Here is a 144,179-nt window from a genome sequence, read left to right as displayed (position 1 = left end):
CAAAGCTTCAATCCTCTGACCACAAAAAACGGCTCGAACATTATTATGCCAAGTTATGAGATCTGCATGTTCAATATTTGTCTGGTTATTTCAAGTAACAAAAAGATGACAAGCACTTCGATTGTCTCTCATTTTCCTTTAACTGGTTTATTCTTGTCAAATATCCCTGATATGATACTTCACAGCTACAGTGTTCTTCAGGCTTCACATCTCCCATTTATATGTTTCATTTTCAGCCCTTTTCTAGCCAAATCAGTCCCCTCTTGATTTGTTCAGTGGCATGGTAACCAGACACCCATGTGCATGAAAATGAGACTATTATGGTCTGTCAGTCTGGAGTTTGTTGGACCTATGGATCCCTTTTTAATTAGTGTCTGTGTGCATGTCTGAGCTTCTCTGTTTGCTTAATGCTTTCATCAGTGCATTATGTATGTCTGTCTGCATGTTAAAAAACTGCAAGTGCATGCTTGGCCGGGCGCTTTCTGATTAAAAAAAGGTCTTGACGTAATCTTTTGTACATTGTCACATTTGCATGCAAGGGAATCGCATGTAAACATCATGCACCATATGGCACAGTGGGACCAGACTCTTGATCTCACATGCACAACAAAAACAATCAAACCCATTTCAGGGTGCTCTCATAACCCTAAGAGATAAACAAACAGCGCCAAAATACACATCCTGCTCGCTTGCCGCTACGCCGCGGTCATAGAAGCAATTAACAGCACACGCCAATGCCATGATGGTTGGAGGTTATGCAAATGAAATTAGCCTCGATTTGCATTCGACAACAGCTAACAGATGCACAGATGGCAGACAACAGAGATGCACCCTCCATCTTTGGCAGAGGGAGAGACTGGCGGCCATTTTGTCTGAAGCTGTGCCCATCTGGATGGAAACAACCACACAGCATTACTGTGACGACAGCAGCAGTTTAGGAGCTGTGGGTGCACTGCTGCTGCTCGCTGGCTTTCAAAGCCAAGCATATACAGTCTATTCATACGCGCAAACAGAGCTGTCGATTGGGGGAAATGTAAATAGAATATGATTCAACATTTTCTGATTTGAGGCACATCTTCAATTTCAGAAGAAATCTGAATTAACCTGGTACCTTCCAAACATGTATTAGTGCTAAAGAAACTGTAAACCACATACAAAAAGGATCCTCTCTGAACCACACAGGCTGCAAAGTTAGGATCACACACACACACACACACACACATACACACACACGCACACACTCACAAAAAACATACGAATGTAAGTGAAGTATGAGGTAATGAGAGCACATTGAGAGTGGAACATGTGGAGTGCTAAAGAGAGATACTTGCCATTTTACCAACTCCACTACAAGATGAGAAGGTCTCTCTGCTCTGTGATCTTCTGCCCTTCTTGATATTCAGTTAAAAAATAATAATTTTGGGATTGAATACCAGACATCACAGAGAGAAAAATCATGTGCCGGTGTTTTGGGTCTTAACTAACACATGTCTACAGCTCACCATAGTAACAGCGAGCCATGAGTGGAAGAGAAAATAAAGATCATACTGTCTCTTTGTCAAATGGAAAAACTGTTTGGGGAATAACAACCAGCGTGTTGAGGGTGGAGAGAGAGTCAAAAGCAGGACTCCCAAACTGTTTTTAAACAGCCAGAGGCAGAAGGTGGGGGGGTATGTCAATCTTATAAAGGGAAAAAAAGGAAGAGAAAGGAATATCCCTGTCGGCGGTCTCTCAACATTTGGGGAGAGATCCCCTTCAGCTGAACCACACGCAGCCAGTGGAGATTGGGACTGAGGTCCAGTCTGAGAAGCCTGCAGCTGCGAGGGCCACGCAGGGCCTGTCCTTTGGAGGTCTGCGGGCCCCTAGGCCACAGACTAACACAGGAAAGACCCACTCAGAGCTGGGCTGGATCTGTGTTTCATATTGATTTCTCCTGCATGCCGGTAGCTCCAGAGGTGCTTCTAGCCATCAGGGAGCTTCTCCATCCTTTCCAGCCCACTCACTAGCTCCCTGCCTGGGCTTCACTGGCTCTGTTGGACCCCTGGTTGGAGGTACCGGCCACAGGAGGAGAGGAGGAAGACGAGTGCCCATGGCAATGATGATGAGCAGCGCTGGGTCTCTGGGTTCAGTCATCTACCAGCCTTTATCCAGCCTTCCAACCACCCACCCTTGTTTCAATCTGAAAAAGGGAAAAAAAGAGAGTTTTTCAAAATCTCACCTTTGGCCTTTATCATCCCTTTGCTCAATGCAAATGCAAATGTAAACACTAACACTTTGATTAAAAATACGTGGGAAGAAAACGCCAACTTGCTCTTTTGTAACCTGCCCCAAGGCGCTCACTGCTACAGAAACAAATAAAAATGCTCAGCATACTGTATGAAATACAGACACATCCATGTCTGTTCATATTTTTCAAATGTTTTGTTGTCCCATAAAGATAAATCATTTAAATTACATCTGTTACCTTCATTGTTTGAAATATTATTGACATTTATTATGTCTAGTCATTTTTTAACATATCTTATGACTAATATATAAATAAATAAAACAATGAGCATGATAACGGTTTTAATACTAAATGAATAGTTTGCATGGATTCCTTTACTGCAGTGCATCTTGACATTTTCTGAAAGCATTCTGAATCCTGTTATCATGCTAATACAACATTGTCCTTTATGTGTCGCTTTGTTCTTTTCTATAAGAAAAACGAATTGCAGGGGCCTCCTCCACTGGCCCCCATTTCTGTAAAAACTAGCAGCAAAGACACATTCAGCTCAGTGTGGTTTGATGGAAAATTAATAGGACACAGAAAGTACCGGGTGAAAGCGGCCGAGGTCAGTTATGGGATGGTCTGTTTGTGGATTTGAGTTTGCTGTTATGTACATGTTTTCATTATATAATGGGGGAGCACCCGGACTAGCCCCTGGCTTGGCCTGTGCAGGGGAGTGACGCGGGGTGAGATTGGGTGAGCCGGAGGAAGATTCAGACACAATGCCCCCATTGAGAGGGTTCAGACATGGGTGTTAACTCCCCATTCCTTCACACACAATAGGGCCCCCCACTAGAACCGGCATAGGGGACAATGTTGGTTCAGGGCTGCCCTCCACCCAGCAAGAAAGAAAAGAACTGCATTATCAAGATGGGAGGAGAGGGAAGGGTGGGTGGGGGGCAGGAGGAGCGATAGAAGAGTATGTTTGTGTATGAGGAGGGGAGCAGAAAGGAGCCCTGGCTGTGACCTTTGGCTTTGGACTTGAGGAAAAAAACAGAGACATCGACAAACACATCGCAGCAGCAGCAGCAGCAGCAGCAGCAGCCATCCTACTGCCTTAAAAATGACAACACTTTCGAGAGCTATTAGCAATATTCTTTGAGATTATTCTAACATTTAACAAGATAATCATCATCAGCCTGTATGGTATTCAAATGGTTAATCTAGATCATATGTTTTGTCTGCTTTCTCTTGGCTTGGTTTGAAATGTTGTCCATCCTATTATTGTTAATGAATAATTCAACATTTGGCCAACTGACAATAGTTGAAAATGAGCCATTTTGCTAGAACTGACACATTCACAGTTATGTATTAAATAAATAAATAAAAATAGTATATCAAGATATCAATAACCCCATGAATCAGCAATAAGGCATCAATTACTATTAGAGAGCACATTAGAGCCATTCATATACTTGTGAGTTAATTTAAACGACGCTATGGAGTCTCAGGCCGTGCTCCTCGTTCTTATTGTGTTTAGTATGTTTTGCTATACTGTTTGTATTTTGGTAGAAAATCCCTACATGCTCAGACTCTACAGCTAAAATAAAATGCTTGTTGCATGTTGTGCTTATACTACAATAGACAAGTAGGGATGAGTAGGGCGATATATTAGCAACAGTTTGTAAAGTTTCCTCTTAAGATGGAAAACTATTAATACCAAAATGTATGTCTGCTTTTGTACATTTCAAAGGTTTCACTGAGATACAGACTCAGTTGTGAATCTTATACCCTCTAAATGACATGACAGATTGGGGAGTTTATCTGCAGACTGTAATGGCATTGTGTTTGCAGCAGCGAGCAGGAATCGCATCCTCCAAAGACTTCAGCATTTTCTTTACATCTTAAGCGTTCCTCCAAAGATCTTATAACAAGCATTTGCTTGTTCGCAGTTCCTTGTTATATACTCTGCGGTTGTAAAGGAAACACTGCTTTGGGAGTCAGTTTGGGAGTGAAGTCGACAGTGTTAACAAGTCCTCTGTAATGTAAGTGTATAAGCTTTTATTCTGCCTTTCTTCTCCAGACAGGTAAAATCTCCTCTGGCTAAACAAAGGGGAGCGCTGCTTAACATGTATAAAGGAAGCTATCAGTTTAGCTGTGGTGAGGGGGTAGCTGGAAAATGTTTATGGAGATCCTGAGTCTCTCTGGGAGCCTAATAGAATCCTGTGGCTGGAGCGAGAGCTCATTGTGCCAGAGTAAAGGATTACACTGGTAAACTGGTAAAACAGGGGAAAGAGCCCAAACACTCTCTACCTCCTATGGAGAGGCAACGAAGCATCGAACAATGAGAGGGGAGAGTATTCTGCAAGCGGACTCATTTCCTCAATGGAAAACAGGCGGACCTGGAGAAAGTGGAGGAGCTGCGAGAGGAGGATGATAGAAGAAATAGATCAGGCGGTTCATATTCATGCATGTGCACGGGCGAAAAGAAATATCACATGGAAGTGAAGTGAAAGATGGAAAAAGAAGGGGAGCAGAAGGGGCTGCAAGGACGACAGTTTCAGTAGTGGAGGGTAATATGTGGAAATGATGTCTGTCTTGCTTGTCTGTCTGCATCCTGAGTGACAGTTTACAATCTCAGCAGGTCAGCAATTCCTCATTTTTCTCTCTCTCCATCTCCCTTCCACCTATAGTTTCATCTGTTTCCAGCCATCTCTAATCTCCACCACTACCTCTCCTCTGCATTTTGTCTACATTATACGATATTTATTTCCTTTCACTGTTCACAGTTGATCCCCAATTATTTTAACCGTCATCTTCATTGTCCTTGTGCTGAATGTGAAATATGCAAGCCCTCATTTTTTAGAATTGAAAAAGAAAAGTAAAAACTATAACAAGTGTTAGGTTGCCCAACACGTAAGTTGCACAATAATTATTTCTGACAGGCCCTGTCTTCTTTAGTGAGCTGGCCTTAACTCATAAGCACAAAGGATGAGCTGAATCTCTCTCTATCTCTGCACTTGGCCTCCCATTCATCAGCAAACTGTTAGCTGAGTTTCCAATAGTGTCAATTACTTTTACTCTAAACCATTAGATTCATTTTGGCTTCTACTTTAACAATTGTCACGAATGACTCCACAGAGCATTAATTGGAGTCGCTACATATTTCTGTGGCGAGAAAAATTGTCTGTCTGAGGTGCACGATAAACCTTGTATATTTCCCACAATTTACACGGACAACACGCAAGTTAAGCATTATTCTGCCTATCAAATGGAAACCACATTGTGCATAATGCATATTCTGCATTCTGCAAGCTGCCACATTGAAATACTCTTCTCTACTCCTCTCTCTCTTCATCTCTATTCCTTCAAAGGCTGCCAAGGGTGTATTCAAACAGCAGGATACACACTCAGCTAACAAACCTCATTAAGAGCCCATACACACTTTCTCAATGCTAACACTAGCTGTAAAACATCCCCTCTCAATGCACAAACTGGTGGCCACACTGACTGCGACAAAGCATCTTTACAGAGCTAATTAGAAGGGTCCCCCTCTCTATTTGAATCTCATCTGAATAGGAGGGAAGATGATGACGAGGAGGGGAGAAGGAGGCAGAGAACGAGGGTACAGGCAAGAGAAAGAAGGGAGCAAGGAGAGAGGAATATACTCAAAGAGATAACAGTTGCGCTTTGCAAGGAGCTCACACAGGCAGGGGGACCTGAATTAGTGTGACACCGCTCTGTGTAGGTCTGGTGCAGTAAGGAACTGGGAGGGAACTGAGCTGCCCCGATTTGATTGGTGTGCCAGTATCTGGAGAGACACAGGGGGAAGGAATGGGTGTGATACCAGCTTCATGGGGAAGGCAGCAAAAAGAGCAGCTGGACAGCATTTCAAAAAGCTGCAAGAGAAACACTGCTCTTAAACAAACTGCAACAAGCAAACACAAAATGTGGAACGATGAGACAGATGAACTCCAGGCTTGCAGCAAATAAACTAAATAAATGTTTGACGCTTTTGTCTTTCTTTGCTTTTCCTTTTCATGCTAATTATTGTTGCAAAGCACCCGTTACTTCTGATAAAAGAGATAGGGATCAGTATTCTCTTTTTAAAATATTGCTTTCAGCTCCTATTTAGAGAAGGAAAGAAGGTCGCACTGAGAGATCAGCGCCAAAAACATTCCTCTATAGTTTATATCTTCCCTCGACTCTCCTCCATTTCATGTTCAAATGTTTCTTTTGTGTGTCCTTGAAGCAAGCTGTGTGTGTGTGTGTGTGTGTGTGTGTGTGTGTGTGTGTGTGTGTGCAGGCAGACAATGCCAAGTTGACAGTTAGGTTCTCGGACCAAGCACAAGGCCAAGTTTTGTCTCCACAGATTGAGTGAATGGACTCATCAACAATTGCAATTATCTCTTAGCATCTCTAAATTACATTATTTCTCCATAACTGATTGTTTTTGCATCACGGCTTAGATTTATTTTATAAATGTAACAGGAAAAGATGGCACTATGTAAACATTTTCAAGTGCACAAAAAGACCAAGAAAACAAACAAAAACAAATAATAATCCAGCCTCTTTTGAATCCTCACCAAAATGTTAAGTTCAAGTTGAAGTTATGACCTAATTGTTGTCCCATCAAGCACAGCAGCCCCTGATGAGAGTGCAAAGCATTCTGGGAGAATAGCAGGTGTCCCCCATGTCACCGAGCTTCCCAGACAGCTTGTTAATTTGCACAACGTTTACACACACATCTCTCATCTATGTGTGTGTGCATGCATGTGTATGTATGTGTGTATATATTAGCGATGGGACTTGACCCTAGCGAGCTGCGGCAGTGTTTCGCGTCTTGCTGGGCGTGGGAAAAAGACGGGACCCCTTTTCACAGCTGCCTCAGCCGAGGCCTGGGCTGCCGGGGGCCCCTGTACCCCCTCTACACATACCCCCCGTTCCCCCTTGTCCGACTCTCCCCCTCCTCCTTCCATCCCATTCAGGCTCCGGCCTACTGGCTTTCAAAAGCAGGACCCTTTTCCCAGCCCTTCATAAATACATCTCATTATTCAAGTCCTAGTTTGCATAGAGATTCCAAAGAGATCTCCACTCTGCTCGTGAGGCCTGAAGCCCCTCAGCCTTTTGGACCGCACAAGTGCAAATTTCGACTTAGTAATCTCCCTGTGTTAATATTTGTTTTAAAACGATGTGTGCACACTTGCAAAACTATTAAACAAATATTGAAACTATCTTAAAAATGTTTTTTTTTCTCAGAATCTCTCTTAAAATGTCTTCTTTTCTTTCTAGAAATGCGGCAGAAAATCTGAAGATACTCAAACCAGTGAAAAGAGAGTTTAGCATTACTATTAGCAAGTGCTTTGCTAGTCTGTATTCCATCTGCCACCGGCTATTGTACAGTACCTCTCACACACACACTCTTCAACCCCCCTCCACAGCAACCCCTCCACCCCCACCTCCCATTCGCTGCAATGCATTACTGCAGAGATTTATCTCCTATCAGCCTGTATAATACTGAGGTTATAATTTACATCCACTTTAGAAAACAGCAGCACAGGCCGGCCCTTCCATATGCTAATATATAAAGCTTGGGAAAATCTGGGCGACTCAAAGAACTCCACATTAAATTTAAATAACTGAGCTTTATATTGAGCTTCAAGGTTGTAGAACCATGAAGATTTGACCTTGCTTACAATATGCACTTATTGTTTAATTCCTAATGCTGAACTAAGGAATTGGAGGGAACAAACTTACAACCCTAAAGGTAGGACTGTGTGATATAACATCTACTGGCCTCGGGTTTTTTTTTTTTAGACGCCTTAAAATTTGGAATGTAAATGGGTGAAACCAATAATATCTCACCGCACTGATTGCACAAAGGTTTCCTTTGCAATTCACAGTATTATCAAGCGTTAATGCTGCCTTTGCTAATCATGCATGCGCGACACCGTTTTGGAAATCAATATTTTCCCATCAATAATCACAAGACTTTGGACAAGGGGAGCGTGGTTCGTTAAGGCATTAAGGCCGAAAAGGACAGCGCCACCCAAACGCTCTTTACACATGAGCAGCTCCAAACCTCGCCTGCACTCTCCTAACGGGATAAAGAACCGCAGCACAGATTACACGGCCACCTCCCCTGCACCTACACTCTACCTGACAAATAGGATCATAGTGTTTAAAGGAATAATACGCTGAATGTATGTGGATGAAAGAGAGAAGTGTGTGAGTATGTGTGTGTGTGTGTGTGTGTGTGTGTTTGTGTGTGTGAGTGTGTGAGGAGGATGGGGGATGATGTGCAAAGTAACAAATGTTAATACTTCAAAGGAATGATGGAATTCAACATGGAGGTCTTACTTTACTCTTCAAATCACACCGTTTACTCTCTGTTGCTGTAGGCTACTACTGCAGCTCCACACTGTGTGTATATATTCTGATATATACATGAATATTATCAAACTGACATTTACACTGTGCGCAAATAAAACTGGCAGTAAATGTCCCTCTTATTGCCCCTTTTCATATGAATAAGATGTTGAGGTTTACAGTGCTGCCCACTTTAAAAATCATTCTTGATGCAAAATACAAAATCCTCAATATTTCAAAATTCAGGCTCAGTCTGTCTCTAGTTCTCTGTCTTTTTCACCCCCCCACACACAACCATCCCCACAGCTCTACAAAATATGGACAGCAATCAACCGCCAGCATTGCTGCACCATCGTTCGCTCAAGAGTCTGCTGAAACATAACTATCTGTAAGCCTCCAGCATCTTAAAGTTAGACCTGAACCTGCCTCTTAAATCCACGGACTTGCTGTTGCACCAAAAATAAAAGGCATATTGTGCATTTGGAAAAATCCTGGACATATGGAAATAACATCTGAACTACTTCTCTACATCCATGTGCTCATATTTAAATATGTACCTGCATGTAAGGTGGCTCATTGTCCTGTCTGGTGGCAGTTTGTCTTCATTGTGAGTCGATGCAAACTTCAGGGCTGATGTTGTCGGCATTTCCCCTTTAAGTCAAAAGAAAAGAGAATCAGTGTGTGTGAAATCATTGCCGAAGCTCTCATTTAAAATAAAAACACATCTTTCCGGAATAAATAAGTGGCTTGTGAGGGAGAGGAGGGAAATATATGGGGGGGTGGGGGGGGAGGGGAGGAGAGGAATAAATGCAGCTTTGTTAACTAGCAGCTAAGAGCCCTCCACCAAACTTGTCTGGTGTTTTGCACTTCTCATTATTTTGTATATTTGCGAGGTTACATATATTTTATTTTGCATGAAAAATAAGTCAAGCTTCATGAAAGTGTTTGCGTAAAGCCAAGTACAAAAAATGTGAAGGAAAAGACACCCAAACTATACCACGAAGCAATAGGAGAGCAGGCTTCATCCGGTCAGCATCCCAGTTGCTAAGCTACTGAAAACCAGAATTGAACGCGAACAATGTTGTATAATAAAGTATTATGGTAAATGCTAAAACACATCACATCAATCTGTCAAACTGAAAGATAGATAAATATGAGATAACAAGATATCATAATATTTTAATGATTTTTCATATCAAGATGGAGGACATGGAAGTCTTTTTTACGGCTCCAACACCGGATCTCAAACGCAAACTTCAACAACACACACACAGTCACACATGATCCAAGCTCTCTTGTTTAACCGTGCACATCAAATATTGTCAGTCATGGTCTAAATAGAGCATGCTGGAACTTCAGGGATTGTCAGTCATCTCCAGGCTCACTGATTCCGCTCTAAGAATAGATCAAACTCTGAGCCGATGTCCTATTTTGTTCTTATCTAGCAGGCAAACACAAAAATAATCCACATGCGAAACACACATTTGAACATATCTGGCATGTCTAACTCGGATTCAGTGATGACAGCATGTTCGAAAAATAAGCTGACAACGGTTGTGTACAGTCTCCTTTGTTCTAAATGACGAATGCCAAAAACACATTTTCTGTGTTGTTATCTGGCATGTTAGCACACAGTAGTCCAGTCCCGTACTCACTGTCCCTGCTTTAATAAGGCTTCATCTTGCACCAAGTGATGTTGTACATCCAATTATACATCACACTCCTAATGTCAAGTAAATTACAGCCAGGGGACATCACTTAGCCTACACTCATAAAGGAAATACACTGAGTGTCAGAGGAGTCAGGGAGTCTGCACATGCAGTGGATGCAGCTTGGCTTAAATGAAGGCAACTAATAGGCCTAATCAGCATTACCAACATGTGAGATCTTAAAAGCGATCTGATGCTGCTGCCAACACCGTCACGTGAGTCCTGGGTGGACCAATTGCACGAATCATTTAACTATTTCTGTCTAAACCATCAGAATATGACTACTACAGCATAAGCTGTGTATGTTCCCCCGATTTATTGAGGCCCCAGCGACACCGCGATGCTCAAAACCCGAACCCTAAATCACGCCCTCACAGACACGCTCGTGGCACCTCTAACGTGCCGACACCTGTCTCACGGAGGTGGACAACCAACATTAAAATCCCGCCGGTGTTGCTCTCTTGCTCAGCGGAGTGCCCTCCCCTCCCCACCACCACTTCTCCTCATCGGTAGCCGCGGCGTGCAGCTTCCCTCAGCATCCGTCCCTCCGGCTTCCTCCTCCTGCTGCTGCTGCTGCTGCTGCTGCTGCTGCCCCGGCATCGTGTCCTCCTCCTCCATGCCGAGGCGAGAGGAAGCCCCCGGCTCCGAAGTGCTCGGCGTCAGTTCGTACTTTCGGTTCTCTAGCTTTATGAAATTAAAACTCATACAGCTAGATAACCAAAGACACAAACTAACCCGTTGTCTCTTAAAGGGGCCGCCTCTCGGATACAAACAGAGAGAGGAGAGGAGAAGAGAGGAGAGGAGAGGAAAGGAGAGGAGAGAGAGGGGAGAGGAGAGGAGAGGAGAGGAGAGGAGAGGAGAGGAAAGGAGAGGAGAGAGAGGGGAGAGGAGAGGAGAGGAGAGGAGAGGAGAGGAGAGGAGAGGAGAGGAGAGGAGAGGAGAGGAGAGGAAAGGAGAGGAGAGAGAGAGGAGAGGAGAGGAGAGGAGAGAGAGAGAGAGAGAGAGAGGAGAGGAGAGGAGAGAGAGAGAGAGAGAGAGAGAGAGGGAGAGAGAGAGAGAGAGAGAGAGAGAGACAGAGAGAGAGAGAGAGAGAGAGAGGGGGAGAGAGAGAGAGAGAGAGAGAGAAAGAGAGAGACAGAGAGAGAGAGAGAGAGAGAGAGAGAGAGAGAGAGAGAGAGAGAGAGAGAGAGAGAGAGAGAGAGAGAGCAACAATACTGGAAGCTTTTATATATTGTATGTTATACTTTATAAAACCCTTTTCCCCATATATCTTGATATGGAGGTGGAATAAGAAAACACACGCAGGTTCTTTTGGCTTGCATTAATAGTTTGACCAACACGCACGCAGACATGCATTTGAAAGTCCGAGTTGCCTTTGGTCAACACTGTGGCTTCACACTGCTCGATTTGAGCCATTATTCAAACGCATCAGGCCTAACACACAAAGTTCCCACAAACTGCCTTCAATAATGTCACTGCTATAAAAATAAATTTCAGAGTAACACAAAACCACCAAGAGCCATCTTAATCAGAATCAAGGCTATTCCGACATCAAGTATATACCAGTCATATAAGGCCAGCATCACTTACTTGCACATCAGGCTGACTCCACTCCACTATACAGTCAATATCCTCCAACAATTTCAAATTCCGCCTTGGATTTTTCCGTGTTACCAGAGCCTGTGATCTGATTGCACCCGATGAGAGAAATAGTGTAAAAGAGCAGAATATTAAAGCTACAAAGTGTCCTATGTCTCCATGGATTTGCATGTGTCCTCTCCCTCACACATGCAAGCTGCTACTGACAAGTGAAGAGAGTCCACACGCTGAGCAGAGGGGGATAAACTCCGCCTCAGAGAGAGAGAGAGAGAGAGAGAGAGAGAGAGAGAGAGAGAGAGAGAGAGAGAGAGAGAGAGGGAGAGAGAGAGAGAGAGAGAGAGAGGCGGGGTTCCGAAATCATTAAATCGCCAATTTGAAAATGAATGCAGGTGTATGTCAGCCAGGACTTTATTCCGCTAGTTATCCGCACTAGTCAGGTCGTACAATAGAGGAGTGCGTAACATCTTTCGCAAATGGAGCTGGGTAAAAAATGATATTTTGACAGCAATGATTGTACGTATTTTTGAAAAATGAATTCGACATTTTTAAAAGCTTCTATATTTTGGAAAAAGTCAGCTATGGAAGGCTCTTTTATTGTTATATTTATTGAAGCTTTCTCTCCTAAAATAAGCGTTACTCCTGCAATGCCAATGTAATGGGACGACAAACTTCATAAAATAATTAGACGTGTTAACAGCATTATGCAGCAACGGTTATTCTAATCATTTGATTAGAGATGAGGATTTATTAGTTAGAAGTCCTTCAGCAATAAAAGCTCATTTTCATTTGGAAGAGGCAATAGGCTGTATTTGATTTAGTTAGAAGCCAAACAAAACGCAAAAAAACACACGAAATGCTATTCCTATTTTAGTCAGCTGTCATCTTTTTTGCACGTTTTAGACAATGCTAAAAAGTTGATTAAATTAATTTTATTGGGACACTGGCGAAATAAAGCCAGTTCGATGACCTGCACTTGTTCGTGTAACCTGATATGAGGATTATTGTTTGCTTGTTACATTACTATAACAGCAATAGCCTTGTTAACATTTAACAGCCCATAATAAACGTTATTTAGAGGTTGCAGAGACTCCATAAAGGATGATAACTTGTTGTGTGTTTCAGTTTAATAAGCTAACTTATACTCACTGTTAACGCACCGAGCAGAGGAATCCGGGGTTTCTGTTCTTGGTGCAGAAAAGGCCTATAGCCTAACATGATAGCATATTCAGGCAATATGCAACCTTATCGATTGTGATATTATGATATGAGTGATATCTGGGCTGTGGAGATGAGATAGTGGGCGCGATAACAATCACATACTTTGATAAAAGAAGCCAGTGGCAGAGACCAGACCCGAATAGCAACTAGCAATATCTCTCGAAGTTTGAAAGGATATTTAAAAAGGTGTGGGATTAGTGTGCGTGTGTGCACGTGTGTGTGTGCGCGCGTGTGTGCACGTGTGTGTGTGCGTGTGTACCTGTATGTGTGTGTGTGTGTGTGTCGGGGTAAACCAATAAAAGAGCTACAGCCTGTGTTTTTTTCGAAGCTTGCATCAGATACCAGTTACATATCTGATTATTGCGGGGAATCTGTTAGTATCATGGAGGTGCAGCTATATTGTCAGCTGCTGCACAGGTCCGGCTCTACTGTGTGAATCTAATTATACTCTGCATCGTTTATAAGCAGATGAAATCAGCTGTGGCCTCTGCTGCTGGCATCCTATAATTGAACTTACAGAACGTTGTGCTGGTGCCCAACCAGAAGGCCCACGACGTTCTTTGAAAATCATTGTTGCAGCGAGAGAGCGCGGTGTTCATTTTGATTGGATGCAGAATCCTCATTGCTCCTGAGCATGCGCGACCAGGGCGTTAGATATACATGCACGTGCATTCCTATTTCGTATACAGCCTATTTGCTTGTAAACCATCATTCCACCTAATCAATCATAAAGTGATACAGTACGTGTTCATGCAAAGCCTAGCACTCACGAATCAACAGTGTGGTGAAATAATGTAAAAAAAATATCTCAGAAGAATTGTAGAATACAATGTAAACTATTTTAGTTTGCTATACTCGTATCTGTTATATTCCACGAAATGTATATTAATTTCTGGAGATATAAAATGCATTTAGTCAACTGTGCTGAAGGCTGACAATCTGTTGAAAGAGGTGCCGTGTGTGTGTGTGTGTCCTCAGATGGATTTTCCCACAAACAAGTGAGACACTTTTTACACACCCCCCCCCCCCCCCCCCCCCCCACCCCCCCACACACACACAGACACACACACACAAAAAAAGAAAAGAAAAGAAGAAAAAAAGAAGTCAAAATCAAGTTCAACAACGTGCCGGAGATACATTTACATGACAATCAGGTCTGGGATCCTCGAGGTCCCCCCACCCTAAACAACAGAGTCTGGCGTCAGCCCCGCTACACTTTCCCAGGCTCACAACAATATCTCCCTGCTGAACTCTGCACTGCAGCGCTGCCCGGGGCCTCCGCCTCCTCCTCCTCCTCCTCCTCCCCCTCCTCCTCTACTACATGAATACTTCTCACATGAGCACATGGCAGCGAAGAGCCTCATTAAATATTCCGGAGTTTGCATTAAATCTAATGCTGGCTAATTGACATGCATCGTGAGAAAAATGTGTACGATTTGTCCGATGATTTGAAGTGAGTCTGTAATGCTCGAGAGGCCATATAGTATATTTGAATATATCACGATGTTATTATAATAATACAGTTCCAATTTACTTATAGTTTTGGGAAAAATATTAGCAGCAGTTTATCAGTAACGTAAATAATTACACGAATGAACAGTTCGCTCAACATCTTCTCTACGCACACGCACATAAAATATCCCCTTTAAATACAATCATTAATATATTAAATAATGTGCAATTAAGACTATATAAATGAAGCCAATGTGGCATATTGCACCGACATTCGTGGAATGTTGTCTCAATATACTTACAATGTATTTGAGTTAAATCCAAAAATTGCGTCCTCATAGATTCTGTGCATTAAAAGTGAATTAAAATATTTTCCCAAAATGTTTCCTTTCGGCACTCCATCCAAATAAACTGGGCTCGACATTCTGAAAGGGGTCTGTCTCCTGTCCTGTATGCAAAAGTGCACCACGACGCCTGTAGTTAAACGCAATTTCCTTAAAATATTAAATGTTATTTACCTGCTGCATTAACGGAGAGCTCATATATATTATTGGAAAAATCCTCTCTTACCGGATAAAGCGAGGCAGACAGGAGTGTGAGAGAAACGGCTGCAGCGACCGAGGCGAGGGGAGGGAGGATGATGATGATGATGATGAGGAGGTGGAGTATAGGAGGGAATATAGCCGGCATAGGGCCTATCAAACGTGTCAACATGGCCATTTATCCATAACAATATATAGTATTTATATATGTATGTATATACACCCTATAATAAGGGTGGGCAGGTTTGATTGTAACGGGTTAGATCTTTTTAAAAAAAACGATATGTTGCATGCCTCGTTTCACAGAGGCCGATATACATAAATACAGTTTACAGTCAAATACATCCAGGGCGAAACAGTGACACCCTTTGGTGAGAAGGAACAGGGCCGTTTACAGTACATGGCACTGTAATCTTGTTTTATAAGGCTATTTACACAATGAACAAAGCATGTTTGCATGTCATTCTATATCTATATATGTATATAATACTTATTGGAAGGTTTATAGGCCATTATGAAAACGATGGTGTTAATAAATGAATGCCATGATCAGAAACCAGTTTTACTGTATTTATAAAATAAATGAATACATAAAAATGAGGGAGAATTGTGTTTGTTGAATATAGATTCAGATTAGTTTAGTGTTGATTTTAGTTTTTAATCAGAAGTTTCCTATTGAAAGTGAAATTGAAATAAGAGGTTGAAAGGTTAACAGATTGAAGAAAGCAAAGGTTGAAATATTTTATATTGCAAAGGCTTCTTTTTATAACAATAATTATTATTATTCTTGTTATTGTTATTTTTTCAGATCATGAACATACAACACAGGCTGCTGGCTGATAATTGTGATGACTAGGAGCACAATTATATATCTTTAATCTTTATTCTTATTATTCTTAACACAGCAGATACAAATAAGTCTGTACTTGATTATATGAATTAAATAAAAACTTAATTAATATTAGATTTTTTTATTTTCCAATATCTGTGAGGCTGTGTGTTTTACTGTATTATTGATTAAAAATTGAATCTATTATTACAAAATGTTGGTTTACATGTCCTAGTCTTTCATGAAATGTACATTTTCTGTTACATTTTGCATTAATACAAGACACATTTCACACACTCTAAAATGTACCAGCAAACCTCTAAAGTGGTTGAATAGTGTATATTGAATGATTAGATTATACATATTAACTCATTTTCACATCTGACAATTTTGACAATGATCAATGGCATTTAATGCAACATGTGTTTTTTAGCAGATATCTCTGGATAACCCCAGAAATGTTCAGATTTAATTAGCTTTCAAGCAGTCATACATTTATACCTGATACAGGATCAGACAAGTTAACCACAATGTATAATAACATATTACCAATTTTATGGAGCAGATGAAGGAACAAAGAGTATTTGTTATATATAACAGTCATTTGTGCCGAGCTGATGACAAAATGATATTAATTTTTTTTGAATGACTAACTTTGTTCCTTACAAAGAAACATAGCAGAAAGGATGCATATATATGTTATCTTCCATCTTCTAAATAAGCAACATAAATGTCATGGTTGTTTAAAAACCCTATTGTGAACAGTCTGGTCTTAATCAAGCAAATATTGAGCAACATATACATTTTTCACTCATCATCATTTCAAATATTGTCTGCTGAATAAAATGTAACTGAAATATATAAATGTTTTACTTCTTTAATATATTGGCCATGTCTCTTTTATGAACTGTTAAAGTCTCTTGCTAAACTCACAGGCCTCAGACTCAGAAGACTAAACTCAAGATGCAGCTTCAGGCTCAAGTCTGGCCTTTGTGAGAATAATTTAGTCAAGTCATCTGAGAAAAATACCTTGGTGTAACTGTAAAAAAAATAAAATTCTTGTTTTATTCTGTTATTATTACAAGCATCTTCCAATTAAAAACGTGTTTTTACATTTATTACAGACTGTGTTGTATATGACTAATGAATTAACAATGAAGTCAATACGATTATATTGAGAGAGACAGGAATTTAGTAAATACAAGATTACGATTAGGTGAATAAAATACTGTTAATAATTAATATAATATATTTTAAAAGGTAGAAATGTTCTATTACTATACACAGCTTCTCAAATGTGTGCAATGGAAATACTGATAAATCTAAACAAATAGAAGTTCTGGTTACGGTTGAGACTAAACACATTTTAGACAACATACCGAATACAAGGCTAGTGTGCATTCATTAACCATGCTATCTGCACGAGACAGTTAATGAGACAGAATTAGAGGTGATAATGAACAACATCTAACTTTAAGGGTACAAGAAAGTACTGTTCATTTTTTAAAATTTCACAAACACATTCCAACTAAAAACAAGTTACAATTTAATTGTAAAATAAGTTTTTTAAAATGATGTGAAAGGTAAATAATTGTAGACATGTTGAAGTAGCTTTAAAGAGGACAGGCATTGTTATAAACTTTTATGTTTAAATATATTAAACAGAGTGAACTTCTTACCACAGCAGGTTAGTGCAGACCTGTTAATTCCTCCTCTGCCTGGTGTGAAAGAGAGAGAGAGAGAGAGAGAGAGAGAGAGAGAGAGAGAGAGAGAGAGAGAGACTGAGCCCCTGTGCCTTAATTTGAAGCAGGCTGGGTTTTATGATAATCAGAGCTGACACCGACCTGTGCGCCATGAATAGAAGAGGGCACCCTCGAGCCTGCGTTCCCACGAGCCGCATTCCTACGGTCAAGTTCAAGCTCAAAGCGCGAGCCACCATTACTATGCGTGGCGTGCCGCGTGGCTAATTCCAAAAAGGCGCGCACTCCCTGGCGTGGGAGAGTTCGTCACCTTGTATTCAAATGCAGCAGCAGATAGATGGATAGATATGCCCACTGTGAGGCTGTCATCAACAGTCAAACAAAACACACACACACACACACACACACAAAAAGGCTTCTGTTGTTGTCACTCCTTCTAAAACAGTAAATTAGTACACAAAACAACATGCATTCAATTGTCTAATTGTTTATTCAAACGAAAAAATACAACATTTCTTAATGTGTCTTTTTGTGTCTCCATTCGAAGATGAAATACATTTACATCTTACATTTCATCTGTTACTGTTTGTAGATATTGACACAATTGTTTTATAACATTGTCATTTCAACCAAAAGGAAAGACGTTCCTGAAAGAGTAAGAAAAACCTAATTTCTACTGCAGTACTTTGTATGGACAGATAATAGTGTATGTTTATTAAAATGCGTAATGTCAAGCATTGTGTTGTATGGTTTAAATCATTTCTGGTTAAATGTGCTTTCACTCCAGAGACAAGAATTGTATTTGTTTATGTTTGTTTAGCTTTAAGGCTGCAAGATAAACTTCCCTTTGAGGGCTCAATAAGGAACTGTGATCAAATGTTAGTGAAATGAAGAGTTTTGTTTTTAAAAGACATGAACACCATCTGAGTTGAAAAGAGTATTACTATATATGTTTATAATTATCAGGAGAGCAGATCAGTGCTTTTCAGATACTCAATAACTGAAAGGCTATTAATGACCTTTCATGGGCTTATCTACCTAACTTTTACACTTACATTTATGATAGTTGCATTATGATGGGTTTAAGTTCATTCAAACAGACATAAACAAGAAATTAAAACAGTTTTATTTATTTCAGATTTGTCTCAGTGCCCATTTTTGAAAGAGAAAAACGAAAAACGTAAACCATATTTTCAGGACGCCTATTTAAAGTCCTGTATATATACAAAACACACAGGAAATAGAATTGCCTTTGCTTTGGTGCAAACTGCTTGCTAAGCTTAACATTTCTGCCTTTTTTACACCATTTAAATAAAATGGAGTGAATCAGCTTTATACATTTTTCTGGAGTTATTCCAACCAGAAACAGGTGTCTGTAAAACAAGAGCAGGAGCTCAGCGTGAGCTTGATGTCAGAGGCAGAAGATTCCCACATGTATGACATGTAAGTGTGATGTGTCTAGCCAGAGTATAATTGGCTGGCTCTTTCCCAGACAGCCCCGTCCCACCTCCCCATGTTCCTGCATTTGAGGTCCCATAAAATGATGTCTGGCTCGCTGATCCCACGACCCCTGAGGGAATAAACCCTTCACTCATGATTTGGATGGTGCAGTTCTGTCTGTGATCGTGAAGTGAAGAGTTTAACAAATCAGTAAGTGACTCCACCATAATCCTTACTTCACCTATTTTCATGATCGTGCTTTAATATGTATTCAACTCTAAGGAGTAACAGTCACATCTGCAGTGCAACTGTGGTCATCGCAATCCTGCATAATAACACAAACTAAATAAAACCATTGACTGAACCTCTGAATCAGCATGTTGTTGTTAATCCACTTTTACGAGCCCATATACCTTTTCACTTGTCTCCTTTTTACAGACCTCCTCAGCTGGGCTTCAAAAGCTGGACATCCCCATGAAGCATTTACTTGACTTGAAACTCTCTGTGGTCCTGCAAAAAGAAACAGATTCATCAGTGAGGAGGGAAACATCTTATTATCTAATGATGTCAAAGAGGGCAGGCCAGGTCAGAGGTGAGATGACCCCCCTGATCCCCTCTGAGCCCGCGGAGTGTGCCGGTTACCACAGGGCGGATGATGAACTCGTGGACTCGTGGACAGTGTATTTGGTGACCTTTGGTGTCACTTGCCGGACAGCAGTTGGAGGTGTCTTTAACCTGATCAGCACATATCAGTCGACCTGTGAGGCAGGAAAACATTGGGGATCGATGGTGTTCGTTGAATCTGATCAAAAGCCAGAAACCTGGCTTGACATTTTCTTTCTTTATTCACCTCAAGAACACACTAACACTTTATTCAAACCCCCATTTAGCATCTATCAGGAGGACAACACACTATACATGACACACTATAATTTAAATTTTCTACTTATCAAATACTGAACATATCTCTACATTTGTTGCCCCCTCCAGTACTGTGTTTGAAGTAAGCAATAGTAAAATGATACAATATATACCACAAAGAACATCAAAGATAAGATAATGTGTGCCAATGTTAAATATTAGCCTAAATATAGTGCATATATAAAGTAAAATTAAATTAAAGAGATGCAGGTGAATGGGGGATATAATGTACTTTAGCATTATGTAAAAGGACATCTTTAACTATTTGTCAATGTATTTCCTCCCATGAAGCATGGTATAAACATTTAAAAGATCTTATCAACAAATCCCTTCGCAATTATAAAGCAATTATACAGACATACATTATTATACTGGTGGGTTTTAAAGTGTTTATAAATTATATATAATAGTTTCACTTTTTGTTTTTAATTCAAGGATCACATTCTCTCTTCCAGAGCTTTCAGCCACATTCCAATACCTTCATAAGCAGAGGGAGTTTGTTCAGTTGTCTATTTGTGGATTTATTAAATGAATACATATGAACTTTATTATATTATATTAAAAACTCCTTATTTGTTTATACACAAGTTACTGTTGCTTCAGCAGTAGAGTTATAGTTGTTGACAAATACAGTCATTCATTCATAACTACTTAGTGTTATAAACCTTTTATTTGAGGGGTTAAAATAAAGTGTCAGCAAACATATTGTTCCAGGCATTTGTTAACTTATTTATAACCGGTGTGTGTGTGTGTGTGTGTGTGTGTGTGTGTGTGTGTGTGTGTGTGTGTGTGTGTGTGTGTGCGTGTGCGTGTGTGTGCGTGCGTGTGTGTGTGTGAGATCAACCGGGATCAAATGCTCGTGAAATGATGAATGTCCAAATGTCTGAAATGTGTTTCCAAGGTCTGGTTGTTTCAGTACTTATGGAGATTTCTGGTATGGTCCCTCCATCTGAAGGACGGGACACAATCTCCTCCTCAGACAACAAGTCAGTCACAACAGCATGTCACATTCATATTATACATTAAAAGATAATACATTTATATTCAATGGAGTACACTATGGTGACTTTACAAAGGATTTAAGATATCAATGGCCAAAGTGCAAAACCTCCTATCTGCAAAATGATCCAGGAAAAGTGGGGGAAACCCTCCAATCTGCACTTTGTTTGTTTCATTTTTTTTTTGTATTTCTTAGTATTTTTGGTATTTTGTATATTTGTATATTATGTATCGGGTATCCTTAACAAATAGCATTCTGCAAGAAAACAACAAGTTATTTTTTTGTGTTCACAAAAAAGAGAATTTTTCAGATAGGAGGTTTTGCTCTTCAGCCATTAATGATCTTATATGAGCTTCGGTGCCAATTTTCCTTGTTTTATCGCTGTTTTACTTCGATTTTTGCTTGAATAACTCACTTTTAAAGACGGTTTGTTTCGATGGAGATGGTCTCGAGTGTAAAATCTTTTTTATATTTTGCCAACGCATGATGGTCTTAAGCAGGACCGGGCAGATACTGGTGGGCAGACATTACCCACCCCCAACTCACACACACACACACACACACACACACACACACACACACACACACACACACACACACACGCGCACACACACGCACACACACACCGCAGGGCAGTCATTTTTCACCCAGTCCTATGGGCCTCTGACAGGTCTGGGAGAGGGTCTGCCTCCATGTAAGGCAGACTGGCAGGACTGACACCTCCATATAGCAACGTTAATTATGGGCATCTGCTTGGACGCTCCAGTCTGGGGGTCTTCCAGGGTCCTTGGCTGTTGCCATAGGGACAGTGAAGAACCGTTGGTGGTTTAGGGGGCAGACAGAGACCCCGTTATTCTCCTGAGGGGTGGCCAGACATGACCCCCCCACGATTCACCCCTTTTGATTTAGCTGGGAAACAGCTAGCAGGAGCCAGAGAGAGAGACAGATCGTTTCAGCTTCATTTCGTGGACTTTTGGTGCCGACAAGAATGGGAAGAAGCAAAAACTGTTTGGATTTCGGTGCAACTGTATGTGGGCTGACTCCTGTGTCACGAGTCCAACATGTTAAATGTCGGGATTTCTTTTGGGATTATGAATTAGTAAATTAAAAATACTAACTTATATATTTACACACACACACACACACACACACACACACACACACACACACACACACACACACACACACACACACACACACACGCTGACACACAGGAGTACACGTCATGTTGAACGCCTGGATTCGCTTTATTCTCACTTTGCATAAATTAGCTAGCTAAGTGTCTGTGTCCTGAAATGCATTGTTGTGTTTTCCTGCTCCTCCCCATTTGATGTCGCTTTTGTCACTGTGAATAAAAGAAGACTGATGAATGGGAGCCGGACTGCAGCTCCATCAGCCGGAGAGAGACCACGGAGAGGCGGCCACGGAGGCAGCAGGCGACCCCTGTCGGACGAGACGGGAACAGCAGGAACACTCTGTTCCTGTTAAACTTTGACTGGAATGATTTATTTCCAGACATGTTCAGACATGTATTTTCACCGGATGTCGAGAACACCCGTGTCTTCATTCATAAATAATATATGAATAAAAGCAGTGGTGAAAGAAGTAATAATAATACCCATGTTTCCCTTTCAGATTAATTTAATTGTCACACTGTTTTATTATTATCTTATTGGTTTATTCTCATTGATAATTAAAACATAAACAACATGTTTACATGATGTTACATTTTACTACTTCATACTGTTTAGTAATTTAATATATAACACTGTCCACCATTAAACAGTGGTGTAGGAAATATTCAGATGTTTTACTTCTTTAAAGTATACCACACTGTACAAATATTAAATTAAAAGTCAAAGGCCTGAATTGAGAATGTAGGTATTATTGGGAAAAAGTACCCATTATACAGAAAAATGCCCCATTAATCTCTAAGCATCATATTCTATCAATTTATTTTCATTGCTTATTTGATATGACATCACATTTGTTTTTACTCCTGGACCAAATTAAGTTAATTATTAATAACTGATCACATATTTGATCCAGTGGCGCTGCAGAAGACGACATGTATTTATTTTCTTTGGCTTTCTTTTAATTTAATCTTATACATTTATAAATCATCCTTGAAATATCACCACTTTGTTATTCTTCTCCTGCTTTCCACTGTAAGGCAACTTTTATTTTGAAAAATGCAATGCAGTTTCTTGGACAACGAAGTATCATGTGACACCGCTTATTGCCACTAGATGGCCCTAAAACCTCACCGTCTGAGCTATTAAGTTATCTTGAAACGTCTCCCCTTTTCTTGTTGCTTTTTTTGAAAGATGGCAAGGACAGAGGAGATAGAGAGTAGCAACAAACGCTTTCAATAGCTGGACAGTAGACCAGAATTGTCTGCAGGTCCTGAAGGTTAATTCAATCCGCCTGGTGACATTGTCTTCAGTGTCATATAGGTGCTACTAAAGTTTGAGGAGCCTTCCTCATCACCTTCTGCCAGCCTGGTCAAATGGGCCCTGAGGTTTAATTTACGGAAGCACCGAAGACCAGCAGCAGCAACTTGGTGTCCTTCAAGAAAATTCCTCCAAACGTTTATTAGCACAGCAGTGACAGCAGAGAGCAAGAAAGGGAGCTGTGACGGTGAGAAACAGTGGTTGCATTGCAGTGATGAGACCATTAGCGGCACAGTGCTGCAGAGGGAGGAGACAGAGGGCAAAAGGAGGCGACCTGAAATCAGGACTCAGTAAATGTCACAGTTCAGCACAGTTCAGCTCTCCTGAGGATGCAGAGCTTTCAATTAGACTGACCTTTTTTACCCAAGAGGTTAAAGACCAGCGATCAATAAGATTGTTAGCCATCTGGCCAGGTGTGTGTGTGTGTGTGTGCATAGGTATACTAGACTTAAACCTAAAAATCAATCAAATGTAGAAAAATAAACATTAAAGCCTTTGAAAGTCTTTTACTTGTAGTTATCCAAGCGTTCAGTCAAGGACAAAAGGACGGTGTTGTGATTTGCAGTACTGTGAAGCATGAATATCTTTGCTACTGAAGGACAAACAACACATTCTCCTCTCCTCATCCTCAGCTCTTCATCTGCAAAAAGTTGTGTCTCACAGGTAACATTATAAGAAGAATATAACTTTTTGATGTGCTGTTAAATATGAGGCTACAGGCAGCAGCCGGTTAGCTTAGCACAAAAAACGAGCTGGGCTAGCTCTGTCCAGAGGTAAATAAATCCACTTACCAACACCTCTGAAGTTTATTAAATAACACAATATATGAAAACCAAAAAGTAAAAGCATTAACTAATATATTTGCTCAGAGCAGTAGCATCATGGTGTCTACACTTGTCAGAGCTGAGAACTAGCTTAGCATGTAACCCCCCATAAAACGGCTAAATGACGTTTTTACAGTACACATTTTTTACAGAGTAAAAAAGAAGCTGAGATGCTATAGAAATTAATTAGTAAGCTTTAAGTGCTGGTTGACAGATTTATTTTCCTTTGGACAGAGCCAGGTGAGCTGGCTCTGGTCTTTGTGCTGAGCTCAGCTCATTTGCGCCCCACGGTATAGCTTCACATTTACTGTACAAGCATGAAAGTCCCATCCACCCATCGCCTCCCTATGGACCTTGCTGCTCTGTCACTTCTGACTTGCTCCCGTCAACATTCTTACAAACGCAAACAGATAAACTAAAACTATGATGCTGTCGTTCTCCTTGGGAGGACAGTCAGCAAATTAGAGTAATCTCCCAAAATGTTTAACTGTTCCTTTAAGGATATTCCATATTTCATTACTAGGTAGTTGGCGTGGGATAGTATAGCACTAATTGGCACTTTAACAGTTGTGTGCCTTCAAGATGCACAATATTTCCACTAGAGTTATGCCCTTTAAAAAATATGTTTGATTCACGCTGTGTTAATGTTCTGACAAGCCAAATGCCTTGTAATTAGGAAAAACAAACAGATGGGCATTTTCATTAGAGGCGTTAAATGTGGGTGTGTGTGTAAACGAGAGAAAGAGAGAGAGAGAATGAGAAAGGGAGTTCATTTAAGTTTTAATCATGGTTAATTATCATGGTTTTGTGAAAAAGGCTAATCAACCACCAACAAAAACAGGTATAACGCTTCTCTTTGAAGCCTTTTTTTGTTATTCCAAAACATTTTTACAGAAAAAATCTTATTTATCACTCCTAAATACTGTGAAATTCTCTTTTACATCCAATTTATTTCAGTATTAATCTGTGTGCCAATAGGTCTGCTGTGCAGAATATTCAGCCTCTAGAAGCAATCTGAGATGGCCTTTCTTAATATAATTGCATCTGATTTGCTTTTTCACTCCTGGGCTAAAGCCAATACCCTCTCACCTAAGCACTGCATTACATGCATTTATGTGCAAAGCATCCTGTGTTTGCAGTAATTGGAAATATCTACGGTCCATGTTTCCCATTTCAATAGGAAAGAAATCTGATAACATACAGAGAGAAGGGCATTATAAAAGGCTTCATGAGAGGTGTTTACTCTTTTATGGAATACAGTCTTGAACACACTGAGATGTCATTGGTCGGCACAGAGAGAAAGTGGAGCATGTTTTTTGGCAACTTGCATTCAAAAAGAATGAGGCTTTTTGAATGCACACACACACACACACACACACACACACACACACACACACACACACACACAGATTGAAGACATGGGTGATGAAACTGGATTAAAGTAGGTTAAGGAGGGAATGTGCAGATCTATGGATCATTTAGTCAGATTCCCCTCAGTCAGGCAGGCAGAGTGAGGCAATAAGAGTGAAACACACTCTAATGTCAGACCAACTAGGGCAAGTTTTACCTGCAGCGATGAGGAGATTAGGAGCTCACCGACTTGTTACATTCTTTTGTTATGTTGCAATTTAGAAATGATGAATATAGCTGAGTTACAGGGGAGAGGAGTAATGGTGAGGCCAGAGTTATAGCAGAGTAAACTGGAGTTGGAAAGAGCAGAGAGTTGCAGCTGAATACAATAATGTAGACGGAAAATGGTAAAGAGTTTAAGATGCACTCCACCAATGTTATACATTAGGTTAAATGCACTTGTCACAAGGAATGCTGCATGTTGAATTTCATTGTGATTCTGAAGGAGCTTTCCAAAGTTTTAAAACATAAACTGGGATGGAGATTTCATTTCAATATCTCGGTGTGTGACTTTTCCTGCTGTTTCATTAAATACTCTTAATTGTTTAAGTGTTCTCAGTTAGCTACAGTTGGTCCAACAACTTTGTGGAAAGGTTTTACCGTTTTAAAGTTTTATCGTTATTTCATGATATAATGTCCAGCTTTAGTTGAAAGTGTTCGAGAGCGGTGTTGATTCAGCTGTGTGATCATTTTAGAGGCTGCATTTCTCCAGAGAGGTGTCTCAGTGTTTTAGTCTGTGTCCTCGTTGATGTAAATGAGGTGGACAAAATGACTGAAAGCCCTCTCTGTGTAACGCAATACAATTCAACAGCACCACAATCTATATCGTCCAAAGTACAAAACCGTCAATGCTTTCATCCACATGTACTAGTAGGTCAACGTTGAACCAGGAAGTTGGTCTGTAAGCTTGGATGTGTGTTTATAATGGTTGTGATGGTTGAGCTTCTTCAGTATGCCTTTGCTTTCTCTCCTAGATAGATTTGGGGATTTGCTTGCAGTACTTCTGACCATCTGACCTCTGATGCTTGTTGGACCTGTTTTAGCGACGTCGCAGCGATTCTTCACATATGTATTACGTTGGTAATACTTTACTATAATAACAAATAGTTACCATAAACTGCAGTTTGTCTTTGAAGCATTATAAAATAGTAGATTGGATAAGTGTTACTGGAAAGTACTAAATAGAAAAGAGTAGAGTAAAGCGTAAAAGCAACATATATCAAATAAAGCAGAGCAGAATGACGGTAGAAAGTATAGTATAGTATATCACTGTAGAGTAGAGTACAGGTGAGTACAGTTAAGTTCCAGTAGACTAGAGTAGAACAAGGAAGAGTTACAGCAGAGTAAACAATACGTAAGAGTATGTCATGTTTTTCCTCTTTGACTATTGCTGTCAAGTTGACTGTCCGGCTGACAGCAGAGCTTCTTCTTTTCAAAGCTCTGTGGTTTTTATTTTCTACTGAGAAGAGAGCGACCGCCACAGAGGAGGAGAAGGACGGAGACTGAGTGCGACATAGACCACAGATGCTGCACAGGAGAGCTCATTAGACACACACACACACACACACACACACACACACATATACACCACACACAACACACACACACACACAACACACACACGCATACACACACACAGACACATATACACCACACACAACACACACACACACACACACACATACACAACACACACACACACACACACATATACACCACACACAACACACACACACACACACAACACACGCACGCATACACACACACAGACACACACACGCACACGCACACGCACACAAACACACACAGCTGCTCCTCCACACATGACCTGAATTTTAACTGCCAAGGTAGATCAGCAATTAATTGAGCATGTAAACGGGTTTTTTTCTTTCCATTTTTTGTGTGCTTGCATGTGTGTGTGTGTGTGTTGTGTGTGTGTGTGTGTGTGTGTGTGTTATTGGGGGGTTGGGGTTGTTAAAGCTCTCATTCAGTCTGAATTATAGCCATCACACATCAGACAAACTGTAAGACGAGCTCAGATGCACATGCACAATGAAAGCGTCTTTGAAATTTAACAATCTTCAAGGATTAAAAAATAATAACAAAAACAAAAGCTTTACCAAAAAATGGTATTGTTCTATCCCAGAAGCTTGAGCTCAAACATTAGTATTTTCACTGTCAAAAAACATTCATGATTTGGGAGTTTGTAGCTCCTTTTGTTCTCACCTCCCTCAAACTCTTTTCTTGTTTGCTAATAGTCCCTGCGCTGCTGTCTGATCCTTTCCCCCCTCATTTATCATCTCTTCCAGGCTGCCAAGACTTCCTTTCTCTTTGATTCCTGCGATATATTTTATATTTTATACAGCTACATTTGGGCCTCAGGCTCAGTGACACGCTCCATCAAATCTGATTGTGAACCTCTACAGTTAAAACAGAACAACTGATTTGACCAAAACAAATCATGGTTGGCTTTTTCCAAAGCTTTCAAACACATCTTATCAGCAAAAGGAGTAGTCTCGGTTGTCATGGTGATGGTTCAGGTAAGGTAACGTCTAGGTAACGTGAGTTCAGGGTTTAAGTGTATTACTAAATACTGAGTGGGCTGAATGAAACTAACTGATATTGGCAGCACATCATTTTATAATTACTGGTGTTGTTAAAAATAAATAGCTTTTGTTAGCAGGCCGCTCGTTTGTCTCCCTGTCTGTTGCTGCCTTTGAGCCGGGTCGTGACACGTTCCACGTGACTGGTCTTCTTGATCTTTCTTTATTTCACTCAAAACCAAAGATGTGAATCTCATGGAGAACATCTCTGATCACCAGTAGAATTCCTCCCCGAGTGTTTGTGCAAAACGTTCAAACACCAACATGGCTATCCATTTATTTTAAATAGAGTCAGCATGAATACAGTCTTCCTAATTTAACTTATGCCAAACTTCGCTGGACCTTGAGTTCATTGTTTTTTTGGTAAACTAGAATGGATTACAGAAATAACTTCTCACAGTAATGTTTCAGTATTCCACTTCAATAATAAATAAAAGCTTGTGTTTCCACTTTCAGAGTGAGCGTCAAACCTTTACGCTTCTCCTGTGCAGCCACCACAGATAGCATACCAAAAAACGAAACTGCCTATAATGGCAATCTATCTGGTCCCATGAATCTTAAAAATGAAATGAAGAACAAAGTAAATATGAAAAGTCGGCCTGTGGTAAGACAGTGTGGACTTATCCCATGTGGTTATCATCGGTGCCCGCCACGTCTCCTCGACTTCCTCCATAACTGCTCTGCTGCCGCCCAGATGGGGCCTCTTGGCTCGCAAACACTTAAACGCAGCATGGTGGCTAAACCAAGTCTGAACAACTGCTGAGTTTATTAAATCCAGTTTAGTTCAGACCTCTCTCTACTGGGAGATATTCTGTTTTCCTCTCTTTTTATGTGGCTTGGTTACTGGCCTGTTTGATCTCTTCACATTAACAGCATGACCATAAAAACATCTGCCCCGTAAATTCCAAGCAAACACAGGAGCCTAAACACACATCTCTATCAGTGTGAAGACATCATGATGCCGCTGAAAGCTTAATTACACTCTCTGATTCTTACCAAAAACAGCATGTGTCTTATTTTGCTTCCAGAAGTCATGTTTGTGTCATTGTCCTCATCCTGCCGCCCTTGTGTATTGTGTGTTCTCCATTGTGCGTGGATGGATGGCTGCTCCCTCGCTGGAGAGTGATTGACATTGTTTGTCTCTTTGGCGAGGCTGACATTTCTAAAAGTCACAGCTCACATTAAGGCTGAGCCAGGCCTCCTTGCATATGTGTGTGTGTGTGTGTGAATAAATTAGTGGCTATGAGCAGTGCATGTGCAGCATGCTGTAAAAATTTTTAATTTCGTTGAACACAAACATGCTCAGATATCCACAATCACTTCCTGTAGTAAAATATATGTTTAATATTCAGAAGTATATTCCTGCAACATCAGCTTTTTCATTTCGAGTATTGTTCCCAGCCACATGATCAATACTAGTCCAATATTTGCTCTAATTTTAGCTTTGTTTTGGTCTCCACCATCTCCTGATGATCCGCCTCCTTAGCTTCTAACTGCTCCAATATGTTCACCAGCTAGTATCTAACAACGTCTTTCTGCCTTGATTTTATCAGCAGCTGCCTGCTGTGTCCCACTATGACGCTGAGTAGCATTGCAGATTGTAAAATCAAAACAGTGAGCTGAAAAACTTTAATGATCTCTGGAGGGCTGAGGGGAACAGCGTAGTAATAATACTCAGCGGGTTCATCACTCCGAGGGAGATTACGCATAGTCTTTTCATCCACTGTTGATATAAACAAACATATAGCAGCTTAATTGGCAATAATGGTAACATTGGATGTACTGGGATATGTGAATCTTTAAAAAGTGCTGATGGTGGTCTTTCCTGAAGCCTGAAATGTTTTGAGACATTTGAAGGCATAGAAGCAGTTTGAAATGTGATGCAGTGTTTCTTTTATGAGCTCAGAAAGAGGAGACACTTCAGGGAAGACACCAGCTGAATATAATACTATCTTTATACTGTTATAATTCTGCTAGAAATCTATCCTCTGGAATTGGAGCAGAGGGCAGGTTGTCTTTCCACAATGGCACCGATCTCTCTCCAGTCCACAGAGGTATGGGGGTTTCCAATAACAAGTATTGATCCATTACTGCTATTGATGTAGTATCCTTAAAGTCTGTGGTCGTCTGACATAAATATTAAAGAGATTAATGAACATTGTGTCATTCTTTGCTCTAACCTGCAGAACTGACAATGAAGAACAAATATGAATAAGTGCACCTCTGGTCAACAGAAAAGCTTTTTGCTCCTGTCAGCACATAAATCTACAGGATGGTGGACGTCGTGCTGAGTGACTCTATGAGACACACTGTTTGTGACAACAAGGCCTGAGCCAGCTAAACGTCCTCCAAGTTAATGTTAGATCAATCATCTGAATGCCTCATCGTGCTTTCTCGGTCTCTGTCCTTCTTTGTTGCACAAAATACCCCAAAACTTTTCAAATTTCAAACGCAGAAATTCAGATTATACAAAGCTGTTTGATGTCTGGGAGAACATAGTTTAGTCATATTTAATCGTATTCAGTGTGTAAACATAGTTTGCCTCTAATCCCGTTGCAACCGTTATTTTTTGGCTTCGGTTTTGTTGCCATCCAAAAACAATGGCGTGTTAATACTTTTGTGAGACAGAAAAAAATATATGTTTCATAAATACTAGCAATGGTTCAGGCCTACCACTGCTGCTCCTGATCCAGTCAGCCAGTTTGTTTTACGAGCAGACACATTTACGGGCACGTCTTTTGACTGGACCCTCATCGTCGCTGTGAGAGTGATGGGAAAAACCGAGACAAACAGGGCAGTGGGGGATTCATCCGGCTCTTACTGGGTGTCTGATTCCCTCTGAACACAACAGGAGGACCAACAGGAGCAATGCCCTGAAAAAAAGCTTCAGGGATTTGCTCCTGGGAGTTCGACCTGAACAAAACACCTCTGCCCCTGAAAATGGAAGTATTCTAAATGGCTTGTGGGTGGTGGGGAATGCTCCCCTAGTGCAAGTGAATTTCCTCACCCAACCAATCCCCTAATTAGGAGGGACATGGCTGTCATGGCTGGTGGTGTTTGGTCAATAAATTACTTAGCTTGCACAAAGTTTCACATTTAGTTGACTATCAGCAGTCATCTGAGTGCCTTGATCTGACTGAACATATTGTGTGTTGGAACCCCATTGTTGTCCTGCCCATCTTTTTGGGTGATCCCGTGTGTGTTAATACCAGAGGTGCTGAGTGTATCATTTTGGTATGCAGCACGGTGAGCCCTCATAAGCACATTTCTTTTTTGGAAGCTCACCTGTCGCTGTTATTATTATTTTGCCTGTATTGTCAAGCCAACTGGTTGGCTTATTGTTTTTTTACTCTTGGTCTCTTTTCTTTCGGTGAAGCATTGTCAGACCAACTGGGTTTGTTTTTTAAAATTCTTTTTGTGTTCCCTTTCTTTCAATGAAGCAGAGTGCCACATTGTTGGGAGGCTAAGCACTCAGGATGAAGCTTCTTCACCTTATGGATTAAAGTAAAAGCTCTGGGACACAATGAAGGTTGCATTTTAGACTGCCTCTCCAGCCGTGGCATCAGCTCAGTTTCTCAAGTTCTGCTTAGTTTATGGTGAACTATAGTTTTGGAAGCTTAATGTTGTTTTAACATTTAGTATTAAGGCATGTTAAGCTAAAATTGTATTACAAAACCATATGCATTCCTTTTTTGGGATTTGTGGTTTTTATTTGGCTATATTGATATTCCTGAATGCCCCATAACTAAGTCCCTGCCATCTTATGTTTGATTATTTCTATAAAACATTTAGTTCATTAAAAAAAACATGTTTGTCTTGTTTTAAATGGTAATTAGTTCCCCAAGTGGAGTTGTTCTTCCCCTACTTTAAAAGAAACCTTTCACCTTTATTTTAAAAGATCTCAAATACAAAAATGAGTGAAGAGGAATTATCCACAAAAGTTTGAGTCACTTTGATAAGCTGCTTGATCAATGTACGAAACCATGTCCTGCCTCATTACTCATTATTACTCATGGAAATGCCGGCCATCTTGAGCAACAGACTGTAGACCTGCAGTATGAGTCTGATGATCTTAGGCTCACTTATTCCTTGATAGAAATCGTGGAGGAGCCTGTGGTCGGATGGCCTTGGTCAAAGCTGCCACTAGCGACAACAAAGCTTTTTATAATGGGCTAATAAAGACTGACTTGAGTATTGACCTTGAGGAGATGTTGTGAGATGTGTTTTCACTCAACAGTTGTTGCACAGAATTCTGCTAATTATCCTCAAAATGTTATTCCTGCACACATTAATTGGTCGGATAAAGTCTGATATTTATTTCAATACAGAACAGAAGGCCTGAGGTTGTGCGATGCATGAGTAAAGTTGCTTCATAAAAGGTGTGTGTAGAAACGGATGTGACATGAGGATATCAGAGGGTTTAGGTCAGGCTGTCATTGTAAGCTCATGGGTACATTTCAATTTAATTCAGACACCAGATCACACATTGAGGTTTATGTAGGAATCGGATTATGGTCATAAAGTACACCCCTCCTCTCGCTCTCTTACACCCCCACCCTCCCTCTCCCACCCACCCTGCGTCCCCCCCTCTTTGAATGGGGGTGCTGGAGCCGTCTGCCTGTCACTGCTTGCCTCTTTGTTCAAACTGATCTTGCTTCTCTCCCTCAGCATTGCTGCTGGCGAGGAGGGGGTCAGAGGCAGCACCTTGCTGTGTGTCCGCGCGCATCGATTCCGATCTGGCAAATATCAACGTGTGAGGATGAACGGCGCATAGGCTGCAGCCCGGCGAGGAGAGGATAACGTTGGCGAAGGAGTGACGACTCCAAGACGTCTATAGAGCTCGTGCACACACACTCACGCCGGTTTCTTCTGCCTCTGCAAAGTGCTGTTTTCACCCTTGTTTCGTCGTCTCTCTACCCCGCGGGAGCTTTGGAGAGCACCTGCACTGAGGCGCAAAGCTCACATTCCTGAGGATTGCACCACTGAGACGCGTCTCGTTTTGGCAAGAAAAGGTAGGACTGAAAGCATGGACATAATTTGCTTCGGATGCATGCTTTAGGAAATCAGTTATTTGGTCAGTGTGTGATATCTCAAGTCACCGGGTGGCAGGAGGCGCCTGAGACCGCTCAGCTGCTAGAGTGGTTTATTATTATTATTAGTTATTTTCACATTGCTCAATATTTAATTATAGGCATATGTGATAGGTTATTCTTGTGTACCAAAACACGTCTTTCCTCTCGCGCAATCACAGCCTCAACCTTTAGATACATCGCACATGTATGGGATATCTTTAATTATTTACAGGTTCTGACCTGTAAATAATTAAAGATATCCCATGTGCGATTGGTGTGCTTTTAATATTGGTCTATATTTACTACCCACGTAGGGGCATGCATAAATCATCAACTCACCAAGTAATTATGTGTGTCCTTCCTTAGATGTCTTGTCTTCATAAGAACTTTGGTTACATACATTTTTAAATGTATGTAACCATACAGATGTCAAAATCAAAAGAAATCAGAGGGGAGGGTGCCTTGTTGAGATATGCAATTGTGGAAGCAGATCTGAACTCTTGAACAGGTGTTTGTGAAATATATGTGTAAATCAGAGTAATTTGGTGAACAACATGCACTGAACAACTGCCAAAATCTGATCTGCACCTGGGCATGACATCAAAGATCCTGTTATGTATAGGAACTGGAATATCAGTCTTTTCATTGAAGTAGCTGTGCCTTGTAAAACACAAAAATATTAAAAAAGTGACCAAACTATGATAAAATGGGTGATTGCCTGGTAGCTGAATGGATTTGTGAAAGTCTTGTATTGACGGTTTCTCTGTAAACAAACACTTGCATGTACAAATCACGGTGAAGTAGAAGAGTTTGGGTCACCTTGACAAATGAGCTGTATTGTCTGAGAATATGAGAGCCCCTGCAGCCTAATAAAGCCCATTATGTTTCTATTCACTAAGTCCAAGTCTTTTCTTCTTTGGCCCTGTTAGTGTGTCCACCACCAGCTGTGTTTCAAAGCCACAAAGAAGGACGTGGTTAACCAGGCAACACCACGCTTTAGACGAGCCCGAACAGAAGAAATGTACGGTGTGTGTGTGTGTGTGTGTGTGTGTGTGTGTGTGTGTGTGTGTGTGTGTGTGTGTGTGTGTGTGTGTGTGTGTGTGTGTGAAAGAGAGAGAGATAACAGAGCAGTAGTGCCTTTGGGATGAGAATAGTGAGGAATGAGGCTAAGAGACCCAGCAGAAAGTTTACAGCATGCATTTTTCATTCGGTCCGGATGTGTATCCATGAGCCCTGGCACGCATACAGCAGAGATGTGTATGTAGATGACTGCACTCATACGAGTACAGGGATCAGAGAGAGCTGTGTTGTGGGGGAAAAAAGGTCTGACGACAATAGAGTACAAGCTCAGTTCGGCTGATTCACTATCTGTTGCTGCACACTTTGCACTCGATCAGCCTCAGTGTTGTTTATCATGACTGGCTGTGGAATGGCTGCAATTCCAGGAGACACTTTGGATCACGGGAAGATGGAACAAAAAGAAGTAATGCTAGATGTTTTCATTTAGATGAAATCCTAGAAGTGAAATGATAGGACGATCTGCAGAAAGAAAATTGTTCGAGCAAAGCTGCCACACAATCCCATGTTTCTTTGTAACTAAGGATTTGTAGATTTTTTTTATTTGATAGTTTGCTGAATATTTGTGGATTTGACAGTTCAAAGAACTTAATGTAGTTTTTCAGTTTTTAAAAACATTTTCACCATACAGATAAATAAGGAGACCCAGCTTTTTTTTATATCGGTACTCTGTTATTTTTTTAAGCAAAATATTTGCCTACAGCTTTTTAAAAGTTATGATTTGCTGCTTTTCTATATTTTCTATCATTTCAAATTGAATATCTTTGTTTTGGACTGTTGGTCGAACAACACTTTGGGCTTTATTTTTTGACAATTTATAGACGACTGAAAACATAATCTGCAGATTTATTGGTTATAGAAATAGTTACTTTCAGCGCTAAAGTACTGTAATTTTCAAGAATAAAACAACACAAAAGGAGTTAATCCCTACTGGTCATAATTGAGGATCTTTGTCACCGATCTTGCAGATGGTGTATTTTCAGTATAGCTAAAGGTAATTCTCAGTCAGGGTTTGATATTGGGTATCATGTGATTATGGTGTCCACCCCCCTCTAATACAGTGATTATAGCTAACAGAATAGCATTATACAAATGCAGATCAGCACTAGTGCTCGCTTATAGTGACAATCAAAATCTGAGTCAGCCACAGTTCTTTCTTTACGGTTATGCTGCCCTGAAAATGTGTTGACTTTGTTTGGATAAAAATGCGTTCTGATGCAGCAAATGTTTGAGACTTCTTTGTTGCAGTCTGTCATAGCAGTAATTCATGAACAGCAGATCCAACTGAGAATTGAAGTAGGAAGTTTATGATCTCTTTGAACTTTAAGGTTAATTTACAGCTAGAAGGGGAACAGACTTTCTACTAACAACGTCGTCACAGTGACTGGAGCTAAAACTGTCCACATTTTCAGCACTGGACAGCTCCCAAATCTCAGAGTCCAATGATCCAACCACAAACATTTGTCAAATAGAAAAAGAGCAGTGAATTGTGTTTGGAGCTGCTGGATGGAAAAGTAATTCTCCCTGGAATTGGCCTATTGAAACCAGAATGAGTCCCCAGCCACCAAAATCCAAAAGGGATTGGACAAACCAATCCATCACTCAAGTCGTCTTTAGCCTGGGAGGGACTAATGCGGCCCACCAGGCCAATCATTACAAGCGTAGATGAGACCACAGCTGAACAGCTCACCCACACAAAGGGAGAGCTCCCTCTCTTTGTCCCTGGCCAGAGGCTCTCCTCTAAGGTAGTGACCGGTAGAGGAAAAATGTTTGGCTTTGCTTTTGGCTGAGAAGAAGCTCTTTAAGGCAGAACCAACAAATGTTATCCGCCTCTGCAACACAGAAGATTAGAATCATTTGTCACATTCATAAAGATAGTTAATATTCATTGTCGTTATGTTTTTCCCCCTAAAGTCTCACTGATCAACACTTCTTCCTTGTTGTGCTGTTGTGAGAATGAATAGATGGCTTGTGCCTCTGTGAGCATTGGCTCTGGTTATAAATACTTGAAGGACAGAGCTCAGCACATAATTAAAGATGAGGGATTTTTGGAAGAAGCCCCACCATCACGTCTATGTTTGTCTATTCTTTCATGTAATTCCGCTACTTGTTTTTCTGACCACCTTTCCCAGTGGGTGAAAGAGTGGTTGTGCTGTGGCCTGTTTATGGAAGCTCTCATTATCCTGTGTGTGTGGAGTCATAGACTAATATACTCAAGTTGATAGCTGCGTCTCATGCACCGGATCCTTTATTGACTTTGTTACCAAGAGCTGACCTCAGAACCTTCACCTTTGACCTCCGGTGTCTTTATAACACAGCTGGTGTGGAGGCTACTTACGACTAGACAGTTCCTACATGTATTTGTAGTCTGACCCTAAAACCATTATCCCCTTCAATGTTGCTATTTACTTCAACAAACATTTTAGCTACCACGCATGGGAACTTCATCATCATTTTAAGCTGCTTTTATTATTATTTTGTATCATATCACATATCATGTGAAAAGGGGCGCTTGTCGTGAACCCACCATCAGTTCCCTTCCCTTTGTTTTGGTGTCTAAACCGATCATGGCTCTGTCCAACAGCTGCATACAGCTCAACTCAAAATGGCTGCATCATAATACATAACCAAATTACATGGTCTGTCAGCATTAGGTAAATATCCTATAGGACTGGACGGTGTGCTACAATGGAATTGGCCTCTGCAATTTACATTCATGCTTATTATCAAGCCTATATTATTATCTAGCACACACGTAAGTAATGACAGCGATTAAGCTAGAGAGGCTGTAACATTCACCAATACTGCAGCGACGTGTCTGTTTCTTTTACACCTTCGCAAGGATTATTTATTACCATCAACTGTTTTATCTTGCTGGCTAACATTAGATAAAACAAACTACAAATGCTAATTTCGTTAATTAACTATCAAAGTAACAAGTACCGGTATAAAGAACAGATGAAAGAACAGACTTGCAAGTGTCCGATGGCCATAAACCAGACTCCAAAGGAATTGGTCTGCTGGATGTGTCAATTAGCCCCTATTTACTTACATATTAACCATATCAACTTGTAAAGTGATAATATGCGATAGACATTCCCCAAACAATACATTGATTGTTAGAAATAGTAATCAACTAATGAGTCACAATTATACTTTTAAGTAACAATCATATATGGGACAGTGTGGTAAGTATATAACAATTGTATTGTCTCAAAATGTGTATCTAATACTTAAGTAGTATGTTTGTTTTTTATATCAATGTTCATTTTTCATCAGTTTTCCTGGCAGGACTGGCCCACCATAGAGTCCTCTTAATAAAATCCCCCAAAAAATCAGCTTGTCTTTTCTTTTTAGTATTTATCTGAGTTAAATACGATTATTCTTGTCCAGTAAAAGGTTCAATGCTAACAAAACAATTGATCTTGGTGTAATTTGATCCTTTTTGATACACTTCAGAAAGGAGCGATGATTGATTTGAGCAAAGTCGCTTTTCTAGGTCGCTTTCTATTTCCTCTAATAGCTGTTACAATGCTTCTCAAATATTTATGTGCACACTTCTGACTAGTGTGGCTCCCTCATATTTTAATCAAATTCAATTGAATTGATTTTACTATTTAACACACTACCTTTACACGCACACAACAACAATACACATTTGACAGTGCCAGAAAGAGACCGAGGATGAAAAGACAGCAAGAGGAAAAGAGCATTTCTGAGATCATCTGCTGCCGGTCTGTTGAGTGTCGCTCCACAGCAGCTTAACAGCTCTACAGGAATCTAGGTAACAGATGGATGTTACAAGAGCTGTCAGTCTCTCACATGAATGCACACATTTGTGATACATGCATTAATCATCACATCAATATAGTTACTCTTGGTTTGCTGTTGAACACTGAATAATTAATGAAAAGAACAGAAACGTTGTAACTACCTTGTTACAACAAGTCTCTTTTTCACGCTACTTGTCTGTTGAGGATCATTCAGAGCGATCCAAATTTCCTCCTCTCTGCGCTTTACTGCACACACATATAAAATCCTATCTGGCCCGTCCTGAGCGAGCTGGTTTAAATAACCTCTGTCTCCATGCCCAGTGAGATCAATGGTGTCAGTGTGAGAGGAACGAGTGTGTAATCTTGAATCGGAGGGACCAGCTTTCTAGAGTCCTCTCTCCAACTGAAGCCAGGGCCAGAGCTGCATGAGTCATTAGTTGCTTTGAATGTGATTAGTCACCACACAGGCACACCAAACACAATGGGCATCTGAATATGTGTGAGATGGTGAGAGAGAGTGTGCATTATGCATGTGGGGAGCAGGAAGTGAATACCTGATTCAGCTCAGCTCACTTTTCCTCTTATTTTCTTCAGCAATTAATGTTGAATTTCTTAATTGTAACAAATCCCCACTGCACCATACTACCACTGTGTTTTATTTTGTCTTTACAAAATTGTGTCTGTGATCACCAACAGTTACTATTTTGGCCACACATCTATTCAAAATGCGACATTTTTGCAAACAGCAAATTAAGAATAATCATGTAGCTTCCAACTCAGCTTCTCTGAAGAGCTTTCATCGTGTCAGTGTAGTCTTGTCACGAAGTTGATAAAATGACCTTTCTTTCATTCCTCCTCCTTCATCTCCTTCCTCAGTCAGCTCAACACTTTGTCTGTCACTCACCCAGAGCTGTTATTCTGCTGTACACTTCCCCGCTCTCTGGAGGTAATAGTTTTGTGAGACATGATTAAAGAAAAAGGGAAGGAGAGAAATCACCTTCTCTTGTCAGGTCCCAGGAGGGGCATACAAGACTGACAGTTTGACTCCTTACTGTAAACCATGTTTCCATCCCGAAGTCTGCAGATTTAGTCCTGAACCTCTCCTCTTGAGCTAGCATACATTATATTTTTAGACACTAATCCTGTTGCTTCTTCTTGTCATCATCATGCCGTTGCCTAAGAAAGGTGGTTCCTGTAAAAAAAACTAAAGACATTTTTTTCCTATCTCTGAAATTCATTTCCCCAAGGTGCAAAACGAGCATCAGTTTTTTTTTCTTCTTCTGTTGGGTAGAGAACAATATTCTTTCAAAAGCCAGGGTAGAAAGAAAAAAACACATTATTGTTGGTGTATTTCATATTAAAAAAATGAATATAGCATATAAACAGAAGCTCAAGAGTTTTACTTACTTATCCTCAAATCCTCTTTGCTTAAGTGAAACATATTGTTTGGAAATAAACAATAAAACCTTGCCCAAGTATGTTTTCTACAGTAAGCAACAGAGTCATTTTATAATCGATGATATTTAATAACTTTCTGCCGTGTAGCTTTCTCATGCTAAATGACTCAATTTGGTAGCACAATGTGTAATTACTGTAGCTATCAAATATAAAGGAATCTACTTGTTTTGTTCCAACTGGAAAAGTCAGATGGAGAACTCAAGGAGTTAGTGTTAATTAGCTAGCTATAAAGATAGCGGATCAAATTTGCCAGATAAATTGACGGTTGCCTGTTAAAAGTACTTCCGTCTGAAATCCAGTACCCATTGCTTCCAAAAAATGACTGATGATCTTTTGTAAATCTGCCACTTGTATCCATGCAAACTGCATGTGGTTTAATTCACAAACTGTAATCCATTACGTTTATTTGTTATCTTGACCTAAACAGAAACGCCAGCGTGTGCTTGTGTTTGTAGACATACTTTGTGCACATAAACTCAGAAGGTGAGTTTCAGGGACCGACCTTGGGCGATTGGCTTTAGTTTGATGTGGGGCTTTACAGTAGCTGTACAATTACAGCCTTGCGCGCACAGACGTGTGTCTGTGTGTGTGTGTGTGTGTGTGTGTCTGTGCATGATGAATCAACATGGGACTCAACCTGACCTGATTAAATAAACCTTAGCAAACCGTGAACACTCAGACACACACACACACACACACACACACACACACACACACTTCAATGTAGCATGATGGAGGCATTATAAACACAACGCTGTGCTCACAAACACGATTTATCAGCTCACACTAGTGTTCCACACGTTTTTTTCTTGAAGCTATTTTCCCACCAACGGCAGAACTGAAGGAGATTTGGGTCGAGGGGCCCGTCTGGCCTGCGTCATGACGAACATGAGGCCAGTTGGTCTGCTGCTTCAACAGATTGACAGCTTAGCGCTGAGCAGTAATGTAGGACTGCCAGCCTCGTCTGTTAGGTCTCTTTGGATCTTTGTCACTCACAATGAGCTGAGAATGCGTCCTATTCAGACAACATCGTGAAAATGTGTCAGATGGACATCCACATTGAAGTTCACTGAAGCATTTTAGAGACTTCTGGCTCTTTTCTCATCAAGACACAGCTGTGCCTGTGAAAGTGAAGAGTGGCTTTTTAGAGGGAGGCGTTCGCGACATCTGATGTCTCCTCTTTCACAAAAGGTGGTACTGGTTTGTATGCGGCCAGTGTGATTGGATGGCCAGTGCACTGTATGTTGTAAATCCCTTCTGGTAAAATGTTGAAAGGCGGCTGTCTATAGAGCACACAATGTTGTATGTTGTATAGCATCCAAAGAGATGTCCATAGGCTGAACTCTGTATTCTGTTGCTGTGGATAGTGGCTGCTGGCCCCCTGCCAGTCCCTGGCCGTCCAATACAACGCTCTCTAACGCTCTCTCTTACAAGACTGGGCAAACTCCTCGGTGTCATGACCCTCTCCAAGCCTTTAGAAATCTCTTGTCACCCACACAGCTTGCTCCACCAATGGTTCAGGCCTTCAACATGCAGAGAGTCCAACAGCTCAACCCCAATCTGTCACAGCCCATCACAAGGTCCTAACCTACCATCAGGGATTGGATGCCTCAAAGTGTGTGTCACAGTGGGGTCCCACCCGCATCCATGAGTCCAGACACCAACTTGATTGCCCACCATTAAAAATCACTCAACAAATTGTTGTTTAATGGCAGTATAGTTTGGCAGGCGTCACATAGTGCTTATTTATCTGAGAGGAATGTTTTGCTTTTGCCTCACACGCTCCAGTTTTATACGGTTGAAGGTTTTACTGAGCTTTCACATGGTCAGAGAAGAGAGCGGCCATTATTCCTGTAATTTATAAGGGGTTGAACTGGTGTTGCATAATCTTCTCTCTGAGCATCAGAGATGCTGGTGACACAAGTTGCTGTTACCTTGGTGAATGCAAAGAAGTCTTTTGCTTCCCTGGATAAATTATTACTGAAATCCAGACAGTTCAAACATGTTGGACTAATTTCTGCTCCAACTACTTAACATTCGTCATGTGGTCTATTGCAAGCCTCAGGAAGGTGTAGGACCGATATTTTGTAAATAGATAATGTTGTTGTTGCTTAGCTCCCCTTAATTATGCATTATGAAACAAAGCTTGTTTTCTTCAAACAACAAACAAACAACTCACTTCTTCATTTCATACCGGTTCCGGGGCAATGAAGTCTCAGGCGTCTCTCCATTAAACTGAGAAGCTTTGGGCCACAAGCCAAATCCTCTGGCAATGTCAACAGCTTATTTCTGATGTGTGGTAGGATTTCCTCTATGCTGTGCAGTAGGAATGCCCCAGAATCACTTGTTGTCACTGCACTGTGTTGAAACTTAATCCAATTTTTACTTCCAGAGCGGTTCTCTTAAGAATCACGATTCTGCATTAGATGTAACAATGTCTGCTGCTATGAAACCAGTCCAATCCCGGAGGACAATGTTGTAGTAGGTAAATAAGCAGTGGTGGCTCAGGTGGAAGAGAGGGGGAAAAATGTAAAAATCTGTGGAAAAAGGCATCGTCTAAATGGAAAGCACTGAATACAAGTCAGTCAACCGTGTCTGGCCCTCTAAGTGCCCTTAAAGATGCAGTATTGTTTATCTCTTTCTTACATGATAACAATACATACAATGGACATGATACATGTTCTTTCCCTCTGTGTCTTTGGTTTTGCGTTGGTCTAATTAGTTTTGAAAAGGTTTTTGTAAACCAAACAGCTGGGGAGTTTTTTTCCGCCAAGCTGCCCATCATCTGTTGAAAAACCAAAATCACCAAACTATTTTCACCTGACAGAATAATTGACTGTATTTATATCACACTTGTATCCAAAGCACTTTAGAATTCCTCTCTCTCTCTCTCTCACACACACACACACACACACACACACACACACACACACACACACACACACACACACAGACACTAGGACCATACTGGGGCTTCAATAACACTGTAACTTCAAAATGCAGAAGTTTCATATTGACAGAAATGATCACACACACAGTTCAGTACAGAAGGTTCTGTACATGTCTGTAGGTTTAATGTTTGGAATTATAGACTAAACATATTGTTTATGTGTCTTGTCATGAACATACAGCTTTATGGCATGTAGCAGTAAAACAGACTTTAGGTTATTCCAATTTATGTCGAGTTATTTTATTATCATGTCAGATTCACGTAACTCTTTCTTAATGTTTGTAAACAAACATACATTTTAATTTGGGCAAAGCATGTTGATGCCGAGTATGAGAGCACTGGACATGTACAGATTAATTATCTCATTGTATGACTATGGGTGAAGAACTGCTTTATGATGATAATATGCTTACATTAAGGAAGATGGAGACTCCTGCAACTCAAATAGTAACAGCTGAACCGAAAGAGAAACGAATATCTGCAGTACATAAACCTTTGAATTTCTGCCTCTACTTCAGACTGATCCTGGTTTCTACCCCGTATCTCCCTCTGCAAGTCCAGGATGGGGCTCAGTCTGTGGGCAGCTGGGCAGCAGATCCTCTTGACCCTGATGCTGCTGCTCTCTTTGGGCTCTGGTGAGTTGTCTTCCTTTTCCTTTCTAAATTGCATCTCCAGGTGCTGCAGAAATGAACCAGCAGTTTATGATCTGAAGGAAAAGCTCTGACGAATAATGTTGGTGCTCAAGTAAAAAAGAAATAGTGAAGAAGCAACTGGAGCAAAATATGGAGAAAAAAATATCAGTCCTTTCATTAATTTTCCATAGACATGAATACACAAGACAGGTCTGCTCTAATTTGAGTGTTGTAAGTAAGAGCTGACATGCTGAGGATGTTTTCAGACATGCTCGGTGGGACTTAGCTGGAACACCTCCAAGCCCATTTCTGCAAGTTTAGTCGACCATCTGTTCCATTACAACTATGCATAAAATTCCCAATTATGGAACAAAAAGACAAAACATCTCAGAGCCGGAGGTTTGAGTTCCCACATGTAGTCTGCTGACTGCCTGTAGTAAAGATAAGTTATTCTCCTTAATTACTTTTCCTGCAATGGGCATGCCTGATAGCTGGTCAGTGTGGATTTTCATTACAAGGAGAAACTGCATCACCCATTTCCAAAATACAAACCTTACTGGTCATTATGCTTTGACTGCAGAAGATTATTACTTCATCCAGCATCCAAAAGTAAACAAAATAATCTAACTACTACTAAAAAAAATGAAAAAATTAATTTGAACTTGCTATTTACTCCCAGAGACGAAATTATTATATTGTAAAAGCGGTTAAAACATTTATATTATTAGCTCACTTTTTAGTCAGTAATTTCCAAGTTCACCACAAAGTTGCCCTCAAGCAGTCAACAAAGTACCACAATATACCAAACTGGGACATCTGGATAATAGAGTTTGCTGTATAAACTGTGATGATGGACAGCTGGCAAGCAATGTTCCAGGTTAATGATAAATACTGCATATCCATCTGCTCTGTAACATGAAGTTCACAATGTCTTCAGTCTGCTAACCAGAACAAGTGGAGTTTAAAGCTGTCTGTTTTGGATTTATTCACGTTTTGGCCTTGGAAACTCTTGATGGTATCACAACTCTGTGGCAGATGCTCATCGCTAGAGAATATCTGGTAAATACATGGTCGCCTAATATTTCCTGACTTCATGAGCTGATAGGAATCCCTTGAATGTGCCAGTTATCTATAAACTGTTGCAACATAGATTGTCGGAGACATAATGCTAAAAAAAAAAGATACAACGCACCAGTTGTGTACAGCTACATTTACTGCAGTGGAGGGGGCCTCTTAAAGGGGAGGTTAAAGGAGTTGGCCCATATTTTGGGATAGAAAATATGTATGTGCTTTCTTGAGAGTTAGATTAGGTCATTGATAGCGCTCTCATGTCTGTACAGTAAAAATGAAACTACCGTGCCAGCAACCAGTCAGCTTAATTTAGCACAAAAACTCTTGAACCGAATACATGGTGGAACAATATGTATAACTTCACACAATAAATAAATCTTTGTTTTGTCTGTGCTTTTCAAAAAACCCTGAGGAACTCTGTGAAATGCAGTTAAAGGCTCCAGTAAAAGCAAGTTAGAAGACCTTTAGGTATCATTAACTGTTTTCTAATAAAAATGCTAGGCCTACCACATGTGTTGCTGTGGTAGTATGTGTTAGTATGTCCTTATTATATATCTGGAAGCAATATTATTATTTGCATGAAATCATCAAATTGAATTAGCCAGCACAACCAATTCAGTTTATGAAACACTGCCATTGGCCTTGAAAGCCTCGTTGCAGTTTACCACATCTCACTGGACTCTAGAAGAGGAGTGACAGGAATAGGAGAAGGCATCTGTTAATGATAGAGAGTGCCCTTTCTTGTCACTTCCAGATCTCTCTTCTTCCTTTCAGGCTGTATGTCTTTTGTCCCATCTGTCACCACCATGTTACAGGGTACTTGTCATCCAAAGTCTCTCAATTTGCTCCATGCAGTTTCTTATACTCCTTTTTATCCTCCATCTTCCGCTTTGATTTTTCTTATTACTCTCTTCCCCTATCCCTCTCTCATTCCTGCTCCCTGTCTTGTTCTGGCTCTCCTGCTTTTCCCTGATATTTGAGATTCTGTGATTACATCTGATTTGGGGGAAGGCAGCGCAGGCGTTCGTTCTTCAGCACAGAGAGATGCTCTCAGGGGGTTCAGCTTGTGAAAGCAGTCCAATCTAAATGCAGATGGAAATATCTTTAGGGGATTTAATTCCACCATGTGCAATATTCCAAATAAGGCGTGTGTGTGTGTGTGTGTGTGTGTGTGTGTGTGTGTGTGGGGGGGGGGGGGGGGGGGGGGGGGGGGTTCCTAGGTCCTCTTGTTATGCTCATATTAGCTTTTCTACACATTGATGCATTTGACTAATGGTGAGGATTTGAAAGAAGAGATTTTTTTAATCTTTGAGCAAATATGTAATTATGTCTTTTGCCTTTGTGTCTTCTTATGTGCCAGAGACGGTCACACCTCACCAACACGTTCTCCTCCCATCTCGTAACATACTGGTCAGGACTCTTGGCACCACTGAGCATAAACAGCATGAACTAACTCACTATGAATTATAAATGACTATAAATTATTTGGTTTTGATCATTGTTTTTTTTTTTATAAATGCATTTTAACTCAAGGTCCTTTGTGCTTGCTGTTTCCTCTTCATCTCATGGAAATGGATAGACTATGATCAGTTGTCATGGTGATAACTTGGTTGTCCTTAAAATGACATTTTGAGGATATTACCTTATAGAAAATGTATGTATTGGTATGTCACGGTCAGGTGCACAGAGGTTAAAGCCACAAAGAGACAGGAATTGGTTTGCAGATAATCTCGATACAGGTGATCCTGTTGTCATGGTTACATTGAACCTGTATGTCATGGCAACCAGATAGAGCGGGTTGCTGATATCAATCTGCGTTACCAAGAAATTGCCTCACACTGTGAACTTGACTTTACATTGATGCTTCTCTTGCATGAAATATCTTTAAATGAATTAGTTTGACTGACAGTTGGAGTCATTTATGTGAACGAAGAGAGAGGAAACATAGGTTAGAGATAAGTAAGTAAGAGCCTGTGAGCCCCTGTCGTCACGTGTGTGTGTGTCTTTCTACTCTTGTCTATGTGTGTGTTATTGTGTTTGAGTTGCTGGGATCCTTATAATGGGTCCGCGTTATGTTCCTTTGCTGGAATGTTAAAACCAGCTCCTTGTTCTCGTGTGGAAACATGAGTGTGAACTTGCTAATGAACCCCTGAGGTCTTGTTACCGAAGCAGACACCTTGGTTAGAAGCTATAATACAGCCGATACTTTCTTTGTGTGTCATTTATCCTATAATCAAACACCAGCCTTGTTCATATCTGTCAAAAAGTATATGCAATATATTGTTAATTGTTTCCTTCCCTTGTATGCAAAATGTCCTCCAACATATTTAATAGCAAAATCTAATTGTGCCCTGTTCGTCCCCTGTAGGTGCAGCCTCCTCCAAAGTGAACATGCGTAGGATCAGGCATCCTACTGTACAACAAACGCTGGCAGGCAATGCCGTCCTCCCCTGTGTCTTCACCCTTCAGACCAGCTCCTTTAGCCAGCCTCCCCACCTCCTGTGGACTCGCATCAGGCTACCAGCAGAAGGAGAGGGTGCTCCTCTGGAGCAGATTGTGCTTTCTGTTAAAGGTAGATCAGACACAATGATGTGGTTTAGCTGTTATTAATACTTAGTGGATCACTCTACTTCTTTCAGTCAGATAACCTTTCTTAGAGTGCTTAAAGGTGCTCTTTAGTCAATGTTTCCATATTAATCATAACATAGTTAAATAACTGTGTATTTGTACAGCCATCACCTGCCTCTGCAGCTCTCCTCAGCATGTATTTAATGAATTAATCTGAAGGCCTCACAAGTAAAACAATGACCAAGAACCGATCGAGCTGACACAGGAAGCTCCTGAAATTAAAATGAGATGAACCTTCGTCGAGATTTTCCACTTTACTTGTAAATGCTCCAAACCTCCCTGAGTGGAAGGATTTGAGCAATGTCATTGCTAGGCACAGATTAATGTCATCTAGACAGGGCCCCTTGAAAGTGGGAGTCTTTTTAGTTCCTTGTTTTTAAGACCAGCAACTTTACTGTTTTGGTTCAGTCTCTCTGCTAATCAACCTGGTTTTCAAATGTAGAGGCAGCTGTTTGAGTGACAAGAATCTAAGAGCCACACAAACTGGAATTACTCATCAAAGTCTTTGAAAACGTTTAATATTCTCTCCTCTACAACGTCAAATAAAGAAAAAAAAAAGGTAAAGTCCAAAATTAAAACCTAATTTAACTTAACTTATTTAGATTAAAAACTCAAAAAGTGAGCTACTCTGCTTTGTCAGGACTGTGCAGGTGTGGTTTCATCACATTTGATTTTGGCCTGAAACTGAATTAAACAACTGTTTGAGTTTGATTCAAGTGTTCCTGCTTGATCCACAGAAGTATGTGACATCATATTGTTCTAAACTGTGGGAAAAGCAAAGATAAAAACAAAAGTACAAAAGTTATTTGTGGCAAATAACTTAAAGCGTGTTTGGCAGGCAATTGTGTGTTCACATAGGCCCTGATTACTAATACAGAGGCAGACTGAGAGGATTTGTTTATCTTTAACTCAATCTATGTATCTAGGGCCCCTTATACATTTATGCTTTATCTCTCAAATCTACAGGATGCCAATAGACACTTATAATGAAGAAACCTCTCTTTCTGTGCCAAAGGTGACATAATCAAGGTGAATAAGGCTTTCAGTGGCCGCGCCATGCTGCCAGGATACCATGCCAATCCTCTGAATGCTACTATGGAGATCTCCAGTCTCCGTACCAACGACTCAGGCACTTACCACTGTCAGGTTGTCATGGGTAACGAATATGAGCGAGACACTGTGCCCCTGATGGTCTCCGGTAAGTGCACCGGCCGCTGGCGGGAGATATCATTGGGAGAAAGGTTTAGTGCCACAACTCACTCCAAGACACATTTAAGCCACAGAAGAAACGCTGTGACGGACTGAGCAGCATTAACACAAAAAGCTTCAAAGTTGTTCTAACTTAAATTGATTGTTGTGTTTTATCGCATTCCAGGATTGTTGTGTTAATGTCAGATAGATAATGGCAACTTGAAAACAGGAGCACTGCCAACCTATCTCAGCTTTTCTATTTAATTAAATATTAATAACATTGGTTCACCATATCAATATCAACATGACTGACTTAATTAATGTAGCCTCCTGCTCTCTGTGTCTGTGTTGTTGTTTTTTTAATCTAGTTTTCCACTTGAGTAATTGTGTAATTCTTTTAACTAAAGAGTTTGGACTGAATACCAATGATCACTTCTGTGAAGTGTCACCTGAAACTTGCATAGTGTTAGATTGATCTGTTTCTGGCCACAATAACATGTTTACTGATTCCATCCCACTGATTTATTGATTTTAAACTCGGCTGTGTTGGTGTATCTCTCAAAATAATTCACAACCATCTCATTACATGTCCCTGTGTGTACCTGTGTAGGTGTGGTGTTTCACTACCAGGCTCCCAGAACCAGATACGCCCTCTCATTTGCTGATGCCCAACGGGCCTGCCAGGAAAACTCGGCTGAGATGGCCACACCGGCCCAGCTGTGGGCAGCGCACTATGACGGCTTCGCCAGCTGTGCGGCCGGCTGGTTGGATGATCAGACTGTCCGGTGAAGAGACGTTCAATGACTTCCTTCAGTCACATCACCCTTGAAGCTTACTAATTGATTAGAGTCCTGCTGTGCTTTGAATCCCCACTGCAACTAACAATTATATTCAGTATTGCTTAATCTGCAGATTATTTTGTCAATTGATTGATTAGTCCAGGTTTTGATGAACACCCAGTCCAAATATAATATCATATATAATGGAAACCATTAACTAAAACAAAAGATTTGTTTCAACCACATTCGTTTTCTAAGCCCAACTAAGTGGTTTCGTTGCCTAAATCTAAATACCTGGCATGTAACGAGCGAGTATTATCCTGCCGGTACAAAGACATCATAGTTTGAAGCTTGGTGCCACTGACCTCGTTTTGTGATGCATTGGTATGAAAGTGTGTTGTGGTAGTAGAATACTATCAATATCCTCATGTAACTCTCAACAAAGATAGCAAATAAGTCTATTTGCCAAAATGTCAAACTAATACTCTTAGAAAATATAAACTTACTTTGATGATTGATCGATTATCAAAATTGTCAACTAATCAACTAATTGTCAATCAAGGGCTATTTTGAAGACTGCTAATTTTAATTATTTTCTAATATTTGCTTTGTTTTGTGTCCAGTTTGTTTCCTCTATTCTTGAACAATCTACTGTCCAAATTAATATTCAGTTCTTCTGTTTTGACTGCTGTTGTTTATTTGCTCCTAATTGTATTTTAATTTAGTTTAATCTCTTGCCCTTTCAAAGAGATTACTAATTTGAATGTGTTCTTCACTGACATTTAAAAATGAGAAGAAACACTTTGATATGTGAGCTGCGATTATGTTTCTCTCCAGGAAAATGTCCACACGACATTGTCACTTATTTCCTATGATTAGTCAAATAAGAAGTTCATTCCCATTTATGACGCCCACATGGTTTTCTTCACAGCTATTCTGTCCAGTTGCCAGAGCTTGGTTGCTATGGACACAAGGAGTACTCAGCTGGAGTGAGGAATTATGGGAAGAGGGACCCCAAAGAGTTGTTTGATGTGTACTGCTTTGCAAAAGAACTGGATGGTACACACGCACACGCACACGCACACGCACACGCACACGTTTTTGTCATGCATGTAGCTTTATGGCATGTAGCAGTAAAACAGACTTTATGTTATGCCAATTTATGTTGATCAAAATAGCACCACACATCATATTCTGGAAAAGGTGAACATATTTCTTTCTTTTTGAAATACTACCTTCAATAAAGTTAAAAGACAATTTTTTTTAAATTGTGCACACATTCGTTCTGAAATACTTATATCTTTACTAGCAACCAATGAGCTTGGGGCTAAGTGCCACACACAGGGAATTACATAACAAAGACATGTCATATCACCTTCCTTTATACTTTACGTACCATTATACGTATAATGTGTGATGTCAAAGCCTACTTTAGTCCCGATATAAATCCTTGTCTCATGTCTCCGTACTCCAGGTGAAGTCTTCCACTCCGCGGTCGCCGGCAGGCTGTCTCTGTCGTCGGCCTCAGACCGCTGTGTGTCCCTCGGGGGGCAGCTGGCCACCGCGGGGCAGCTTTATCTGGCCTGGAAGGCCGGCCTGGACAGCTGCGCGCCGGGCTGGTTGTCTGATGGCAGCGTGCGCTACCCGGTGACCTGGCCTCGCCCAGACTGTGGAGGGAGCCAGCCAGGAGTCCGCACCGTCACACCCAACACCACTGCGGACAACACCACCGTGCTATATGATGCCTACTGCTACAGAGGTACCTTTTAAATATAGATAAATAAATCACTGGCTTAATTGTATAGGCCTACTATTTTTGTTTATGGAAAAGGAGTTAAGTTATTGTTGATGGATGAATACAGTGAATAATCTCAATGATCATAATCATATGAAATAATGCTTCATATCAACATTAAATTACAATATGGACACATATTATGGCTGTCACTATCAGGTTTTCGCTACACTATTATCAAGGCCAAAACAATTAACTTAAACAATAGTTGATAGAACATTTGAAAGAAACAAATAATGCTATCAGAAAAAAATCATATTCATCTTTAACTTTAACTGTCTATTTTGGCAAATTAATTACACTCAAAACATAAGTGTAGGGAGCTGAAGAGAGACTCTGTGAACATAAATATGTATAATATGTATTATTTAAGAGGTACTACATTATTTACATGATATCATCATATGTGTATTATTAACACGTTATCAATGTTGTATTTTTTAAATATCCTGGTTATCATCGATACCGACAATCCTTATACATCATGATATATTGCCGCCGTCTCACTCTTACTAGAGGTGTTGATGTTACTGTGGAAGCTTTGAGTGCTATTTGTTACAATGACAATAAATGCCATTGGCACTGTTGAATAATTTCTTATCCATGTTATCTATCGCATGGTCACGTATTTGTGTAACTGCTGAATTTAGAGAGAAAAAGAGAACAAGATTTGTTAAGGCCATCTTGTGTTCTCTGTGTTGACTGATATTGGCTAATTTCTGCTAAATTAAAACACAGCAAAGCCTTGAGACCAACTGCATAAGAGCCTTCAGCGACAGCAATGTGAACAGCAAATCTCCTCAACTTGTTTCCCAGGTAAAGTGCAGAATTCAGGCTCCATCTCTCAGATCTACACCTCCCTGTGGAAGCCCTGGAGCTACCTCGCGGGCTTAAGTGATGCTGACTCCACGGGGACGGGCAGTCCAGACGTAACTACACAGCAGACCACCACTACCGGAGGTTTTACATTTGTCTACGATTAGCAGAACTATAGCAGCATGAACCAGCTGATTAATCATAGGATCAACCATTCAATCATTAAACACAAATACAGTAAGACTGTACTTACATTAGCTATGCTTTACACATCCTTGCAGGGTCCACAGATGCCAGTGTTTCACCATCAAACTGGACAGGATTGGTTGACCTAGAAGAGGAGGCCTCCATTTACAGCATTGATGCATGTAAGGATGATTTCTAATATTGAATTGATTATTTGTGTTGATCACAGCAGAATGTAGATTTGTGTTTATAATCCAACTGATTGTGTCCTCAGCATCAGACCCCTGGTCCTCTGAGTCTTCAGGGTCATTTATGACCCTCCAGCTAATCCCAGGACAGCAGCTCTTAGAGTGGGGAGAGCCGCTGGAGCCTGGCCCCGACTCTGAGGAGTTTCTCCGACCGCCGGTCAACCCCACTCCTGCTGACAAGAAGGTTGGTCTTGGTTCAAGCTTTTATTTTGAGAACAGGAGCAGCATCACTGGGCCACCTAACTTCCTGTGCATAAACTTGTATGTATTTGTAGGTGATCTCAAATATTGTCAAGTCCATTTGGAAGCCTTGGAACTACCTGGCTGGGACTGGAGATGAGGAAGGAACCCAAGCACCAAGTAGACAGGCAGGGGAAGACGAGATGTCCATGAAACCGACCGAAGATGGGTCAAATGCATCCACTGCAGCAACACCAAGTGAGTGGATTTCTACAGTTTCTAATGTGTGAATTTATATGGCCTATCAACTAGGGTTACCTCCCGAGAGAGCTTATGAGTGACTATATCTTTAAAAGGAGAAAACAGAGGAAAGTTGTTTAAAGAGACTTATGAAGGTGACAGCAAACCATTTTAAGTTGTAATACTTTATTTCTGCTTTTTGAGATGTTCCTGGTGCTGTCTCACATCCATCCACTGTGTACATTGCATTGTGTCCTTCAACAGCACACAGAAATCAAGCACAACTGACATCCTTTAGTCCTTAGTTTACAGTTTACAGTACACTTTTCCAGTGTTAACATAATACAGAATACCTTACTATTAGCACAGTATGCAGTCTGAAAAGGAACACAGTCACATCATTTAGTTATAAAGCAACCAGGCTTGATGGGAGTGTATATTTATGAGCATGTACAGTATTCTAAACATACTGCTGTTGAGGCACTAATTGGTCTGTGGTGTTTGGGAAACACAACAGGATGGTACATTAATTACAGTACAACGAAGCCCCAGGAATTAAGTTCATTAGAGAAACACAGAATGAATAAGGAGTAACTGGGAGAACAGACGCCTTGCAGTGAGGAGAACAGAAGGAGTGTGTCCAGCATCACCTCTTTTTTGTTTGCACAAATAAAATGGCATTTCTTATATATATATATATATATATATATATATATATATATATCATATGAATTTAAAGCAGAGTACATTAAACATACAAACACATGTGATATCAAAGTTAAATGTCATTAATGAATGCCGTTAGAACAACACCTTACGAGGCGTTACACAAACAGTGAAGGGCCGAAGGTTTGATCATTTTAAATAACAGCATCTTATGAAAACAAAAGAGTCCTTAAAACCTTTATTGAAAATAAAACCACAACATAAAGATTAAGAAATGCTATGATGATTTCATCAATCAAGCCTTTCTCTATTACTATATATAATGCAAAAAACCACAGGAAAAAGCTGAATAAGATGTCTCTTTAGCGTCCTTTATCAATAGCTCCATGGTATATAGTACGCAGTGGAATACTGTCATATCCATGCAGAGAAATCACGTCTCTATTGAGCTGGATGCTCACTATTACCACTGAGGGACAGGCTTTGTGGGGTAAAACATCAGGTTTCTTTCAAAGAGGCAGATTAAGTAAATGTTTGCCATTGTTTATCCATCCCTAAAGTGTTCTGTGGTCATAATTGTCTATGTGACAATAATGTTAGCATACCATATAGGGAAATGTTAAGACCTTTATTTTAATATCCACAGAGGTTTGCTAGCTGGCTGTGATCAGAAATTGAAGTGTAGGCGGCACTGGTACAGCGATAGAGGAAAAACAACTGACGGACACCTCAGACAGCTTAGAAGTGTTTGTTTTGTCTCCCTTGGCAAAGCAGAGCGAATCCATAAGATGATTTGTGCTTTGTTAGTCACTCTTGGCTTTGCCTTTTACTCTATTCTCTCTGTGTGCAATAATTGGACTCCTGACTTCACTCGTTCTTTCATTTTTTATTGGTTTTGTGCCCTCTGCAGGTTTGTTTTCTTGGGGAAGTTCATGGTTCACCAGCTCCTCAAGGGAAAACTCTACACCAGTCAGTGAAGAATCTCCCACTCGTCTGGCATCTACTTTGGCGGCCTCCAGTAACTCCATGACTACTGAGAGCAACAAGAGCTGGGAGACTTCAGATACACACATCTCCACCACCTCCAGCTCTGCACCCGGAATCACCTCATCCAAAGGGGAAACCTGGATCCGTGTTGTATCAGCAACCACAACCCATCCGGGTGACAAGAGGGAGGAGACGGTATCCTCCAGAGGCAGCGGTAGAGGAGGTAGAGGTAGGGGGAAGAAGAACAGAGGGGAGGACAGGAGCAGGGGAGAAGAGAAGGGGAGAGGAGAGGATAAAGGGAAAGGAGAAGATGAGGGGAGTGGAGAAATCACTGGCGCAGAAGCAAAAGGGGAGATACAAGTTGCACGTCGACCAGTTGGAACAAGCAAACCAAGAGAAAGATCCAGAGAACGATCTAGAGACAGGGGTCACAGGAAGGGACAGTCCACCACTACCACGTCTACCACTACTACCACTAGTCCGTTGGAGCTCACGGTGATGACCACAACTAGGTCGGAAAGCGTTGACTTATCTACATCTGAGTCCCTGTCCACTTCACCAGCAAAAATCAAATCCCCATCAAGCTCACCAGATCCATACCAATCCCTCTCCTCATCTCTATCACCTTTGTCCTCTGTTACTGCGTCCCCATCTCCCACGTCCTCCCAACCACCACCATCTCAATTCCTCTTTGAATCACAATCTCCTTCCACATCTCCATCCCCATCCCCATCCCCATCTAGTCCATCTACCTCTTCCCCATCTCCATCCCCATCCCCGTCTAGTCCATCTTCCTCTTCCCCATCTCCATCCCCATCTCCATCCCCATCTCCATCCCCATCTAATCCATCTTCCTCTTCCCCGTCTCCATCCCCATCCCCGTCTAGTCCATCTTCCTCTTCCCCGTCTCCATCCCCATCACCATCCCCATCTAGTCCATCTTCCTCTTCCCCATCTCCATCCACTTCCTCACCTTCATCTAATTCCCAAACCACATCCTTCTCAAACTCACCATCATCCCCCCCCCTCCTTTTCCGATTTCAAACTGCCGGATCAGGAGACCCAGCTCCATCTACTCACTCAGACATCCAGGAGAGCTCCACTAAGACCCTGACATCATCCCACTGGATCCCAGTGGAGAAAGAAGTTCTGAACAGCTCTCTGGATCATCCACCATTACTGTCGGGACCCCCAGATGTGGAAGAGCCTGCTTGGTCTCACGCTGTGGGGTCAGGGGCGCTGTTACCTGGCAACATGGAAGAGGAGAGCAGCAGAGGGGGAGTCAACACCAGCACCATAACTCTCAGCCCAACAGGTGAGCATTGTATGCCTGTTTTTATGTATCCGTATATTCATTGAAATGAATTGATATTTTTCGACAAAAAAAACACAATTTTGATTTGATAGGCTTCAGTGAAAATTCAGATTTTATGCAATGTGGGTCTTATTTTTTTTGTTTTAACAATCACTTCTATTGCCAATACTAAGAATGTGTAAACCACATTGCTTCACTGAAAGGACTGCATCTGAAGTCACTGGTGCTAAGCTAGCTGTGGATTTTCAAAATACCTTGAAATCAGAGTTTGGATGCTTGTTGAAGGAAAAGTTAGATTTTTCTTTTCACCCAGAATTAGATGACAGCATCTACCAGCACCACTGGCCAAGAAACAGATCGACATACCCCTTCAAGGCTTTGCACCACCAATAAGATCTACAAATCACATTGTGCGTACTCTATATTGAACAACAACACAGAGGCACATTGGGTCCAAAACCAAGATGGCAAACTTTGCTACTCCATTCAACCTTGACAAAGACAGCACATGAGATCTAACTCCCTCTGTTTTTACCTTTCACAATAAAAGCCCTTGAACTATTCACTGCGTAACAGTTTACCAAAGGAAACTCAAGTTAATGCAGAGCATTTCACTGAAAGGAAACTCAATTAATAGCTTACGATAGCTTAGGCTATCCAACAGTTTACGACTGTCTGCTGTGGGTCAAGAGGAGGTATTTGGTCCCCTGCCTACGCAAATATATTCAAACATTTATTGTCTCAAAGTTGCATTGCTGCCGATATGAATAGCTTTGATGCAAAATATTCACAGCCGAGAATTTAGCATGTTCGTGTTCATTTGTCACAGCCCCTGTGTGTAAAGATGAATTGATTGTGTGACTGTTTGTGTTTCTTGCTTGCTCACACTTGGGTGCGTCAATGTGCCTACATGTCTCAGGAATTACTTTGGTAGGTTCAGGGTTATCATAACTGATAGGAAATGAAGGCAGATGAAAATAAGACCCAAGTTGTAAATATGTAAGTATCATTTATTATTTCCTTTTCATTTCCTCCCCTGACTTCGCTACTGGCATATTTATTCAAATAACTATGTTTATTCCCTTAGCTACACACCTTTTATTCCCACTAGAGGCAGAGACCACATTCCCGGCCCCACACAATCTGTTGATTAAGTCTGCAGCTCTGTATTTCTCAGTAACGCTCCTGGCTGGCCACCTGGTCTACTTATTTTTTGCTTGATAATGAGAGCTCACAAAGGGAACATCCTATCACCTGGCGGCCATCATCCTATCACACATGTTTTCATGCTGATTTATTTTCCTGCCTATGAAAGCGGCTCATGTCTGATCGGGATGTGAGGAGTCTGAGGGTGGAAAACAGCTGTATTCTGTATCGACAAGAAGCTGAGGGCAAACATCGGGGCTTCTGGTGTACAGTATGAGGGTTGATTGATTGACCCACCCCCTGGAGTCATGCAGGCAGAAGGCCATAAACACACTAACACACGGTGATATCTTTGCTACACAAACAGAAGAAGTGAGATGAGGCGCTTCAACCAGAATAGTGGCTTCAATCTCTCTCTCTCTCTCTCTCTCTCTGTGTGTCTCTCTCTCTCTGTCTTGTGAACACACTCGTCTCCAGTTCAGTCCCTTGTGGTTGTGTTTCATGGTGGTGGTCAGTATTCTCTCTCCTGACTGGATCACGGAGCACTTTATCAGTCAGTTAAATCAATGAGAGAACCTTTCCTGCCTTATCTGATCTTTTTAAACTGATTTGTATCACACCATCTTTTTGTTACACTTGAATTGCAGATGGTTTCTTGTTTCCACCTTCCTTTTTGTGCTTCCCTGTCCTCACAGAAATGCCAAACGCCATCTGTGAGGTTTAATTAAGTGTTTATCTGAAAATGATATTACCAAAGTAAACCATATTTCCACCGTGTCTGTAGCTTTTATTACTCGGCGCAAAGGCTATGTGTGAGGTGTGGATTAATACTTTGAGGTATCCCAACGTGGCCTCTCCCACGTATTATCCCCTTCCTGTGCTATTTCTGTAAACGTATTAGTTGGATTTTGCTGTTGCCAGCTTATTGCTGTTGTTTGTCGGTGGTATCGGCCGCTGTGCAAAGCGAGGGACAGTCCACTCTGTCAACTCCTTCTACCGACTTCTATTGATTTTTCTGCACCACTCGCTTTAATGAACGGCCAATCGCACAGAGTTTATCTTTCACACACACATGGGTACACACACACACACACACTGTCGTAAATCTGCTTCTCATAACAGTTGGTGTTTGTCAAGCCGTATGACCTTGACTGACGCAGAGGGTGCATTTACACTTCGGCCTGGACTGATGTACATTAAACGAAATGCATGGCTGGTTTTAGCACCTTACTTCAGCAGAATACAAACCCCGAGCAGAGGATTGGCGAGCAAAACTTAACATAAATCTATGGACGCTATATTGACAAATCTTGCTCTTTTGATTGAAAACACTCAATCTTTTATTATTATTATTTTTTTAAATCCTTAAACATTTATTTTAACCAACACAGCCGCCGGTATCATGATCATTCAGAGAATGTGAGCTTTAGATGTCTGCCTCTGGGTAGTTATTGGACAGGATCAGCCTCAAGGCTAATCACAGCCATATTTTCGCTCATCATACTGTGTAAACACAGACCTACTCACATACACACAGTCAACCTCACACACCACCCCCTCCTCAGCAGTCCTCAGTGTCAGAGAGAGCTGGCAGAACAAAGACTCCCACAGCCAAGCTTTTGCGGCCGGGATGAACGAGTGGTGGTTTTCAAAGACCTTAAGTTGCTATAATGAGCGGCTCAGGGGAGAAACACGTGGTAGTGTGTCAATTGATATGGAAATGTGTAATTGTGGAAGGAGACCACACACGCACACATTTAGGTTGTGAGTAGCAGGACCGAGGCGCTCAGCGGGAGGTCTGCTCATTTCTGTTGAGGATGGCTAATGTCTGAAGTTCTCACGCTGCCCACTACGCTCGGTGGAGTGAGCCAAAGCCCCGTTTTCCATATGGTAACCATGACAACTGTGGCTGTGAGGGGACGGCGAGGTTGAGGCTCTCTGGCTTCTGATCCCTTTGAAAAGAGACATGGTGTGAAATGGATATGCGTGTGTTATAAACGCTGGTTTTGGCTAAGCTACAATGGTGGAAATTAGGGTAGCATATGCCTTTATTTTATTTTAATTCAAAATTCTGGAAGTGGTAAGGAAAATTGTCTTAAAGCCATCCAACTTTAGAAGATCACCATGGAAATAAATATTTCAGATGTATTCAGCTTGTGTTCCACAAAGAAAAAGCATTCTCCTGTACAGTATCACTAATACCCCCCCCCCATCCGTCTGTCTCTTGTAGACGAGGTGGAGCCCTGCATGACAAACCCATGTCTGCACGGAGGAAAGTGCCTTCCGCAGGGAACGGGCTACAGCTGCTACTGCCCACAAGGATACACTGGGGAGAACTGTGAGATTGGTGAGTGATGCTTACACAAACACACACATTCACACACAAGCACACATCCCACACCGGCACACACATATGCAAGCAAGTATCCAGACATTGTCATGATAAAGTCAGCCCTGTCTTAGTATATTGACATAAGGCTCTCCAATGGCCTATTGGCAGGTCAAAGGTCGAGCTTTACGTCACAGCGAGGGAGGACTTTTAATGGAGGCTGGGGTCAAAGGTTAAGAACAGACCTTTGACAGTAGGACAATAATATTGGTCCCTCAAGGTCAAACTAATGGTAGTTTTCACAGCCACGTTTTTCTTTTAGAACTAAATTCCTGTCGGAGGGTATCTGCTTGCAGCCAGTTGAATTTTTGAGCTGAATTGATTTCTTGTCCCTGACGAAAAAACTTGAAGGTTAAGAATATTTATAAAACTAAATAAACAGTTCTTCACCCGGACAAACTTCAGAGAAATCCATTCATAGGATTTGATATGTTGCTGACAGGAGCAACTAACAGCAGAGAAAATACAACAGTGTTCAGTTACAAAGAGGACTGAGAGGTGCTGATCCCAGTTGTTTGTGGTTACACTTTTAGAGGTGAGAGATAAGATACATTCTACTACAAGACGTCAGGGTCAGCTGACACAAAACCAATTGTGACCTGCATGAACTGCAAGACAAAGAGGGACTGACAGAATCTAGATTCAAATTATTCCTGATCAATTCTTCTTTATCTACATGCAGTTTCCTCCCTCCCTCTGTCTTTGTGCTGGCTCCCCTATTGTTCTTCCTATCTGTTTGGTTGTAGCACAACATGGTCAGGTCTAAATGATGTTTCTGCATAGAGGTGTAACTCTAAGTGATGGGATAAGATGTGACTTCAAGGTGAGAATGAACCCTTGCAGATAACTAGCTTACACTGTGGTCATTGGGTACACCTCAAAACTTGACCACAAACGGATGCATATGACGCCTTAAATCGACGGCTTTATGGTGCATGTAAACAAAATATTATGGGTGCCAACAGCATAGTAAAGAAAACAGACTAATATATCACAGTTGGCTTATTAGAGCTGAGGTATATTGTAGTCTGAAAACACATCCTGTCTCATCTCAACTCAGCATCTCAACTATCATACCTGCTGCCTCATGAGCTTCTTGCACTCCTTTGCCTTATAATAATGTAGAGCCAGACAGGAAATGACCGGAGAGAGAGCAACACATGTGTCCCGGTTTTAACACCAGAAGATGGTGTTTCTACATTTTTAATTTCAATAATTTGCCCAACAATACTGCAATCAATTTGAGTTATACCACATAACAAGCAGCGCAGTGGCATACATGAAACACAGTCGTGGACTGCAGAGAAATCTAAGACTCAAACAACTCCACACACAGACTGTCATTCTATTTCCACTGCTATTTCTTGTTTAAATAATGTCCCCTGATCAAAAGGCCCACGGCAGACCCACTCAGATGTATTCACTTATTTATTCTAACAAGACATCTTCTGAGGACGTTGCTTGAAAGGCATTTTTAAGAGAATACATTGGTTATTGTTAGTAGTGGTATTCATACAGGGACTATTCTAAATGTTCTAAAAATCGGGCCAATATTTTTTCCATAATCCTGCAAACAAAACAGACAAAAAAGACGAAAACGTGACCTCCTTGGTGGAACACATACAGTAACATATTCATTTTGTTTTATTAGCAGAATCCATATTATAAACATGACGTGACATGAGAGGTCAAGAAGCTACAAGCTGACACAATGGACCTTTTCTCTACTTCAGGAGAAAAAAAAACAATAACACAATAGAAAACTAAGCTAACGAATATTTGTAGAAATATAAATGTAATAATACTGTATATATTCTTTTTTTTACTTTTTACCTTTAACTTTTAACTGTCTTTGGCTGTGAACACCTTCTTATTTATTGATTGCCAAGTTGTATCTGTTCAGTGTCACATAAAGACGGACGGGTGGACAAACACACAATCTAATTGACAGCCAGCAGCTGATGTGTGGGTATGCTGGAGGTCTTCGTTATGGATTTGCAAAATTTGCAGTATTATCTCTCTGAGGAGCAGCTTCTCCTCTGCATAATGGATGAGAGGGACGAGGGGATCAGACCTTTTTTTGTTTAACAAAGAGCTGGACTGATTTTAATGGAGTGAGTTGGTGGTGTGTGTTTAGCTATGAAGTAACACATTGATAAGTCATTCAAGGTCGTCATTAGCGTTATCATATTTATAATAAGTATTTTGTATTGAGATGCTAGGTTTTGATAATATACAAACCATTTAACATTTGTTTTAAGTTTGAAGCCTGAGGAAGTACATGTTCCCGTTTTCTCCTTCGTTGAGAAGAAATAATATATGTAATGTATTCCATTACTTTGCAGGATATCCAAACATGTGTGATTTTCAGATTAATTTTCTCTTGTGGAGATTAAATTCACAATTTGAATTGAGTTCTACCCACATGGTTTTATTTAATCTCTAATAAATGAAGTTGGTTCATCTAAGTTTAAAACCACACATCTTTTAATAAAGTTGGAACAGCTTCATTGTATTTGTATTTAAGGCCAAATTGTGATTGTCATAGTGTGATTCCTCTACTGCGAAAGTAGGACTTTTTCAAATTATACACAGAGTGACTTTAAGTGATTTAAACCAATGAACCAAGTAGTCAAGGAAGACTATTTCTTCACCGGGAAAAGGGGAAAACTCTGTTGCTTCTTATGCTCTTAAATTGCTTTGATCTCACGGACAAACACCATTGTTTGATCAATTGCTCAACTTCAGGCCTGTTGAGAGAAAAGACATTTGCATTAACCTCTGGTTTCAGTTCTAAAGAAAGCCTCAGCTACCATTTCTATATGAAAACATTTTTGAAGCAAAAACTAATTTGATTTTAGAAAAGATTAAAAACAATCTCACTTGCCACTCATACCATGAAACAAATGATAAATCAAGCCGTATTGCAAGCAACCCTCAGTGTGTCTCGTCACAACAATCTGAAACAGACAATTCATGAGCCTGAAGGTCATTCTAGTTCAATCTGTCTGACATATTTATCTCTCTACAGCCACTGACTAAATAACTAAAATGTACAAGGAGCTTTCTTTTTGCTCTCTTGTTGTGAGTTTTAATATATTTCTGCAGGGTATATATATACAGTGAAGAAAGAAAATTGCATGCCCCCTATTTACAATGATAAAGTGATGCTCTATTGATCCCTGTGAGGAGATGTTCCTTTTTCTTGCTTTTTTCCCCAAAAAGCTTTGACAGCACTGTAGCACTGCAGCCCTGGAGTTGGCATATGTCGTTGTTTCTCCTGCATTGTGGATGGCTGCCAACATGGGGGCTCAAACTTAGATCCACTGGTCAGGTGTATCCTCTCTGCTGACCAGTCCACCAAATATATAACTGTTGTCAAGGAAAAGCAATGCAAAGTACTATTTATGAGTCATGCAGCCTTTTTGTAGATGAAGACAGCGGGACAAAAGAAGAGATTAGACATACATCAAGTCAGCCTTACACTCTTTACTGTAAAAGGATGTAATAACACTTGAAGTGCTTTTAGAGTGTCTTCCTCAGTGAGTGAATGAGGACCAATTAGGATTGAAAAAGGGATTAGACTCTGTATTCTCCTCACAACTTGTTTGAATTACAGTATTATACTGTACTCACCAAAATTGACAATTTCACTGTTCAAAGGACTAAAGTAACTGCTCATTTTGTGTCCATATGTGAATGGAAGCAAACGGCCACAGAGTTTTTCTCTCTTTATGAACAACATGGTCAGCAGAATACAATACATCCTTTTATTTTGAACTCTAATAGTTGTTTTCCTCTTCACAGATGTCGATGACTGCCAGTCTGAACCATGTGAAAATGGAGGCACTTGCGTCGACAAGATTGACTCATTTCTCTGCCTTTGCCTGCCCAGCTATGGAGGAGACACGTGTGAGAAAGGTGAGAATGAGAATACTGCATCAGAAAATTCAGCACATTGTTGTGCAGCCACAGCTGTGAACTTGCTTGGATTCCCGGTCACCGGAGAAATGTTTGTTGAAAATAGTCTTGATCAGTGTGCAGCGTCTCTGTTACATCTGTTTGCCATAACACAATATCACAAAGATGCATCTGTCAGTACGTGTGTGTCACAGGCTGGCAGATACTGATTGAAACCCTGCAGGCTCAACACACTCTGCTTTCCAAGTGTTTATTGGAATAGTAATTTTTTTTGTGGTTGGAGATTATTGCTGTACCTGCATAATGTATTGTTTGTCGAGTTTTCTTGCTTCCCTAAAATGGATCAAATGGAAGTAGGCAAAGCAAACTTTATTTACATAGCACTTTTCAAAACAAAAGATAAGAATAATTGAAAATCCAAATAATAAAAATCCAAATTAATAAAATGTAAAGGAGGGAGATTAAAAAGGACAGAGAAGACAACATATAAAAACAAGTGGACAATCACAAAATATAAATGTGTAAAATCATGACAAAGCCAAAGAAAACAAATTAGTTTTAGGATGATATTTAAAGTTTGACATTTTGTGTACCACGCTTATTCGCTGCCTTGATGAGTTGCCAAGATATAATTTGTTAATCAGTGAGCTTTAAGGAGGTGCATTTTGTTTCCTCCTTTGGGCTACCTGTTTCCCCATGTACCAGTTCAAAGCTAACTAAAGTAAAAAGCTAAGTAGATACAGGTCATAACTAAGGATGGGGAGGCAGAGAAACAAGCCAGGGAAAACAAGCAGGCGGATGGCTTTGTCTGTAAAATATAAATATCGAAGTAGGTAAATCAGGATTAATGTGAGCAAATCAAAGAGGCCTTCGGCAGCAACCAACGTGGTGGGCACGGCAGCAATAAAGATGCAATTTAGTTTCATGAGCATGAGGCAAGACTCACGTGTGTCTGTGTGGTGACTTTAATCACCCTCCACACCCCACACTCCAACCAGCACGCACATAAGCGCTGATTCATCACCTCACTGGTTTTAGCCTCCTCCAGCTCCAGATCGGCTCTCATCGTGTGGGGTTGTGTGTGCGTGCGTGTGTGTGTGTGTGTGTGTGTGTGTGCGTGCCATGTCCTAGTAGTAAGGAGAATGAATGAATATCTAACCATTGCTGTTGTAAATGAATCCACTGGCTTTGATGTTATTAATGAATGCTAATAGTGCAGCGAGAGGGCCACTTGTGTTGTGAATTGCCTCTAAAGATTGTAGAGTTGTATATTTTTGTCTTTATTTGCCAAATGGGATGTAACGCTTGGTAAAAAAGCTTCCTCTCTCCTTCTATCTTATACAGACCATTTTATCTTACTTTGTGCTCCTGCGCTATTTCTACGTTTTTTCAAGAAATTATCTTTGCTTCTCTCATATCTTCTCTATTTGCTCTTCATCTTTTCAGATGTAGAAGGTTGCGAGCACGGTTGGAGAAAGTTCCATGGCCACTGCTACAGGTAGAAATTATGAAAAACTCTCTCTGCTGTTAAAATAAATAAATTTAACTGCAACCACCGGTGCCTCATCTGTCTGCATTACTCGTGATATACTTACCACAGCGCTCTGTAGCATTTAAACTTGTCTGGCTGCGTAATGTATGAAATATGTACTTTCATATCCACTTTCACTGTCCCACAGGTACTTCACACATAGACACACCTGGGAGGATGCAGAGAAAGACTGCAGAGAGCACAGTGCCCACCTCAGTAGCGTCATCTCAGCCACTGAGCAGGAGTTTATCAATGGTATGTGTGTATTTCTGTCATAAACAACCTACAGTACACATGAGACACTTGAATGCTACAAAATGTTTATATATTCAGAAACTAAATGAAATGAAATAAAATAAACGTTTAGCATACATCTCGTATAACAAAGAAGTGTTATGCATACAATTGAAACAGAAAACGGGATAAACACTAAAAGTTAATTTTACTTATAGTCTTCCTGATTTGTTGCTTTGATGTATGATGCCGGGAGAGCATGGAAGACAAAGCAAGATGGGGAAGGAAAGCCACGAATAGAACAAAGCAGTAATGAAATAATACAGGACAAAGATGGTGGAATAAACAAGTGGGACAAGAAAAACAGATCAGTGTATCAACAGGTTGTGTTTTACAGGTCTGGGTCATGACAATGCCTGGATTGGTCTGAATGACCGCACTGTGGAGGAAGACTTCCAGTGGACCGATAGCAACGATCTGGTAAGTGATCCCTTTTGAATTGTGCTGTTATGTGAGAATCTTCAAATCCATTTTTAAGGCCCCTTCAAATCTTTTGTTAGTATTAAAAAAAACACACGTTATTATTGATTAAAAGTTTTAAAAAAATGTGGTGGAATAATAATAAACGGGATGTGAAAACTCTTAAATGTCTTTAAGTATTTATTGAACAGGCACATCATTCAGCTGAATGGATGGAGCTCTTTCCCCACAGATGGTTCAGAGGTCTAACCATGAGAAAAGGTTGAACGGGGTCTAAATGCACATTATTTTGTGAGGTCTGGATGAGCCGTCTCTCATGCACACAAGGTTCAGAGTTAAATGAAATTACATCTGAAAGAACAATATCAACAACTGGCATAAGATTTATGATTCAAATGTTGCCAAATCGTCGTATTTCAAGCCATTGAGAAGAGCGCCTTGGAAACCCCAAATAGAGAAATCTTAACATTTGCAGAAAGATTTGTGTTCATAAAGGACCCATTGCTCATAGTAAGATACTTGTAAGTGTTGTAAGTTTTTGTTGTTGTTGTGGTTTTTTTGCATCTTAACTGTGTCCCTCTCAAGTGTAATGTCACAAATGTAATTCATCTGAAAGTGTTCTTCATTGCTTTTACAAGGGAAACAATTGGAGACTCACTGTTTGACGGTGCAGACAAATGAAAGCAACTGTTTTTGCTGTCGTGCAGGTATATGAGAACTGGAGGGAGAGCCAGCCAGATAACTTCTTTGCGGGAGGGGAGGACTGTGTGGTGACCATTGCCCATGAGGACGGCAAGTGGAACGACGTGCCCTGCAACTACAACCTGCCCTACATCTGCAAGAAAGGCACAGGTACTGAAATACTGCTGCACTCAATCCAACCAAAGCATGCCAGATGTGCCAATGAACAATAGCTTGTTTTGCACATTCAGGTCCAGTGGGACTTTTTCATCGATTCAAAGCATAATCAATTCATAAGGAGAGATTGTTGCTGTCTCTCACTGACCAGCTGCCCACCTGTTAGTCATCACTGCTTATGCTCTTTGTGGAGCAAAAATTCAGCTGTTGGTCATTTGCACATTTTCTAAAGGTCCCACCCACCCTTTAAGGGAGCAGATGCTCCATGAAAATTGACAACAGACACAAACTTAAGTGAAGATTGTGAGTTAGTCTCAACCCTGTATTGATTTTTGAGAGCAATATCAATCTCAATCTTCTGTTTATTGCCGACTCTCCTTTGGACTCTCTTACACTTGTCCAGACAGCAGAGCCGTTATTTGCAGTTATTGCCAATTACTGCGTTGTCCACAAATATGAAATAAGCCAGTTGCCAAGTCTTCCTAATACTCTCTCACACCTTCCCTCTGTGACCCGACTCATGTTCGACCTGAATGCAAATGCAGCGAGAGCTTGTAGGATGCAAAGAAAGCTAAAGACTGGAACACGCCAGAGAACTGGAGGATGGTCCGGAGTTATAAAAGATGGAGATTAAGTAATTGTTTGTCTGGCTGCGGCCTCATGGCTTTGTGGATTGGCTGTATTTCCTGTCTACTGCAGAGACACATTACATATATACAGCAACAAGGCTGCCATCTAGAGGCACATCTGCAATATTGTCCATACCGAGCAGTATGGACAATGTACTTTTATTTGTAGTATCTATACAGACCTTTGGCACCATATGCATGTCTGGATTGATGATAAATAGATATTGTGAATACCTCTCATCTCTGCGATGGTTGTATTATTTCCTGCAGTGTTGTGTGGGACACCGCCCGCAGTGGAGAACGCCCATTTGATAGGTCGGCGAAGGTCACATTATGACATCCATGCAGTGGTACGCTACCAGTGCTCTGAGGGCTTCTTCCAGCGGCACATCCCCACTGCTCGCTGCCGGGCCGACGGGAGCTGGGAGAGACCCAGGATCATCTGCACAAAGTGTGAGTGTTCAACGTCTATTTTAAACCGTTGCTATGTTTCAGTAAAGGTTGGTAAAGGCACTCAGGACTTAAATAGGTTCAGCTTCTGGTTGCAGAATGATGCCGGGATACTTCAACTACCAAGACTCCACAAATTTCATTTTAGTTTTTCGTTCAGGTTCATCTCTTTGTCAGTTGAATTTATTTGCAGATTAATTTCTGATGTTGAGTTTCCATCCCACAGTCAGACAACTTGATTTGCTTCGCCATTGTCTCTAAAACAAATACTTGTGGCGCGCAGCATGTCTAGTTCTGGTTCTGGTTCTGACTGAACAGCAATACATAAATATCATTAACGCAACACTTTTTTTATATATATCTATTTTGGGGTGCACTTCTTTTTTGACTATTGAAATGTGGTTGCGGCTGCACGGTGGTGTAGTGGCTAGCACTGTCGCCTCACATCAAGAGGGCCGCGGGTTCAATTCCCGGTCGGAGCGGTCCTTCTGTGTGGAGTTTGCATGTTCTCCCCGTGGCAGTGTGGGTTCTCTCCGGGCTCTCCGGCTTCCTCCCGCAGTCCAAAGACATGCTGCAGGTTAATTGATCTCTAAATTGCCCATAGGTGTGAATGTGAGAGTGAATGGTTGTATGTCCCTACATGTGCCCTCGATGGACTGGCGGCCTGTCCAGGGTGTCCCCTGCCTTCGCCCTATGTCAGCTGGGATAGGCTCCAGCGCCCCGCGACCCTAATGAGGATAAGCGGTATTGAAGATGGATGGATGGATGGATGTGGTTGCCACTGATAGCAACCCAAGGCCTAGAATTGGTTGCCAATTTCTCAAAATGGTTGCCATTGGCCACGATTACTATTGAGCCCTGGCTCTTACCAACTGGTTGGAGTCTAAAGATTATTAGTATCAGCTTTTAATCAATAATAATCTATTTATGAATCATCTGGTAAACTTTTTGTGCCTTATGTCAGTTTTGGGTATTCATAATGATGTAATTTGGTTATTGTTATCCTGCCCCCATCCCAAGGTGGTCATTGTACATGGTTATTATTTATTTTCCCTTTCCTGATTACATATAACATCATTTTTGTTATGCTCATATGCAGAGCCACTTACAATAAATACAGTTACTCTGCAAAAATGTAATTGGATTTTAAAACTCTGATATTCATATCAGAATCAGCCTTAATTAAGTCCAGTATTAGTCGGTCTGTACTACCTTATGGTTCTTTAACATATTTCCTAAGTTAACAGTAATAATGTGTAAGGAGAAGTGCAAAAAAGGCAATAAACAGATAATAGTTGTGCATCTACTACAGAATATGTCAAACATAAAACTTGTTTGTTTTCCTCCTCGTTTAGCCCGGCGGTCCCACCGTTACCGACGCCACCACCACAATCAGCACAACGAACGCCGCGGCCACAGGAGACACGGAGGAGAGGGACACAAGGCCAGAGAGGACACACACAGCTACTACTGAACCAAATAACACAACATTCTTCAATGGCTAGGTGCTAACCATAGCCCATAAAGAAAGACAGTAGTTAACATCATCGCCATTCCTTTTCCTACTTTATTTCTCCTGATGAATAGGTTTTCTTACACTAACATACAGTTTATCTCCATAAAGTCTATCCCTGAGTTTGGGTTTTTTGAAGCCCCCCCCCTGCTTCCTTTAACTGAGGTCCATGCGAACACTAACTCTTAACAATAACTCTTATTAACGCCTCCCTCCCAAACATCTCAATACAGTAAATCCTCCTCCTGTCTATCAACTAAACCCTCTCTGTCTGTCAGACTAACAGCTGTGAGTGAGTGTGTGTGAGTGTATGCATGTAAGAGAGACACTTAGAAAAGTGCGGAGTCACTGTTTTTGTTGTTGCAACGGTTCTGTTAGCAAAGCACAGATGTAATTGATGCAAGTTAGCATTCAGTCCCTGGTGACGCTGAGCTTTTTGTATGTGTACTGTAGCTATTACTTTTTCCATTGAGCACCTGAATAGTTAGTTTGTTTTACTCTACTGACATGCTTTTTCTAATATTTGCTATGTTTGTGTTACGTTACTATTTATTATGAATTGTTTGTGAGTGAATATGCTTTCTTTTTTTACTTATACTTCAGAGAGCCAATGTAACATCCTTTTTCTATACCAGTATATAAATCAAACAATCAACAATAAATTAAATTAATCATTCAATTGCGTCTAATCTCTGTATTGTAAATATTGTGGTGTTTGTTTTTGGCTTGTCCCTGATCAATAGCTTGACCTTGTCCTGCCCTCTCAATAGTGAGTATGTCCCATAGACATAGATGGGATAGTGAGGATGGGATTACACAATACTATCTTGAGATAACCACTTGATTGTATCTGAATTGCTAAATACTCTCGATCTTTGCACGGCTATATTTACCTGAAGTGTAATACGTCACATTTTGTTTTGTCTTTGGTCCCTTTGATATTTGATCGGTCATCCACTTTTTCGGTGTTCCTGCTGTTGTATTCCATTCTTAATAAAGTAAGAAAACAGCATTTCTGGTGTTTTTTTTATTTGTTTTATTCAAACCAATCAAACATGCTGGTTTTCAGCTTCAAACATATCTTTACTGGATGGTTTACCATAAAGTTTGGTAGATATTTATGGTCATCCGAGGCCTCCTGTGAACAACAATCTACTTTATAGTAAAATATTTGTACATTCATATTTCCTTCATTGATCTTTGCTGAATCTGTAGTGCCCTCTCTGGGATATTTACAAAACTGCAATATAAACCACACAATTAAATAGATGAGGGTTACACTTTGTTTACGAGGATTTGTTTGAGTTTTCTATATTTACTGCTAATTTTAGTTATTTGTTGCATGTTGTAAATAAATACGTGAAAAATAAGTGCAACTTTTAAACTGAAATCAACTCAATTTAAACCACAGGAATCGATCAATGATTCTTCACTTCTGTTTAAATTGTTTTTATGGGGTCATAGCCAGTATTTTCATAATGCCTGTCTGATGTCCAGGAAGGCATTTTGTCATCTCGATATTTTACATTTAATTCATTCATTATTTTTTGTTAATTTGCATATACGTTTTTCTACATGGTCTAAACGCTTCTTTTTTTTAAAAATTACTTTTGCTCTCCTCTGCCAAAATTATATTCTTTTGGGAAATGTGTTTTTTTTAAAAACACTTAAAATTAACTTTCAATTATAAAATGGGAATTTCAGCCCACAACCTGAGAGAAAGAATGACAACAATTTCAATCCACCATGTGAAAACTATACCATGGGAAAATAACACTTTGGAACCAAAAACATTTGCACTATGGAGAGCTGAGTGGCGTGGCTGACCTTAATCCAGAGTTCATCTCTTATCAGTTTGACAAACGCAGAGGAGATACCTGGGCAAGCTGTTCACAGCACATAAGGCTCAAGTTGTAACATTAGATCTACGATGGCTTTTGTAAGTGCAGCTAAACATTCACAGATGCCAATACCCGGCTCACTTAATCCGTATATCCCATTTTAATACAGAACAAGCCCAATCTAGTGCTCCATTTTTATTTATTGTACAAAATATAGTGGAACATGCACACACGACTAGAGCTGAAATTTATTAATCTATTAGTTGATTTTGATAATCAATTAAGTTGGAGGATTTGCCGCTTTTCTCAATTTTATATGATTGTAAACTGAATATTGTTGTGTTTTGAAATGTTGGTTCGACCAAACAATCAATTTGAAGATGCCACTTTGGTCTTTTGGAAATTGGATCTTTAAATATTTTACACAATAAAAAAATAAATAAAAAAAAGGCACCAGGTGGTGTTTTTCCTTCATCTAGTTCTCCACTTGATTAGTATAAACTATCATCTCCCTTATCAGCATTCAATAACTCTTCAATGAAAAGGTACAATTTTAGATAAAAATAAGCTGTGTTGTGGATAGAAAGATGCATTAGGATGACTGTTACTTTCCAGTGGCGTTGCCAAACAGCATGATCCAGGTTAATAGTCTTAGTTTGGGAAGATACCAACTGGATATCTGCATGAGTCACCTGAAAGCTGATGACAGTCCTCCACTCCAGCAACAGCCTTCTTATCAGAGTCCAATAGTTCATGCAGGGAGTGCTACTGCTGCGTGAGGTGACTTGTGAACAGTTGACTCAGAGTAATGTTTGGGGATTTTCTTTGGGTTTTAGGTTGAACAATTGTGTTTAATTCAGTTTGTATGCCAAAGAGTCTCCAGAAAACATGAGCCTCGTCTCAGTGTGAAGTATTCCGTCATTTCTGGTGTGTGTGTGGTCTAGTTCTTCTTCTTCTCATTGTTGGTCCGCCCCTCGGGAACAGGTTTCATGAAATAAGTGGGGTTAGTGTGGCAGCGCAGGGCCAATAGAGCCGGCACAGCAGCCAGCAGCACATTTAGGGTGATAACAGGCCACCATTTGTCTGCTGGGACTCGGTATGTGAAGGGAGTGCGGGAGTGCAGAGATGCTCCGATATGGCACCACTGGGCCTGAGGGAACAGCAGGAGGAAGTAAACTTTTATGCTGCATTTTGCTTTTTCATGGAATATAAATCACAGCAAAGACACAAACAACCACAGTTACCTGAGCCATGGCCCCAGCAAAGAAGATTGTCCAGTCCAACATCCAGCTGCATCCTGGTGTTTTCAGACCATAAGCGAAGACAGTCAGCAGAGGCAGAGCATAGAACAAATACACCAGCATCTGCAGGAGGGATGCACACAAATATAAATAATGTTGAACCAGAATATTGAATACATCTGATGTAATGCGCAGTTGTTTTCTCCAGACGGACCATAACCCTTGGAAAGCCAACTGGGTCTTTGAGGTAGGGCTCGTACTGGTAGATGTAGGTGAAGCAGGTGTCTAGAGGGCAGTCCAGCACCACCTGGAGAAGAGCAGCAGGAGTGAGTTATAGCATCCATACTACCCATGGGACCTCATGTATCAGGGAGTTCATTCAGAAGCAGAAATGTTGGACAGATATAAAACCTTCCATGTAGTTTTACTCACAAAGCCTCTGAAAACAGAGAAGGCCATTGCTCCAAGTAACAGAACAGATAGAAGCAGGTCAACGGGTCGAGACAGCAGACCTTTCCTCTGCTCCACCGAAATCTTGTCAACACAGGAAAAATGTCAGTATTACCTTTCAACCCACTGACAAAAGCTAAAACTAAACTAATGATTGAATCTAAAAAAAGGACAAGGGCTGGACGTTACGTCTCCATAGACACATAATACCATAAACGCCTTTACCTTGTCTGCTGGGATGACCGGAACCTGTCTGGGTCGGCTGAAGAGCAGAGAGGCCGCCCAGAAAGGTACCAAAAAAAAGGGGACGTTCCTCCAAAAGGCTGGTCGAATGTTAGCCCCGTATTTACCTGTACAAATGAGAAGATCAATAATAGAAACGAATACAGACAACATAGAGGATGTGATGAATCAAATGTAGACAACTCTCACCAATGACCACTCCTGGGATGTGAACAATTTGATGGGCGATCGAAGAGCCCGCCCACAGCAGCCCCAGGCTACGATAGGACTTCCTGCATGGACAGAAAATCCACAGGTCTCAGAGGACTCACTGAACTAAGAGCGGCCAGGTTACCGATGATGCCACAGCTTACCCTTTGAACATGCGGTGGATGATGGTGAGGAAAAGGACCAAGTGAATGACGCCTTCCCAGTAAGACATCATCACAGCGTAGGCGGTACTTAGATGAGGCTCACCCTAAAGAGATGGCATCACATGATCGTTTTAACTTTAGACATAAGTCTGAAATACAAACCATTATTAAGAAGTCGTCTCAGGCAGAGAGGGGAAATGTTTAGCTCAATGTGGGTCCTCTTACCATCTTTAGGTAGTAACCCATGAAGCCGGAGATGAACCCATCCTGCTCTAGAGCATTAGTCAGGCCCACCATGCAGGTGAAGGAAAATGCTGCAAATACTGAACAGACACGAAGAGGCCCAATGAAAACACATTTATTTCACTTATAGATGCTAAAGTATGCATTTGTCTGGTTGTACCATAGAATAAGGGGTCCACGTTCATCTTGTTGGACACAGTAATGAGGAGGATTAGGAGAACAAATCCCAGGACGACCATTCCCATTCCAAGAATAGGAAGAGGTCTGAGGAATAATGGTATAGGAGTTCATACATCAGTTGACACATTGTGCTGTAGAAAGGTATCTTCATTACATAGAAAATAAATCAACAAATAAAAAACCTGGTAGTTGCATTATTGATTATACATTCATATTTCATCAGACAAAAAGGGGTAAGAAGTGAAGGATTATGGGTTGTAGATAACACCATTTCATTACACCATACAACCTTTGCTTTAGTTTCATTTTCAAAAGGGTTCTACTAGCAAATAAACTATATCGTTATACTCTTTACTTTTAAAAAGGAGCTATATGGATCAATTGCACTGATATTGGGACCAACAAGGAATCCTGATTCCTAGTGCGATATAGTCTCGACTCAAATGTTATTTTTCTACATTTACTTTTAGAAGCGTATTAAGTTACATGTTCCTTAGATCTCCTAAATGTGAGCCTTAAGGCTGGAGTGAGTCTCGTCTCCTGTGTCTTTAGGAATCTCAACAGCAACGAGTAAAACGAGGTTACCTCTGGATAAAAACACGCCCGCGCTAAACCTCCTTTTCCCTCAGGCCGTGGGCCGCATTATAAGCCTATTAATATCAGCGACTTAAAGCCCACTGTGCAATGCATTCAAGCAGCAGGCCAAGATGAGAGTGACGTTATTAGAGCGCGTGCACACTTACTCCTGAAGCGCAGGGATGTTGTTCATGGCGTACAGGACTCCAGGAGCCAAGAGAGAAAGGACCAACACGCAGACCTCCACCGGCGGCCTCATTGTTGACACGTTGTTCTTTGACTTCTTTTAGAAATAAAAATCCACATAAAAAAAAAAAAAAATGTGTGTGTATCTGCTAAACGCGCGAGTGTGTGATGCGAGGCATGTTAGAAGCCAGTGTCCTCCCCAAAAGGAGCGTCAGCCCGTTGCCTTTTAATCCGCGACTACAAACAACGCCGTTATCGAGCAAAGTTCAACACGGGAGGAGTCACGGCCGATGAGGGGAACTTTAAAGGGAGGTTGTGCAAAGTGCAGATGGTGGACTTCGTGCTAATGAGTAAAATATGTTTTTTTTTGAGCAAATAAGCACTTTGGTATTTCTGGTTGCAATTGATTAGAGTTCCACCTATCGGCTGTACGAGCCACGAGGAAACCATCGATATCACACAAGCTGTTGTCATTTACCAATCAGCGTGTGCTTGTACCGACTGCCACCTGCTGGAGGAAGTTATATCGTGTTTAAATGTCTCCTTGGTGGCTTTTTCCTACACTTGTGTGCTTCTGCTTTCTAACTGCATCCTGTTCATACATTGTAGGTAGAGGAGATGAGTCTGTCATAGGAAAACAATCAGAGTCACGCTGCACATTGTTGCAGTGTTGTCTGTGCTCCCGTGGCCCCTGTGGCTCGATTGGGGAGCCATCTGTCCTGTTTGGTGTAAGATTAAGAACTCCTCCGTCTGATGTCTCCAGTCTTGATTAGTTTCTGGATTATATCTGAGAGAGAATTTAAAGTTCAGAATAGGGATTATGTTTTTGTTTTTTCAGTCACTGGGGTCGTTTAACCCATTGTTACATTTCTTGAGCAGTTTCTTCACAAAATACTGTCTCATAGCGCTTTTTTATCTGTATATTGTAAAGACTGAGCATGTGCATTATGCATCACATCTTATGGATGATCATTTGTAAAGCAGGCCTACATCTAATGCAACCTTATCTGCTATAACAAAGCGGCTGAAGAGGATTACACTGCTGCTGCCACAGAAACTTAGTGACCAGAGGAAAGAGAGAGTAGAGAGGGGTGGGGAGGAGACACGGACAGAGAGGCGATTAAATCAGACACACGGACAACCTTCGCCCACACAGCAGACACTGTTTTTTTGAGGCGACACAGATTCTTACAAAGAGTCCACCCAGTCTGCAGTCATGATCCACCCTTTAATCATCGGCATTGTGACCGTAAACACCTCTCTCACCATCGTCTATTGGGCCTTCATCCTGAGTGATGCTTACTTCAAGTGGCTGATGGTGCAAGAAGACAAACCCAAGAAGCTGGTCATCCCGGCCTGAGGGAGTCACAGTGAATATGGACTGACTAAATTATTAGGTGCCTCTGGTTTTTATTTTGCTTAGTGAGCAAGAGCTTCTAGTGCTTTCTGTGGAGTCTGGTTTTGATTTGCTTTCTGTTTCACCTGGAGAAGACTTGGAAACTAACTCACATTTTGTACTGAACTGAATGGATCCTGCAAGTGAAAGAGAAAGTCTGTGTTACAGGTAATGCCTACGATTTATCTCAAACTTTAGTGTAGGAAAATACATTCAATAGCATGTTTGCTCATCTGTGTCTCGTGTTTCTTGTAGTCTGATTTGTGGCTTACAGTGTGAATCAGATGTAGAAACTGCACCACACTTCAGTGTCAACAGGTGATGCTAGAGATGAACTGCCGTTTGCTGACTCAGTTAAAAGGTGTTGCACAGTGACCGTGGCAAGCAAATCCTATCATGGATTACTGAAGAACACCTTAATGGTGACACAGACAGCCTGATCACACTCATTCAGACAGACACATTCAGAGACATCACATTGCTTTTTCATCACACCCATTCTTGCAATTGGTCTTTTTTTTCATCTGGTTCCTTCTTTACATTCTTTTCAAACCTTTTTTCCCCCACACCTTTCAACTTCTACACAATATGAGCCACACCTTCTATTTCGGTCTGCACCCGGTCTCATGGTTCATCGTCTTGGCGTGTGTTACCATCACCATCTTGGAATGGTCATTTCTTGCTTTTCAGTTTTGCAAACTTCCAGTGCAACCAAAAGACAATGAATCTAAAGCGTAGAGGGGCTATCAGCACTCTGATGCTCCACCGAGAAGATCTGAGAGGAGCAGTGCTTATTTTTGGATCACTGTTTACCTGCCCACTTCATCACTGATGGTGATTTTTGAGTTTTCTGTGACAGAGCAGCCATTAGGTAAGCTTTTTTAACTTTCTGTGTTTGTGGTTATTTCCAGATCCGTTTGTGTACGACACACTTTCATTTTGCAAGTCAAAGAAAATATCTGTGGAGAAGTTTTATGTCTTGATTACGAGGTAAGGAGTCTTAATTCTTCACCATAACGTCCTAAAACTTCCTTATTTCGTCAACATTAGTTACTTTTAATATCTAACATATATCCTCATCATATATTAGAAAGGGAGCCGATATGTTTGTTCTTTGTCATTTGATGATGTAGTTTTCCTACCCATGGGAATATTTATTGGTCGCACTCAGCATCTGCTCATCAAGCAAGAAATGAGCCATGAAAATAATATCAGTCATATCAGTGAATTTTGTGACAGGACATTTACAGAATATAAAAGTAGACCTGCTGTGCTTAAAATAACTTCCATAAAGTGATGCCACTTTAAAGTAAAAATAAACCGGGTTTACTGTAATGTATGTTACATATATATGTATATTTCTGTTTCTGTTTTATATATATGTAATTTCTGTATATATATATACACTTATATATATGCATCTTAGTGATGGAGGACCGTAAGCCTCTTTGCTGTATTACTGTCCATCTCTCCTCGCTCATATCTCTAATCCCTACAGATGGAAAGCTGATATTGCCCCGTGACAGACTCAATCCTATTAACTCTGTCTGTCCTATATTCACCTCTGGCCTGTCTCACACTCCTCGCTCCCCTGGAAGTTTGGCCAAGAGCTCCTCTCCAAAACACTAGCAGGATGACCACTGGGATTTAAGTCTATACAAAAGATTAGGACAGGTGGCACACTTATGGTTTCACAGTTTTCTTGTCTGGTAAACTAGATTATTCTGAAGCACTATTTTGTGACCCCAGAACCCAGACCTCCCTGAACCCAGCTTCAGGGAATCTCTGATGCACCTTTGTCATCCGTTTTCCAAGTTTTCCCAGCGTGACAAAGGAGCTTCATCTGCAAGAAGACAATAAATGACCCAAAGAAACAGCCCAAAAGCTTCATCACGTCCCTTAAACGCGCCATCCCATAAAGACAGTATCCACTTTACCAAAGCAACCTCACCATGAACCAACAACCAGTTGTGTCCCTAAACGCCTCAGGAGGAGCTCTGCTTTTGAACCTCACACAGCTGGTGTTTGAGCACCGGCAGCTCCTCCAGCTGTCCAGGATGAAGGAGGAGGAGGCCTATTTCGTGGACTACATACCGCCGGCGAGAGATGCTATAACTCTGCCGCGCAATGTGGTCTATGTCCTCGTCGGGGTGGTTTTGGTAATAGTTGCCACATACGCCATAGTGGGACATCTGATTAAAGATCTGATTCATGACCTAGCAGGTAACCCCTGTGTGGTGTCTCCTTCACATCAGTCTCTCCACTTGTGGTGTCTTTGAGTCTTTGTTCCTCCTTGAGCTCTTTGGCCAAGGATGCTTCAGTGTTTTGTCTTTGCCCTTTTCCCGTTTTGGGTGACCGTGTTGTTTGATGACTCTCCTTCACATTAACCCTGAGGTTTGTGTGCAAAGTTCAACCTTCCCAACTGTTTCCTTGTTATACCATCAAGGTGATTGCCAAAAACTGATTCATATTTGAGTGCTGCCAAAGTAACACTTTAAAGGGGTGATTGCACTTCCACAAAGTTGGGGGCCGGGGGGGCAAACTTATAGTCCCCAAAACACTGGATCCTACGTTTCACATAATGGACTCAATAGCACCTTTCATTTGACCTTCACTGCCGTGGAAATTATCACTTCTTTCAAACTCCACACCCTTTTTGTAATGCAGGCTCTGTACAAAATGTGTAGTATCCAAACCCAAGCTGCGATGGCCCTGATGACATCATTCCCTCCCGGAAATGTTTTTCTCAGGCTCCATGACAAAGTAAACCAAAGTACATATGTAAAATTGTCCGAGTGCCCTTTAAAGAGACACACTTAGAAGTCCCAGAAAATCATTTAACTTCATTCTAACATGTTGTTCTCCTCACAGACTGCATTCTTGGCCCCAAACCAGTGGAGGAGGATTCAGAGGAAGGGAGAGAGGAAGTAGAAGAAGAGCACCGACTGAGCATTTGCAGTAAACTGATGGAGGAAGACAGGCTGCAGATGAATAAGGAAAAGAACAGACTGCTGCCCGGTTTCTACCAGGGAGACGGAGGCTGCCATCGTCCATCCATCCCTCCTCCACTGAGAAGCTCCGTTGCTGTATCATACACCGGAGAAAAAAGAATATCGATCCATAGTGTGACCTTCGCCTGCCCCGTGGCCCCTTACGCAACTTCCCTTTGAGTTTTCACTTTAGCACAGAATTCAGATTAGCTTGGGTTGCATATCTCATTGTAGTGCAGTGATCAGTGTTGTATCTTTGCTGTAGGGATGCATAATGCAAAGGCACTTTAGATTGATATAAAAAACATGTTGCTCAATAGTTTGTTCTAATTTTGAACAAATGCTTACTTTAATTACGTGTTTAAAATGTATGTAAACATGGTCCATTATTTCAGTCATTCCAAACATATTGCACAATGTCATTGTTCGCTGCCCAAACATTCTTTTCTCATGCTAAAATAATAAAATGATGTACCTTTATTTCAAAAGCTGACATTTCAATCCACAGTTTATATATGTATGTGGCTATATGTGTATAACCTTTATGAAGAAAGCTTAATTTATAGTAATTTCTGTGCATTTTCTTCACCACCCAGTCAAACTGTTTGTAATTTTCCCATTACGTCACCCATGTTGCTGTGATGTGTCCTGGAAGAAGAAACATGTCAGTTTGATCTGTTGTGGTGTTGAACAAACAAACAACTGAATAAAACAAGAGTGCTGTTATGTCTTGTCCGCCTCCGTTAATCCATCTTACCTTTCTCTAATACCTGGTTATGTGAGGAGCAGTGACATTATTAGTCAATGCCAAGGATTACTGTACATTAGTCATATTAAATATTATTGGATAATGATGTAAGCAGAAGAGAGATATATAGATAGAACGATAGATAGATGTGCATGCTTTTCTAGATGCATCAGGTACATTCTCATTTGGAGAACTGTGCTCACGGTGTCATTCCTCTGACCTTGACTACCGAGCTGCTGCAGCTAATCTAGTTTTCATCTGCGTAGCTCCACAAGCAAACAGATTGGTGCAGCGAAACAAAATTAAAAGCTTGTGAGCGATGTAGCTGTACTTCTAATTCAAGTCCTACTTGCTTTGTGTTGCCAGGAGTGTGAAGACACCCAGTGACTTGGAGGATCTTTGCCTTCTTATTTCCTGTAATGTAGAAGTTTTTATTCACATTCTGCATGCAAAACTTTTTATTGAAATTATAATGTAAGTTCATTATGTTACATTATGTGAAGCAATGAGGTATTTCCTCCTTATCTTTTTGCGCTTCGCAAGGAAAGATCTGTAAGATGAGACCTTCGTGCCAGCTTCTTTTGATAAAGCGATGACTCTGGGATATTAAGTGGATTCCCAGGCTGACGGCAGCTTTGAAGACTCTCAGACAGCCACGGAGGTGATGGAGGACAGCTTCAACGTCCGTTACAGGGAGGACGATGGGACGGTGTTGTTTGAGAGCTACATACCTCCCTCACGGGATGCTATCCACCTGCCTACCTATGTCCTCTACCTGATCATGGCCTTCTTTGTCGTGCTGGGTGTTCTTTATGCCATCATCGGTCACCTCATCAAGGACCTCGTTCATGACATTGCAGGTTGGTTAAAGCCTACTGGTCCTTCCCTCCTTTAAGATACTCAAAGTGTCTGTTTCTGCTATTAAGAATCATCACTCACAGCTTTACTCTTGCATCGACTCTGTTTCCCTTTCCCTCTCTTTCTGTTTTTCCAGACTGGGTGTTTGGGGAGCAGCCTGAGGAAGTGGTGGTGAACTATTGTGAGGCCAAAGATAAGTTCATGGCAGACTGGTACCCAGAAACCTCCCCCGAACTAGAGGCAATGGCCCGGGCCGAGGAGAACGAGATGTTTGACAAGGACTTCATGAATACCACCGCCATCTGGATCATCTCTGCAGAACCTCGGGGGAGCAAGTCGGGGTCCCGTGTGGTCTTTGAGAAGAGGACTTAAGAAAATCAGATTAGAGACTTGTTGTTAATGTAGCTGGTGTTTTGATAATAATAATAATCATATTCATATAGCACCTTTAAAAACAGAGTTTACAAAGTGATTTGTCAGACAATGCAGCAAAAGCCAGACAACCTTGATAAAACAGCTCTATGGATGAAACAATAAAACCAATCAATAAAATAACATAAATTAGAAAAATGATTTACTAAAATCAACAAGCAGTAAAGCGACGACATCAAATGTTTTTTAAGAAGTGGTTTAAAAGATATTACTGATTCTGCAAGCCTCGTCTCCTCAGGCAGCTCGTTCCAAACCCCTGATGGCCAAAGCACGGCCATCTTTAGATCCCCACCTGAGGAGCTAAGGTTGTGAGCTGGCTCATAAGGGGTCAACATTTCCTCTATATATTTTGGGATCAGTAAAATATTAAAACCAAATGTTAAAATAATCAGGAACCCAGTGAAGAGAAGCCAGGATTGGTTCTTATTAGCCAGAGGAGGTATCTCTGGCTGGAGGCGCTGGACACCTGAGTGCCTCATGACGACATCTAGTGTCCATTGAGGGCATTGCAACGAATTGGCAGTAATACAGAGGAACCATAAGAACAAGAGAAAACTAAATATGCTGTCATTTCTGCTCAAGAATTTTTTTATGACTCTTCTGTAGTGCGTCTATGAGAAGTGTGTATTAACGTAGAGTGAAGTGTATCAAGTCTACATATTTTAATAAACACAGGTGGAAAAATGTCCTCAGTTCATTTTTGTATTTATTTTGTGTATATATATATATATATATATATATATATATATATATATATATATAAATATATGTATATAAAATGCATATAGTATTGAAACCTGTATTCTGTATGAATACTGATATAATCAGAAATGTACTTTATAGTTTGTCTTCCATGTTTAAGAATAGCAGATTGTCTGCACACAGAAAGGTCAAACCTCTGGTTGTGAGAACTTAGTCGCACAAACGCGCGTCTGGTGGAGTGTGGCACCACCACTCCAGGAGAGGGCGCCATGGTAAAGATATGCCCATAAACTACACAACACCATGCCTGATAGTGTCAAAGAAGCCCCTCCAGGCTAATGTGAATGTGGTGGTGACAACCAAATAGGCTTCAAGTAGCAAGTTAATGTGAAACAGAACTTCTTAGCTTTGATCTTGTTTTATCTTTATCAGCTCAGAGAAATTGTTATTGGTTCTGTTGCCTCCAGATTACCAACACTGTATCTCACAACCTCCTGCTGTTACTGACTGCTAAAGCGAACAATGACATGATCTTATTAACTTTGTCCCACCTAATCCCTCTCCCCGTACAGAGCAGTACATCCCAGTCAATGACATTATCTACATTGAATAAACAATCAGCAGCCTCTGCAACCTGACATAACAGTTGAGGGGCGTCTCACAGAACCGTACTGTGTTACAAATAGTATTTCACAAAGGTTTTCTGTTGGCAGTTAAAACAAATGTGTATTCTCCAATTAAGAAGGGGCGTAGTCAACTTGTACAATTTATACTTTGCTTGAGTATTTCTATTTTCTGCTTGTACTACCGAATAGAAATACAGTATAGTTAATATTTGACTGCTTGAATTAATGATTTAATTTTACATCAAAACTTTTATTTAATAAAATGCAAGGCATCGCTAACTTAACTTCCCAATAGAGAACTATAGCTTATCTCAGCTACAACATTAAAATTCTTCTTCTGTATCATAGTACAATACAATTAATGATTATAACAAAAGTCTGTCAGTGGCCATTCTGCTGCATAATGAGAACTTTCTTTCATAGTAAAAGTAGAATAAGTTTATATTTTTGATAATATGATAGTGTTTGTATTGTAGTGAATTAAGTATCTTAATACTTCTTCCACCTCTACTGTTTAGGGTGCATTATTATTTACCATCTGTTCCATATCTAATTAATGCATTCTACTACTGGAAATTAGCATTTTGATAACTCCCTAAATGCACCGTATCTTAAAGAAAATGGACATTTGAATCAGAACTAATAAAAAAAAGGTCACTATAATGAGTCAGTGCACATAAAAGGTACATGACAACTCCATGTCTCAATGTGCATGTTGCCCTTAAAACATGGCTGTGGTGTTCTTTTATTTTGGAAAATGAAGCTGTCTTCAGTTAAATCAGGACACGTTCAGTTCAGTTCATTCTCTCCTTAAAGCGTTTCCCCTTCTGAAGCAGCGTGGAGGTGGGCTGGTTGAACAGCCCTCTCCTCGGTGGGATGGGGGCTCTGTGACATCCCCGCTTTCATTCCTCAGGGCGCGCATCCACACATACCCCCTCCAGAACTCAGCGCCGTGCGCATGGACCGCGCTCATTAACATATGTTCCTCTGTGTGGTTGTATTGTCTCTCAAATTAAATAATGGACGAGTGATTCGAAGGCAGCGGCTGACCGGCATGGATGCCCGCTGACTGGAGGAACTGCCTTTATGGATTGGAGCTCATCGCCGCCAGAGCAAATCTGGGGAGAGTCTGAGAGGTGAGGCGGCATTTTTAGCCGATTGTGTGCGGAGGTGACACCGCAGCGGAAGACCACTGCGCTCACCGGGTATCTGAACAAAGCACGAGCCGGGTTTATGAGCCGGGTTTGAATTAAAATCCTCTTTCGGTTGCAACGCCGTCATTTTCTCTTAACTGTTGTTTTCATAAAGCATCCGTACATCCTCCGGTGTAATAAAGGCCTGGCTGTATCACACACAGTGTAGCCTTCTGCATGCTTTATGGATCGGTGCATATTGCTATTGAGGCCACTGGCGATATGCATTTTAACTTTGATGCCACATTGCACCGGATGTCTGTCATTTCCCCCAAATGCATTCATAATGTGATTTTGTGGTGAAATGTATAGACAAGGACGCGCTTCTAGAGGCTAATTGTGGCCTACTTTGCACAAATGAAATTGCATTGCAAAACAGTAGCACATATTTAAAGGGCCCACATATGCATTTTGGGCAATAAGGCCTGGGATACACTTAATGTTGTAGGCCAAGGAGTAATACAAAAGATTAAATTAATGTATATACTCAGGTGCTGAGGGTCAGCATAACAGAATAATGACTTTCAATAAACACAACCCATGTTATGCGTCAAATACAGTACAAGTCCACTTACTATTCATTCAGACTAAGTGATTGCAGTGCCCCCAGTTCAAATTCTCCTTGGACTGTGTGGTATTGTATGTAGGTTACTGCATCACCAAATCCCTCCCACATACAGGGAGACTCACTGTTACTATAAATGGACCATCCCACTGATATTTGCACAGTCCAAGCAGTCTTATAGTGAAAAAGTAGTGATGTTGTTACCTGGCCCACCCCAATGATGCAGCATGTAGACTATTTATCCACAGAGTGAACTTGTAAACCATCAGCATGCAGCAACTGTCTTTACATTTTCTGATGGAGCAGCTGTTGAAGGAATGTACACACAGAGACTGGAAGGGGGAGTAATGGACGGAGGGATATGCAGTCCTGTTTCAGCAGCGGCTGCTGTTGCTGCGGTCTGTGCTCACAGTGGTTTGTCGTAGTTCTCTTGTAGTCACTCGGTTATAAGCAGGTTGAAGGAAGAATAATTCTACAACAACTGTCAGGTTTCGGTTGGTAGACGGCAGGTAGCCCTGAGAGGCTCGATTAAACTTTAAGCCTCAGTGGCTCCTCCTATCCCTCCTCTCCCCTGCTGGGACTCCCTGATGACCTCCAATTCCCTAAAGAGGTGCAAATGAGATAATGCCCTTTCAGTGAAAGGATTTTAGGGCCTTTTTTCATTTCCAAAAGAGCTCTTGTCCTTTACAAAGCTAATTGTGTATGATAGTCACACATCTATGCATGTTATGAATATTGTTGTAAATGTTTTTTTTATTTTGCCGGTTTATTTATCTCTCTCTCATAATGTTTAATGTGTGCGCTACTTTTTTTTTTGTTTCTCTGGACAGTGCTGTGGGAAAGCAGACTTCATCTAAGATCCCAGGTCACATGACAGGTACACAGCTCTCTTTTTAAAATAAGTAGTAGGCTTGTGTACAATCATGTCCACGATTCCACAATTACTATAGTGATTAAAGGAATGTGATCCCTCTGCTTAGATTTATGCAGTGATGACAACTCTCCTCCTCTTCAGCTTCACACACTCAAGCAGTTTGAACAGGTAAGAGTCTTAATTTTGAATTGTCGATGCGCTTGATGTGAGTGAGTGTCCTTCAGCACAATGAACAGTACTGGAGTGAGTAATAACAATGGAAATATGCTCTACGGGGCCATCTGGTGGCTTCTCGTCTTCCTATAAGAAGCAATGCTACTGATAACAAGCATGAGATTTCTTTTCTTTTCCTTTTTCAAAGTACTTCATTTAAAAGTGGTGAAAAAAGCATAATGAAATATACAACGAAATAAATGAAAACGGATGATTGAATGAGACTGAACCCACATTGTAACCCATATGTGGATAGATATATAAAGCCTTGATTACACTCTGGTATCTGGTCTCCTCCCTGATGTGACATGTTGTTGCTCCATATCGCGTTGCTCCCAGTCTTTATTGTCAGTTGGTGGGTTTGAGATTACTAAAAGGGGTTTTAGAGAAAGTAAAATCAAAAAAGCATGAGTATACGTCATCATTTTCAAATGACCCTGGTTCTGCCACACTACCACACAACCCGGGGTTTTCAAACTCCTTTTTTTTAAACTCCAGAGTAGTGTAAATGCTTCAAATCTGAAACTTAGTGATGTGGTTGTAGCCCATGTATGAGTTAGTCAGGAGACAGTCAGCTAGCTTAAGACTGGAAACAGTGAGCCTGGGAAAAGTACAGCTAGGCCACAACACAGAGACACAAAGCCATATGTTTACACTTCTGTTTGTGTACGAATGAAGAAAACGACATACAACGTGATAATTACTTTACAATTTGGTTGTTGGATTTTTTTCCCAGCACTTTTTATGCTCTACGAAGCTAATCGGCTCCCGAATCCAGGTTCATAAATAAAGCTAAGACATGATAGTGTTATTGATATTCTTATAAAAAAAGTGAATAACTGTATTCCCCCCAAAAATACTCTGTTACATTAAACCTTATAGGTTATCCTCTAAAATACCCAGACAGTATTACATTGATTCCAAGTCAAAACACATTCATTTCAATAGACACCAGACGCATACCAGATCAGAATAAAACGCAAGCCAGCACTATAACTGTCCCTTAAACGCACCGCCAGTGATAGTCCTTTAATGTTATTTTGAAGGTGCTGCTGAGCCCCGTTAAAACAGGAGGTGTCACCAACTAGTCACAAAAGCTGGAGTTACTTTCTAAAAGTACTCAAAGCTGGAGATGGCTAACAATTCTTGGATGTGACACATTCATAAACACATACTGTATTACACACATTCACTCCTATGTGTTGTTCTTCGATGGAGCGCTGACAAGTGAGTGTGTGTGAGTTGTGTCACGCGTGGAGTTTAAAAACACACACTATGTACATGATGTCACCCCTAATGTTGGGTGGAGACTCCGCTTGGCGCCTGTCCTATCTTTGCTCAGAATTATTTAGCAACAGCACGCAATGTGACACTTAAATAGGTTCACTCGATGAATGAAACAAGAACTACAAATTACGTAGTTGCATCTGTTGGTACCATGCCTCAGTTACTTCATTATTGATGCTTTGTGCACCGGACATTTGTCTTTAAACTTAGTTGAGCTTTTATTATGAGATCAAATGTGGAGACTGTCTTCCTTTCTGTCATTTTACTTCTGTTCACTCGTCTCTCTGTGGGACATTCAGGGATTCACCGCTGTGTGAGATGCAGGACACCTCCCTATTAATAGCACTGTGGCTCACAGCTACCGGGTCTCCTATTTCCTCCAACTTCTTTTCGATAAGTCCCGCTCCCATCAGTCACACTGCCTTCCCATGCTGGTGAGCCTTTGTCAGGGCAGTTTCTGAACTTAACATAGCTGTTCAACTATCATAGTCAAATTATAGATGCGTGTTCTCTCAAAGGTCGAATGATATTGACTCATCCCCGTCAATAATATTCATTTTCCCAGTGTGTCTCAAAGACTTTTGCGTTTGCTTCATCAGGGCACGAAAAACACCAAAATGCACGTCAGCCATGACGTGATGCTGTCACTCATGAAGTTGTTATGGCTAACAGCTCTAGTTTCACATCCAACGGACACAAAGCAACATCAGCATTTACTCATGTTTCATGCCGCCAACATGACTGTAACGTTAAGTCCAACATTTACTGTCCCTTTAGCTCTGTGTTTGTCTCCTCCAACGTCTGAGAAAGATATCTCGGCATTTAGCTCACTAATCTAAACTGTCTTCACTAGCTAGCTTTAGCTAGTTGCTAACTGTCTGTTGCTGGGCAGTAGTGGGTTTATCAAGTCCTTTTCTTTCTCTGAAATGGTTGCAACTAAAATAGATGAAAGAAGCTCTGCCGAGCTGCTTAGTTGGGTCATCACTAAGAGCAACCACCCTTTACATTGACTGTGTCATTTGAAGCAGTGTTAATCTTTATATAGAAATATTGATTCATGTAAATATAGGACTCTAATGCTGTGGGTCTGTATCCTCTTCACTTTGAGGTATTGTCAATACTCTCATCCAGACATGCTACTATATTGTTATACTCAAGTACAATTTGAATACTTAGTAATTATATTTTCTATTTATTGTTGTTGTTGTTGTTTTTGGTGTACTGCATGTGTTTGAACTGCACAAATCACATTTATTTTCAATAAAAATCTGAAAGGAGGCAGACAAAATGAAAAGGACAAAATCCCTTCTATTCGTGTCCCTGTTTGTTCCTTTTGGCACTCCTGTTTTGCAGAGGGGTGAGATTTCCCTTCATATCACAACTGCTTGTGAGCCCTGAACCTTTTACCTCCCCTCCTCCCCTCCCTCTTCTCCTCCTCCACCCATCTACCCTGGCAGTCTGGGATTCCAGGGATGTCTCGTCCTGTAAAATAAGCTCCTGTCCCGTCCCCTAGACCACAACACACCATGGATCTGACATGGCTGCATCTCTGAGCAGCCAGCTGCAGAGTCGCCCTCTGCACTGCAAACATTATAGACTCTAATGTGTGTGTGTCCGTGTGAATGTGTTAGTTTTAGTGTGTGTTTGTAGATTGTATCCCTATGGCCTGTTAGAGGCAAGGATACCACTTTGTAAATAATTTGTTCATTTTTACATTATGTTTTTTTGGAGAAGGAGGTAGCATGTCTAACGGTTACCGGACTCATGGACATGGACATGCCATAACTGTCACTGTCTTTTAAAATGGACTCCCTATTCCTCCATGATACGGATAGGTCGAGGACGACTGTTTATTTCTGACCCATAACGGACATGTCAAGCCGCGTCGGTGCTTTTTGACGGCCATGTCTAACGGGTACCGTACTTTGTCACAGCACCTGAATGATCTGAAGAAGGAGAACTTCAGCCTCAAGCTCCGCATCTACTTCCTGGAGGAGAGGATACAGCAGAAGTACGAGGAGAGCAGTGAGGATGTCTATCGTACGGTGAGTAGCACCTCTCGTTGAGCATGAGGAAATGACTAATGATGAATGGGACTTCAAGGGGTGTGGGGAGATGCTCTAAAAGGGCCAAGGGTGATTTCACTATCAACAAAATGATCAAAAATCATTATTGTTGCTTTGTGGAGGGATTTTACACTGTGTAGGTAATCAAAAAAGTTAATTTGTCCCTCATGTCATAGAGGGGATTGTTATCATTATAGTATATATATATATATATATATATATATATATATATATATATATATATATATATATATATATATATATGTTTGTTGTTCTGAAGAGTTGCTTCACAGAGACACTTTCACTGTTTGTTGACCCAGCTGTTGCTGGGTACATGGCTGCCCTGTGAGGGACTCTGTGCAGGAACCTATATTTGATGCAGTTTGCTTGTGTACATAGCTGACATCTGACCAGCAGGACCTGTGCATTGTTTCATTTATTATATTGGGATTTGATACGAAACTGCAATACAACTCTGGATGCACAGAGACCAGTTATGACTAGATATGACAGGCCAAAGTAGCAGCTGATGCACATTGTGAAAATGTTAGATTTGAAAATTGAAAATGAGAGTGGCTTTCGTAGGCTGTACAGATTCTAAAGCCTTCAGCGGTTTAGCTACTGTTTAATCAATCAGTAAGAATAAAACAGTGTCAACAATCCCTTATTCCACTACTACCAGTCTGTTTTTATGTGAGTGGGAAAGTTAATTATTTACCCCGATAATAATAGTCGAACAAAATTAATATTAGACTGAAAATCTGGTTGTTGCTGACCTCCAGTAGTTTAAGTTTTCGACTAATGCAGCGATGTAGAGGTGTAAACCAGGATGAGTACGCTGTGACATCACTTATCCTCAAACTAACAGTTGTTGTGTTTTCGTTAGCTTAGCTCCTTCAGATCTACTGAGGGAGCAGGTACTCTCCACAGAGTCCGCCATGTTTCTACAGTCACAAAACAAACACTGGCCTTTAATTTTTTGACGTAACTTGAAGGCCACTGTAGTTCTCTGGTGATTAAATACCACGTGGCCACGCTGTCCAGATATATGTATATCATTTATCATATTCATTTGAGTAATGAGGTTTGAGAACACAGTTAATGTTGGCACTCATCGCAAAAATGTGGCCCTAAGTTTATAAACCTGAGGTGCCACAACATGTGAGACCAAGATGCAGACGGTCTCTATAACCTCACAGGTCGGGGAGCAGTATGACATATGTCAAAATCAATGTTGCCCACTGCCAGCAAGAAAAGATAAGGAATGGTTAAGCAAAACAAACATTTCATAGCCAGTTGATCGATGATTTTAACTTTGACTCACTTATTTATGAGCCCGAAAAAACTGTTGAACAATGTTGCCTTTAAGAAACAACAAACTGTTGGGAATTGTAATGCCTTACCTCGATATTCATGTTGAAAAATGATTTATCTGTAGAAATGCAATAAGGTACATCCGTTTTTTCCGTAGTTTACTCGGTGAAGGTCTGTGTATATCTGTTCACTTTGCTACTGCTGTTAATAATGTGACTGTAATATAATATATAATATGCATCAACCCAAACATTTTCTTATTTATTCATTTTAATTTTAATCTATGCTTCACAAGACTGCACCAAAATAGACAAATACATTTTTAGTCTGTCACAGAATACAAGTATTTGCTGCCCTCATCATTTCAGTACTTTTAAATGTGAGTATTTGAAGCAAAAATGTGGGTATTTAGGACTGCTATTCTGCTTATTGTGTTATTAAATTGTGAACCTTGGCAACTGAATTTAACTTGTCATAAACTGCTGTAGCCAGGGGTCAAAAGTTAGGTTAGTTTCCTCACCTGCACACAGAAAAGAAGCATTTCAAAAATTATATTGTTTCTGGTGTTATGTTATACTTGCCCAGGAGTTTATTTGAAATGCAGCTTCCGTGATAAAATGTACTTGAAGTATTGATTTACAGTAAGAAGAAACCTTTTTTACAGCCCGTTATCGAAAATGTATCTTTTCTTTTTGTCCCAAAAACGGTGACACTTTTCATTTATCTTCCTGTGAGTGTCATTTCTATTTGTGTGTCAATATCTGTTGGTCTCTAGGTGTGCGTCCATCTGTGCAACTCTGTCCGTGAAAAGTGTGCGAACGCAACAAGGTGACCCGGTTCAGCTGTTATCTGTTTACACAAGCCAGCTGGCATTTAAAACTCGCCTCTCAGATCATCAACAACTCTTTGAGAAATACTAAATGGCTGTTTGATCCAGCCAAACAAGACCTGAGCGTCCTGCAACGTATCCCCCACAATTGCTGCATACCAGCAGTGATTGCGTAAACTGATCCCACGTCATCTGAAGGGGTTTTAATCCTTGTGCTTCACAATCTCTAACTCTGTGCAGCTAAAGGATAATCACTGTTTTATTGGAGACTAAATCTTTGTTCCATAGCTGTTATCTGACCTTAGTTGCTCATTGCTCTGTTGGTTGAGTGTCATGCCAGTGTCAGTGTCCCCATCCTTCAAAGCACGTCAATGTAATACAGTACAGATGAGGTGTGTTGGCCCTGGGTACATACTGATCTCTCTCTGAGCTCCAGAGACTCTATTTATAGAGCAGGCTTGAGTGCAATGATCCATATGACACAACTCATGCATCATAACGTCTTCGAGTGTGTTTGTATGTTTCTCTTCAACATGTGGTTTCTTTACACTGTGCATTTCTTTTAAGCATTTAAGTTCAGTCATGTCACTGTAAAATGTAGAGATTTATTTGATATGAATTGTAATTAAATATAGAGGTGACGTGATACGTCGATAAATTGATTGAGAAAAAGTTAATAATCTGTTGTTTTAATAAAAACTAATACTTTTTTTTTTAACAACAATACCAAACATTCCCTACTGTCAGCTTCTTCGTTTGAAGGATTTGCTTCTTTTATTTATCTTATGGGATTATACATTTAATATCTTTGAATTCCGATTTTTCAGTTATTGCTGTAAAACATTTAATAGACAAAACTAATAATCAAATCATAAAGAAAATAATAAGCAGATCAAATCATGTAAATAATCGTATTCATCATCTTGTACTGAAAATAGTGTATTTCACGGTTTTCATTGATGTAAATAAAGTGATGCAACCAGAGCATACATGGTTTAGTATGGAATATGCAAAATAAGCAGCATCATCAACAGATGAATTGAGAGTAACATATAATATCTGTCAGTGATCAGTCACAATGTTGCAGGTGTGTCTGATTAATTAGGGACACTCCGGTCAATGCTCCTCTTGCACAGTTTGGTTATTAGGGGATCTGTTGCTGGGGGCCGGCAGGCCAGGAGGGGCCACAACAGCAGCTGGTGCACTGTGATGAGTGTCTATATATAGAGCTGTTTTCAAGATGGGAAAATGTCTCTCTTACTGTAAGCTAAGTTGTTGACACACACACACGCACGCACACACATACACACACACACACACACACACACAGAGAGAGAATTAGCACATTCATTTCTGTATTTTCTGTAAAAACTCACTTTAAATAATCTAAACTCTATGGATATTTGTCACGTTCTATTGTGTGTATGTGTAATATGTGAAAATGTTTATGGGGAGGCTCCAGGCTTTGAGTGTTAGGGACATAACGCTCTCTGGCAGGGACAGGGGCAGATTAACAGTCTCTAAAACAAACTCAAACATTTCTAAAACCGAAAGAGAGAACGAACAAGGAGGGAGAGGAGAGACAGACACATGTACAGAGACGCAGATAAATCAAGATGAGGGACAAGAGATAGTGGACATGATCTGTTGAGATGAACATGAGCCAAGCTGTGGTGATACAACCAGCTATTTGATGAGTCCAGCACACAGACAAACTGTCCTCTTGCGGCTATCTAAGGTCACGTAAATAATGAGCCCCACCAATCCGGCTGTTCAAATCCTCTGTCCCCCAGTGTAAGAGCCCTGGTTGGCTCTTAAATGTCCCCTGTGGACTTCAGCAGGTAAACAAACTGTGGAGTTTAGCCTTTGGCCCCGACGGTGAATATCTGAGCTGCCACGAATTCACTAGCTCTAAATATACCAGCCATGACAGCACGCTCACATGTTCTGACAGAGAGGTTAGCGTGTGATGAAGAGATGTAGGAAGCAAGAGGAAAAGGTACACAAGATGTGGGAAGACAACTTTACATTCAGACAAACCCAGTGAATATAAAAAAGATGAAAAACAGCATGTCAAAAATATTAAAACCTTTTTTTAATGTACAGAATCTGTAACTGAACCTCAGATATACAGAACAGACACACATTGATGAGATCAAGTGTGTGAAATAGGTCCAACATATATTGCAGCTTGGTTTTCTTTATGTAATTGTAGGAAATTCTGTTGTATCTGTTTTGCCAATATTGCAAGTTTTCTTGATCACTTTAACAGGACTATTATAATCATTGGCCACCATCCACTATCACTGATACAACAGTATAATTACAAATGGTAATTTATCTGTTGCACGATTTAACGCTGATGTTGGAGGATATATTTGATGATGTGTAATGATCAATTAACTTATGACCAATGGCTGACCTGCTACTACTTTCATCTGTTGCAGAACATCGAGCTGAAGGTGGAAGTAGAGAGCTTGAAGCAGGAGCTCCAGGAGAAACAGCAGCTTTTGGACAAAGCAATGTAAGTCTTTAATTTGATGATCATGATTATGTATTAATGTGCAACCTATACCTTAAATAAACTAAGATTCCCAAGGTGTGGAAGTGGGAATGTTGGTGTCAAAACAACTATTTATCTAAAGATACAAAGCACCAAAGAAGAAAAGTACGATCTTTGAAAAATGCAACACTGTACAGTCTAGCTTTATTCAGAGAACCTTTATCAACAGACTGTGTGACATCATGGTATCCAGTTTAATGTTTTCTTTGGTCTCATATACTTTGATTAATATGGTACATAGTGCGTACTGTGCAAATAAACACAAGTTGCCTACAAGCTTGTTTTACTTTTAGGCTTTGGGGACAAAGATGGATCATTTATAATGCTGTGTGTAAGATATGTTGGAGTATGTGTGTCTGTCTGTGTGTGTGTGTATGTGAATGTGTGTGTGTGTGTGTGTGTGTGTGTGTGTGTGTGTGTGTGTGTGTGTGTGTGTGTGTATGTGAATGTGTGTGTGTGTGTGTGTGTGTGTGTGTGTGTGCGCACGTGTGTGTGCACCTCCATCTATGGGTGTTGGCTCCATGGTCCTATCTTAACTGCAACACCTCAAATCATGTACAGCTCATATGTCATGCAGCAGCTGAAAGAGATAACAGACACACACACACACACACACACGCAGACACGCACATTAAGGACACGCATAAGCATTTTAATGGATAGGCAAATGCGACCAATAACTTAAACCCCTGACAAAAAAAGTCTTGTTAAAGATTATTGTCAACAGGCTGTAACAACTGCTGTTGTTCTAAATGTGACACGAGGATGAGGAAGACGGCCCTTTAACCAGGGGACCAGAGTTGTCTCCGGTGATTATATGTATACTGGTAGTTTAAGACAAATGTTAGTCCCCTTTTTTCAACTGTTGATTCCTTAAAACTCCCATCGCTGGGCTTCTCTTGCTCCAGGACAGAGCTTGAACCTGCTGCTGGAGTTTGGTTGATTTCATGTGCAATGTAGCCACGGGTGGAGGTCTTTCTGGGTTGTAAGCATGGTGTCATTTCAGCCATCATTCTGTATGTCGTACACTACACCGTCGTTGGCCTGCGTTACTTCTGAAATGTACAGAGATGAAGGTAGTGGTTGTTGGCTCTTGGAAAGGAGTAATGGGTTTGTATCACTCCTCTGTATTTGTGTTGCTGTTGTCACTCCCTCTTTTCACATTCTGTCATATTGTTAGTCTGATCAACACTTCAAGCCTGAGCGTCACATTTTTAAGCACAGCCTTATCTGACACTGTCTTGAGTCCCATGAACTCGAAGCCTCGCGGCATTTCTCAGGAGTTTAATTTGTTTGTGTTGTTGACGGTCCAAGATTACTGACATCTCGCAAAAACGCTGGCGCTTAGCATGAAGGTCTTGTCCAATACACATAAAGGACACTTGTCCACGAGACAAGAGATTTGCATTACTCAGACTGGTTCAAAATATCCCAGCTATTTGAGCTGTTGCATGTGGTGGACAGAGTTAAAAACGTACGTAGAGAGGGTCCAGGGCAGGACTCACGGCGACATCGTGGCGTGTGCCATTCTGGGAGCAGAAATTCTGGTATGGCGTCGTTGACTGACTAAGTGATAAAGACAGATGCTCGCACAGGTGGAGCAAGGGGAACACTTACATCATGAGCCCTGTTTACAAAGAAACAGGCTGTGTGAGGAATGTCTCATTTTCATATGTATGAATATATTGCTTCCACAGTCTGTATCAATTGAGTTTTACACCACTGAGTTACTTACAACAGGAAAAAAGGACTCAAATTGCATCAGATGCTTTATCTTTTCTACCTCAAGTCTTTTACCAACACAGAACGGCACTAACTATGACAATAAACCATGTTGAAAAGGTGTTGGGTTTCCCATGAGCACCGTAGCAGACAGGAGAGTGATGTCATCTCTGTGTCTTGGCTCTGCATCATGTTCTAATGCTTCCACCACCGGCTAGTGTGTGCATTTAAACGGAGCTGAATTGGACTGTAATCATTGCCTCTGATCAACTCTGACTTGCTTTTTTCCTGTTGAACAGCACAACAGCAGAGAGCTTGACCAATCACAATGAGGCAGAGCTGCAGAGACGGTGTCAGGAGAGGCAGCAGGAAATCGACCACATGGAGCAAGTGCTTGAGACTAAGATTCAGCTCCTGCAGGAGGTTCGTCTGCTCACACGCTCAGCTGGTTGAACTGGTGCCTCAGGTTTACAAATGCTATGTGTGTGTATTTCAGGAGGCCCAGCTAGCACGCAGCGAGGCCATCCGCTCAGCCTCGCTGGCTGGATCGCACTCCGATGCCTCCCTGCTCTCTCTAGACACCCCCATGGAGGACACCCCAGAGGACGAGAGGCCTCTGAGCATCCTGTCCCCATCCAACACCAACAAAGACAGGTGCAAAACACTAAGACATCTCCTCAACCACCACTAATATCAAACCAACCAAATCCACCTCCCTGTCCTCACTGGCATTTCCTCCGTCTGTGTTCAGGTTAATAGAGGAGCTGACTAAAGATCTCTGTTCCAAGGAGGCGCTCATCACAGAGCTGAGCGGAGAGAAGACGACACTCACACTGAGGGTGGGAGAGCTGGAGGGACAAGTTCACGAGCTGTCTTCATCTCTGCTACAGAAGGATGTGGATGTATGTAGACATTGTATTCCTAGTTTTACTAACGCACCCTTTTAAAAAAACCTCTTCGCTGTCTTAGCAAAGGGATACCCAAACAAGCAAGTGTTAGAGCTCTTCAGTACATGTGTTTCTATCAGTTAGTCATCCCTAGAGCATATCATTAAATCCCTGTATGGTGTTTACAAGACTTCTAATATTACTGCGTTTCTCTGGAACACCATGTTTCCTCTGGCCAAACGTCTATTCTAGAAAGAGGCTCCTGAAGCAGCATTGGTGACATTCCTGAACCTTATTTGAACGGCTATTCATGTAGGTCACAATAACTATTTGCACGCACAAACTGCTACTTAAACAAACACATACAGGGGCACATGAAAGATAAGATACACCCGTATTGATCCCCAGCTGGGGGAAATTCAGAATTCTAGGATGCAAGTATTCTCCCATGAAGTATGACGTCAGCCACACTCCCTCCAACAACACAGGCTTAATATCTGAATCACGGCCCACAGGAAATACTCCGTGCCAGCTTCCTGGGCACCTTACAAACAGCTTCATAGTCAGAGGTTTATTTGTTTCACTTTTCTGTTTCATTCTGTTTCTTTGATTTTAAGATTGAATGTAAGGTTAATTATTTTAATTCTCAGATTATTCCATACAGTAAGTTAATAGTCTGTCTCCATTCTTACAGTTTTATCACGAAGAACTTGGCCGAGAGAGGCTGCGCATCGAACAGGAGATGCAGGTGTGTGGAGCTCTGTATCTTTACGTTGGTTCATTAGTCTTCTCATGTTATTATAGAGTTCTCCACTAAGTGTCAGAATAGCCTCACAGTTCTCTCTTCGTGTCAGACAGACTCTGCCTCCTTATGGTGAAGACAAACATTGCATTTTTACAAAGGAGCTGACGACTGCAGAAAATAATAAACGCTTATTTGAACAATTTTTTATTTTTTACAAAATGACTTAAGCTGGAGGGAGATCAGAGGAATGTCAATATAACCAGTATGTTAAGGATTGTGTTATTTCTCATTTTGCCACTGAAGAAAATGACAAGTATGACAACCTGCAGAAGTAAACCTAATACAATCAATACAACTACTCTATGTCATACAATGGCATAGCACAAAGTAAATTAACATCAAGTGAAACATCCTGTGGTGAGCTGGAACTCGTCTTGTGCAATCTAACCCTGACGGTTTCATCATCGGCAGCAGCTTATTTCAATGTGATTGGTCAACATAGATATGTGATGGTGAACTTTCCTCTAAAACAACGAGTTAGTCTTAGTCTTCTTGTACTGCAATGGATGGAGCATCATGTGAGGCTGCCCGTGACAGATCTTAGGGTTTATCTCATCACGCAAAGTGCCAGAATCTCATTACATTTCTAGGCTTTAGATGCACTGACATCCCCAAGGACACATTTCTCTCCTGATGGCTAACTAAACTATTAATAATATTAATGGAGGGGGACCATTACCTTCATGTGAGCTCCCTCTACATAGTGGGAGTCTTTGCCATCAATTTGCACTTCTGTTAATCAATAATCATAACCACAGTTTACTTTATTATTCACTGTTCTTCTGCTGTGCAGTGTTGCTTCATGTTATTTGGCCTGCATTTGTTGCAAATATGTGTGTTGCTGTGTGAGGCATTTTAACTTGTAAATCAGTTGTGGATGAAGGATGCAAATGTGCTCACGAGGCAGATTTGGATGCATCTGCGCGTAAAAGTTTGTATGTGTGAGTGTTAGTGTGCAGGACAAAATGAAACAAAGCGGGGTAGTATGTTCAGAAATGGACGACAACACTATGTGCAACACATGTAGTCACTAAGGGAACAGTGGCGTAGTGTCTGAGAGTGTGACTAGAAATGCTATAATGATTGTTGCACATCACACTGAGTGTTTATATAGATAAGAAAGGACATAGCCTTAATTTTGAGCACAACCTGGAGAGAATGTTTGTTTTTTTGAGAGCTGAATTTGAACTACCATTGTTTTGTGGGTTTTGGGGTCAGTGCAGTGGACATTTGCAAAGGGAGGTGACAGATATGTGTTAGTTGTGCATATGTGTGCACACGAATGAGACAGCATGTAGAATATAACACAATGAATCCATCAAATCCAATACACCGTTGGACATGTTTTTTTCCTTTTAAGAATTTAAGGAAATGCCTTTGCTGGCAAAATATGTCTAAAACAAAACTAATTTGCCTTATGTTGTAGCTTAGTAACAATGTATGTTCTGCAGCAGTGACAAACTGTTCATAGGGGTTCATTTGCATCTACTCACAGAGATTGTGTGAGGATCAGTAACTGGGGTCCTGTGTGTGTGCGTGTGTGTGTGTGTGTGTGTGTGTGTGCGTGTGTGTGTACATTCCCATGAGGCGCCTTCTTTGTATGTGCGTGTGTGCATACAGGCATCTCGCTGGTTAGCAGTTTAGCGGGTCTGGTTTCAGCCGCGTTGTTGATAGGTCAGGTTGACCTTTGAGTGCTCAGCGCCCCCATCACTGATATCAAGTTGTGTAGTTTCCTACAGACACTCGCAATAAGAGCTCCTAATTAGTTCCCCAGACACCACAACCATTTAGATCAAATCTCTCTGGCGAGAGAGGAAGAGCCAGGAAAGAAATATCATCTGAAACCTCTTAAGACAATTATTTCCAGGGTTTCCTGTTCAATAATATGTTTCAGTAATTGGTACCCTGTAAACAACTAAATCCTTTATACATTTTCCAACACACATCTGATTAACAGAAAGTTACTCACGCCCAAAAGTTAAATTTCAAACCATCGGCAATCAAGGATCTTGAAGCAGATATAAGGTCCCAAGACTCTGACTCACACATTAGTGACGAAGCACATGATCGGAAGGGAATTTTGCACTGCATATCTACGCATGACCATCTGTTTGTGCGCCTTCGGGAAAACAAACCAGTGACCAATTACTGCTGAGATGCTTCAAGCTTGGCAACAAGAAGTCAAAATAATACTAATATTGAGGCAATAGCATGTATTGACATAAGTTACCCTGATTGGGTGAGGGCTCTATTAAAATACCAAGGCCACCAGACCAGTATGATTATACTCTTCCCACAGTATTTAGTGAGCTCAGTGATATGCTAGCTAGTTAGCAAGTCAACTAAGTCAGTTTAGATTGTTTTTATTCAGCATTACTTCTTTGTGAAGCCTTTTTATAATGTCAAGTGTCAAAATAAGCACAACCCACTGTTGTGTCTTACACATGCCTAATTCCACTAATAGGAATTACTTAATAGAGGATATACAGCAGTTGTAACAGCAGTTATGCAGATAAAATCAAAACTAATATTCATACATAAAAAATGACTCAATTATCAAAATAATCATCTTTGAAGCACTGCCTCTGTTATGCATGTCCGTATGATATTGATCTCTATTCAAAGGGTAACTTGTAACCTCAAGCAACTATCTACCCCACCACACAGCAGCCATCTTTAACTGCTGAACATATATGTTGTCATGGTAACTGGTTTCATTGCTCACTGAAAACATGATTTTCAGCCTCTTGCCTGATAAATACTAATGAATGTGTAAAGGTCAGGCAGGTGACCTTGAACACATTAATTTAAAAAAATGATTAATGTGAATGGTCTGTTCTATACACCATTCCCCCAGTATAATTATGAAGGATAGGTCATTATTGCAGAAATCCCAAATTAGGCAATGTTTTATACTAAGTGTCATCTTTACAACAAAGGTTGCAGCACACAGTAAAGTACTGGAAAGTGGAAACTGGTTCGAGTCAACCCTTAGGCAGTGTGTATGCGTGTGTGTGTGTGTGAGAGAGAGAGAGAGAGAGAGAGTGGGCATGGGGGGAGGGGGTTGAGAGAGAGAGGGGGAGAGGAATGGCTCTACAGCATAATTATTACTGGAGATCTGACATTCTGCTGTGTATATGTTGTTATTATTATCTATTATCTTAATACAAATAGGACATTAGAAAAAATAAAATATAATGTAGCATATTATTACATACAATAGTTTTGAACAGTGCAGGTATTTAGAGTAATAATGTGTACAGCTTGTGCATCATTATTATTTTGTAATGTATAACATCGTATATGAATTATTTTACTTGCATTATAAACATTGTAAAACATGCTGTGGCAAAACCGTATGGTCATACCAATAAATAAATAAAACATTTAATAATAATAATAATAGAATAGAATAGAGTCTGACACTCTGATTCTCTTCTATACTCTTTCATTTCACAGAGCGTCACTAATGTTACCGGCTACTGAGCATTTCACCTGTTCAGTCAGGCGAACAGAGTTTAGTAAACCAGGCAGGAGGAAGTAACAGACTCCTCGGGGAACATCATTCTGTCTCTTTAACAATGAACTCCAAAATAAAGCTAATATTCTTTGGGTTTACATTATATCTTGTGCTTTAAAAAAAAAGGCTGCTTTTAAAATCTGAAAATGGATTTAATGGATTTTAAACCGTGAGCTTCTCTGGATGACTGCGCCATGCGTCCCCTCCCCCCCCCCCCCTGTATTCTATCAATGGTATGCTCCGCCGCTGCAGGTCTGATTCAGGCATCCACATCGCTCGTTATCATCCCAGAGGATCTCCGACCTCACGAAGCACGCGGGCCCGACGAGCGCGTGTTTGCCTCTCTAGCTTTCGGCGACGGCTCTGACATGAATAAAGACTCACTGTTTTCGGACGCAGACACCGAGGAAAGACTCAGAAGACCGTCCATGGACGCCAATTAATACTCTGCGTCCGTGTCCGGATTATTACCGATCACCGGTCATTAATAACCTGATGGCGCGCGGTGAGGCTGGTGTGTCCGTGACAGCCGACTGATGGTGCAAAGGCGCGTGCGGTGCTGTTGGGAAATGCGAAACAGCGCTTTGGTGACAGCGCGAGGACGATATGCAGATAAATACTGCATCTGATTCACGAGACATATGGTCTCCGCTGTGCGTCCGTGGGATTGACCGCGCGCCATGTTCCCGATGCACCTGCACCTCCAGCAAATGAATGGTGATCCTGGGCTGATGGATATTTTTTTAATTAACGTCACCATATCTGCTTAACTATTTTTACCTCATGGTTTCTCAGTCCTGCCAAGAACCTCATGTGCAACCATTCTCTACAAGCATATTGCCTTGTCTACCTCATTTTATTGTACGCCATTGAATTGAATGCCATTGCAAGGACTGATGCCATAAGGAGCTTTACACTATTTTGAATGAAAAAAGGCTTTTATTGTACACTAAAAGCACAGGTTTATTCTGATGCAGGTTGGAACTTTATTAATTTTTTTGTTGGCCTCACAAGGGATCAAATTCACCATAATAAGGGTTCAGGTGTCCTTGTGTTAGAGCGAATAAGGATAATTACAAACCTGTGGCATGCTTGATCTCAAGATGAAGGAAACGTGTCGCATCTGTGGACGGGAGCTCTGTGGTAACCAGCGGCGATGGATCTTCCATCCCACACCCAAGCTCAACCTGCAGGTGCTGTTGTCTCATGCTGTTGGTCGAGAGCTGACCCGGGATGGCAGAGGAGAGTTCGCCTGCTCAAAGTGCACCTTCATGCTGGACCGCATGTACCGCTTCGACACAGTGATCGCCCGCGTGGAGGCCCTGTCCATCGAGAAGTTGCAGCGTCTCCTGCAGGAGAAACACCGGCTGAGGCAATGCATTAGTGGGCTCTACCGGAAAACAAATTCAGAAGAGGGTGCAGTGATATTACCTGGAGATAATGATGGATCAGGAGATGGGATGGTTGACATTTCGGGTCTCACTCATGCAAAGTACTGTGCCCTGCTCCAAGATGATCTGGTCTACTCTTTGTATGAGTCCTGGGCCGATGATGGCCTGGAATGTCAACACCACCATCACCCTCAAAGTTCTGCTGGTCCAGAGTCAGAGGTTACAGTTGCAGGATCACACCGTGGTGTTCCCAGCACTCCCAGGAAGTGTCGGGGTTGTTCCTACTGGCGGGTGGCGGACTCTGACTATGAAGCTGTTTGTAAGGTGCCCAGGAAGCTGGCACGGAGTATTTCCTGTGGGCCGTCATCCAGATATTCAGCCAGTGTTGTTGGAGGGTGTGTGACTGGAGGAGGAGGTGATGGAGAAGGAGTAGGAGAAAATAATAATATGGAGGATTCAGAAGAACCAGCCTCCTCTTTAACTCTGGTCCCTGGTTCTCAGGACCCCTCGAGGTCATCCGATAGTGATCGCACCCTGGCTGGACGAGCCAGCTCCAGCCCTTCTATAGCATCCTTAGAGACTACTGAGGAATATATTCAGCCTGGAGCTATAACAGATGGGCAGCTGAGCTCCCACAGAGAACTAATAGATGACCGGATATCTGACTCCTTCTCTGAGGAGCACATGGGAGCCACACATGGCCAAGCCTCACCTGGACCCAGCCTCTCTCTGGCCCTCTGTTTGCTGCAGAGCTATGCTGTCTACAGGCCAGTCCTGAGCTCTAAGGGGAGTAAGCTGCCAGTGCTGCTCCGACAGAGCTCCAGTAATGGAGGCTCAAGGTTGCTCTTCCCTGATCCCGTTCTGGGAATGTGTTATGGAAGTCCAGAGGGGGAACAAGACAACCACATGCCAACACCTGAGTTAGAGACCCCTGTGTTCAAGCTGGTGGATCAGGATCTGAACCTGGCTTACATGGAGGATCTGTTGGACGATTTGTACAAAGAGTATCCTCCCCCACGTCCTCACCAGGTATAAAACATCAACAAGGATGGTGATGAATACAGGGACTGTATTACTGCAGTATGATGACACACAGTGAGGTTGTGCATTTTGCACGACTTCTGCACATTTGCACCATCTGCAGCAGCATGAGAGAACCAACCCAACCGGCTTTAATGCCCACACAATGAGTATTCCTACCACTTAATTAGTCTCATAATCCCACTGTCAGTCACTAAAATCCTGCCCACAGCTTCTCCAACAATCATTTACTCAGGAGGATGTGAGCTACAGTGTGTGTGTCTGTGTGTGTGGTGTGGGAATACATTACATGAGCAGTTTGGTGAGGGTAAGCCGTTTCACTCGACATGGCCTAATTACCTTGTGTGTGTGTGCGTGTGTGAACACAAAAAGGTCATTAGTCACGTCAATAAGGTGAACGCGCAGTCATTTAAAACAATTTAGTGAGTGTAAATGTCTAAAATTCAATATGTAATTGGTTGTATATTTAAATGATTTTGAATTAAGATTTTGATGATCTCAAGTGACTTCCATCACAGCTGCAAAATACTGAACAAATGACCGGTATTTCCAGTTACAAACTAGCGTGTCGTACCACAGGATTTTGCGCTCAACAATGTAAAAATTATCCAAGGCAATAATAATGAACAAAAGGTTCTTGAGAGTGTGTATTTGCCTCTATGTGATCGTCGAGCCGAGGCTGATGTAGGTTAGATGTGGGGAGACATTAAGACGGAGTGACTCCACTACTGGCCTATTTTTTACTAAGAGCCCTTGAGGCAAAGTGATCCACGCAATGTCAGACCATCCTATCTCAACTCTGGTTGGCTGGTCCAATAGCGCTATTGAAATGATAGGTTATTGTAATAATTTCTATTCTAAATGTATTACATTTAATCTCAGCTACATGGAACTACAAATATATCTTGGTGAATCAAAGTTTAAGTTGCGTAAAGATCATAGTGCTACAGAACTTGCTCACCCGTGCCAACTCATGCATAGCCATCGTGGCTGTTGAGTACACATAAATGGGCAGAGTTTTTACATTGAAAGTTACGCCGCCTCCTGTATTTTTTATGAATTTAAAGCCAACAAAATATTTATTTCTCACAAATAATTCAGCTGCTCAATTAAGTCTTATGCAAGTTACACTTCACGGTGAGGGTTTTTTATAACTTGAAACACTGACACCTTATTTTCGTCATTACAGAGCCTCGTTGAGGAGCAGCAGAGTCAACTGAACCAGTACGAGTGTGCAGCCAGTCAATGTGTCAGCGAGCTGCAGAAGGCCCAGCTCCAGGTCCAATCCCTGCAGGCCAAGATCCACGAGAGCGAGGCCAACAATATGGTATGCCCCTTTTTTAAAGTTCGACATTTCTGATGAATCCATATCTGATAACGGATGACAGCCTAACAATGTTACCTGTTTCCCTCTTTTAGAAACTGCAGGAGAAGCTGAGTGAGATGGAGTGTGAGCTGCGTTCAATCCGCCAGGCTGCTCAGAGTCAGGAACGAACCATTCAGGGTCTCACAGAGTCCATCAGCACCAAAGACAGTGAGGTAAGTGTTTATCTTAGTTGTCAAACTGTGTGAGATGATACCTGTATTTGAGAGATGCTCATACACAAACAATCTATGCTACTTTTAAGGCCCAGGATCTGTACCAGCTGATGGAAGGGCAGAACACCACACTGTGTAAGCTGAGAGAAATGGTCCACCACAACCAGCTTGCTCAATTAAAGGTGAGACTTGGTGCACATATAGTAGCAGCAAACCCTGACCCAGGATGCTTCTTTATGGATAATGAGAAACTGCCTCTCCATGCACGACACACTGACTTTAATCTGGTCATTCTTTAGGCGCCAGAGGGGGTCAGCGAGTATGTGATGCTTGCTCAGCTGCAGGCCGAGCTGGTGGCGGTGCAAAGCTCCTTGTTCTCCCTTGGTCTGGAGCTGGAGGCCAGCCAGAGGAGTCTGAGACAGAGCCAGAGGCAAGGAGATGACCTGTCGAGGTTCAAGGACAGACTCAACGCTGATCTACAGGAGGTGCAGCAGTACAGGGAGGTCACTGAAAAGCACAACCAGGTTAGTGTGTGTGTGTGTGTGTGTGTGTGTGTGTGTGTAACAAATCTTGGAATATGAAGGATGCAGCATGTGTGACCTCCCGTCTGTGCCGCAGGACCTGCACTCGGCCCTCCAGAAAACTCGCTCTGAGCTGCAGGCTAAAGAAGCAGCTCTGAAGGAGGCCGAGGTGGAGAGACACACTGTGGTGCAGGAGAAAGACAGGAGCATCACGCAGCTCAAACACTCTCTGCAGGACAAGGAGCAACAGCTACAGGTAATCAATCAGTTCATACAGTCTGTAGTTGCATAGACGGACATGCATGCACACATCTCTGATCCTGACTAAACATCTTTGTATCTGTAGGAGTACTCAGAGATGTTGGATTCAACAGGAAGCTCCAAACCAAGAGATTCCCTGCTGGAGAAACTTAAAGAGCGTATTAAGGACAGAGACAGAGCTCTGGAGGTAAAGGTCTCACACACATTCATATATACACACCAGGGGCATTAATTAATGGCAGCTTGGTAGAAATAGCATGAGCAGCCCAACTACTGTTCCATGTGTAGCAGGGCACCATGTATGGTGTGATTAATGCAACAGTCTTGGAAATTGAGAGAAAAGACCTCAGTATGCATCTTGCAGCAGTGGAGAAAGCCGGTAGTAGACCGTTATGTAAACTCCCCCCAAATCAGTAGGTCAGCATAAAATGTCACAATTAACATCACTACTCTCTTGTCGAGTCAAGTCCTGTTACACCCTACATCATTGGTAAAGAATTCTTCATAAATATCAGATGCTGGTGGTGTTCTCGAACAAAAATGTAAATGTCATACCCTGACTCATTTATGAAATTCGTTTGAAAGGAGCAGGATCTTTGAATACTGGCCACCTGCTCCGAACATGATTAATATCACAGTTGAGGGTGCCCAGAATAGCAGCAGTGTCATTTTTCTCCCCCTCTGCCATCTGCAGCTCGCCATTGATGACAAGTTCCGCTGTGTTGAGGAGCGCGAGGGCCAAGTGAGGAGGCTTCAGCTGGCCCTCAGGGAGAAGGAACGGGACCTCGAGAGACTCCGCTGCATTCTGTCAAACAACGAGGAGACCATCACGGTACGCTCATCACACACAGGACGAACGTATCGCACCTGTCAGACCTGCCATCTTGTACTCATGGCATGTTCCAGTAGCATAGCTTAACTAATCAAACAGGTCGTTTCTGATGGGCATGTGGTGTTAAGTTACTCTTTGTGTGGCCACACCTGTGATTGTGACTATCAGAGTCTGGATGCCCTGGTGCGGGGCAAAGAGCTGGAGCTAGAACAGGCGGCAGAGGCCTACAGGAACCTCCAGTGGCTGAAGCAGCAGAGCGAGGAGAAGGAGAGAAACACTCTGAGAGAGAAGGACACCATCATCAGCCAGCTACAGGCAGCTCTACAGACACACAGCCTGGAGGCACAGGTAACTCTCTCTCACACACAAACACACACACACACACACACACACACACACACACACACTTACACACACACTCTCCCATGTATTGCCTTCATTCTAACTGTTTGCTTTGTCATTTTCAAAGCTTTGGAAACAAACCTGTGCTACTTGTTTTCCATTTGAAAATGCAACAGGTGTGCTGACACAGGCCGTCCTGGGTGAATGTTGTGTTGTGTATTGGCTCATTTGTGTGTGGGTAATTGTTTTTCCAGGATCTGACGGCCACCCTCGTTGCCCGAGTTCAGGCTGGTCCCACTGAGGTTGTTGAGGAATTGAAAGCTCGGCTGGCGCTGAAAGAAAAACTCTTCCAGGAACTGCTCTCGGACCGCAGCCGCCAGTCTAATGAACACCAAGCACAGGTCCAGGAAATGCTCAACACTCTCAGCTCCAAAGACCAGTATCTGCAGGTAAGTCATGTTGCTGGTATCGTTGAAATGCAATTGTGCACAAGAAAAATCTTTCAACCTTCTGTGTCTCTCTCTCTCTCAGGACTACGCCTACCGGCTCTCCCTTGTGATTAGTGAGCGGACTGGCCAGCTGCAGGAGCTACGCAGACAGGCTGTCATCTCGAGAGCAAGAGCTGTGCGAGCTGAAACAGGACAAGGAGAGAGAGATGGGAGGAGAGGCGCAGCACCTGCAGAGTCTGCTCAAAGAGAAAGAAGCCTTCATCAAGGTACCTTTTCCATTTGTTTTCCATGGCTTCCTCCCTTGCTCCCTCTCCTGTAGACATGATCTTCACAGTTTTCTTTATTCGGCAGGAGCTGATGCTGGTCCAGGAGGAGGCGATGCAGCCATCCTCGAATGAGAGTGAGGCAGAGATGATGGCTCTCCAAGAAGAGTTGCAGCTAGTACAGAAGAAGGAGAGGGAGGCCCAGGTATCTTTGTGGACACTGGGACAAAAACATAAAAACAATGCTTTTTGAAAATGTTACACATCATATCTTTGTGCGCTCTCCCTGTAGAAGGAGCTCTCTGCTCTGCGTTTATCTTTGGCTCACCAGCAGGACAATAAGGACAGCGCTGATCATCAAGTAGGGCGTTGCTTCATTGTCAATCAATTAGACAGTATTTGGCTATTTGTGCTGTTTAATAACAGATGTGTATTATGTCTTTCATCGACCCTGCCTGCCACTATGATCTAGTGTGTGCTGGAGCAGCTTGTGTCAGAGTACAACAAGCTGAATGATGCCCTGAGGGTGGAGAAGAGATTATACCAAAATCTCACACACATGCACACCAAGAGTGACAGGTAGAGAAGCTGCACACAGGTTTCCTGTGAATACAGTTTTGTTTGTTTTTTTGCTCTAAAACACATGTTCCTTTTCCTCAGCTCTGAGAACATCCAGGCCCTCCACACCGAGCTAGACTCGGTTCAGGCACTCCGGAGACAGCTGGAGGAGGTCCTGGCCCGGACCCGTAACATGGCCCTGACGCTGGAACGGGCAGCTAAAAAGCAGCCTGACTTTGGAGGTGGGGATGGGCAGGGTGCAGCCTGCAGGGCTGCAGGGCGAACTGTCACTATTGCTCTGTCTGACCACAGCACTGCTGAGTGACACTCTTTATGTGACATGGAGCTGTCTGTATCCACTGATAGTCAGATTTATGAGGGGAAAGAAATGAAAGTGACAGAGACAGTTCTGCTTTTAAGTGTGCATAAAAATCTGACCATCAGTTTTCAGGTAGCTTCATTCAAAATAGCACAAACACTACTCACAGTAGCAGAAGCCTGTTCAAGTTAACCTCAATGGTATGACGTGGCAACGTGCAACCCAGCGTCTTATTTATTAATCTGTTTTCGGAGTGTGGTGTGAATATGTTTTTGTATCGTTTCTGGACACGGCCTGCGTATCGCTTTGCAGTGTGATTGTTCTGTATTGCCATTTCTGTGTACTGTCTCTCACCGGTGTCCCTCTTCCAGCCTTACTGTCACAGTGAAGTTACGTCTTGTGGAGAAACTCAAGCTCATGCCTTACAGTGGAACGTCTCACCATCCATCTTTTGTCTTTATATCATCTGTTTGTGAACAGGATGTGCACATCTTACAAGGCCCAAGATACAAATCCCAAAAGATGGCCGAGTAGTTTCCTTTAGTTCGGCTTAACCTTAGATTGTTTCATACACAGTTATACCTGCTCTGCACTAGTTATGTTTTAGTCTGACAGATAGGTACGAAACACAAGGTCAGCCGCTTGAATATGAAGTGGTTGGTGCACCCTGATTACTTTATGGTAGTTTAGTATATGTGTTTTTAGTTAGTCTGCTTGTTGAACTTAAGTTCAGGTTTGTATCAAGACAGCAGAAAAATATAATATCGAGCAACTTTAACTATGCTGTCTGGAGACATTATACTTGCCCATTAAATATTTATATTAGGTAGAATACATTTTCTTGGGACTTGTGCTCTCATCTAGCCTCAGAGATGGAATCCTTATCAGCACTTCTTTTTGTATTTTTAATGCAACAGTAATAAAAATGTGCTGGCTTTTTGTCAAAAGCACTTCTGTTTGTTGTGTTTAATGGGGAATTTGTCTTAATAGCATCTCAAATATGCCCCCCCGCCTCCCCCCCACACACACTTAGTCCTTGATCTACCGTCCTTCTATCCCCAGAGCTCAATCCACAGTGCAGTTTATCCACCTGAACCATTCCTATGTTCCTCAGCCTCCTAGTCTGTCCTGTTATGCACTTTATCATATAAGAACACAGGTTATAAATGTGTTGTAAAGTCACAGAGTTAAATATGGTCAAAAATATCTGAACTTGTCAACAAATCTTGATAATTCAGTCTTCATATAGATATATAGATATATAACTATAATGTGTCTTGCCAGATATTTCCAAACCAAATTAGTGTGTTGTCTTTATGTCCTCCCTCATGCATGATGCGGTGGCATGGTTTTCATGTTTGCATGGCTGTTCTGCTGTATTGCCCAGTTTCACAACTAAAATGACAAATTCACAAACTGAGGGAAGCTCATGTGAGCCCTTTTACTCAACATCCCTGATCTTTTTAAAAGTGAAATCCACATTAGTTTAACTGACAAATACACCCAACAACATACACAGTTTTAAGGAGAGCCCCATCTATATTATGATCCCATATGAGAGTGGTGACAATATGTGGTACCACAGTGTTAAACGGCCCCACATTCAGTCAGTTCAGCTCACAGAGCACATTGCTCAGTCTATAGCATTTGCTCAATGCACTTCCTGCCCTCTCACTAGCAGCACAAAGACATGTTTAATATATTTAATTGTGAGACTTGTTTTCGGGTGGAGTCAAATTAAGTGCCTTTGAACTTTATCCGTATTATGAACTAATCCCATAATATGTTCCAAAAATGCAACGGTAGAGCCAGACATGAAACACATCGACACACTGTATGTGCAATGTGTGTGTGTCTGTTGTGTATCGTTGGGGACTATTATGTAAAACAATTTTCCTTTGAAATTCCTGTCAGGCTCTTTTCACTGAGCCTCTGCGTCCTGTGTGTATACAATATTTCAATAACACACAGCAAAGCTGCACACATATTTAGTTTGGTCACAAAATCACCACTAGACCTTTCAAGTAAGATCATTTAAATAAAGGAAAATCTCTTACATCTGTCTCCGTTTCTCATGAACACACACATGCATACTCGTCCTGGGTTGCACTGCCTTGAGTGTGATTTTGGCTGGCAGGCAAAGTATGACATAACATTTCCCTTTGGTCCCATGACAAAGTGGTGATTCAGCGTACAAACAGGACTTCTGGAAAGAAATGGATAGAGAGTGGATGCTAAAGAGGGAGAGAATTAGAATAACAATAGAGGCTTTAGAAATAAACAAAAAGCAAGTGGATGTTTTATATAGTTGTTTTGTTTCCAGAGCTCAGCACAGACGAGGAAGGGGAGGAGGAGGAGGAGGAAGGAGACGATGAAGACGGCAGCAGTGACGAGTTTACGGACAGCATAGAGGAGGATGATGACAAAGTGACAGCCAGAAGTTTGGCCTCCATTCAGGTAAAATACTTCTATTTACATTTCACTGTTGAATACCTTTAAATTCAAGCGATTTGTAACCATAGATTTATGGACCTCGTAGCACAATAACACGCGTCATCTTCTGTTCAGGCTCGTGGAGCTGAGGGTGTGATTGGACCGCTGGTGTCCCAGAGAGCTGATGTAAAGCAGCTTGAGGATGTAAGGAAGACACTTGAAGGCCAGCTTGAGGAAATACGGTCACAACTGGAGAGGGATGGATACACCTCCGTGGCTCAGATGAGGTGCACATTGGTCTCAGAGATCCTCTGGAAACATTGTGTTTTGATTGTATAAGCTGTAGGAGAGGGGTTTAAATATGACAACTTCATAATGTTTGTGTCTATGTGTCCTCCTTCCTTGTGTTCTGCTAGGAGTGCACTGCAGAGGCTGCAGCAGGAGAACCAGGCTTTGAAAGAAACCAGAGGACAAGCTGGAGTTGTGGGACTGAGGACAAACCCAGAGTGGAATCACAGGAGCTTGAATCGGGCAGAGGAGGAGGATATTGAGGAAGACGATAAAGAGGAGGAAACATTTCCAAAGCCGGTGGGAAAGCGAGGTCATCCGCGTGTTAGTCTGAGTGACGAGCGAGGGAAGAGGCACTGCAAGGGGCCACGCCCTCTGACGCCCCCTCAACACACAGACCAGCCGGAGACGGTAACACATTCTTCACATTCTTCATTTAAGGAAATTAAACTTTGAGTGACCTACAACTGCAGCTTGTAACTGTCTGTCTCAGACATTTCATGAAGCTGCTGCAAATTTGAACTCTTGAGGCGTTTTAAGCCAAAAACAGAATTTCCGCTTCACCACATTGCAAAGCAGATTTTTAGTAAAGAGTTTAGGAGCAGCATTGTCTCCAGGCCCCATCTATGGACGGGTGTTTTGTTCTTTTAGTCCCATGATTGTTTATATAAGTAATGGAGTCGTCACTGCTGTGCCCGTTAGTTTAATATTATCAATGTGATATTAAGCATGTCAATTTAAACATTGTGGCCAACAACTATACGCTGAGGTAATGGAAAAGGACATACATCTCTTGTGTATTACATGTCAGAGTTGATTAAGCACATTGCTGTTGCAGGAAGTGGAGTCTGCTGGTGACAGCAGCGAGGAGGGAGCGCTCTGGCATGATATAGATGAGGGTCTTCGTGAGCAGGCGGCCCGCCTGAGCTCCGATCTGGCCCTGAGCCACCAGGAGAACAGGGAGCTGCTGGAAAGGTTGATGGTGTCCGAAGCCACGGTCCACGCTCAGGCTGAACAACTGAAGGATTACAGAGATCTGCTCAGTGAGTCACTCTCAGGAACATCTATGTAGGAACTCAGACGTGTTATTAGAAACATGAAAGAACATACTCAGTGTACTCAAAACCGTAGTCAAACACTGAATAGTACACACGGTTCAAGTCATTTCTTACTCATGTCTCGGCAGCAGAGACATCGATCCAGCAGGCCAGTAAGCAGGTGCAGGTGGATCTCCAGGATCTGGGTTATGAGACTTGTGGTCGCAGTGAGAACGAAGCTGAGAGAGAAGACGCCAGCAGCCCAGGTAACAAATTCCTCTCAAACTGACACACAAATGTTCCCCCTTTCCTGTAAAACGCACTCACTGATCCACATGAATCACGAATCGACGTGCCCCTTTATCTCTCCCTCCGTTAGAGTTTGATGACCTGGAGATGTGTACGTCGCTGTCCAATCAACAGGACTATGAGGGTGCGGACGGCAGCTGGTTCGCTGGCAGCAGTAACGCAGGTGCTTTTGAAATGGAGGACGAGTCAGCCCCTCTGCAGCATCTGGTCCAGGATCTCCGCTCACAGCTGACCGGCTGCCACAAGGTGATCCGTGGGCTGCAGCTGCGTGTCCGCTCCCTGTCTACCACCAGCGACTACGCCTCCAGCCTGGAGCGAACCCCACGCAAGGTACTGTAACATTAACCAGCTATACTCTACATCACTTTTGGGTTCATTTTATATTCACAAAAGGGCATTTTGTGATGTTTTTTCTTGCCTTGTTTTATCCTCACCTTCTAGGTAAACTGGGCCTTTGAGACATCACCTGCCCCCAGCGGTGTGGAAGAGGACGAAGGCTGGATGTCTGACACCCAAGGCATTCTCTCAGGGTCCAAACCCAGCAGGGAACTGCAAGAACTGATGGCACGAGTTGCGTCACTGGAGGCGCAACTGAAGAGCTCCAGACTGGAGGACAAAAGCCAAGCAGAGGAGGGGAAATGTGCCACCTGGCCTGGGTGAGTGAACAAAGACAGATAAGACAGATAAGCCATGGTTAAAGATAGAGGTAGCTAATACACTTTTCTTGTGTTTAGAACAGCCTTCTATTAATACTGTTGTTCCTTTTCTCCCTCACTCCCACAGGAAGTACAACTCTCTGATCCAGGCACAAGCTCGTGAGCTGTCCCACCTGAGGCAGAGGATAAGAGAAGGACAAGGAGTCAGCCATATCCTCACCCAGCACCTGGGGGATACCACCAAGGTACTGCAACTAAATAACTACATCACTGAACCAAATATGATCACATTACCAACATGTGGAAATAATAGGAACAATCGTAATGTCAAATCTTTTGTCGGTATTCTCATACCTTCTCAAATTCTCTACAACTTGCAGGCCTTCGAGGAGCTGCTGCGGGCCAATGATATTGATTACTACATGGGTCAGAGCTTCAGGGAGCAGTTGGCACAGAACTCTGCCCTGGCACAAAGAGTGGTAGCCAAGATCAGTGGACGTAAGGAACATCTTCCCATATCTTCCATCTCACAGAAAGACAGTTCATGTTTTAGCGTTTCACATTCTTCTGGTTATTTTACGCCTAAATTATTATTTTTGTACGTTTCCTCTCTCCTATGCTGTCTTTCTTGTTTTACTTCCAAAGGCGAGCGTGCAGAGAGCCATGATGACAAGAAAGGCCATGAGTTGCTTGCCCTTCGGTGAGTGTCTTTTTTTAACCAACAACAAAGCGCTGATTGATGCAATCACCACTGATCTGTGGGCTGGCCTTGGAAGTTATTAGTGGAGCACTTACTCTTCTGTCCTAGTGATTAGTTTACTTTGTCATGTGACCTGCTGCGGCACACCACACGGCTCCTTATTGTAGAGGGAGACAGAAGGTTGCTGTTAATCCACACACAGGCCCCAGCATGGAGCCTTTAACCTTAAGTTGCTTTCGTTGAATAGTCTTACAGTACCACCTGTACTGTAAGACTATTCCCCCCAGCTGGGCTTAAGAAGCTCAGTGTGACTGTGTGACAGTCCTTTACTGGTGTTGCCCCATTCAATCGCTCCATGCTCAATGGAAGTCTGTTTCTGTTGGATCTATACTCAGTCACTTATTCTGGGATTTCTGCAACAGCATTTAAGGCTACTGCGATTTTTTATTTGTTATTAAGAAGTTAGTCTAAGAAGTCCTAAAGTGACTAGAATAGACAGCAAAGAGCCTGAAGCGCATCAAGGACTTGGTCTTTCTGGACTGAACTGATGGCTCCCCTGTGGAAATCTATGATTTCTAAGAACAGCTCCATATACAGGGACTCGCTGTGGTCTTTTTCTACGGCTCGGGGACAAGCAAGAGAGACAGCTTTTCTTAGGAGGCTGTTGGAGAGAGACAGGGAGTTCATGCTTCAGCAACTGAAACAGTAAGGGAAGTTACTTCACATAGGCAAATCTACTTTAATACGATTAATCCACTTACAGCAGGGTTTGGCTCGAAATCATCAAAAAGAGCCATGGAGAGGCTTAAAGATTTATATATTTACACTATATTTAATGATGTACACATTGCAACATACATTAAAATGGAAAATATATATATATTTTTTGTGCTAACCTAGTTTCTTTATTTTCATTATCGATTAATCTTATGATTATTTTCTCAATTATTGTTTTATCCATACAATGTCAACAAATAGTTATAGTTTATAGTTTCCCATAGTCCGAGGCGACATCTTCAAATGTCTTGTCTGACTAACGGTCAAAAAAATGACAGAATCTCAAACTATTCGTTCAGTATGACAAAGAAAAGCATCAACGTCTCACATGTATGAAGCTGGAGCTAGCATTGTTTTTAAATACTTGCAGTAGTTGTTGATTGACTAATTGCTGCTGCTCGAGTTCTATGTTTTACTCAAGGACATACTGTTCATCATTTTTCAGTGATTATGATATAGATGTACGGGTGCCTGGCAGTAGTGTTGTTTATTTGGTTGTTATTGACAAATCTAAACATATCATGCAACATTTAAGGATAAATAAACAACTGCCAGGCAATGTGAAGCATATTGATCCAGACTATAATGGTTGATTGTCTTGTGTGCACATGTAGGCTGAGTAAGGAGCTTCAGCAGAAAGATAAAATCATTGAGTCCCTCCACACCAAGCTACAGCAGCGTCCAGAGACCCCGTCCAGCTGCCATGCCCTCTCTGAGACCACCGACCAATCAGACAGGACGTCCTTGGTGTCTGATGAGTACAGAACCAATGAAGACTTGGAGCTGTCCTCGGATTTAGACGCCAGAGACTATCAGGAGGAGCACGGGCTGCAGCAGCCAGGACAAGGATCAGAACAAGAAGGTACAGTTTATTTGTATGTTCCAACTTTCCATATCTGGAATGTGCCTCTTCCTTCCTCTCACTTTCCATTCCCCTCCTTTAGTCCATCCATCAATCCTTCCTCCTCATGGCTTCCTTAAGTCCTCCAGCAGCTGTCCCAACATGCATTGCTCAGCCCCTGTGGGTTTGACCAGTCAGTCCTCTAGAGGTATGGGACTTACAGATGGCTTTGACATGCAAAGTACCCCCAAAATCACCTTTCCTGTTTCCTCCTCCTCCTTCATGATTTGTGTCATTCTCCTCCAGCCCTTTTCAGTGAGCCTGTCTCCTACTCCTACTCTGTCCCCTCTGGCCCTGACGTCTGGGGTAAAGAAGACTTTTCTGACCCCCGGCCCAGGGCCCTGTCTGTGATTGCTGTTCGCCCAGAGCTGGACACGCTGTACAAACTGATGAATGAGCAGAACAGGGGTGAGGGCTTTGGCGGGGGAGGACGGTTGGGGGAGTGATGTGTGAAAATAAAGACTCAACTTCCACATGATCGCCTGTTGGCAACCATCTCACTTGCTGATTAATTACATTCCTCTGTTGTCCTTTTTACACACACCTCACTCTTGTGTGTGTATGTATGGTTCTAGGCTTTGCACTTCCCCATGACAAGGCTCAGTTCAGTCACACATCGGGTGCCCACATCCAGCACGACCTCTCCAGCTACAGCCAGCAATCCCATCATGCCTTTCAACAGTACCAGCTGGGTGGCATTCCCGAAGGCCACTCGATAAAGTCTGACTCTGGTCTAGTGACGGGGCGGTCTTTGTGGGACATGGAAAACATGGTTCCGCAAGTTGGTGGCTACTCTGGATCATCAGGACACCAGCAGGGAAGCAGCCATGCAGGTGTGACTCTCTACTGTTAGTAATCTGTTAGTAATCAATGTGTAAATTCTTCACAAGAGTCAAATGATTACCACCACACTATTGTTATGTTGTCTCTAGGGGTAAATTTGATAGAGGAGCACCTGCGGGAGGTTAGGATTCTCCGTCAGCGTCTAGAGGAGTCCATTAGGACCAATGATAGGCTCCGACTGCAGCTGGAAGAGCGACTGGCCTCAACCGGGCGTGGTGAGGTTTTGCAGTCCTCGCAGCAACATTGCCACTTATTTCTCTATATGTAAGAAATTACATTAAATAACTCCACTTTTTTGTCCAGGGGCACCAACAAACATCTACATTCAGGGACTGGACACAGTCACTCAACTGTCCAATGAGATCCGAATCCTGAAGGAAGAAAACTTGGGTCTGAAGTCCCGCCTGCAGGCCAGCACAGGTACTTCATCTGAATATTTTAAGTTCTTTCCTCTGGAATAGATGCACGTTTTCCCATTTTGAACTCTCCTCCTTCTCTCAGACACATGTGAAGAGGTGGTGCAGTTGCGGGAGGCGGTGTTCACAGCATGCGCCCGCCTGAAACAAGCCGAGCTGGAAGCAGAGCAGTGGAAAGAGGAGCTAAGACGACTTCAGGCTCACACTCAGGAGCAAGGACAGCAGATACACATATTGAGGCAGGAACGGCAGGCCAGTCAGGAGAAAACCAACAGGTCGGTGTGTGTATATGCAGGTTGAATCAAACGGCGACTGAGCCCTTGATATAAATTAAGCTTGTCTGTGTGTCTACACATCTAATCTCTGACTGTAATGTACTGTACTGTGTCTTCAGGCTCCATCATGAGGTGTCTCTCCTGCAGCAGCAGCTATGTGAGAGCAGAGAGCTCATCCACTCCCTGCAGGGTGAACTACAAGTGTACGATCGAGTGTGTTCCAGCACGAAGGCCAACCAAAGTAAGTCCGTTGTACACTAGCTACACTAAATATACTCCCTGTTTACATAAAATATGATGGGGCCATCTGGTGGTAATATTTAGAATGGCATCGTGGTCGAGCAGGATGCTCCCATTTTTCCAATTCTGATTGTTTAATTTAACTGATGCCATCACAACTGTTGTTAGAACAGATGCTGTAATGACAATATGAACTCCATTTTTAATTTAAACATCTACCCAAGTACTGAAGAAAGGAGCATGCCCAGTCAGACTCTCCGGTGATTGTGGGTTTCATGTTCAGGCTACCTGTGTGAGCTGCCAGGTCTACCGGTGGAGCTGGGTGAGCTGCTCGGGGAGGTGAGGAGCCTGCGAGCTCAGCTGCAAAACAGCGTCCAGGAGAACAGCGCCCTCAAACAACTGGAGCTCCACAAGCAGCTTGAGCAGAAGCTGGGTGTCGGCTCCCCTCGGACCCCCTCCCTCTCCGCCCTCACTGCCAGCCCCCAGAGAGAGAACTTCTACAGGCGACAGCTGCTGCACGGTGAGACGCCGCCTTCTAGATACGACACAACATGTTTGTGAGGCTCAGTGTGCTGCGGTGTGGTTTGCTCTGTGTCCAAGCCTGGTTTGTGTGCTCCACAGACCCAGCTCCGTCTCCACCAGTCAGGGACATTGGTCTGTTTAACTGTGGATCTCCTGGTCCTCCCTACTCATACCTGGACGACAGCCATAGCACTGCCAATGGTGTGATTTTAACTGCACTGCATGTTTGCAACTCAATCTGTCTTAAATGGACAGAGTGCTGTAACAATAATACCTTCTTGTTTTTATTGTAATGTACCGCAACGAATATTGTTTTAAAAAATAAATACAATAACCTCATTCAAAGTCAAATTCCAAATGACATTAGTTGTATCCCCAACAGACCTTCTTGAACCTCACTCTGAGCTGGAGGGGGAGGCCCCAGACGGATCATTTGCAAACCGCAACGGCCGCCACGCCATCGGTCATGTGGATGACTTCAGCGCTCTTCAGCAGCAAGTCCTAGAGGGCGGGAGCCTTGTCCAGCGCATGGAGACAACCCTGCAGGCCTGCCTCGGCCCGCCACTGCTGGAGGGCCACCAGAGGCAGAGCAGTGGGCCGGTGAGAGCCAAAAGGCCAAAGACAGATTTTCAATGACAATAGAGCATGAATATCTAACTGAGGTCTGTATGCAGGTCCTGGACTACGGATGTGTGAAGAGTCTGCTGTCCAACACCAAGACTCTGAGGCAGATCCTGGAGGAGGCGATGTCCCTGCTGAAGATGTTCTGGAGAGCAGCTCTGCCCAGCACTGATCCCTCCTTCCAAAACATTAAGAAGGTTTGGGACACATTTTGATTGCAAAGTATAAGCCTGGAGATACACAATTGATGTGTTATTGTCAACAATTCCCATGAAAAGTCCAAAATTAACAATGTAGTGATCTCTCAGTGTGTTCATACCGACATCAGTGCAACAGACATACCTGGCATGTCTGTGACACTCAGCCCCAAACCTCTTTGTTCCTACTGAAGATATTTAAACAGGTCGTAGGGTTAAATTATTTCCTAAAACAGCTTGATATTTTTTCAAACTGTGTAAATAGTTTATTCCTTTTGGCAACAGTTTCTGCTGCACATTTGAAGTGCTAATGTGCAGCAGTACACTGTATTAAGTTAATATTAATGAAGGAACATGACACCGGGAGCACGGTTTTCTTAACAAACAATGGAGCTCTTCATCACAGAGGAATAAGCCATATAAGGCCACACCTGCAGTACTTATTGGTGTGATCAATTAATTGTTACAAATATATAATTTCACCAGTATTCTTCTGTATCAAAAAAATTGTTGATGAGAGAGTCGAGGTTTGATAAAAAAAAATGCCACTTTGTGTGTGTGTGTGTGTGTGTGTGTGTAGGATCAGTGTATGCAGGAGGAGATCTTGTCCCTGAAACTGCGTATGTCAGAGCAGGATGAGGTTCTTAAGGGGACGGTTCACAGACTGAGGAGCACCAGCCGCACCAAGGAGAACATGGAGCACTTCATCGTCAACCAGTGTAAGTGATTCTGTGCATTTGTGTGTTTGAGAAGGAGAAATAATCAGAGAAACGTACGTAAAGCAGTAGGTCTTGAAGCACGGGGGGAATCACAGCGAATGAAAATAGCAAACGGACAGAGTGCTGCTTGCGCTGCTTCGTGCACAGCCACAACAAGTGAAAGGAAAGCATGTAGGAAGGTTGAGTGTAAAACAAAACCAAATAAGGTATGAATAAAGGAAAAGAGAAAGAGCTTCTCAGCAGATAACATTGCGTGTCCCTTTTTTGGTTGGGGATTTGGATAGAAACAATAAATGTATGCTCGAAAACTTGGAATGACATGTGTTACTGTGATTTAACTTGTTAATGCATGCAGCACATTAAGTGTCGATACGGATTTATCATCAAGTAGTTTTGTAATAACAATATAGAAACATTGTTTCCTTGTTTTTTTGCAGTGTCAAGGACTCGTGACGTGCTAAAGAAAGCAAGGACAAATTTAGAGGTGAGCAAATATCACCATTATATCTAATATAGGTCATCTGCATGCATACTCCATATGTCACAGTAGTATGTGTATAAGTACTGTATTTGGTGATGTCCCTGGTGTCTTTATGATGTAAGTTCATCACTTTTGGCTTTCCTGCCTCACTTGTTCCTTCGTCCTGCATTTGTCTCTCCTCTCCTCATTTAAACCCCCCAGAAGAATAGGCTGAGACTTTCCTCTCTAAGCTCCTCCCCTTCCTCTCCTTATGCTGGTAATTGTTTGACATCTTGTGATCTTGAAAACAGGTATTTGTTGTCCCAGATGCTGTTTTTGAATAACCCAACGGTCGTAGTTTGGACCGACTGGTCAAACTGTAAAAGTCAATAAGGGTGACTGTGGTCTGGGGCAGCTTTTACCTCTGTGTGGATTTGCTTTTTCTAACCTTGCCGACATCAATGCTTTACCATCACAGCAAACTGCATTCTGGTTAAACTAGCTTTGTGACATTTATGTTTTGTAAGAGTGTTTATCAGGGAGAAATAAAACATGAGAGGTTGTCCTGTCTAGAAAACAAGATGACCACACACAAACAGCTCCACACAGACTTAGTTGTACCACTCCTGGGCTTTCCCAATGTAAATACAGTAAAGTAGATATAATACATTTGGTCATTGGAACTGTGTGTGTGTGTGTGTGTGTGTGTGTGTGTGTGTGTGTGTGTGTGTGTGTGTGTGTGTGTGTGTGTGTGTGTGTGTGTGTGTGTGGCCACCTTGTTTTCCACATGGGACACAGCCATGACCAGCACCCACCTATGTATTTGGTGTATTTTCACCTGACACAGGGATCCTAAAATCCCCCATCAACTACTCAGCTATGGTAAATAACAGTTTTACAGTTAAAGGCCACGAGCATTTCGTGAATCCACATCTTTAAAACCAAATTACACACACAAACCCAGATACTAACATGCCAGTGCACTGAAGTGTTGTTTACTTCTAAATGTATTAAAGTGGAGTCTCCTCCCCCCCAACACTTAGCGCCAAAATAACTGCACGTTGCGTGGTTTCTATTCTGTGTGCGTGCTGTCACAGTATCACTAAATGTTGTACACACAGAGAGGTGTGTGACAGCTTCTAATAAAAGGATTGACTGTTGCCCTTCAATGTTAGGATTGAACAGAGTCATAAACACCTTGATTAATTCTCACCACCACAGTGTGTGTGTGTGTGTGTGTGTGTGTGTGAGGGACAGAGGATTGCAACTCGAACTGGTGCTCCCACTAGCCTGCCTCTGTCTGAATGTAACAACATCTACATACCTACACCTATAAAGCTCACTAATTAACACTAATTAGCAGACATTTCAGAATTACTGCTCACAGTGAAAATAATTATAAAGCTCATAATTGGCTGTTAAAATTAACTGTTTCTTTAGGCTAACGGTCTCTTTTTGACCTTCTCATCAAACTCTCTGCAAGAAAGCAAAAAGGCATATTTGCCAAAATGTTTCACTATTCCTTCAACATTTCACCTGGCCAGAGGTTTGTCAGTTGTATCCGCCTGTATGAGGATTGATGATAATAACATACTGTTTTCTCTTTTTGTCCCTAAACCCAGCTGAGGACCCTGGAGGTGCTGCCAGAGATCGGCCTGCTGATTGCAGTTTCCTGAAGACCAGCAGTGCTTCCGGAGCTGCAGCCAATCAACGTCCAGCAGCGAGGAAGCGCAGCAGTCAATGCCTGCTTTAACACTTTTAAAGAACCAGCCTCAATGCTACCACCTCTGACCTCTAACCTCTATGCTGAACCAGCACCCCCTCCCTTCCCCCCATCAGTCTTTCTTGTCCCACCCAACCACCCTGGCCTCAGTCCAGCCATGAGAGTGCTTCCACCCGTCCCTCCCCCAGGCAATACGTGCGCAGTATAATCTGCCCCTTGAGCCTTACCAAACCCTATCACCCACTCGCCAATTTTCTGTCACTCTCTACCCCCTCCCACCACATGTATTATTGTCTTTGAGTGATACAGTCGGCAGTATGCCTCGTCGTGTGTCTGAAGAAGGTGTTTGAAATGTGCCTCTGGTGGTTTCAGTGAAGTGCGTCCTACTGACGGAGCTGGTTGAGGATGCTCCCAGACACTGATCTCAGACCAGGTGTGTGTTTTCTCAATCAGGTTGCGGTAAAGGCCTTTTGGCTTTTTTGGTTGTATTACAGAAACTTTCAGGAAAATTATATCAAATTAAGGAGATTTTTAAAAAGAAAGTTAATTTACAAGGGATTTTAAAAAAGGAACCGTAGACTTGAGATCATTTAACTTGCGAGTTCAAATCTAAATGTTTCTATAGTACACCCCCTGACCTGTATCTAGGAGCATCCTCTCTTGAGAGCCAGAGAGCCTGCGGACGGAATAGATGTTCAAGCATGTTTAACCGTGGCTTGAAGGAGGTCACTCAGTGTGATCGAAAACAGCTCACTCAAAGACAAGTCACCCTATTTTTGACTGCCACAGAATTGCAAGTTTACTTCTTGTGGCACTTCTATCAACAAGGACTCCCTTTTTTTTTTTGCAAATGCAATGCAAAAAACAATGACACGATGTATCACTACACACAGTGGAGGAATGTAGAGGACGTAGGCGGTCACTGCTAAGTAGGCGTGTACTAGTTGTATATCTACATTTGTGGAGGAAGCTCATGAAAGCTTTGTCAGACATCAGCCAGGGGATATGAAAAGCAGAACAAAAGCCAGAGAAAGGTTCCATTTGAGTCACACGCCTCCTCTTTTAGGGTCCTAATGGTGCTTTTCTTGGCACCTACCTACATAATTTGAAGTACTGAATAAGTCAAAAACAGGGAAGTACGGTCAATTTAATGCTAAAAGAAATCTGGTTGGTTGGGATTTCTGAGCAGGATGTACACAAGAATATGTAAAAACATTTAAAAAGAGGGTAAAGTGCTCAAATGGAACCTGGCTAAACACGCGTATTCAAGCTCCTCTGTAGGAGTTCTCAAAAGAGCATGTGCAATAAGGATGTTTCTTGAATGACAATGCTGCACCGTTTAAAAAAAAAAATTGTTATCTTTGCTTGACACTGGATTATTAGTCACACTCATAATAACGTTAGGACACGATCAGTGTTGCGTTTGTACCTTTTACCAGACTGTTGATGCATGACCGAGATTGTAAAATCTAAGCTATGAACAGTGGATTGCCAATACTTGCCAAAGTTTGAACTTTGAACTCTTCACTTTGACTTGCCTTATCCATGAGAATGACAAACCCAGGTCGGATCAGACCGGAGGGACACTGAGCTGTCTTTATTCCCAGCGCCTGCAGAACCACAGAGACGGTAACCATTAGACAGCTGGTTCAGTATATTTCGGATTGTGCAACCGAAATGAGATCCTTTTTTGGACCAAAACTCAACAGAGTGGATTTTTCCCACTTGGCCATATGCTATTGTCTTTATGTTTGTTCTCTTGGTTCAGTCCGTCTTTGCATTCCCATGGCAATGGCAATATAGGTTATCAAGTTCTTATAGATGATGCAAACTTTGGCAGGCTACTGGATGGATCATTGATTCCTTTATTCACTCAACAGTTCACATTTAGTTTGATGAGTTCTTGCTGTACATTTGCCATTTTACACTGTAAATAACCTGCTTTTTCTGAATTAAACTTTTGTGTGAGTTTGTGTGTGCGAGCATGTGCGTGCCTGTGTGTGTGTGTGTGTGTGTGTGTGTGTGTGTGTTTGAAAAAACATCCAACATTTGCTTTTTGCAAAGTTGATTTTCTGGGTAGCTGTGCAATAGCTTTTGATGTTTTATTTTGATGTTAAACATCATCATAATACGAGTATGATTGCTGCATTTACTTCTTGCAATGTATGATTTATATGTTAGAGGAGTATGTCACTTTGAATCAAGTAGTCACATAGGCTGATAAGAAATCACAAACTATGCCTTCATGATATCTGAGTCACTTATCCCAATACCATCCCCCTATAACAAAGCTCTGATTAATGTTGCATCGCTTGCCTTTACATTTATTAGCTTGAGAGCTTCTTCAGTCTGCTCTCAGTGGTAGAATTGGCCTTGAACTAGTGCTCATCTACCTGAGATCTGCCAAATTTGGTTTTGTTTGTGCTCAAATCTTCACAAAAAGACAAAGGTTGGCGATAAAAAAAGTTTGATATTTCTTTTTGAAATTTAAGAAGTTAAAAGGAAAAGGTTTTGAAGAATTGTCTACTGTCAAAGAAAAAGCCAATGTTTTGGAAAGATTCTGAAACGTTGGATCCACAAAGCACCTTGTTAGAGCGTTAACAAAGCCTTTTTGCTATTTGTTATTAAGAAGGGAATCAAACGGCAGTTTGAGACAATGCAGTGTTGGTCCTGAGTTTCGTATGTATATATAGTGCTATTTGATTGGTGCAGCTTTTATGTGATAGGAAAGCAGTTTTTTCTGAGTTTGTGCATAATGAACTAGAAAGCCGATACAGGACTCATATGGATCCTGTCTCCGATGACAGTTAACAATGTGCTGTGTGGGCAAACGTATTATCAGTATACAATCTGAGAAATAATTAATAAAACACTTTAAAAGCTTGTGTGGTTTACTTTTGTTGAATTTTGATTATATTGTCTTATTTATATTTGTATCCCCATTAGATCAGCCTGTGCTGTTGCTAGGAGATAAAACTGTGGGCCATTGTTCATTCAAAAGTGTCTTAACATCAGGTGGTTTGGTTTCACATCTGGCCACACCCAAGTGTAATGATGTCACAGTGCACTCCAGCATGGTTGAGATGCTCTTATTTATTTATTTTTTACTTTATTGGTAAAAAAGTAACTCAGACAGAAATGATGCATACATGTGCCTTTGTCTTAGAATATAGAAGATCTGCTTGTTTCAGCTTTTTAAAGACAAAAAATAAATATTGTTTCTCCAGGACCAGAGTATAAAAATAAATCACAAAATAGGCTTGTTTGAGATGAACTGCGTCTCACCTGGAAAGTGGAGGGGATCAGGCAGCAGCAAAAAGATGCAATCACGTCGGACAGTTTCAAACAGCCTTCAAAGAATAGTCAGACATATGTACATCCTGTTAGATCCATCTGTAAGTACTAGACCTAGGTATTTTTTTGGGTAATGTTTATAAATTAAATATATAAACTAAAGTGTATGGATGTAATAGACAAATGTAAAATGAAGAAATATACTTGAAATGTGAAAAAACAACTTTCATACAGACAAAAAAAATGACAGGAATTAGGACCAGGGTGTCCACTCTTTATTTGGAAAGAAGTAAAATCCCCACACTGGTTCTGCAAAGCATTGTAAAACATTCATGAAACGGTTGTAAAGTTTTGGGTTTTAGCCTTAAAACACCACGCCGCCTTGGCACTTGTCCTAAATATCTTTTCATATCAGCCTTAAGAACTCTTTGGACAAAACTTCATGGTTTGGCTCAGTATTCACAACATTCAGAGCATCTAGTTCAATACCAACAGGAGTTATGAAAGCCCCTTTTATTAGTCTGTGTCAACATGATGCATATTGTAGCTGCGGATTATTAAACAGCACTTGACACAAATTCAAATTACATACCTTGAAAATGCAAAATATCTTAATGGCTATAAAGAACACAAGTCAGCAAATATTGTACAACTTTTAAATTCATGGCAACTATCTCTCCTCACAGGCCTGTAAATCCATCTGAATTTGGTCGATCTGCTTCCAAAGTGCACCAAACTCGGTGAATGTGTCGTATACTCACAAGTTGCGGATATTCAATGCATGCAAAGCAGCAAATTCAAACTGATTTAGCTGTACACGCCACTGCGTATGACTGCACGTGGAACAGATACATGCAGTACATTCCTATTTGATAATCCAGATTCACACAAAAAGCACTGCAAGGTCATTATATCTAAAAAAGGAGAAGTACAAATTGGGTTCTACAATCCAGAGAAACTACAGTGCAGTAAGAGTTGCCTACTGTGTAGTTAAAAGCTTAAAATATCAACACTCCTGCTCTCAGGATGGTAAAGTGCTCGCAAAATGTCAAGATAAAGGCAACATTGACCTTTGACCTCTATTCCCATCTGGAAAGTGGGCTTTTCCTGTTGAAACAGGCAGTTAGTCCATCTACAGTGACCAATAATGATAGTTTAGTTCATGGAATAAATTCCATGATAGCTGAACTGTGAGAAATTAAATATTATATGTAATACATACTGACAAATATGATGTTGTTCGCCGCCCCCTCATCATGTTTGTGAGTCTATGTTGAGTTAAGTTCTCTTTACAGCACGTTATTGCACTTCATGTTCAACCAATGCCAAGTCGGCTGCTCTCTTCAGCATCTAGACAATTCTGTTGTTCGACATGCACTTGCCATAAATACTGGCAGGTCATTTAGTTCAAAACGTAATTCAAATCAGTTCACCGAGAATACGATGACACAACACTTTAAAAATCAAACTGTTGATCCACACAAAGAACACTCAAAACCCCTCACTTTAGGAGAACATCCTTAAAATGACCATAACAGAAACGTATCCTTAAAAGATCAACCTTTTCCTCGTTATACACACCAACATGCAGGAAACACTCAAATACACACAGTTATGTAGTCAGTCTCTTATCTATCTGTAGATGTCACAGGTAAAAAGCCACAGTATGGTTTTCCTCTCTCTCCAGCACTCTGCTACTTTTGTTCAGAGCCCTTTGTTGAGCTGCCAAGTTGTGGTTTAGATAGGCTTATAAAGCAGGGAGGTGACATATTTCTTCTTGTATCGGTGAGTAGCGCTCAGCACCATTACTCCATCCTGCACAACACAACAGACAGGTAATCGGCCATTAGAGAGATCCAAACCCAAAGAGCAAATCAACATGAGATGCTGGCATTTGTGAAATTGCCAACCGGTCCACACAGCACAACAGAGAATAATGTAAATATATGATTTTTAATAAATCAAGAAAACCTTTATTTATTAAGCTCTAAAAAGGTGTCTTACTGCAATACAAGCATATTTAGTACAACCATTCTGAACACAAATTTGGTTGCTTTCAAAGGTTCTCAGCTGTAACTGCTGCATGCACTCCATGCAGCAGTTACAGCTTATAAAACCACCCGACCGACAGCGGCGTAGCACCTACCCTCTAGTTCCCCCTCAGATTAACATTGCAAACTGTCAGCACAGTTGCACCTTTAGAATCCTTAGCTACGAACTGCCGGCTCAACCGTCACCATGTTGAGATAGATATGCTCTGAATTTCATAGAGAGCACCCTCAGTAACTAGAGAAGTTATGCAGGGTTATGTCCTTTTGATTGTTTCAGTAACAGACTTTGACATTTAAAGTTTGTTGTACAATTTTGCTGTGTAAATATTCTCAGAGACAATTGTTTCATGTGGAGAGTAAAACTTCGATAAAATTAGTCTAGATTTCAGAGTTTGGCAAAACGTATGCATTTCATGTGGAGCCGGTAACATCTGGAAACACATGAGGAGTATTTCAGATGTTTCCAGAGAACCTACCTTAATTGAGAGGGCGTACAGGTGGTTTAACATTACGTGGTTGGGTTCGGGCAGCAGGGCAGGGTCACACTGCCGATAAAGAATAAGAGGAACACTTACAAACCACAAAGAAACTGGTAAACAACAAAAAAGACAAATCAAATCAAGGTCTGAAGAAATTATCGTGTTAAATCGAGATTGTAGAATGATGGAGACACTAACAGATATATTGGTGTCCTTGTTGAGTATGACTTGGAGGAGGTGAGGAGGGAGTATAGGTGGTGCTTTGAAATGCTCATCAGGCCTGAAGCTGTACTGCTCCTGTCCATATGGACCTGGAGGGGAGCTAGACAGATCTGCAACCATACAAATAAAACACTGCTGACAGGGTTTCAAGGCTTGATTCAACTTTTCATTGCAAAATACCTCGGTTTAATTTGTAATAAGTGTTTACTGGAGCTAACCTGATGTGTCCGAGCTCTCCAGAGAGTCAACATGCAAGGCGTCAAACACCTCAAAGTCAGACTTCTTCACCTGGATCAGGTTGTTGATGGTGCCGAGTTGACTGGTCACAACCGTCTGCAAAAGAGAAATATTCCAAGTAATGTATATAACTATTATGTAAAACACTGCACACATTTCCCTGGATTTTTTGAAAGGCTTTATTATTGATGATGGCAGCAACAGTAATGGATGAATAGTTATGTGGTTTCTTCACCAATTTCCACTACAATACCATGACAATATCAGTCAGCACCTTATATTTGATAAAGGGAGAGATTTTATTGTCAATTCATGATGTCTTTTAAAATGACTTAATTTCCATAGGAGGTCCCTATCCTTTGATGTATACAATGTCAGAGGTCACTGTAACCATTGTGCCAAAAAGTGTGAACAAGTCCAGAACTGAACTATTTGGTATTAAGGAAACACTTTTAATAACACAACAATAAAATAAAAATGACACTCATGTACCTCTGAGGAATCATGGACCCACTGTCCGTCTACAAAAAACTTGTACTGGTGCTCTCCCTCTGGCAGGTCCAGGATCGCTACAAAGTCATTATGGCTTTGGAGAAAACAAAAGAAAAAGTATGAGTGCAATGCCGGTTGTTACTCTCAATTAAAACTCTACAACTGGCACATAAGGTTGGAACTACGATGGATAAGCTCAGAAAATTTCCATTGGATGCCTATGAGACCGTACAAGTGAGAATGTACTAACATGCAGAGTATTACCTCTTATTTAGTGGTATCTTTGTGCTCCAGTTATTAAAGGAACCAGCTATGAAGACCTCCTTTCCCCCTCCAGCCCAGCGGATGACTGTGGGTCGAGCCTGAGGACCAGTTTTCACCTGGTCACCCAGATCTGATTCTTTCTCTCCTAACGCCTAAAAGCAATTCATTGATATCTCAACTAAAAATAAAAAAAACTTAAAAATCATATCTAACAAAATGGCACATCAATCTGAAAGGTATTCTTCCTGCGCAACAACCCACACACTGTAAAATAATCTATATTTCTGCTTCTGTATTTCCCAGCAGTACCTTCGACTCTGTCCCATGGGTGTTGAAGATGTTGGGGTCGTCTGTGCTGTCAACCATCTTGCTGCTGGGTTCTTGGTCTTTGTGGCTGCTGCCGCTGCTGTCTGAGCGGTGGGCCTTGGCTCCATGCCGATCTCCAGACACTCTGTCACTAGTGTTGCCCATGATGCCTGGCTGTTTACGGTGCTGCTGCAAAGATAACACGATGTCATGAGTTTGTTTCACGTCTTTTAAATGATATGTGGTTTGAAACACTGTTATCTTGGACAGGGCTCCCTTAGTTTTGTAATCTCAATGGGATTTACCAAGTTAAATAAATTAAAATAGTTAAAAAGGTATAATAATAATAATAATAATAATAATAATAATAATACATTATGACAATGTAATTGTCGATAAAATGTCTGGCACAAACTGGGGCAAGCCACATGCTATTGTTAGAGCAGAAACTACAAACGACAAGTGTGGCACGTTGCTGATTTAAAATGGTAAACACCTTCTTGAGACGCATTGGATGACAAACATAATGAGCCGCAGGCTGGTTGCACCATAATCCCAGGGCTGGAGGCTCAGGCTTACCGGCTAGACGGCTCCAGATACAACCAAGTAACGTTAACTGTGAACCCGGGCCACCGGACGGGAACCAGGTCACGCGAACGTCCGTTGACGCCCACTAGCTAGCGTTACCTAACGAGCAACACGTTTTAACTCCCCAAATTAAATTCGGGAGACACTGTCGCCATTACGTGAGAGCAGTAAACACGCGTAGCTGGCTCGTTGTGACCGACCAAAGTTTTCCTTCTGGTAGCTAGCTAGGTTAGTTCAGCTGCGAGAATGTTTAGCTTCCGGTCGGCTAGCTGCTAGCTGCTAGCCGCTAGCTGTCACCTTCTCACGACGAGCGTCGCGCGCGGTTATTGCAACATTCGAAAAGACAAAACAAATGAACTCACCGAAACCAGCTGAAGTTAATGTGGTTTGTTTTCAGCGGAGAGCCAACCTCCTTCCAACAGCTGGAGCAGGTGGTGGCCGAAACTACAGTGAGCGACGAGGTCAAACTTAATGCGACCGTTTATTCAGAAATGGGTTTCCATAATTACCAGATTGAGAGAGAGAACGATGACACTATTTACAAATGAAACATTATATTATGTACTTTACTCTGCATCATTACAATCTGACATCGTATTGTTTCGATTGCCTACATTCAAGGAGCAGAACACTTTGGGATCTGGACTTAATCTGGGTTTCATGTGGTGACCCAGTGGGCTGATATGTTCATGGTCTCTTGTTCTGTCTGAATACTTTTTTAATTAATAATAATTAATAACAAAAGTAATATAATACACACCATTTAAAGGTCAATACAGTTAGCCCTTGTAGCTTATTTTGCGACAGGGAGGGCTCTAATATAAACCTATATTATTGTAACCTGCACACTGCAAGAAATAGTCATTCCCAGAATCATTTCACCAGCTTAATTTATTTGATTAAGATATAAAACCATTTTGGTGGGCTTATTTTTTAGAAAGCTACTGAATCTTAAATAATTCTCCAGATCCCTTTTGTGTTATGATGAAAGCAAATTGAAACAATTGTTCGAACTTGAGATGGACAAGATGCTCGAAACAAAAGCCAGAGCCCAAATCACAGACAAAGATGATGGACTCATTTTCTTGGTCTTAGTTATTCTACTTAGTCTGTATTTTGCCTGCTTTGTTCCACTAATATATCTGACCTCTACCGCTGCCCATTTAGTCTGGCTCATTTGTGTTAGACCAGGTAGTATCTATTATACATTTCTATCTATTCTAAAATTCTATTATGGTCTCGTACTTGTGTTGTTATTATTCAACTGAGCAAAACCTTCAGTTTTGTTTTTTGTATATTATTAGCCACTAGGTGGAGCTGTTAACACACATCAGTGATCCCCACCCCGAAGAGGTGAACTTTACACCACTAAGCCATTTGCTTCCAGGAAAGACTATCTTAAACTAAAGAGAAGTTTCCACATGTTCAGGCTAAAAATGATCAAATCAAGACCAGTTTCCGTTTCTTAAAATCCCCATTAAATTAACATTAAATAAAGACAATAGGCTGTGTGGAAGAACAAGTCGCCCAATGTTAAAGGAAACAGTATCCGCTTGTGAGAGTGTAAATGTGTGTTTGGTTGTGAAGCACTTGCTGTGGTAAAATGAGAAGTGAAACAAGACAAAAACAAGCTCCTTGCAAGTCCAATGATGAGTTATTACTGTTTTAAAGAGTTACCATGTTACATAGTAGTAACCATCATCAAAACTAGTAAATAATCATAACTAAAAACAAAGATATAAATATATATATATATACACACAGTACATAGATGCAGTATATATATGTAGTAAAAAAACACATCTGTGATGTCAGATAGTTCACATTAAGTGGCTGTAAGGCACATTTAAATGATTATCAAATAACACAGAATTTGTAATTTTCGCATTGCACAAGACACATTTGTCTTCATGCACACAGAACTCCAGTGTTAACAAGTTATTGATTTCTCAAGGCCAGTTATTTTTAGTTGCCAGCTGCTGACTGGAGCTGATGTCACTATAGGTGTTTACAAGTTAAACTACCTCTAAAGGGTGTTGACTTCAACATTTAATCTAGTGTAGTGTCATTTTACCTTAAAATAAGGCCATTAACTCTGCTGTGTATCTCCTTTGAATAAGCTCCAGCTTTTACTAAACAAAATATGTCTGTAGTATTTTATGTATGTATTTAGTACAATACCATCTTTATGTAAAATCTTTTTTTGGACAGTGTACATATTTTGTGAGTGTGTTACGTAGAACAATAGGATACAAATTAAAGCATGCTCAGCAGGAACGATAAATGCTTTAGCTACTGACAGATGACCCTAAGAGGGAAACAAACAGTTTTCCATCCACTGAACGTCTTTGCCAGCTGGTGGAAGTCATGCTCTGTATGTTTGATGTCTGTCGTTTCTTAGGAGGTATTTCAAGCATGTTCAAGTCTGACAAATAAATGTTCTTTTTCATTTGCTTGCAGCATCATTTGGAAATTCCTAAGCTGGTCTTCATGTATTCGTAAACCACATAACTGATGCTGACAGCAGGAATGACTTTCATGAAGTTTGGCAGGATGCCCCGGTAGAGTCCGAAAAAGCCGTCTTTGGCTACTATCTTCTTCATCAGACTGCTCATGGAGGGCTGGTCTGATGCGTCCAGAGACGCTGGAGAGAAACAGGAAGTTAGGGAGGCTGTTTTCACATCTGAGCTTTTTACTGTGGCACTGTCAAAGGAGGCCCTTCTCCATCACAGCCCACTTACTGTATTATATAATGTACAGAACATATTGGGTTCTATTACAGTTTTGTCACCACATACGTAAACATCTCGCACTATATTATGCACTATGTGACTGCGTCGGCATGTAAGTTGGCATCCTTGTTATCAAATGTCAGACTGCGTTTACCTCGTGCCTGCATCCGTGTGCGCACAAGCGCGAGTGGATAGCTGGCCAGCTGGCCACAGGTGCTGGACATGGTCCCGCAGGCCACCAACACCAGAACTCCAGGGTTGGCCGAGTCTTTGGCGTGGTGCGACAACCACGTGTTCTTCAGAGTCTGAGACACGGGAGAGAGATGCATTAAACTCTTGAACATAAGCATACAACTAAACATGTATTTCTCTGATATAATGTCGCTCTGCAGTGTTGCGTGGACTGATTTATCATGCATACAAATGAGTAAATGTAACTAACACTGTTGGTAAATATGAGGAAAGTAGAATACATACCTCATAAACAGCAAGGTCTATCCCAGCGTAGGGAATGATGCCCACTAGGTTTGGAATGTAGCCCTTGTAGAAAGCTTTGAGTCCCTCCTTCCTCAGGATCTTCTTGGCACAATCAAACATTCCTAAATACTGGCCAGTTTTTCCCAGCGTCAGTCTGGTTTTTAATACCTTAGAGAAAAAGTACAAACGAAGAAGTACTGAGGAACAGATCGTTTCGTGGAAAACATTCCAAAAAGCCCGACACCCATATTACCATACGATTTGGTATGCCAGAAAGATATTTAGTATGTCCCAATACATAGTGAGTCAAAAGCAGCATGCCGAATGTCCGGAAAGCCTGACAGCATCCGGTCACATATTTTGCAGCGTGCGCGCCACTAAGCTTTTCTGGCTATCCTGACCCACGACCCTCTGCACAGCGGAAGATACATCACGTTGACTGAGCCGAAAGAGCCCCGACAGACGACAGCTTTAAGGACCGGAGACGCAATGACAGACGGCAGCACATTCAAGAAGGTCAAAGTTCAAGTTATGCGCAACGGTACATACTTTGTAAGGGCCGAAGACAAAAGAATCAGTTGACCTTTACCTCCATTGGGTAGATGGCTGTCTGTGCTGTGGCCCCGGCCAGAGAGCCAGCCATGAACCTCTTGTGTGTCTCAATCTTCTTGCCTTCTGAGGATAACAACTTCTTAAACTACAGAACACATACAAATGGAGCCAAAATAAATTATGCACTTATTCCATGTATTTGTAATGTTATACAACTGTGATGAATACCATCAAATGTGCATTTTGGAGCTTACTTGTTCATATGCCATGAATTTGATTGCGGTTTCAGGCGCAATCTTTAAGACGTTGATCCCATTTCCCCTCCACAGTGAAGTTAGGCCTCCCTCTAGGATCATCTGCTTGAAGCCCCCTACCAGGCTTATCCGGTTGGTCTTAGAAGAATGAACCTGCAGGACACATATATACGGGTTGCAGGTCAGTTTCATTCACAGCACACGTACGTTTCACAACTTATCATCCCACGGAAAAAAATACATTTGTCCATTTGTTCTTTCACGTATTTCACCTGCATGAAGACCTTCATTCTGTCCAGAGGGGCGGTACCAGTGCGAGAGACGGCCCCCGCCACTGCACCTGAAGCAAGCTGCTTCCACCAGACACTTGTGCTCTTCTCCTCCTCTGTGAATTCATCTGGGATGGCCAGACTGTCCCCTATGTCCAGCACCTGGGATTACACATATATTTGATCAAAACACTTTTATTCATGGACACTGGTCCAATTGTCAGCATTATTGCTCCAGCTAGAGCTATACGCACATATACTCAGTGGGATGTCAGTTTATGGCCATAATACATATATACAATAAATATGTCTCACAGCAGAATTATTTATGCCTTAGAGATTGTCAGCGAAGCACATGTCAGAGAGTTTGTTTGTGTCCGTCAATGTGACAAAAACAACTTCACAAGCCTACAGGAACTTCTCCTTTTGAGGTCTCTTCTCACAGTGATGCAGCAACAGTTTTCTAAATCTTTCCAAATTACCAGTTGTGAACTGGAGAGAGAGCAGCAATTACAAAAGCTTGAACATGAGGTTGCAGCCAGGAAGTAAAAACATCCAAGGCCTATGTTTCTTTTCTTGTATATGTCATACAATGTGTGCACAGAAAAGGTCACACTGTTGGGGAAAGGCAAAGAAATTGCAGAACGGTAACTATTTTCACAACAAACAATGAATTGACCTCCTTATCCTTTAGCTAGAACTACTTCATGAAATCGTGATCACTGAGCTGACTGACCCTTCGTCTTGCGAGCTTCAGCCGTTTCTGATAAATATACCCAACGTTCTTCCAAAAGCATAAATGTGTCTGTGACAAACATGGTGCAGTGGCAATATGATGCAATTCTGCAGGCAAACACAGGGGCTGATGCAGCAAGTGATGTGTCCTACAGACACTCCAACGGCACATCTATGATATGAGAATGGTTTTGTTTCTTAAGACACAATAAATGTGCAGTGCACTGGCCATTTAGAAACATTAACATACAAAAGAAGAGATGATGATAGATGATCTACATTTGCACTCAGGGGTGGAGGAGCAAGCTGAAGTGGGCCAAAGTCTGCTGCGGTGACCTAATTATGGTCTCATCTTTCAAAGCTGCTGGCAAAATGTGGACTGCAGTGAAAATCCATAACATCTCACACAAGAGGACTAGACGTCATGTGATTAATTGCACTGCAGTCGCCTGCCTCGGTGTTTGTGTGTGAATGTACCGTTGAGTGTTTCCAGTAGCGTATAATCTCTTCCAGGTTGTGAGCAGGGCAGAACAGGAAGTGTTCTCTCCACTCATTCCAGTCCACCATCATGGTCCCATCAATGTCCATACTAAGCAAACACAGAGACACCTGTTAACCCCACGATCTGTGGTTATAATAAGCATACTACTGACCATACAGCGCTTTCAGATTAACACTCAGAAACAGAAACATGTGACAGTGGATAGAAGTGCAGGTCAAACCTCTGCAATATTTTCAAGGCATTCTCTCTGCTGACATCCATGCCCAGCTCTGCGAGGGACTGCTGGATCTCCGAGGCATCAATGCGCCCTGACACAACACACAGACTCGACTCAGATATGCTGCAGTGTAAACGGAGGACGTGTGCACATCCACTGGCATGTGCCATAACTGTCCGTGCCAAGTATTGTATAATATATATATAGTAAAACAGCGAGGCAGCTCCTGGAAGCCGCATCACTCGTCTCCTACCGTCGTTGTTTCTGTCGAGGCTCTTGAACGTCAGCCGCAGCTTCTTCTCGTGCTCCTTCAGATATTTGCTGAACTCCTTGAAGTCGAGGCTCCCATCGTTGTTCTGGTCACCGGACGACACGATTTTCTGCAGAGAGAATTCACAAGTGGTTCATTTGAGTCACACACACACACACACACACACACACACACACACACACACACGCACACACACACTCATGCATTATTTGCTCAAGGAGCAGGCCAAGCACTGAAACCCCCCCCCCCCCCCCCCCAGCCCCCCAGCCCCCCATGGCCCCTGGGGGTTTTACCTGTGCGGCACCCTGGCGGAACAAGCCCATTGCCTTGAGGCCCGCGCGTAATTCAGCGACGTCCACCTTCCCATCGTTATTGGTATCAAGCTTCTCAAACAAGTCCTGGTACGACCTCGTGCTGTCGGCATCCCAGCACCGGGCATTTGATAGTAAAAACGTCCGATACATTGTCGTGGTGAGGTGGAAGCAGCGGTGGAGAGACGGGTCGCCCTGCAGTCAGGATCGGATTATGAATCCATATCCATTTGGAAACGCATGCATATAAACCCTGCGAAAATATCCAGCTGCGGGCTCGGCGTTCGCGATGAAAAAAAAAAGGCTACTTTAGTATGTTTGCAGACTATCCCGTGCAGAGGTGGCTGTTGTCCGTGACGTTTCAGGCGAACTGCAGTTATCGAGGGCGGAGCCATGAAGGCTACGTAGCCACTCGACGTCCTCTACGGAAGAGCAGAAAACATGGTCAAATGGAAAAGTGGTGAAATAAATAACCCCACCCGGATTAGCAGTGTGCATAATCCGGTTTATGCTTCTGGTGACTTTCCCCATCTGTCTTTGTTTGCCCTTGCTCCGTGTGATATGCCATGGTGTGTTATATGGGAAATATAATCTCTTCATTTGGCACGACGTTAGAGTGGAGGAAATTACACATAGTGTAGCTGTTTCCTGCAGCGCGGTATCGCTGGTCGCCACTAGAGGGCGGAGTTTCCCCGCACAAAAGGAAAGGGGTCACGTCTCGGTGCTCCTCAACATTTAATTTAGTGTGTTGGTACTATTGGCTGTCTGTTTATTCAGCTAGGTAGACACATTTGAGATCCCGCTGTAGTTGAGCAGAATATATATATATATATATATATATATATATATATATATATATATATATATATATATATATATATATGTTTAAGCCTTGAGCCCTTTCTGCTTAAGTACATATTTTAGCCACTTCTAGTTAGTATAATCTGTAATGTAGCGCATTACATTTTTTTGTCTACTACTGCTACTACATTTCCGATTAAGATTTAAAAAGCAAAACATATGGCACAGTTTTAAGTACAAATCTTGCATTAAAAATTATTATTCAGCAAAAGTTTTTAAATATAATCAGGAACATGTAAATACTAATACAAGTAAAATTAGGCCTACTCAAGCAGAACACTTTGTGCACTATTATACTATTAGGTATCATATCATTACGTTGTTATTACTCATGCATTCATGTAAAAATAGGATTTCACTTTTGTAGTTAGTTGCTTTGGAGCTAATGTTAACTATTTTGTTTAGAACTGCAATTAATTATAATTGTTTTCATCAAGGATTAATCTGCTGAATATTTTCTTGAATAATTTATTGATTTTGTGTATTGTAAAAAATATGAACACTGTCCCAATTACCCAGAGCCCAAGTGACATTTTTCAATGTTTGTTTTGTCCAACCAATAGTCTAAAACTAAAAATGATTACAAATAAAACAAATAAGTAAAATAATGAAATGGCAAAGCATTCTGTCAATCGATTAATTGATTAATTGAATCATCGTTTCAGCTCTACTTGTAAGTTGGCGATGTGATTTAGAACAAAACATTGTATTTTACAAGCTCATATGCGTTTGTATGAAAAAAAAATAGTTTGTGAAGTAATTGATAACTAAAGCTGTCAAATAAATGTAGTGAAATAAAAACAATATTTACTGGGGCGATTGTGGGTCAGGTTAGCAGGTCCGTCTTTCAATCAGAGGTTCTGCTAGCCCTAGTCGATGTTTCCTTGAGCAAGACACTTAACCCTGAATTGCTCCCCTGTGTCTACGGTGTATGATTCTAAGTCGCTTTCAATAAAAGCGTCAGCTAAATGAAATGTAATATTTCCCCTTAAATGTAGTGAAGTAGCAGTATAAAGTGACATGAAAAGTAAATACTCAAAGAAAGTGCCACCTCAGATTTGTATACTAGAACATGTAGTTACATTCCACCTGTGTGCATTGTTATAAACTAAACTACCCAGTAGTATATACTGTAAAGTGGATACAATGAGGGATGTTGTATGTGTACAGATTGTAAAGCCCTCTTAGGCAAATTTGTAATTTGTGATGTTGGGCCTCAGAGGGCTTTACAATCTGTAAACATACAACATCCCTCAGTGTATCAGCAACCCAATAATGTGTGTATATAACAGCCCTGTAATTCTTTGGGCACATTACACCGGTGGTACTTTTCTACTTCTAAGTAAATAATTGAAGACAATTGTGGTTTTGTTACCTTCACTTATCAGTAAGCGATCCGCATACTTCTTCAACCACTGTTTAGACATAGATTCAAAGAACAATAACCTGAGCAATATACACAATATTACTCATTAGTATGGCCTATTCATTTCACTTAACTGTGATTTGAACCATATCATTAGAGCCGTCAAGTGCTTATTGTGCATTTTGTTTCGCTGTCACGTGCCTGCTGAATGAAACATCTTGTCTTTCTTTCCCCCACTCTGCACCGTGGCGGTCCAGAGTGATGCCACTTCAGGTCATCCACAGCTCCCACCGTGACCTCTGTATATTTCTCCTTTTTTCCTCCCGTGCTTCCTCCGCGTCCAATCAAACGGGGGAATGTCCCCCACGTCATGAACAATATGTTTCGGCGTGTGGGAAGGAGGAGATTTGAACTTCGGATAGTGTCTTCACGAGCACGAGCACGAGCACACGCAGCTGAGCGGGCAGCAGGGAAAGTGTTCAGCGGGTCGGCCAGCTTCAGGAGACCATGTCGTTCATCCTCATGAATAAGAAGAGATTCAAATTTAAAGTGGACTTCGACCTGGAGGAGTTGTCCTCGGTGCCCTTCGTGAACGGGGTTTTATTCTGTAAAATCAGACTCCTCGATGGAGGCTTTGCAGAAGAGTCGTCTCGGTAGGATTCTTCTTTCTTTTTGCTATTTATAGCAGCAGCTCGCTGGTTGTTGGAGTTGAAGGGGAACTTGTTTGGGACCATTTCAAGTCCCCGTTCAGTTCTCGTGGGACACATGTTAATCATTTGTAGTTTCCGCGTGTCGTTATGTGTAACACTAGTTGTTAAGCTGCACCACAGAAACCTCAGCTAGCTGCTGGGTAACTAACGTTATAACTACGGTAATACTATAAGTTACGTTGAGTTAGTTATCGCTCAAACTGTTAACCTAGTTAATACTATTAAGTTCATACTGTGTATTAAGTTCATTAAGTTCATACTGTGTATGAATCTAATAATATGGTTGAAGACTTTGTGTGTCAGGAGAAACCATACAAACCAGGAGGCTGAGGTTTACACAACTTTAAGTAGTCCAATACAAATATGGCTTTAACGTATTTCTTTAATTGAAGGAAATCATATTCCCCCCCCCCCACACACACACACACACGCACACACACACGCACACACACACACGCACACACACACACACACACACACACACACACACGCACACACACACACACAGGGGCCTGTGATTATATGCGTGTGTATGTTTGCATGAGTCACTCTGAACAAAGCAGGCGGAGCTGTCAACCTCTAGACCCTCATTACGTTTCCATGGTGACTGTCTGTGTACAAACACTGGGTTCCTCGTCATATCCTGATCCAACCTCAACTGTATTCTCTTGACAACCTTGTGTATGATTTGTGGGGTTCTATTACTCACACTATTGTCTTTAAACTTACTGCTGCTGTCTCCTTACAAAATATTATCATGTTAAGTACAGCAAGTATTGCATTGCAGTGTATCTGCCTTACACACTCTGTGGGTAAGCCATGCATAAATCTGGCAATTTTGGGATTAATTTCTGCTTTTTCAGTATTCAGTAACCCGTATGTTTTTGTTTCCGTATGAAGGGTTTCTAAATGTGCTTCTCTCACAGGAATCCTGTCCAAGCCAACTGTGTCCACTGGAGGAAGAGATTCTCTTTCATGATTAAGATGAGTGCTAATGCTGGGACAGGTGTCCTCGACCCCTGTTTTTGCCGGGTGTCTGTGCGCAAGGTACAGGACGTTTTTTTTAGTTGACATTACAAAAATGTTCCATAGCAGAGTCCAGATAGTTAACTGAATGTGCTCAACATGCGTATTTAGTTAATGTCAAAGCACTGTACATTTGTAATCATATCACAGATGCTTTGGTAGTCAAGTTTTAATTAAAGTGGCCTGTGAGATATTAATTAAGCGGGTAATTGTAACCTCACTAATTTTTGTGTTTTTGTCATTTAAGGAATTGAAGGGAGGAAAAACTTTTGCAAAGGTAATACTTCTGTTCCCAAGTCTGTAGACCGGCATTTGTTGTAAACATAGCAACGAAAGTGCCAGATATCCATTAGAACAGTCTTATCTTAAAGTATATGTGATAACAGTCGGCCTCCAAGTGTCCTCAGATAACTTTTCAGTACGGTGACTCTGTTTACCAAGAATGTTTATTTCTAGTTTCCGGCTGTGGTTACTGATTGAACATTCTGTAAATCACAACCTACGCCATGTTAACCATGAACTTTAACGAGGCGTTAACAAAGTATTAGGTTATATGATTTCTCAAGGATTGAATATCCCCTCTCAGACACATGAGGTGTGTTTCAAAAAACTTAGACGTGCTGGATTTCTTCAAATGTAGATAGTTTTGTAACGCCACATTATGATGCTTTGTGTACAAATAAATTGTTAATGCTGGCACCTTGACAGATACATCGACTGTCAGATGATTCTCATTGGTTGATCTCTCATATCCCTGTGCAGCTGGGCTTTGCTGACTTGAACTTGTCTGAGTTTGCTGGGTCTGGCAGCATTACTCGACGGTGCCTCCTGGAGGGATACGACACCAAAAACACCAGGCAGGACAACTCAATTCTGAAGGTGCGGTAGTGTTTTAACGCTTAGCGTGCAAATCCTTTAAGTTGGAAATGCCACAAGGAGTCTCTAGCACACTGACAATGTGTCTGAGCCTGTGATCTATAAATTACCTGGGCCATGGACATTGCTTTTAAATACGCTCATTCTTCCTGGGGCACAGATCTACAATGTGCTTACATTGCACGCCATGGTATTTTAAACCTTAGTAGATAGCAACCCCATTAAACTTAAGCTTTATTCTGCCACACGAGTACAGCTGCTTGTCAGCCTAAAACTTACATTTCTATACGTATTTTTGTTCTGTTGCAGGTTGTCATCACCACACAACTTATGTCTGGAGACCCCTGTTTTAAGACGTAAGAGCTCATCTTTACCTTATTCATCTGTTCAGTTTGAAAATCTTGTCAGTCTACTAACTTGTTACAAAGGAAATATTTACATATCTGCCATGTTTATGTTAAGTCAACTACAAAATGCTACAGTTGTGGTTGCAACAGAAGTATGCTTCAACCACCACAAGTCTTTCCCACCACAACGGCATGTTCCAACTCCCTTTGAGTGCAATAATACACACGCTGCTGCCTAGGAGATGTCTAAAGTGTAAACTCTACGATAGCTTAGTCATTCATCCCACAGTGTTACTCATTGTGTGTGTGAAGAAACAAGTAAGATGAAGTTTATTTTAACTCTATGTCTGTCACTATTAGTCCGCCTCTCAGCCCTTGTTCCTTTGTTTAGCATTGCATCACAGTAGCAATGAAGAGATGTTTCCTGTGTTAACATCCGGGAGCTAAAAGTGATTGCCATTCTGTTTTAATAGACTTATTACTTATCCATTTTTAACTAGAGGTACAGTATGTCACAGGAAAACTGAGGCTGCATCAAAGATCAGTGGAAATGTATGAGCGCTGGTCAAGAAACCACACACATCATATTCCTCGATGATGGCAAGCGTACACATATCTGAATATGTTTTTTACATAAATCATTAAATCCAAGTATTTATGTTGGACATGGACATTCACATAACAGTTCTAATAGTCCAAATAATGATGGGACAGTTGAAGGAGCTCTTTTCCAACAACACTGATACTTAAGAAACCACCCTGCTCCTCAGTAACATGACTTGTTCCTGTGTTCCCTTTAGTCCCCCATCTACAGCCATGACTCTGGGAATCCCACCGGTGGAAGCAGAGTGTCTCCTTGAGGACAGAAAGGGAGGAGTCATGCACATATACCATTCACTCACTGGTACGTACATACAGGCTCTTGAGGCTTAAAAGAGATTCCTGTTCCTTACAATTATATTTTAAGTTTTTCAGTTCTTGCCAAAAAAGCAGCTTTTTTAGTCCACAGTTGTTTTGACAAGGTTCTACAAAGAACCATTCTTCATGAGGTGCCACGATTATTCAGGAGTCAACAGTAACATATTCAACATCATCTTCAGTGTTTTCATTTTGAAAGCCTCAGATTAAATAGCACCATGAAGAAACTAAAACTAATTGAATCCTCCCCTTTATTTTGAAGAATATACACGTTAGCTGTGTTTACATATTTACACAATGTTCATAACAAAACTTGTGATTTCAATTTCTTTTCATTTAGAGACTCCAGTAAAGTCAGTATCAGTCCCAGAGGAGCTGGTAGCGTATGGTCACTCTAGAACACCCAGCTATGCCAGTGAACACTCAAAAATCTCAGGTACCGAACACATAGACACACATTTATTCCCTTTGAACAAGCAATATTACAACCACAGCAGCTGCAGAAATCATAAGCATAACCTGCATGTTTTTATCCCTCTCCTGTTCTGTAGGTTACAGCTCGATTCACTCCAGTTTAACAGATCTATGCCATCGGAGGAGCGTGTCAGGTGGTTCTGTATCCACGGGCATCGGCAGCATCCTGGAAACCAGTGATCAGCAGGGGGAGAGCAGGACCTCTGCAACCTGTCACCAAGCACCCGAACACCCCTCTACCCCCGCTAAAGTTTCACGGTAATGTTTTTATTGTCTTCCTTTCTTCTCGCCTTCGACTTTTACCATATTTGCTGGTTTCGACCTTCGTGTGTAATGACCCTGTTATATAAACAAATCTCCGGATCAGACTGTTTCTATTTTCCACTAAATACATGGTATTCTGCCTTTTCTTTCCCATATAAAGCCCACTTGTGTAATTGTTCACCCTGTTTGTGTTTCTCCATTAGACATCCGGTAAAGCAGAACTCAGTAGAGAATCAGCTCAAAAGGGTTGATGCCACCAGGGTGGATGCTGATGACATAATAGACAAAATCCTGCAGAGCCAGGACTTCAGCCATGACGTCTTGGACTCCAGTACAGAGGGTGTGTACATCTAATCCATGACTTAGTGGACTGGTGACTGACTCGGAAAGTTGCCTACAATTCTGCTGATCCGATCAAATTACTTTGAGGTGTTGCAATGCAACGTCTTTCTTCAATCGCTGACTGACAGTTAGATGTTTATGATGGCAAATCAAGTCAATTTGAACTGTACTTGCATATTTATTAAAATATTCCAATGTATTTGATGAAGGATTACAGAGGTAATGTCTTTTACATAAATATCTCAAGGGCAGTTTCACCTGATAGCTGAGCACACATAGTGGCTGCCATATTACAACGCCCTCGTCTTAAGTAACTTAATAAAGAGGGGAGTCATTTATTGTGTCAAAAAATGGTGACTCTCCTGATGTTTTTTAAAATATTTGCAACATCGTTCCCCTCTCTATTCGTCTATTGTCATTTATTATTACATTTTATAGAAACGTAAGTGTGAACCATTTTCAAACCATGACTGTGCACTGATTGGCAATATCCTTATTTATCTGTGTGTGTGTGTGTGTGTGTGTGTTGCTGCAGAGGAGGGGCTCAGCTTGTTTGTTGGTCCTGGTGGGAGTACCGCTTTAGGCAGCCAGCATATGAGGTGGGTGTGATTATGTAACTGGATTGTGAGTGGCACGCAGCAGGCATTTATTACAAATTCAAATACATTGGAAATATGCTAAATAGTTCAATGAAAAATGTTTCTATTCAGGTATCTATTACATACATGTTAAGGTACTTTCAATTTCACAACATAGCGTTCATTTTGCATACAAAAGAATGCACCACAGCAGCAGCCAGATCAGATAACCACCCTCATTTCCTGTCATGTAACACATTGCGGCCTTCTCTTTCAGGGTCGCAGCTGGAGCCTTTGAGCAGGTGGTGTTCAAGCGCTAGGCTTTGGGAACTGGGAATGTGACTGGCATAAGGGTGCCATATTACACTGATGCTATACAACACTGAGTTGTGGAAGTGCCATCAGAACTTGCTCCCGCCTCACTCCATGAGATTTAATTTATCTTGCGCAATCTCTCTGTGCCTGAACTACATGGTCCGTGGACCAGGAGAGACCCCTAGTGTTTAAGAAGTGGAGGTGAAGGCCACATGTTGGTGAATGGGATTACTGGTGTACTGACATTTCTGTTGGTCTTCTATGAAAACTATGATTAGGGATTGCCACTGTAATTCTACATATGTTGACCCATCCCTGTTATTTAAAAAGTATGCTTACCCAACGTGCTTTTATTTTGCTACGGTTGATTTTGTTTCACCATGTTACTTGTACCTTAAGTGGCTGGAGGGGACTGCGGCCGTTCCTTGAAGTTCCATCAAATTTAAGTAATAGAAAACTGACATTGTGAAATTGACGGTGGTTACAGCACCATTGTGTTTCACCTAGTTCCTCACCTGGTTGTGAGGGAGGATGACTGCATTTAAAATACCATGACGTTTTCATGTTTTGTACCTTCAGTATAATGTCTTTTTTGGGTGTGTATGTGCACATGTTTGTTGAATGTAAATTCATAATTAATGGATGGAATCTCATTTTACCACAGATTTGTGTAAGTGTGCCAAGTCATATGTAATATATGTATGTATTGAAAGCCATGTGCTTATGCTGTTTCTAAGATGTTAGTATGTTTTTGTTGTATTTAAGGCCAAATAAAAATACAATTTAAAAATGTGCATTCTGGATAACTTCAAACATACTTTTTGTGTTGCATTTCATGGTCTTTATGCAGAAGGTGTGTGGAGGAAAATATGAGCCAGAATTCAAATGGAAGGGAAAGCAAATTTGCAAATTCATGGTTACATTTTATTTAACTACACATATCAAATTAAATGTTACAAAAGACAATGGAAGCTGAAAGAGGAAATTGGTTGCTGAAGTTGTCAAGCGGCAAATTTAAATCGGAAAATAAAAATGACCATTTCCTGTTGGGGCAAAACAAACACATTTCAAAGTAAAGGTATACTAAGTACATTGATATGAAAAGTTAAATCGTTATAAATACACAATGACGTAATAGTTAAAACACGCCATATATACAGAAGCTTTGGATATATGTGTGTTGCACGACTGTTCACTTTAACAATTTAAACAATGTGGTGTATAAATACATGCTTTTATTTTCAACGTCCACCTACTTGACGTCTTACGTTTAACGATCGGTTCCGCTCACACTGCACCACCTCGCAACAGCACCTAGCGACAACGACGGCGGGAAGTTCTTATCGTCAATTTAACCGCAAATCAGCGACAATTAAACGGACGAAATTGTGAAATATCGACATTTCACGATATACTATTGATGGATCTGTAATCGGAAACACGCTAACTGTACAGTGAGTTTAGCGGCGTGGGATTCAGCTATTATGGCTAACGTCGGGAACCAGCTACCAACACAGGCCGTGAGCAAGCCTGCACCAGGGAAACATGGCAATGTATTGCCCCTGTGGGGCAACGAGAAGACCATGAACCTCAACCCAATGATTCTTACAAATGTACTGTCGTCGCCGTATTTCAAAGTTCAGCTTTATGAACTTAAGACGTACCATGAAGTTGTGGATGAAATCTACTTCAAGGTAACGTAAACGTCAGCTAATGCTAAACCGCATGCTAGCTAGAGGAGCGCTGCCGAGTCAAGCTAGCTCCACACTGCAGGCGTCACATAACAACCTGCTACCAGACAGTGTTCATATTAACTAACT

General features: G+C 41.6%; 8 protein-coding genes across 18 annotated transcripts in view; 5 read left to right on the top strand and 3 right to left on the bottom strand.

Annotated features, from left to right (window-relative positions):
- Positions 1-32,894: 32,894 nt before the first annotated feature.
- On the top strand, positions 32,895-69,506 carry LOC117746736 (neurocan core protein-like). Its single transcript, XM_034556038.1, has 20 exons — positions 32,895-33,290; positions 43,127-43,243; positions 46,680-46,883; positions 47,955-48,137; positions 48,741-48,915; positions 49,841-49,968; positions 50,384-50,668; positions 51,521-51,664; positions 51,802-51,888; positions 51,981-52,138; positions 52,230-52,392; positions 53,951-55,342; positions 58,719-58,835; positions 62,685-62,798; positions 64,245-64,296; positions 64,478-64,584; positions 64,961-65,043; positions 65,751-65,895; positions 66,801-66,983; positions 68,336-69,506. Exons 2-20 carry the CDS (start codon positions 43,171-43,173, stop codon positions 68,452-68,454), a joined length of 3,912 nt encoding a protein of 1,303 aa, XP_034411929.1. The 5' UTR covers positions 32,895-33,290; positions 43,127-43,170; the 3' UTR covers positions 68,455-69,506.
- A 1,768-nt stretch (positions 69,507-71,274) lies between these two features.
- Positions 71,275-73,879, bottom strand: zgc:85843 (uncharacterized protein LOC405880 homolog). The gene is made up of 10 exons (XM_034556088.1): positions 73,788-73,879; positions 73,025-73,128; positions 72,847-72,944; positions 72,622-72,725; positions 72,458-72,540; positions 72,251-72,375; positions 72,008-72,109; positions 71,790-71,882; positions 71,579-71,698; positions 71,275-71,484 (listed from the first exon to the last, which is right to left on the bottom strand). Exons 1-10 carry the CDS (start codon positions 73,877-73,879, stop codon positions 71,275-71,277), a joined length of 1,131 nt encoding a protein of 376 aa, XP_034411979.1.
- A 13,715-nt stretch (positions 73,880-87,594) lies between these two features.
- On the top strand, positions 87,595-95,949 carry LOC117746328 (myomegalin-like). Its single transcript, XM_034555387.1, has 7 exons — positions 87,595-87,735; positions 92,347-92,423; positions 94,484-94,607; positions 94,681-94,838; positions 94,936-95,086; positions 95,766-95,819; positions 95,926-95,949. The coding sequence occupies exons 1-7, from the start codon at positions 87,595-87,597 to the stop codon at positions 95,947-95,949; spliced, it is 729 nt and encodes a 242-aa protein (XP_034411278.1).
- A 3,751-nt stretch (positions 95,950-99,700) lies between these two features.
- Positions 99,701-120,059, top strand: LOC117747023 (myomegalin-like). Its single transcript, XM_034556409.1, is given in 42 exon segments — positions 99,701-101,816; positions 103,018-103,155; positions 103,248-103,367; positions 103,457-103,549; positions 103,667-103,891; positions 103,986-104,144; positions 104,235-104,336; positions 104,844-104,981; positions 105,150-105,329; positions 105,578-105,772; positions 105,855-105,923; positions 105,925-106,038; positions 106,124-106,240; positions 106,328-106,396; positions 106,508-106,614; positions 106,696-106,835; positions 109,236-109,369; positions 109,481-109,632; positions 109,762-110,044; positions 110,472-110,676; positions 110,820-110,936; positions 111,050-111,309; positions 111,421-111,635; positions 111,763-111,880; positions 112,016-112,133; positions 112,281-112,335; positions 113,727-113,974; positions 114,057-114,161; positions 114,260-114,421; positions 114,589-114,846; positions 114,946-115,071; positions 115,160-115,276; positions 115,358-115,547; positions 115,667-115,788; positions 116,071-116,307; positions 116,409-116,510; positions 116,692-116,909; positions 116,984-117,127; positions 117,708-117,846; positions 118,284-118,330; positions 118,529-118,583; positions 119,929-120,059. Coding segments are annotated over 42 exon segments (7,356 nt in total). The 5' UTR covers positions 99,701-100,484.
- A 3,517-nt stretch (positions 120,060-123,576) lies between these two features.
- Positions 123,577-128,458, bottom strand: LOC117746256 (5'-AMP-activated protein kinase subunit beta-2-like). Of its 9 annotated transcripts, none has more exons than XM_034555282.1 (8): positions 128,325-128,458; positions 127,378-127,563; positions 127,069-127,220; positions 126,805-126,898; positions 126,294-126,408; positions 126,052-126,185; positions 125,851-125,919; positions 123,577-125,138 (listed from the first exon to the last, which is right to left on the bottom strand). In XM_034555282.1, the coding sequence occupies exons 2-8, from the start codon at positions 127,537-127,539 to the stop codon at positions 125,061-125,063; spliced, it is 804 nt and encodes a 267-aa protein (XP_034411173.1). In that variant the 5' UTR covers positions 127,540-127,563; positions 128,325-128,458; the 3' UTR covers positions 123,577-125,060. The 9 variants fall into 9 exon arrangements, with proteins under 9 accessions (XP_034411173.1, XP_034411176.1, XP_034411171.1 ...); XM_034555285.1 differs by having other exon boundaries at positions 127,378-127,560; positions 128,325-128,456; XM_034555280.1 differs by lacking the exon at positions 128,325-128,458 and adding an exon at positions 127,871-128,309.
- Positions 128,459-128,747: 289 nt separating this feature from the next.
- LOC117746254 (calcium-binding mitochondrial carrier protein SCaMC-1-like) lies at positions 128,748-134,807 on the bottom strand. The gene is made up of 10 exons (XM_034555279.1): positions 134,265-134,807; positions 133,954-134,080; positions 133,704-133,791; positions 133,459-133,570; positions 132,250-132,408; positions 131,978-132,130; positions 131,761-131,868; positions 131,172-131,339; positions 130,849-130,999; positions 128,748-130,606 (listed from the first exon to the last, which is right to left on the bottom strand). Exons 1-10 carry the CDS (start codon positions 134,433-134,435, stop codon positions 130,425-130,427), a joined length of 1,419 nt encoding a protein of 472 aa, XP_034411170.1. The 5' UTR covers positions 134,436-134,807; the 3' UTR covers positions 128,748-130,424.
- Positions 134,808-136,929: 2,122 nt separating this feature from the next.
- LOC117746979 (protein FAM102B-like) lies at positions 136,930-143,155 on the top strand. Of its 2 annotated transcripts, none has more exons than XM_034556345.1 (11): positions 136,930-137,162; positions 138,146-138,266; positions 138,493-138,522; positions 139,008-139,124; positions 139,431-139,477; positions 140,269-140,372; positions 140,727-140,822; positions 140,938-141,118; positions 141,328-141,464; positions 142,002-142,065; positions 142,322-143,155. In XM_034556345.1, the coding sequence occupies exons 1-11, from the start codon at positions 137,017-137,019 to the stop codon at positions 142,362-142,364; spliced, it is 1,086 nt and encodes a 361-aa protein (XP_034412236.1). In that variant the 5' UTR covers positions 136,930-137,016; the 3' UTR covers positions 142,365-143,155. The 2 variants fall into 2 exon arrangements, with proteins under 2 accessions (XP_034412236.1, XP_034412237.1); XM_034556346.1 differs by lacking the exon at positions 136,930-137,162 and adding an exon at positions 137,766-138,031.
- A 470-nt stretch (positions 143,156-143,625) lies between these two features.
- prpf38b (pre-mRNA processing factor 38B) overlaps positions 143,626-144,179 on the top strand; it is a 5,096-nt gene continuing 4,542 nt past the window's right edge. Inside the window, exon 1 of one of the 2 annotated variants that reach the window (XM_034555901.1) lies at positions 143,626-144,053. In XM_034555901.1, coding sequence (XP_034411792.1) covers positions 143,844-144,053 — 210 coding nt within the window. In that variant the 5' untranslated portion in view covers positions 143,626-143,843. The remainder of the gene's footprint in view (positions 144,054-144,179) is intronic. The other variant, XM_034555900.1, reaches the window with a different exon arrangement.

This window comes from Cyclopterus lumpus, chromosome 17 (assembly GCF_009769545.1).
Source record: "Cyclopterus lumpus isolate fCycLum1 chromosome 17, fCycLum1.pri, whole genome shotgun sequence".
Classification (NCBI taxonomy): Eukaryota; Metazoa; Chordata; class Actinopteri; order Perciformes; family Cyclopteridae; genus Cyclopterus; species Cyclopterus lumpus.
Note: the sequence above shows the minus strand (reverse complement) of the source record. Positions and strands in the feature narration are given on the sequence as shown.

Coding starts and splice junctions, on each gene's coding strand:
- LOC117746256 (XM_034555280.1), bottom strand. Junction 126,186..126,293: donor GGAGAGCTCGGACACATCAG/GTTAGCTCCAGT, acceptor GTATGGTTGCAG/ATCTGTCTAGCTCCCCTCCA. Junction 125,920..126,051: donor ACAAGGACACCAATATATCT/GTTAGTGTCTCC, acceptor CTTTATCGGCAG/TGTGACCCTGCCCTGCTGCC.
- LOC117746736 (XM_034556038.1), top strand. CDS start 43,171: ATGGGGCTCAGTCTGTGGGCAGCTGGGCAGCAGATCCTCTTGACCCTG. Junction 62,799..64,244: donor AGGAGACACGTGTGAGAAAG/GTGAGAATGAGA, acceptor TCATCTTTTCAG/ATGTAGAAGGTTGCGAGCAC. Junction 65,044..65,750: donor GGACCGATAGCAACGATCTG/GTAAGTGATCCC, acceptor GCTGTCGTGCAG/GTATATGAGAACTGGAGGGA.
- LOC117746254 (XM_034555279.1), bottom strand. CDS start 134,435: ATGTATCGGACGTTTTTACTATCAAATGCCCGGTGCTGGGATGCCGAC. Junction 132,409..133,458: donor GCTACTGGAAACACTCAACG/GTACATTCACAC, acceptor GTGTAATCCCAG/GTGCTGGACATAGGGGACAG. Junction 131,340..131,760: donor CAGCCATCTACCCAATGGAG/GTAAAGGTCAAC, acceptor TTTTTCTCTAAG/GTATTAAAAACCAGACTGAC.
- zgc:85843 (XM_034556088.1), bottom strand. CDS start 73,879: ATGAGGCCGCCGGTGGAGGTCTGCGTGTTGGTCCTTTCTCTCTTGGCT. Junction 73,129..73,787: donor AACATCCCTGCGCTTCAGGA/GTAAGTGTGCAC, acceptor ATTATTCCTCAG/ACCTCTTCCTATTCTTGGAA. Junction 72,376..72,457: donor CATCCCAGGAGTGGTCATTG/GTGAGAGTTGTC, acceptor TCATTTGTACAG/GTAAATACGGGGCTAACATT.
- LOC117746328 (XM_034555387.1), top strand. CDS start 87,595: ATGTCTAACGGGTACCGTACTTTGTCACAGCACCTGAATGATCTGAAG. Junction 95,087..95,765: donor TGCTACAGAAGGATGTGGAT/GTATGTAGACAT, acceptor CCATTCTTACAG/TTTTATCACGAAGAACTTGG. Junction 95,820..95,925: donor GCATCGAACAGGAGATGCAG/GTGTGTGGAGCT, acceptor TCTTCGTGTCAG/ACAGACTCTGCCTCCTTATG.
- LOC117746979 (XM_034556345.1), top strand. CDS start 137,017: ATGTCGTTCATCCTCATGAATAAGAAGAGATTCAAATTTAAAGTGGAC. Junction 141,465..142,001: donor CTTGGACTCCAGTACAGAGG/GTGTGTACATCT, acceptor GTGTTGCTGCAG/AGGAGGGGCTCAGCTTGTTT. Junction 142,066..142,321: donor TTAGGCAGCCAGCATATGAG/GTGGGTGTGATT, acceptor CTTCTCTTTCAG/GGTCGCAGCTGGAGCCTTTG.